This window comes from Neoarius graeffei, chromosome 12 (genome assembly GCF_027579695.1).
Source record: "Neoarius graeffei isolate fNeoGra1 chromosome 12, fNeoGra1.pri, whole genome shotgun sequence".
In the NCBI taxonomy this organism is placed as follows: domain Eukaryota; kingdom Metazoa; phylum Chordata; class Actinopteri; order Siluriformes; family Ariidae; genus Neoarius; species Neoarius graeffei.
The window spans coordinates 68,724,035-68,839,534 of record NC_083580.1 but is presented as its reverse complement, the minus strand read 5'-3'; the positions used below and the strand labels follow the sequence as shown (position 1 = coordinate 68,839,534).

Sequence of the window (115,500 nt, the reverse complement as noted above, 5' to 3'; positions counted from 1 at the left end):
CGCCGCTACTGGTGCTGAGTCTATTAATTAATTTTCTTCTTCTGTCAAAACTAGTGCATCAAGGCCTTATATTGATTTTTTTCCCCTTTAATGAAATTTGCTTAAAAACACTAAATTGCCCACATTCTTTTTGTAGTAGCTTTGTATTCCACCACATTTAAATAAGGGGGGAAAAATTCTTGGCATGTCCTTGCTTCTAAATTACACCACATAGCCTCCATCACTCACTTTCACCATATTTACACACGGCTTAATCAAACATTACTTTCAAAAGTAGATTGTTACATGCCAGCAAAACTCCTTCAGCTGAAATAATCATAAGCTCATAATCTTAAGACAAACAGGACTTTAAGAAAGCTGTTGGGCAAATGCAGTACATAATCATTAACTGAAGTGCCATTTTCCCAGCAGGCCCTGGTGTTCCAAGGCTCAGAAAACAAAAGCCTTTTTGATAGATATTCTGTAACTTTGGCAGAAAGAAGGCACCTTCATATTCAAGTTTTAGTGATGTATAATGAACCTAATAAAGCCAGCATGAAGCTACACCAGGGTGTGGTTTTTAAATCGCAAGCTGGTGCGCTGCAACCAGAACCAGGCGTGAAGGGTCAGCGTCTACAGGTAGGAAATATGAATATCCTGTACATTTATACCACTCTTCAAAACACAAGCAAAAGTTGCTGAGCATTATATGCAACATATCACTTCTATTAAATAATTCATGTTTAAGGGACACAACAGCCTTGAGATTTTATTTTATATTTATATATATAAAAAACATACACACTACCGTTCAAAAATTTGGGGTCACTTTGAGATTTCCTTATTTCTGAAAGAAAAGCACTGTTCTTTTCAATGACGATCACTTTAAACTAATCAGAAATCCACTCTATACATTGCTAATGTTGTAAATGACTATTCTAGCTGCAAATGTCTGGTTTTTGGTGCAATATCTCCATAGGTGTATAGAGGCCCATTTCCAGCAACTCTCACTCCAGTGTTCTAATGGTACAATGTGTTTGCTCATTGCCTCAGAAGGCTAATGGATGATTAGAAAACCCTTGTACAATCATGTTAGCACAGCTGAAAACAGTTGAGCTCTTTAGAGAAGCTATAAAACTGACCTTCCTTTGAGCAGATTGAGTTTCTGGAGCATCACATTTGTGGGGTCGATTAAATGCTCAAAATGGCCAGAAAAATGTCTTGACTATATTTTCTATTCATTTTACAACTTATGGTGGTAAATAAAAGTGTGACTTTTCATGGAAAACACAAAATTGTCTGGGTGACCCCAAACTTTTGAACGGTAGTGTGTGTATATATATATAAAAACATTTTTGACCTTTAGACAAGCTGGCTGGCTTTTTTTTTTGGGGGGGGGGGGTTTAAACGAAGAGCAAAGTGGAGGAACAGTTGTGGATCAGAAAGGCACATGGACCTTACATGGCGTAGACATTTTAATTCATGCTGGTCTTGGACAGGAGAATGTCAAAAATGTCACAAAAACAGGCTGAGGACTACAGTTGACTTGCTAACTTTAGGACTGCAGTTGTCATGAACACTCAAGTTCCCATCAATGAAGAGTTTATAACATAAACGAAACTGACTTCATGTTAAAACTGTTAATGTTATAGTCATGTCTGTTGTTGCCCAAATGAGGATGGGTTCCCTTTTGAGCCTGGTTCCTCTCGAGGTTGCTTGCTCATTGGGGATAGATTAGGGATAAAATTAGCTTGTATTTTAAGTCGTTCAAATTTTGTAAAGCTGCTTTGCGACAATGCTTATTGTTAAAAGCGCTATACAAATAAACTTTAATAGTTAGAGAAGCAGCTTTGGGACCAAGAGGTCACTGGTTTGATTCCCTGGACCAGCAAGAATAGCTGAAGTGCCCTTGAGCAAGGCACCTAACCCCCAACTGTTCCCCAAACCGCTCTGGGTACGTTGTACGTCGCTCTGGATAAGAGTGTCTGCTAAATGCGTGTAATGTAACATAACACCACACCCCTGTCCCGCCATACCGGCTGTCCCTTTTACACAGATGTTGATTCCAGCTGTTACTACCAATCGTTCCAGCCCAGAGGCAGAAAAGCACAGCACAGCCTCCCCTATTCCACATTCAGACGTTTTATACAGAACACGAAGCGGAATAAAGGCGTAAGGCTAGCATCTTGAACAGACTGTGTAAAAGGGGCTAAAGAAACTTTGTTTAAAACGTTAGACCCGATCAAGCTACGAAAGTCCTGAGCAGTGAACTAAAAGAAAAGACAAGAATGCGCCGAGAGCACAATATCCCCCGCCACGGTACACCGTAAACAAAATTGCAATATGCGTATTACTGTCCTATAACAAAGCCTTTTGCCAAGGTTTGCGAAATTCCTCCAAAATTTTTGAGAGGAGTTCATTTCAGAAGGTGAGAACCCTTCGACACGACATGATCCCTTTCGGCCAGCAGGGGATTTAAAAAAAAAAAAAGTGTAAATGTCTTACTCTAAAAATATAATATATATATATAGTATTAGAAAGTCAGGAGTAAATACCATACCTAGATAAAGGGAACTTTTACTCAACATAAAAGAAATGTTGAGCATAAGCACGACTTTCACAGACCCTATACACGTGTATTTGGTTCAATCCTCAAATCTGTTTGGTCAGAAGGTATTGATTAATTTTCTATAACCTCAGTTCTGATAAGAATGCTGGCTGTAATTCAAATCCCAGGTTTATATTAATGCATTAGTAGTAACAGATCATGTCTCCAGGAACAACTAATTCACAGAGACACTCCGCACAAGCCAAGACTACTCGAACAGAAACGAGGAAAAACACGTCTTCACCGACATTGTGAAGCTTTCTGTATGGAGACATTTGGTGCATTCATGTGCTATGGGAATTATGGTAAATACCAAACGCCGACATGGAAAGCACACATGAACGCCCCCTCTTGTGGTATTTTCCACTGGGCAACTCATAGAAAATTTTGATACACGAGTTGCCGAGATGAGATGAACTTTAACCTTTTCAACATGGCGGCGAGCGGTACAAGACAAGCTTATGAACCAAGAAAGAAGTGGTTTTCACCTACGGAAAGCTGACTCACCTTTTAAACGAGTCATGTTATGTATATTATAGCCTAATACAAAATATTCTGTGGCTGTCCAAAGAACGCCAACAATGATCTAGATACTGGCTACTCTCATTGTGGCTACAGCCAAATTTCCAAAAACTGCGTGGCATTCAATGTGTTAAGAAAATCTCTACTTGTCATGATCAGGAAATATTCAGCATTATTTACCTTTTGACTTTTGATAACTCGTATTCCTGCTGCAGCTGATGAACAAGGCAATCTATAATTGTTTTAGCCCAATAACAGGCCTGATTCTGAATCTGGTCCACCATCTTTAATTTGTCAACAACAACAAAAGCATGTGAACACAACACGCTGGTAAATACCACTTCCCAACTGGAAAATATCATCTTCCCATAGCACATGAACGCAGCAATTTACTGAATGAGTCTCCAGTACCAGTAACGGCTGCAACTCTGCTTTTGACACAGGAAAGTCTTTAGGACAGCAAACTTTGTACGTTCTGGATTCTTAGGAACAAGACAAGCTGCATTTTTTTTTTTTTTATTTTAACTGCGTGAGAGAAAAGAGGCTGGTAAGGAGATGAATTTGTAACTGCTGTACTGCAAAGGAACTACTTTTCCAAACTGGATTTTCCACAACATTAACCCTTACTATAAATAATGATGGTATGACGTGTTATTTGAAAGTAACCTTCTCAACCTTTCTTCTAGCCCAAGAGCATTAGCTCAAAATTGAGTCCAACCCGGAACAAATTAGTAACAAGCTGAATTTTTCAGAATATGTTCAGAATACCCTTAGGAATAACATACTAAAAGTCCCCGGGAATCCACCTTGTGCTCTCTGAGAAATTCAAGATGGCATCCAAAATGGCCGCCGATTGGAGATTTTTCAATATCTCCGGGATAAAACATAATATAAATGCAATTAAAATGTTAAATTATATGTTCTCTCATACAAGCAATGCAAATTCACCATTGTCACACTGTTAAAATTAAAATTAACCAAGATTACAAGGTCATTAATGTGGAAATTACATGGAATTTGATGGTTGACATGATTGACAGATTAGCTTAGTAGGCTACCTACATACATGAACATAATGCAAGACAACAATTAGACATCAATTTCCTTAATATTTAGTGCATCTTTAAGCTTTGATAAAATATTTAAGGGAAATTAAATTTGAGAACTCTATCTTCTAAAACTACAATGGCAAACTGTTTCAGTACACTTCTTCAACATTCCGGCGACTTTCATGACAAAAAGGTCTGCCTCAATAAAAGCTCTTGCTTATGAACAATGAGTAGACTTAAACACTTCTCAGTGCCTCGGTTGTAATGCTTGGACCTTTGTTGTACCATCAATGAAGTAGGGAATTTATTCAAGCTTGTTTAAGGGTGGAAAAAAATTAATCTTTGAGTTTCTAGCGCCAGTCTTTACTACTAGCAATGCCAGCGTGTTCGGACAAAAAAAATGACTGAACTCAGCATGACCTTTTAACATGCCATTTTTCATTTTACACCACCAATTTACTTTAATTAATATTAATGAAAATAAGTGCTCCAACCCCTAGTAATTGTTTGTTGTTTTGTGAACAGAATAGGATGATACGGAGTGAACGAGTAACCAATGGATCCACACTATACGCAAATATACTGTTATAATAATGTGTACATTATTATTATGTCCCTCTTCTACCTCTAGGTGGCTGTAGGTTCTCCCGTATTTCCTTGTGTTTTGCTTGTTGATTGTTTTTCAGGTGTTCCCCGTTGGTGGGACGTCTCCAATTGGTCTACCTGGCATGTTGTGCATTATAAATGGGAGCTGTGACCAGGAGCAAGAGAGGGGTTGTCTTCACGCCAGCAGTTGATGCCGTTATTTACCCTTACCATATTTAGTTATTGTCTTTATTTTTATTTATTATTTCCTTATATTGTAAACCCCTTATTTGTAATAAACCCCCTAGACTTGAGCCTGTTGGTTTTTTTGGTCATTCGTGTGTTACGCTGGTGAGCTGGTTGTAACAATTATACCGTATAATGTTAAGAGCAATTCCAGCGTTATGGACGTGACACTTGAACTCAAAATGGCAACAAATGACCCAGTGCATGTTTTATTGTCTCCCAGTATTTAAACAGGTGTTGCACATTTTAAGGCTGTACCATACTGGAGAAGTGATAGAACAAGAACAATTCCCATAGTACATCTAGGGCATGCCAGAAAATGCCAATAAAAGATGCGTTATGGATGTGACAGAAAAAGTATCACTTTTCTTGGGTGACTGTACATTTTTATCAAACTCTGTGAAATCGTAAACCTAATGTCGAAATGGAGATATCCGTTTGATAGAGGGGTCCAAGGTGAATATTAAAAAATCTCTGTTTAAAATATTTTGTATTTCATGCAGAGTTTCGGAAGGAAAAGTCAGCGTTATGGATGTGACGAAATTCCGTTATGGATGTGACGCGTCTGAAATAGACATGGCATATGTTTAGAAAATCAGCAATTTAACCACCATAACCCTTTGAAAAACTCTCTAAATATCAGCTAAAACTATCAAAGTTCTTAAATGATATTTAGGATGGCTATTGTTTTGCTGTTTTGTGGATTTTAGCATACATTTCTGTGGCTTGTGGCAATAATATAGAATTGTACATGATCAAAGTTGATTTTAGCTTGGGTTTTACATAAGAAAGAAAGGCTGACAGTGACATATTAGGTGATCAAAATATTTATTTATGTATGTATTTATTTATTTGTTTATTTATTTAGTTTGTTTAGTTTGAAATTTGGGATCTCCTGTGAGGTTGACATTTACATGGAATTGCCCTCAATACACAATGTAATTAATACACGCATGTTGGAATTTACTCTCCTACCCTACAAAACATATATTCTGACCTTTTAATTGCATTAATATTTTGTTTTGGGCCTGAGATATGGGCAGATCTCCATTTGGCGGCCATTTTGGACGCCATCTTGAATTTCTCAGAGAGCACAATGGGGATTTCCGGGGACTTTTAGTACGTTATTCCTAAAGGTATTCTGAACACATTCTGAAATTTTCAGCTTGTTACTAATTTGTTCCGGGTATAAACCTATTACTCCTGGGCTATTCATCTTTCTGGGAAACTAAAATATTCAGAACCAGCTGCAAGGACTTTACATACTGACCAGCAAGAAAAAGAAAAGGAAAGAAAGAAAAACCCACATTCATACAGACCGCTCTGCAAATGATGACAAAAAAAGCTTTAATTTAAATAGAAGAAAAAAAAAATCACATTAAAAAAAAACAAAACAAAAAAACCTCTGTACAACTTTGAATATTGAATAACAGATTTTAAATAAAACAAAATACCCCATACATAACTAAAAGATGATTAAAAAAAATGTGGGATGGTGTACTATTTTACAATACATGTGCAAAGCAGTATTAATTGATGTCCTTCCCAAAACTGCACGAGTCAAATGTCAGAGAGTGCTTTAGGAACAGCTCCCTTAAGACTGACGATAGTGTCTTTGAAAAATAACCAGTAATCCAATAATAAAATAGATTTGTATACTTTTAAATATATATATTTATATACAAAAAAAAAAGTTTATAAACGACAGATTCATTCAATCCCTTTTTATTACCAACACCCGGGACTGTCCAATAACTTGTGCTTGCCTTTCTCCAAATCAGAACAGGAACACCCTGTCGTCGCTTTGGAGAGATTACACTTTAAAAAAAAAAAAAAAGAAGAGGAGAGATGGAGAAGAAATGGCGCCAACAGTGGGGGGAAAAAAAAAATGTTCAGGCCATTGACCAGAATGAATTGAGATCTATAGAAGTAGTTACAGTCAAAAATGACAAAAGGGTCATTAGCTGACCCTTGGTAAGCATATGTGAGAACAGAACTAAGCTGGATCGCAAAACAAGGGAAGATTTAAGACCTGAGAAGAAGAGCAACATAAAGCAAATGGTTCCATTACCATAAAGAAAAAGTGGTGGCTACCACAAGGGCACACCAAGCACACACTACACCTAGCGTTCCATTAACGTTTACTGTGATCTCTACTGTACGTCCTGCCATGTGTGAAAAGAAAATTCTAGCCCTGAAGGATTTAAAAAAAAAGGCATCATATATTGCTATGGTGATCACAACACCGAAATACGAAGAAGAATTTAAAGAGTAAGGATCTTCGTATCGTTTCTTTACACCTCCCGGAAATATTCAAGGGTTGCACGGAGTGTGATTGCAAAATACTGAAATTAGCTTTTCAGTTATTTAGCATGACGTCTTTTGCGAATGCTCAATGACTTCCGAAGTGTAGATTTAACAACGACCTAGGTGTAGTGAAACATGAAGAGCTTTCGCTTAAGAAGATCTACTACTAGGTACGAGTGATTGATCGGCTGGGTAGATTTCCCAGACTGTAAATTTGTACAAATCGCAAACGTAAAGCCTTATATGTACAAAACAATGGATAAGAATAAAGCAGGGCCAAAATGAGAGAAAAAGAAAGAATGACACTCGTTTTGTGGTGGGGATGGATTCAACATAAAGATGACGTCATGTCCAATCTTGGGCCTAATTCCATTTGAATTATAAAGCAAACACGACAGCAAATTGAGAGTGATCGAGAGTGTGGAAGAAAACATTTCAAGAGGTCCTGAAAATCAGAGTAGCATTACCTTTCCAGTTAGCATCAGCAAGTCACAATGAACGGAGGAAGAAAAAAAAAAAAAACCCACTAAACCACACCCTCCACCTTCAAACAGCAATCAAATAAATATGTACTTTTTTTTGTTTTATACGTGTATATCTTTATTTGTTTTTGCAAAGTTCTTCCAACTAAAACGCTGGAGATTAAAGGTCAAAAGGAGCAGTAGTTTGGTTAGTCCCATTAGTAGTAGAGGGGATATTGCAGTAGCAGTAGTATCACAGTAAGAAGCTGTACTGCAGGTGCTTGCTGATCGACAGCAGTAAGAGGCAAGGGAGGCAGCACTGTATCCCTCCAACTTCAGCAAGTCCAGAGACCACTGAGCAGACAGGGTAGGCCTTGGACGGGGGGGAAAAAATGGTCACAAGCAAAATTGTGGACTAGATATAAAGATTTGGAGGAGTAAAGATTATACCCTCATCATGGTGATGATAAAACATTTGAATGGTTGATCCTTTTGCTTCAGGTTCGAACCCTGGTTACATTAAGGGTTCTCCAGTTTGTCCTCTCCTTAGAGGACTGTAAACTATGCAGGGAAGAGCACCAAAAGTCACGGGAAGTGTCTGAGCTTAAGTATGTCCACATACCGACATCTTTTCCCTGAAACTGGCGAACAACACAGCGGTAGTGGGTTTTCAACGCTGACCTGCTCTCTGTGGACACTGGAAATTTAAGTGTGTCATTAATAACTGAATTGCTTTAATTAACGTCTCCAGAGTGCTGTAGATGAACTGGGAACAGGAACAGTAGGAGGAGGGATGGGGGCGGACATCAAGCTCCGTGTCTCGAGATGTTTCTTCCACTCGTCGTGGAGATGAAAACCCTGCTGACTCTTCTGGTGCTCAACAGTCCATGTGGATGGTGGATCCAGGGAGTGTGTCGTCAGCCAACGTTCGCTGCTACAGATAAGACTTCCCTTTATGTTGAAGCAAAGGATTCATATCCAGTTTCGAAGAATCTTCTCACACCCACCATTACATGGGAAAAAAAAAAAAAAATCTCTTTCAATTGTACTGACTTGGCTGTTTTCAGCTTCGGAGCCATTTAAGCCAGATTAGTGATCAGAACTATTTTTAAATTTAAATAGTGATCATATTTTCACTACATGTCTTACAGCTTGGCCTACCAGGGGTGTGACCTGAATGCTATGTTGCTGTGCATCACCTTTTCCGAGTGTGCTCCCAGACAAAATAAGCAAAAAATGCTTCAAATAATATCAAAATCACTGCAAAAAGCACAAAGCGTAAAATAAAGCAGGTTGAGAGCTGAGCTTGACCTCAAGTAACAGAAAGCTCCCAGCTCTCTTCATCAGCTGGAATGAGCATGGATTCAACAGGAGACCAGCTCCGGATCCCAGCTTTACTTGGTCGAGGCCTATTTGTGCAGGTTAGTCTATGTAGAGGCTCAGCGCAGGTGCTCAAGTAAAGGCAGTTCGGTAGCCTCCTCCCGTAAACTGGGAGGATCTGATGTAAGGGGTGTGGTCTCTGTGGGCACAGACAGACCCACTGCATCCAGTGTTGGGCTGACCTCAGGGGGTGGGGCAGGTGGGACAGGCTGGAAAGCCTGGGAAACAGAGGTACATTAATAAATTAGTTTTGCCAAACCAACAATGTCGGAACCAAGGCCATCCTTTAAAAAAAATCCGTTTCCTGTCCACCGGGTGAGCAAAAAAATTCAGTCGGGATGGAGGGATTTTTTTTTTACTATATAAGAAATCGCAATGCTGTGTTTGCTTTTTCTTTCAGTACTTTATTACAAAAGCAGACACATTTAATAAAATATGACGGTTTAATCAACTGAAACTTGTACAAAAACTTTAAAGGAACAGTCCACCGTATTTCCATAATGAAATATGCTCTTACCTGAATTGAGACGAGCTGCTCCGTACCTATCCGAGCTTTGCGCGACCTCCCAGTCAGTCAGACGCAGTCCGACGCGCTGTCACTCCTGTTAGCAATGTAGCTAGGCTCAGTATGGCCAACGGTATTTTTTGGGGCTGTAGTTAGATGCGACCAAACTCTTCCACGTTTTTCCTGTTTATATGACCAGTGACATGAAACAAGTTCAGCTAAAAAAAATTGAAACGTAGCGATTTTCTATGCTATGGAAAGTCCGCACTATAATGACAGGCGTACTAACACCTTCTGCGCGCTTCGGCAGCGCATTGATATCTGAGCTCCGTATCAATGCGCTGCCAAAGCGCGCAGAAGGTGTTAGTACGCCCGTCATTATAGTGCGGACTTTCCATAGCATAGAAAATCGCTACGTTTCAATTTGTGTAACTGAACTTGTTTCATATCACTGGTCATATAAACCTATGTAAACAGGAAAAACGCGGAAGAGTTTGGTCGCATCTAACTACAGCCCCAAAAAATACCATTGGCCATACTGAGCCTAGCTACATTGCTAACAGGAGTGACAGCGCGTCTGACTGTCTGACTGACTGGGAGGTCGCACAAAGCTCGGATAGGTACGGAGCAGCTCGTCTCAATTCAGGTAAGAGCATATTTCATTATGGAAATACGGTGGACTGTTCCTTTAAGTTAGCATTTTAAATGCTGACTGCAACATTTGCAAAACTTTTACAAAGTTACTTAAAATGTCCGACACGCGGACTTTTTGTAGTTCTAAAGGCCAATTTATGCTGACAATGCAGTCCTCGCAGATGTTGTTGCAGATGGCATCTGCGTAGCCCCCCCCACCTTCTGCGTGCACCTCCCAAAAATTGTGACCACCGCAGAATCCTCGCAGACAGCGTCGCAGACAAGAGGGCTCTGATTGGTCCACTCTACATCCGCTGTACACGCACTTCCGCTTCCCTACTTTCCCGGTTTGTTTTGTTTTCACGACCGCCATTTTTAAAAACACGAGCGAAGATGGAGCAGCACGAAGAGCGGTTGATCGAGGAAGTACGTACATCTATACGACTCCAGTTCTAGTCATTATAAGTAACCGGAGGATAAACACTCCATTAACCACACCCACCAACTACTCCTAGCGATTTCACGACTTTGCGCCCCCTTGCGTTGTGGCGGTGAATAACATCGCGCACGCCTATTACTCCCCGCTCAACGATAAATTACAACTGTCTGCGAAAAGCTATCTGCGAAAGCCTTGTCGCAAGAGCATGCAGAGGCCCTAAATCGACCGTTAGGCCTAGTTCGGATGAAATTACACTATTAAAATGATCACTGAATGATTTGTTTTTCTGAATCTTTACTATTTTGTTGTTCGCTAGAATACCATTTTGCGATTTCACACTTAAGCAAATGTTTGAAAACTCCGGATCTCCTTCCTTCATGGTGGCTGCCATTTTTTTGTGCCGCACAGCGCATGCGCAGAGCTGATTCAGTTCTATATTCTGCGAGGAATGCAGGGCTTTCCACAAGCGCCGGCCATACAGCCAACTACACAATTAAGTCCAGCCGGCTACTTTAATGACTATTATTTTTGTAGCGCACAGGCTCTAAATATTAATTTTTGATTTTAATAAAATTAAATGTTTATCTAACGGACTGACAATGTCAAACTGAACCGCACTCATTTCAGTTGTGATTCGTGCTGTTTGTACCGATAATAACCACAAATTCCCCGCCGACTTCATTGATCAAGGGAGAGTAACTCATCCGCGGCCCCGACATGCGGTGTGCGCGCGCACTCGGCGGAGGCAGTAGTGTGTCGGGGCTGTCGGAGGGAACAGAAGCAGAGATAACGCTTATTTTGTCTCCGGTAAACCAGTCTTCTCTCGTTCAATTACGTGCTGGCATCAAAAGACACCGTTGGTTGTAAATGAACCCAAACTGAGTGGTTGGAGTGTATTTTCATACACAAATGGAGAAATGTTCGCTGAGTGTTTAATTGTGTAGCCGCCACTGCAGACCGTTGTCGTTGTTAATTCATAGCATGCTCAGCTGCGTGAATGTGTCATGCACCGAAAATAAGAGATTTACAAGCCAGGAACGCCTCATGATGCAATACGCAAGAAAAGAAAGAAGATTTACTGCCATTTTACTTTGTATTTGAGTAAAGTGAATAAATAAATGGTCTGTGGAAAATACATTTAATCCTGGGAACTGCGTGCACAGGAGTTTGTGTTTACCCCCCCCCGGCTGGCTACTTATTTGTCATGGCTGGCTAGTATGAGCCTTAGTGGAAAGCCCTGGGAATGCGGAAATGTCAAGTTCGATTTTAGATTTACGAGCCTGCAAAAAAAATGTCAAAAAAATGGCGTTAAAAAAAAAAAAATTTCAACCGGACAAATGGCACTCACCCGGCCGGTGGACCGGAAACAGAACATTTTTTAATAATGGCCCGATCCAACTACAGTTAAATGGTTTAAACCAAACGTTGGGTCGCATTTGACGACAAAGAACAGTGAATGGAAATGCAAAATAGATTAGGGGTTGTTTTACAATCAGGGTACAAAGTTTGTGTCACAGGGGTCCAAAATTCAAATTGATTCAAACTGGTTCTTGTACCAGTTTTTAAGTGAAGGACAAGTTAAAGAACAGATTTCAGGTAATTTTTTGACATGTGTATGGTAATTTTGTGTAATCTGCTACAAGATAAAGAAACGTAGCAAAAATATGTTATCAAAGACTCCTTGTCAAAAAATAGCTGATAGAAATAAAATTCTAAAAAAAAAAAACCCTATCAAATCTGCACTTTTGGAAATGAATACACATATGAACATAGGCATGTGTAATAGTTTGTATTATAACAAGATTAAGTGTAGCTTTAAGCAGGACTAGGAGAAACAAATGAAGTGATTCTCGGAGAGGACTTTTTTTTTTTTTTGACAATTCAGAATCCACTACTTCCATAGTGCTTTTAAATATAAGGCTGTAAGCTTTGTGTTAGTTGTCTCTAATATTTATGTCCCAATATCTTGACCACATTTTAGGATGAAAATAATAATTTTAAATATCTCTTATTTTATATTGAAAAATTAGCTGTCTCGGAGAGGACTTTTTTTTGACACAGATGCCCCTTTTCCACCAAATCAGTTCCAGGGCTGGTTCGGGGCCAGTGCTGGTGCTGGTTCACAACTCGTTCAACTTGCGAGCCAGCTGAGAACCAGTTTGCTTTTCCATAGCTCGCGGTGCTAAGGGAAGACACGTCATTACGTCGCTGTATACGTCAGTTACGTCGCTACGTTTGCATAAACCTTGGCGCGAATATCGAAGCAAAAACAACACGGAAGAAGCAGCAACAATAATAATAATGGCTGACTTCGCGTTTGTACAGCTGCTGCTTCTCGTCGCTTAAAAATGGCGATCTTTCGCGGTCTTGTTATTGTTGTTGGTCTTAACAACTCCGCCCCCCCGCTGACGTAAGCGGTTCTTTCCTCTGGCCCAGCTAGCCTGGAACCGGTTTTTCTGGCCCCAGAGCCAGTTCTTTGTCAGTGGAACCAGAAAACCCGGTTCCAAACTAAGCACTGGCCCCGAACCAGCCCTGGAACTGCTTTGGTGGAAAAGGGGCAAATTCCATACTAATTTGATCAAAATAGTTGGAAAACTTACTGGTATTCAACATTAAAACTTAACTATGTTTCCAATGATATGGAACCAAATATGTGTTTTATGGTATAAAGAATGATTTAAGTGCATCCCTTTTGGAGCTACCTGTGGTCAAAAAAGCACTTTTTCTAAATGACACGAGTAATTTTGCTAAATATGACATATATTGCCATACATTTCACCAAAAATAACGTTATCACCACTTTTTTTTGCATGGTAAATAGAGCTATCACAGGGCTACAATAAACAACCAAGTTTATTTAGTCAAGCCTTTTGATACTGAAGATAAGTGTTAAATGTGATTTTTAGCTTGCGTACCCTGATCGTAAAACAACCCTTAGGTAAATAAGCAGCCCCGTGTCCTCACCTGAGTGCGGATGCAGTGAGACAAGCCTCCGTCCCCTTCCACTGCCGTTGGCCCGTTAAAGCCTTTCCTGCCGGACAAACTCCACTTGCTATAGATAGCGTCATAGTGCAGGCCGCTTCCGTGACCAAGCCCCATGCTGACGCCCCTCTGAGAGGCTCTGTGGATGGCACTGTCCTGCAGGCTGCCTGGACAGAAGCGCTCAGCGGGTGGCACGGCCACAGATGCACTGAAGGACAGCTGCGAGCTGGACAGGTGCTGACCCAGCAAGCCCTGGATGGACGAAGTACGTTGTAGAGAGTTTACCAAGCCTGCATCCATCCGGCCCTCAGACTGACTAAGCAGGGTCAAGGGAAGAGGCTGAGAATGGACAGGCCAGCTCGGTCCAACAGGATTGTCAGTTCCTGTAAACAGAGGTCAGGGGCTCCAGTACTGATGGCCTTAAAATGAATTTATTCATTTTAAGCTCAAGGAAAACAAAGACAAGCTCTGAGCATGTCTGAAGGGCAGCGATTATTGTAGTAGAACAGAGTGTGCAGTCTTACCCATGGATGGCTGCACAGTGGTAAGGTGCGACTGAGACACGGTGGGTGCTGTGCTCTGGGGAGGAAACACCGCAGGATTGTTACCGATAGAAGAAGATCCGCCGCCGCAGTCAGAGTCTTCAATATTCCCGCCACTGTTGCAGCCTGCACCACAGCCCTTCTGTAGCCTGCAGGAGAATACACAATGTTAATAAAAACAGAACCGCTGTGAAAGTCAGCACAAGATTGCAAGTATACCACGCTATATTAGTAGCGAGTGACCTGTCCCAGCTGCTGATGAACCAGGTGTAGATGTTGTGGGGGCTTATGGGCCCTCCCCAGACAGACCGGAGCTGGCTGTGACCTCCAGCGTATGACGTGGTGAGGGGAGAGACGTAGATGGGGTATCCGATAGGCTGATCGCAGGACGAGTTGATCATGTTGCGCAGTGCCTGCTTGGCATTCTGGATGCTGCCACGCTCAGGGTTTCGGTTCCGCAGGAAGACCAGCTCCTGCTGCTGCCCAGCCCAGAGTCCACGCACACACTCCCTGTTGACCTGTAGGAGCAGAAAGATGTGCAATATTACACACAGTTCGACTGCAGACAGTCCAGACTTTGAACAACGGTGAATGTATTTTATTTAAAAAATCTGCACTAAATGTGTTTAAGCCAAATCACACTTGGAGAAGCTTTGGTCATTAACACACTATAAATGTTTGCTGTCTGTTACGCAGTGATTTATTTGATCTTCACAGCACAGTGAAGATAACTGGTGTCTAATGAAGGAGAAAAATGTAGATAAAAGAACAAACAATCAGCCTAATTGAATGTAGTGTTGAATAAATACATTTTTAGGTTAATTTAAAAGCTGCTGAGGATGTTTAAGCCATGAAGTGTTATTTGTGAATTTCAGAATGTGTGTTCATAATAACTAAAAGCTGATACCGTGACAGTTGAGTAAACTAATGGCCCTTTTCCACGACCCTTTTTCAGCTCACTTCAGCCCAACACGGCTCGCGTTTCGACTACCTCAGAGCAGCACGACTCAGCTCACTTCAGCCTTAAGGCCTCTGCATGCTCTTGCGACAAGGCTTCCGCAGATAGCTTTTCGCAGACAGTTGTAATTTATCGTTGAGCGGGGAGTAATAGGCGTGCGCGATGTTATTCACCGGCACAACGCAAGGGGGCGCGAAGTCGCTAGGAGTAGTTGGTGGGTGTGGTTAGTGGAGTGTTTATTCTCCGGTTACTTATAATGACTAGAACTTTTTTTTTTATTATAATGACTAGAACTGGAGTCGTATAGCTGTACGTACTTCCTCAATCAACCGCTCTTCGTGCTGCTCCATCTTCGCTCGTGTTTTTAAAAATGCCGGTCGTGAAAACAAAACAAACCGGAAAAGTAGGGAAGTGGAAGTGCGTGTACAGCGGATGTAGAGTGGACCAATCAGAGCCCTCTTGTCTGCGATGCTGTCTGCGGTGGTCACAAATTTTGGGAGGTGCGCGCAGAGCGTCTGCGAAGGTGGGGGGGCTACGCAGACGCTGTCTGCGACGCTATCTGTGAGGACTGGGTTGTCAGCATAAATTGGCCTTTACTTAGCACCCAAAACTCGCACGGTTTTGGAGTGGGGCTGAAGCGAGCCAAACCGAGCCGAGTGGGGCTAGGGGCGTGAGGAGACACTCCCCTGTGCACTGATTGGTGAGGAGGAGTGTCCTCACATGCCCACACACGCCCCGCGAGCACGCTGGGATCTGTAAACACCGTAAACCCGGAAGAATAATAATTACGAATTACGAGAATTTCTGAAGCCTTATGCGCCTCGCCTCATCTATACGCTCTTGCCAGTATCTGTTGGCGTTGTCGGTGACAACAAGCCACAGCACCAAGACCAGCAACACTAACGACTCCATGTTTATTGTTTACTATCCGGGTCGTGAGACTACCGCTTAAAAGATCACTGATGTCACTGTTTGCGCCGCCTAACGACATCATGTGACGTCCACCCACTTTCGCTAACTCCACCCAATGTGTCCACCCACTTCCAGCCAGCACGGTTCAGCGCGGTTGTAGTCGAAATGCAGCTCCAACAGCCCCACTCAGCCCAACTCAGCACGGCACGGCTCAGCCCGACTCAGCCGCGTTGGTAGTGGAAAAGCGGCATAAGCTCTGGTGCTGGAATCAGTTAGCATGTGGTAGCCATACTGTTTTACAAATCTTCAAGGTTAATAATAAATGAGTAATTTGATTATTTACAGCATTTTTTTTTTGGAGTAGTGGGTGGAGCCCAATTGTTTGAGGAATCTTTTTTTTTTTTTGAGAAATCCAAAAACAGCGATCCAACAGGCTCTTTTGCAGCCAGAGATCACGTGCTTGGATACCACTCAGCAACACGAAAGTGGAGAGAAAGCGTTCAGGGTTAACAAAACCCTCAACAAGGTCAAGCACAAAAGATGTTTCAGCAGTTTATAGCACTTAATCTCTTTCCTTTTCTAGAAGAATAGGCCATTTGCAGGAATTGGTCACATGTCAATTTTCCCCATAGTAACAAGCCCATGGTGAGCAAGCTAACTTGACATTCCTTGACAACCATAAGAGTTGTCTGGCAACTGGCAATGCGAAGCAATCTATTTCGAACATTGCTGTTTTGACCTTTTCTACTGTCGTTAAGTTAAAGCGAATCATTGGCCGTAAAAGAGTTTTTTGGACTCAAGTTGGTTGCTGCCAAAAGAAATTCACGTGCGAAATGGTGGACATATCTACAACCCTGATTCCAAAAAAGTTGGGACAAAATACAAATTGTAAATAAAAACAGAATGCAATGATGTGGAAGTTTCAAAATTCCATATTTTATTCAGAATAGAACATAGATGACATATCAAATGTTTAAACTGAGAAAATGTATCATTTAAAGAGAAAAATTAGGTGATTTTAAATTTCATGACAACAACACATCTCAAAAAAGTTGGGACAAGGCCATGTTTACCACTGTGAGACATCCCCTTTTCTCTTTACAACAGTCTGTAAACGTCTGGGGACTGAGGAGACAAGTTGCTCAAGTTTAGGGATAGGAATGTTAACCCATTCTTGTCTAATGTAGGATTCTAGTTGCTCAACTGTCTTAGGTCTTTTTTGTCGTATCTTCCGTTTTATGATGCGCCAAATGTTTTCTGTGGGTGAAAGATCTGGACTGCAGGCTGGCCAGTTCAGTACCCGGACCCTTCTTCTACGCAGCCATGATGCTGTAATTGATGCAGTATGTGGTTTGGCATTGTCATGTTGGAAAATGCAAGGTCTTCCCTGAAAGAGACGTCGTCTGGATGGGAGCATATGTTGCTCTAGAACCTGGATATACCTTTCAGCATTGATGGTGTCTTTCCAGATGTGTAAGCTGCCCATGCCCTAATGCAACCCCATACCATCAGAGATGCAGGCTTCTGAACTGAGTGCTGATAACAACTTGGGTCGTCCTTCTCTTTAGTCTGAATGACACGGCGTCCCTGATTTCCATAAAGAACTTCACATTTTGATTCGTCTGACCACAGAACAGTTTTCCACTTTGCCACAGTCCATTTTAAATGAGCCTTGGCCCAGAGAAGACGTCTGCGCTTCTGGATCATGTTTAGATACGGCTTCTTTGAACTATAGAGTTTTAGCTGGCAACGGTGGATGGCACGGTGAATTGTGTTCACAGATAATGTTCTCTGGAAATATTCCTGAGCCCATTTTGTGATTTCCAATACAGAAGCATGCCTGTATGTGATGCAGTGCCATCTAAGGGCCCGAAGGTCACGGGCACCCAGTATGGTTTTCCGGCCTTGGCCCTTACGCACAGAGATTCTTCCAGATTCTCTGAATCTTTTGATGATATTATGCACTGTAGATGATGATATGTTCAAACTCTATGCAATTTTACACTGTCGAACTCCTTTCTGATATTGCTCCACTATTTGTCGGCGCAGAATTAGGGGGATTGGTGATCCTCTTCCCATCTTTACTTCTGAGAGCCGCTGCCACTTCAAGATGCTCTTTTTATACCCAGTCATGTTAATGACCTATTGCCAATTGACCTAATGAGTTGCAATTTGGTCCTCCAGCTGTTCCTTTTTTGTACCTTTAACTTTTCCAGCCTCTTATTGCCCCTGTCCCAACTTTTTTGAGATGTGTTGCTGTCATGAAATTTCAAATGAGCCAATATTTGGCATGAAATTTCAAAATGTCTCACTTTCGACATTTGATATGTTGTCTATGTTCTATTGTGAATACAATATCAGTTTTTGAGATTTGTAAATTATTGCATTCCATTTTTATTTACAATTTGTACTTTGTCCCAACTTTTTTGGAATCGGGGTTGTAAAAACAGCCGTTACTGCACTTCTTAAATCCTGTGTATCTGCTATCTCCCCTTATATTGCTCATATGATTAATCAGTGTTTTGCTTTAGGCACTGTTCCCATCTCCCTCAAAATAGCTTCTGTTACACCAACACTAAAGAAACCTGGTCTAGATTCTTTTTCACTGTCCAATTACAGACCCATTTCAAATTTCCCTTTCCTAACTAAAGTAATGGAGCGAGTTGTAGCCTCTCAGCTTCATACTTTCCTTGCTCGTAATGATCTCTATGAACTCTTTCAGTCAGGCTTTCGCAATCTGCATAGCACTGAATCTGCTCTCTTAAGAGCTGTTAATGACCTCCTGTTCTCAACTGATGCTGGTCATCTCAATGTCCTTGTTCTCTTGGACCTCACAGCTGCCTTTGACACTGTACATCATGAGATACTCATTTCCAGACTATCTTCTTCTGGCATTACTGGCTTAGCTTTAGCTTGGTTTCAGTCATATCTAGCAAACAGGCAACAGTTCATCTCTATTGGTGTTCATAAATCATCCACTGTTACTGTTGCTCAAGGTGTGCCTCAGGGTTCTGTCCTTGGTCCCCTTCTTTTTATATTATTTCTCCTATAGGCCAAATTATTCGTAACCATAGCCTTAACTTTCATTGTTATGCTGATGACATTCAAATCTACATCACCATTACCCCTTCCATAGCCTCTGTTCAGCTGCTAAGGACTTGCATCACTGACCTTAAGCAATGGTTGCATAAGAACTGCCTTAAACTTAATGCTGGCAAAACGGAGGTTCTATTAGTAGGTACCAAAAGACAGGTTCTGAACTTCTCCAGTTTCACTATCGATGATGTGTCTATTAGTCCTTCCCAAGTTATTAAAAAAAAAAAAAACCCTGGACTTCTCTTTGACTCCACCCTTACGTTTGAACCCCATTTTAAACTAATTACTAAGAATGCTTTCTTTCACCTCTGCAATATTGCACGTCTCCGCCCTCTTCTCTTGGAAACTGATGCCAAAATGTTGGTCAATGCGTTTACTTTTTCTCGTCTTGACTATTGCAATTCTCTCTTTTATGGTCTCCCTGCCACATTGCTCGATCGCCTGCAGTACATCCAAAACTCAGCAGCTAGAGTCCTCACACCTCACCAAGCGCACTGCTCACATTACTCCTGTTTTACAGCAACTGCATTGGTTGCCAGTTATTTCTCGGATTAAATACAAAATCGTGCTTTTAACCTATAAAGCTCTTCATGGTCTCACCCCTTCCCATCTCTGTGAGCTAATTCATTTGTACTGTCCCTCTCGCTCCCTCAGATCTTCTGTCTGTGGACTTCTGACTGTTCCACGTTTTAAACTGGCATCTATGGGTGGCAGATCGTTCAGTGTTGCTGCTCCTAAACTTTGGAATTCGTTACCACAATCGCTTCGTGACTGTTCCACTCTCTCTTCCTTCAAAGCTAACTTGAAAACTTTCCTCTTTACCTCACACTACTCTTCCTAGCGTGGCTTTTTTTTTGGGTAACTCCTGTGTAAAGCATCCTCGGGTTTGTGAAAGGTGCTATATAAATTGAACTTATTATTATGATGCTATAGAAATTGATTGCTTCGCATTGCCAGTCAAACTCTTATGGTTGTCAAGCCATGAGTCCAAAAAACTTTTATGGCCAATGATTCACTTTAGGCGGCACGGTGGCGTAGTGGTTAGCGCTGTCGCCTCACAGCAAGAAGGTCCTGGGTTCGAGCCCCGGGGCCGGCGAGGGCCTTTCTGTGTGGAGTTTGCATGTTCTCCCTGTGTCCGCGTGGGTTTCCTCCGGGTGCTCCGGTTTCCCCCACAGTCCAAAGACATGCAGGTTAGGTTAACTGGTGACTCTAAATTGACCGTAGGTGTGAATGTGAGTGTGAATGGTTGTCTGTGTCTATGTGTCAGCCCTGTGATGACCTGGCGACTTGTCCAGGGTGTACCCCGCCTTTCGCCCGTAGTCAGCTGGGATAGGCTCCAGCTTGCCTGCGACCCTGTAGAAGGATAAAGCGGCTAGAGATAATGAGATGAGATGATTCACTTTAACTTAAAAGTTTGTGGTTTCAACTCCTTACAAGTACACACGAAAATTTGGGTCCAAAAAAAGAGACAGACAGTAGAAAAGATAAAAACAGCCATTGTAGAAATGGATTGCTTTGCATCGCCAGTCAAACTCTTATTGGTTGTCAAGGAATGTCAAGTTAGCTCGCCCACCATGGGCTTGTTGCTATGGGGAAAACTGACATGTGACCAATTCCTGCAAATGGCCTATTGTCAACGTAGTTTTCCCCAAGTTTACTTCAGGCTCATTTTTACAGGGAAAAAAAAAAAAAAAAAAAAAAAAAAAATATATATATATATATATATATATATATATATATTTTTTTTTTTTTAAAGATTTTTTTGGGCTTTTTTCACCTTTTTATTGGATAGGACAGTGTAGAGACAGGACAGGAAATGAGCGGGAGAGAGAGACGGGGAGGGATCAGGAAATGACCTCGAGTCGGAATCGAACCCGGGTCCCCGGATTTATGGTATGGCGCCTTAGCCACGACACCCCCGGAAAATATATTTTTCATCGCAAAGGCATTGACATTCAACGGACGGCGTTTGGATCTTCGCGGCCAAACACGGCGACTTTGCAAGGTACGTACACCAAAAAAAAAAAACCCTTGTAAAAAGCATCGATTTTAATTCCATCAGGTCAAAGCAGCTCCATAATTAAAGTTTTCAAGGTACGTAGTTGTTTTTGTAACGTTTGACTACATCTTGACGATATAAATCATGGATGCAAACGGCACGCCTTTTGGCGGATGCTGCCTTTTTCACGGCTGTCTGGGGGACTTGTGTGAATCGCGCAGATCCAATGACTTTTTTTTTTGGGGGGGGGGGGGGCGCGTTGGAGTTTCTGATTATAATTTCAGAGTAAATTCTGTATTAAAATTACTAAATAAGCAAATGCTGTTACAGTCCATGAAACATAGGAAGTATAAGTATGAGAAAAAAACAGTAAATCAGAAAGCTGCGCACGTAAAGCCAATTACGTAAGTTACGTTGGACTGATGGAAATCCTTGCGCGTGCTGTGAAGTGCAGCCAGCAGCAGATAATGGCGCGCAGCCAATTGGCTTTACGTGCGCAGCTTTCTGATTTACTGTTTTCTTCTCATACTTCCTATGTTTCATGGACTGTAACGGCATTTGCTTATTTAGTAATTTTAATACAGAATTTACTCTGATGAAATTATAATCAGACACTCCAACGCCCCCCCCCCCCCCCCCAAAAAAAAACCTCATCGGATCTGCGCGATTCACACAAGTCCCCCAGACAGCCGTGAAAAAGGTGGCATCCGCCAAAAGGCGCGCAGTTTGCATCCATGATAAATGAACAATTTACCGCAATGATATTACGTACTTATTACAGGGCATTGATTATTTTATGTGACATGCTTTTGTTCATTGAGAAAAGCAAACTTTTTAGACAGCAAGGGTCACGTTGCTACGGCAACAGGATTGTTTCCTAGTATCCGTGTCAGTACTGCGTACGCGTCATCTAGCCGAATGAGACTTCAACAAGATAGAAACCATCCACAACCAACTTGCTGCCTCCTCTGCCATCACCCCTGTCTCAGAACCCTTACTTTTTTCACCCTCTGACCATCGGCTTTCTTCCTTCTCACCTGTAACCATAGCAGACCTCTTCAAAAATACTTTCTACTATGAATTCATCCACCTCTCCCCTGGACCCCATGCCATCCAAACTCGTCAAAGATTGTTTCACCACCCTTGCCCCGCTCATCACGGACATCATAAATTCATCCCTCACCTCCGGCACGGTACCCCCGCCTCTCAAGCTTGCTACCATCACCCCTCTTCTTAAAAAACCTGCCCTTGACCCCGATGACCCTAACAATCATCGTCCCATCTCCAACCTAACATTCTTGTCAAAACTACTGGAAAGAGCCATCGCAACCCAACTTAAAAATCACCTCCTCTCCAATAACCTGTATGAAACATTTCAATCTGGTTTCCGAACCCACCACAGCACTGAAACGGCTCTCCTCAAAGTTACAAACGACTTTCTGCTTTCCTCTAACTCTGGCTCCTTCACCATCCTCCTCCTTCTCGACCTCAGTGCTGGTTTTGACACAGTTAATCACTCCATCCTTCTTAACCGTTTGAAATCCATTGGTGTCACTGACTGCGCCCTCTCTTAGTTCAAATCCTATCTGTCTGAAAGATTCCACTTCATTGCTATTAACCATCACAAATCCCGCATCACTCCTGTTTCACATGGAGTCCCGCAAGGTTCAGTTCTTGGCCCCATTCTCTTCATCTTATACATGCTTCCACTTGGTTACATTATACGCCGCCATGGACTTTAATTTCACTGCTACGCCGATGACATCCAGCTCTACATCACCACTAAAACCATCACTCCAGCTATCCTTTCCACCCTCACCAACTGCCTGACAGATATTAAAACCTGGATGAGCCACAACTTTCTCAAACTCAACAACAATAAAATTGAAATTATCATCTTTGGTCCAAAATCCATCCTCCCCACCTCCCAAGATTTCTCACTCTGCATTGATGGTCACTCTGTCACTCCCTCCCCCCTGGTCAGAAATCTTGGAATCTACATGGACCTGCACTTTCCTTCAAGTCACACATTAACCATGTCACTAAAACATCTTTTTTCCATCTATGTAACATAGCACGTCTACGACCCATTCTCTCCTCCTCAGCTGCAGAAACACTAATCCACGCCTTCATCACCTCCAGACTTGACTACTGTAACAGCATCCTGTATGGCCTCCCCTCCTCTGTTCTCCAAAAGCTGCAATATGTTCAAAACTCTGCTGCCCGACTGCTCACTCGATCCCCCTCCAGAGAACACATCACCCCCATCCTCTGTCAACTTCACTGGCTTCCCATTAAACAACGTATACATATGAGCAATTCCAGCGTTATGGACGTGACACTTGAACTCAAAATGGCAACAAATGACCCAGTGCATGTTTTATTGTCTCCCAGTATTTAAACAGGTGTTGCATATTTTAAGGCTGTACCATACTGGAGAAGTGATAGAACAAGAACAATTCCCATAGTACATCTAGGGCATGCCAGAAAATGCCAATAAAAGATGCGTTATGGATGTGACAGAAAAAGTATCACTTTTCTTGGGTGACTGTACATTTTTATCAAACTCTGTGAAATTGTAAACCTAATGTCGAAATGGAGAGATCCGTTTGATAGAGGGGTCCAAGGTGAATATTAAAAAATCTTTGTTTAAAATATTTTGTATTTCATGCAGAGTTTCGGAAGGAAAAGTCAGCGTTATGGATGTGACGAAATTCCGTTATGGATGTGACGCGTCTGAAATAGACATGGCATATGTTTAGAAAATCAGCAATTTAACCACCATAACCCTTTGAAAAACTCTCTAAATATCAGCTAAAACTATCAAAGTTCTTAAATAATATTTAGGATGGCTATTGTTTTGCTGTTTTGTGGATTTTAGCATACATTTCTGTGGCTTGTGGCAATAATATAGAACTGTACATGATCAAAGTTGATTTTAGCTTGGGTTTTACATTATAAGAAAGAAAGACTGACAGTGACGTATTAGGTTGGTTACAAATTGGTTCAACTTATTCACATCTGTAAAATACAGGCCTAGGTGATATCTCTGGGAGTGGTTTTGATGTATTACATGTTACTTTATTTTTGCATGGTGAGGTTGACATTTACATGGAATTGCCCATTTCAAGATTCTCCTCATCACCTACAAAGCTCTTAACAATAGGGCTGTGCGATGTCCCCTTAATTGGCATCGACGATGTTTACAGTGCAAACATCGTGATGGACGATCATATCGTGGGCGGGGGGGGGGTTAATACCACATTATTAAATATATCATTATTAAAAAGTATTAGATACTCATCCGAGGCTTCGGCACGTAAAGAAAAAAAGCGCTAGGTGATGTGGAATATTTGGCCTTGATAACGGATATGTGGTCCAGCTGCAACATGATGCCCTATATGTCAGCTACTGTACATTATGTGGACCGAGAGTGGGCAATGCAGTCCAAATGCCTGCAGACGAGTTTCATGCCAGAGACACATTCAGCGGACAATTTAGAAGACGCATTGCGCGAGACACTTGCCGAATGGAAAATAGAGGAGAAAAAGATCGCCTGCATAACAACGGGGCGAATATTGTCGCAGTCATCAGGCAATTGAAATGGCCATGGTTAAGTTGTTTTGGGCACAATTTGAACCTGGCCATAACCAACTCGCTTGCGCGACAGAGGGCCAGTACAGACCGAGCGTTTGGAGTTTGCCGAGCAGTCGACACTGCGTTTGCGCACAGCTGGCTTCGGAGAAATGAGCTGCGCAAAGCGCAGGTGGAAATGAACCTCCCCGAGCACTCACTGATCACGGTAAGATATTAATCAGCTCTAACAATGAAAGACTAGTATTCAAACTATGAGAAGAAACTACACTTAAGCTATTACTCATTGTTTATTTACACCATATCAATTGAAGATGCGTTTCAGCCTTTAGTGCGCACTTGAACGCGCTAATTTTTCCAATTTATTAGTGTTTGAATTATTGCACCAGCTTTTAAAATCATGATTTAATATTGTTTTTGGGCGGCACGGTGGTGTAGTGGTTAGCGCTGTCGCCTCACAGCAAGAAGGTCCGGGTTCGAGCCCCGTGGCCGGCGAGGGCCTTTCTGTGTGGAGTTTGCATGTTCTCCCCGTGTCCGCGTGGGTTTCCTCCGGGTGCTCCGGTTTCCCCCACAGTCCAAAGACATGCAGGTTAGGTTAACTGGTGACTCTAAATTGACCGTAGGTGTGAATGTGAGTGTGAATGGTTGTCTGTGTCTATGTGTCAGCCCTGTGATGACCTGGCGACTTGTCCAGGGTGTACCCCGCCTTTCGCCCGTAGTCAGCTGGGATAGGCTCCAGCTTGCCTGCGACCCTGTAGAACAGGATAAAGTGGCTAGAGATAATGAGATGAGAATATTGTTTTTTTTTTTTTTTTACTGTCTTTACATTTGTCAGAATCACCTTCATTCTTCCATTTGGTTTGACATTATGGCTTAGAGTGGACCATTTTGTGTCTGAAAGTAGGCCTATTTACCAGATTAAAGTTATTTGACTTCTGCCGAAGTCTGCGCTTCACTGCCGTTTGATAAGGTGCAATATTTCCCGACTGAAGTCGTTAATAGTGGCTATTTGTTTGAACAACATGACAAATTTTACATTAAAAGTATAGTGTAGGCTAAAAAATGAAGTCAAAATTGATTATTAGTAGCATACTGTATTTGTGTAACCACATGTTATGTTCACTAGCACGTCCCTGCACCATAGCCTACGTGAACAAGCGGTAATAGGATATTACTTTATAATGATTTACATAATTATGTATTTATGTTATATAATATATTTATATATTAAACAAAACTAACTAACTAAACTAACAAAAAACTAACTTTTTAGGTTAAATAGGCCCAGATGATACCGTATATGCATGATTATGACAGGAGGGGGCGTGGTATCACGATGGTGGCTCTCCATCGTGATGGATGACCACCATCGTCGATGGACGATGGCATCGTCTATCGGCACAGCCCTACTTAACAACCTCGCTCCCCCATACTTGACCGATCTCCTCCAACGCTACTCTCCTACTCGTCGATTACGCTCTGCTGACGCAAACCTTCTTACCCCCATTACCATGACCAAATATCGTACAATGGGAGACAGAGCCTTCACCATTGCTGCCCCAACCCTCTGGAACTCTCTCCCACAAGCCATCCGAAACTCTGATACACTGCTGTCCTTCAAAAACCAACTCAAAACTCATCTCTTCAATGCTACTTACAATACCTGACACATCATCTTCCATTATCATCCACCCTTTTTCCCTCTGTGTGTGTGCTGTGTGCGTGTAATTTTTTTGTAAAGCGTCTTTGAGTGTTAAGAAAAGCGCTATATAAAACCAATGTATTATTATTAACTTCATAAAAGTCTGTTGATTTGTGGATTTTGTGGCCAGTAAAAAAAAAAAAAAAAAAAAAAAAAAAAAAAAGTTACATGGTTAGAGAAAATTTCTGATTAGATTTTTAGAATTAGAAGTCTGTCTCACACACAAGTGATAAGGAGGAAAGAGCTGAGAGGAAGAGGGAAGCCAAGCTTCGTGTTATAATCGCGGTAAATTGTTCGCTTATATCTTCAAGATGTAGTCAAACTTTACAAAAAGAACTACATACCTTGAAAACTTATTATGGGACTGCTTTGACCTGTTAGAATCAGTGTTTTTACAGGGTTTTTTTTTTGGTGTACATACCATGCGAAATCGCCATGATGGTTGGTCGCAAAGATCCAAATGCCATCCAGTGAAAATCAATGTCTGTGATAAAATAATTTTTTTTTTCCTGTAACAATGAGCCTGAAGTAAACTTGGAAAACTACGCTGGCAATTCTTCTAGAAAAGGAGAGAGATTAAGTGCTATAAACTGCTGAAACTTTCGTGCTTGAGCTTGTCGAGGGTTTTGTTTACCTCAACGCTTGCTCTCCACTTTCGTGTAGCTCAGCGGTATCCAAGCACGTGACCTCTAGCTGCAAAGAGCCTATTCTAGGAGACCTTTCAGTTTTGGCCACCTTTAGCAGTTAAAAAAATATTTCAGCTAAACGCAAATGTTCTAGTTACCGAGATGATAAATAATACACAGATAAGAGCAGCATTAGGGACATCTGCAGTAGCGAGTGTACCTTTATGACTCGGAAGCTAAGAAAGCGCTTGTTCAGCATGATGATCTTGTACTCGTCGCTGCCATCGTCCATGACATGACGTAGAGCCAGGAGTGACGGCATGTTAGCCAGGATGGCACTGCGCCAAACCGGGTCTCCTTCGTGAGAGATCAGCATCTTCTCTTCATTAGCAGTGATGGCATCATACAGCACAGCTGGATCCTCATACTCATCCGGAGAGGTAAAGTGGTCCTAAACACACAGGTAGGAGTAACAGACTTGGTCAGAATGATCAGCTTTTCTGTCTAGAGCAGGTGTCAAATGCAGGCCTATTTTTGTCTGAGCTATGAATACACAGCAGAGTTATCCCAGAAAGCTGAATGAAATTGGAGGCTGAAGGTTTTACCTGGTGCAGTTTGAGGGACATGCGCACACCAGGTGCCACCACTCGGTTCAGAAGGTCCATGTCTGCAAACACCCACTCATCCCTTGGTGACGTGATCCGGAAATCGCCTTTGAACAGAGCATGGAGGCCATAGAGGAATGGCTCCAGGCTGCGAGACCAGGAATTCATTTCTTTTAATGGAGGTCAGTAAAAATACAACCTGAAGATTAACGATTAAATCTCAGTCATTACCTGGCAGACATGCTGTGTGACGCTGTGCCAAGAGCCCTGCGGCCCAAAATGCAAAGCCCAAAGCAAAGTGTGACCAGAGGGGAGTCTCTCTCACTGTCCACAGGCTGCAACACAACAGCAAGAGAGGGACGGGGAATAAACAATTAAGACACCGTATGTCCCTCACATACCAAATTTCCACCAGTAATGTTAGTGGTGGGATTTAAAGTGCTGATGACACGTTTTTGACATCTTTGGCGATGTTTTAGAACATAAAAAGTAATTCCCGATGATCCATATATTAATTCACGAAGGCACCTATTTTACAAGTTATGATAAAAAACGCAGCTATTTGGGCAAATTTGACGGGGCTGCAGCACCCAGGAGACGAAAGAGGAGGAGGAGCTATATGACGTCAGCGAAAGAACTTTCCTCCTAACTTACCAGTTTGTTGTTGATGCGACAGGTGTTCAGTTTATCATTATTAGTATTTTTATTAGACATTATTATACATTATTATATATATATAGTTATTATGCCTTCGCGTTGTGTTGCTGGCTTTTGCTCCAAAACCTACAAGGATGGGGTAAGTTTATTCAAGTTTCTCAGAGATCCCGAGCTGCATGCGAAGTGGGTGAAGCAAGTCAGGCGCACTCGTGACAAGTGGGAGCCCTCACCAACATCCGTCCTGTGCTCTGAACACTTCGATTTGGATTGTTTTGACACCCTTCCCAGCTTAAAAGAATTTCTTGGGTGTTTAGTTCAGCACAAACGTGTGTTACTACCATCAGCAGTGCCTACACAGTGTTGCCAGATTGGGAGGTTTCAAGTGCAATTTGGTGGGTTTTGAACATATTTTGGGCTGGAAAACTTCAGCAGTATCAATACTGCTGAAGTTTTCCAGCCCAAAATATGTTCAAAACCCACCAAAATGCACTTGAAATCGCCCAACTGGGCGGGAAACCTCCCAATCTGGCAACACTGCCAGTATTCCGGAGGGGGTCTACTAGTAGCTATGCCGGATCCAAAGACAGTCCTCCTGTCAGAACATGTGTTGTGAAACGACATAAGATAAAGGTACGTAGAGCTATAGATTCTACATGATAATCATAAATGTAATCAAAGTCGGCGTGATATCAGTCATGTATTTGCTTGTGAAAGCTTGCGGCTTTCATGCAACTGCCGCCTAGCAACGAGGGGCAAAGGGTAAAGAGGGTAGGCTATCATAGATTCTATTCGGAAGAGATCAACACAATTCTAGACTCCCAGAAGAGGAAGAGCTAGCACTAGAGAGTTCACCGGTGTTTTCATGCGCCATTTCCATTGAGTAGAACCAGAGTAGAACAGCCAGTGAACCGCAGCGTGTTCTTCCGCTGACGTCACAACATGGCCACGAGCCACGGACCCAGTTTTCTTGCGCTGTGCAATTAAAAGTTGGATATTCGCGTAACAGCTTCTTTTCACGTAATTATAACAGAAATCTAACATGTTTGCCATGTTGTAAAGTTTATTTAAGAAATTGCATAGAGTCATGTTCGTGTCATCAGCCCTTTAATATGGAGAAATTTCACAAGTTGCTATCGCAAGAGAGTTTGTTCTTATCCTGTAAAACTTGACTCAACAAGCACATCTGGATGAATACCAGAAACATGGCTTCAGAGAGGTACAGTGGGTTTCAACCATTTGTTTAAAGAAGAGAAGGGAGGAAAAAAAAAAAAAGCTAAGCTAACTTGGTTAATACTACGGCTTGTAGATGAAAATAGAAGGATGTTTTAATATAAACCTTTCACCTGAGAACTAGTCAGAGCTGCTGTTACAGAAAATAGGCCATTTGCAGGAATTGGTCACGTGTCAATTTTCCCCATAGTAACAAGCACGTGGTGGGCGAGCTAACTTGACATTCCTTGACAACTCTAAGAGTTTGACTGGCGATGCGAAGCAACCCATTTCTATAATAGCAGGGCTCGACATTAACGGTTGTCTGCTTGTCCGGGACAAGTGATACTTTATGTCGGACAAGTTCATCGTCTCAGTTACTTGTCCGATTGGACAAGTGCCAAAATACACCGATATTCGGGTTACATATCAAATTTATCATTTTATTCACATGATTTCCGAAGCATCTCACTCGACATTGTTTTGATGAATCGCTGGATGTTTCTATTCGGAAAGAGCGATGTGTACATGCCAGTGGCGGCTGCTGGTTTTTAAAACAGGGGAAGCCCATTTTACGCATTCATCGTAAAACCTGTAGGCCGGATATCAAAGCATAGAAAGGTGTGCCCCATTAGCACAGTGAACTAGACAACCCTACCTAGTGGCAGAAAGTATTTTTGCTTGTACATTTCATGTTATAGTCTGGCTTGCCAGGCTAGTGCCTCATATCCTTAATCAAAAATATCAAACATCCAAAAATCACTGGCTATTCAACGAAGAGCCTTGAACATCATACCCTGATATGCAACACAGAGTCTTTAACACAACACCCAGCTGTGCAACACATCCTTGAACATCTTCTGCAACACAGTCTGGAAATTCATAACCAGGTAGGCTATGCAACACACAGAACCTTGAATATTATACCCAGGTATAACCTATAACACAGAGCCCACCATTCTCTTAACATTACTGAACAATATACACACTTCAGATTCATGAACATGAACACTATTTATACACAAATTCTGCCCTCCGCTCCTTTTCTAGAAAATGGTCTGTGACCCTGTCATACCAGCTGGTTGTGCTTTCCAGAGACTTCACCAATTTCTGTTAGCAGCTAGCACTGCAGATCCCAATAAGCCTCAAGCTAGCCTACAACCAGATTGAACTACAAATTAAATAAACGAGTGAATTCACGAATGATCAAACTGATAGAATGGATGAAAGTTAACAGAGCACAACGAGTAATATTTACATTTATTTACAGAGTAATGTACAGAGACATGAATGAAAAGAACCGTTTATATGAAAAGAAATTCGGACAGCACTTTAGCACACGACTACACTTTCTCGACATCCGCTAGGGACTGACTGATCATACTTCCGTGTTCCTCGCCGAAGTACCGCCCTCCTCATGTCTTTCAAACACTACCTCCAATAATCCTTTATCAGCCCGGCTTCTTGTCCCTCCCACTGTCTCGTTTAGTCCCAGAGAAGCCCGGCTTCCCTGGAAGTGACGATTTTGTTGATTTTAACCAATAACAACTAGCCGAAATTGGCTGTTCAGAGCCGTCTCGTAGACTGCAACGGATACCCGGCTGCCAGTCAGTGTTGCCAGATACTGCTGACGTTTTCCAGCCCAAAATATATTCAAAACCCGCCAAAATGCACTTAAAACCGCCCAATCTGGCAACACTGCTGCCAGTCCATAGAGCCCATTGAAATAAGAAAGGTTACAGCCTGGCAGCAAAGGTGATTCTCGTAGCGAACTGCAAGTTCGTCAGACATCACTCAAATAAGTTACAGGATAGTTATGAACATAAATACAATCTTGGGCATATATTATGTTATGCAAGTTATTGTTTTAATGAGAATTCAACGTCGTAGACGCCGCAGTTTGGGGAGAGAATTTTAGGGGAAGCTCGGCTTCCCTTGTTGTCTCTGAGAAATCGCCCCTGGTGCATGCGCAATATTCCACTTGCGAAACCGGCCAATACCGCTTCATGTATTTGAGCTGAAAAGTAAACGGTCGTTTATGATTGGTTTTAATCGTGTTGTGCACGTGGATTTGTTGACATTTCTGTTGGCGGGATCATTATTCAACTGTATATTTACGTTGAGTATGTGGTAATTTCCAAATCTTTGAATTGTTGTTGATGGTGTTCATTATACAGCTGAGCATGTGGTGGGGTGTGCTGGGCTTGGAATGTGCGCCTGCATGCGTGTGGATTGACAGGGAGTGAGGTAGGAGTGGGGAAAGTTATCTATGAAATACCAGAAAATGTGGGCGGCACGGTGGTGTAGTGGTTAGCAGACATGTGGACTCGAGTCATGTGACTTGGACTCGAGTCAGACTCGAGTCACCATTTTGATGACTTGAGACTTGAAATCCCTAGATGAGGAATGACTTGCAACTCGACTCGGACTTGCACGCTGTTGACTCGAGACTTGACTCGGACTTGACAGTTTTAGCTTGCAATGACTTGGCGTATCAGGTATAAATATTCTTTTTTTCCCCCCCTCGATTTTGAATCCAAGTACACTCGTTATTATTTGAATGCGGTGTAGCTCCTTGTCCTAGGCTACGGCAGCTCAATCCACTAGCACTAGGTGTCACTCAAGCACTTCAACTGGTTCAAATGAAAAACCAAACGGTAATGGGCAATGAGGACGCTGAATGATGAACGGACGGATAAAAACATGATTCCCCGCGTAATTTCCTTTGGATTTAAAGAATACTCCAATACAGATGGCAAACACATTGCTACGTGCAGAACATGTGGAGCCACAATTTCGGACAGCCAGTCAACCACATCAAACTTCGCTCATCACCTGAGGCTGCATGAGGAAAAGTAAGTAACAAAGCTAGGCTACAGCTAGCAAGAATCTGTACAGGCTAGAAGTGGAATGTGTTAATATATTAACGCTGTCAAGGATTTGTTTTGCTTTGCTGAATGCAAAATAGTGAAGTAGATTTTTTTTATTGGATTGCTTTTGTGTTCAGTCTAGTGTTAGATTATGTGGGCTAGGCTACCAGTTAACACACATTGGGAAGGCATAGCCAGAAGGTGGTGATTTGGTCAGAGCAGAGAACGTTTACAAGATTGTTATAAAGGCTCTGGTCAGAACGACACAGACTTATGATAAGAACCGGACAGCAAAGGATAAAACGTGAATCAAATAAACAGTTACCCAGGCTGCAAACTAAGTATGTAAAACAGAAGTTCGCTCTTTGCAATGAGAAAGTCAGTGCTTGTCATGAAAGGCATTTAAACCACCGAGACGAGATGACTAGCAATGCAAGTTAAACCAGGCGTTTAACTGTTTGCTACGTACTGCACCAAGTCGTGGACGCTGTGCGATGTGTGTTATTAGTGCTGGGATTACGTGTCAGAGACATTCAATTCTATTCTCTTCCTCTCTCTGGTGTCATGTAGGCAATGTGAATATTGGGCCATTTGGGCTATGTAAAATGTAAGCTCAGCTAGGGCTGTGCGATGTCCCCTTAATTGGCATCGACGATGTTTACAGTGCAAACATCGTGATGGACGATGATATGGGGGGGGGGGGGGGGGGATTTTAATACCACGTTATTAAATATATTATTATTATTATTATTATTAAAAGTATTAGATACTCATCCGAGGCTTTGGCACGTAAAGGAAAAAAAGCGCTAGGTGATGTGGAATATTTGGCCTTGACAACGGATATGTGGTCCAGCTGCAACATGATGCCCTATATGTCAGCTACCGTACATTATGTGGAGTCCAAATGCCTGCAGACGAGTTTCATGCCAGAGACACATTCAGCGGACAATTTAGAAGACGCATTGCGCGAGACACTTGCCGAATGGAAAATAGAGGAGAAAAAGATCGCCTGCATAACAACGGGGCAAATATTGTCACAGCCATCAGGCAATTGAAATGGCCGTGGTTAAGTTGTTTTGGGCACAGTTTGAACCTGGCCATAACCAACTCGCTTGCACAACAGAGGGCCAGTACAGACCGAGCGTTTGGAGTTTGCCGAGCAGTCAACACTGCGTTTGCGCACAGCTGGCTTTGGAGAAATGAGCTGCGCAAAGCGCAGGTGGAAATGAACCTCCCCGAGCACTCACTGATCACGGTAAGATATTAATCAGCTCTAACAATGAAAGACTAGTATTCAAATTATAAGAAGAAACTACACTTAAGCTATTACTCATTGTTTATTTACACCATATCAATTGAAGATGCGTTTCGGCCTTTAGTGCGCACATGAACGCGCTAATTTTTCCAATTTATTAGTGTTTGAATTATTGCACCAGCTTTTAAAATCATGATTTAATATTGTTTTTTTTTTTACTGTCTTTACATGTATCAGAATCACCTTCATTCTTCCATTTGGTTTGACATTATGGCTTAGAGTGGACCATTTTGAGTCTGAAAGTAGGCCTATTTACCAGATTAAAGTCATTTGACTTCTGCCGAAGTCTGCGCTTCACTGCCGTTTGATAAGGTTCAATATTTCCCGACTGAAGTCGTTAATAGTGGCTATTTGTTTGAACAACATGACAAATTTTACATTAAAAGTATAGTGTAGGCTAAAAAATGAAGTCGAAATTTATTATTAGTAGCATACTGTATTTGTGTAACCACGTTATGTTCACTAGCACGTCGCTGCACCATAGCCTACGTGAACAAGCGGTAATAGGATATTACTTTATAATGATTTATATAATTATGTATTTATATATATGTTATATAATATATTTATATGTTAAACAAAACTAACTAACTAAACTAACAAAAAACTAACTTTTTAGGTTAAATAGGCCCAGATGATACCGTATATGCATGTTTATGACAGGAGGGGGCGTGGTATCACGATGGTGGCTCTCCATCGTGATGGATGACCACCATCGTCGATGGACGATGGCATCGTCTATCGGCACAGCCCTAAGCTCAGCTGACGTTTTATAGCGCAGTACATCCCGACAGATTGGAGTGTAGCCTACTCCGACGCGAAGCATTATCCCACAGTCTTACCCAAATGACAGGGCACATAATGCCTCTAAATAGCGTGGCTTTACCAGTGCATTTATTAGTCTCGAGCGAGAAACCAAATTCGCCAAAAGCACGCAACTTGGATCTGGAGGATTCCGCTGAACATTCTGAAATTCACAACAACTGTTTATTCTACTTTATTATACGGCTCTCTAGAATGTTGCCAGGGCTTCATTCTCACATTCTGGCCAGAGCCCTAGAGGACTCTGATTCTGGCTACATCGTCACAACGTTCTGTGTTTACTGAGGCTACCGGTATTTTAGCGAGTGTTTAGTGAATGCATTGTGGTCTAGCTAAACTGCTTAAGGGAACATCCTGGCTGGCTTGTATTAAACATTATACTGTGTATAAACAAATATGTTCAGATTAAATGAACTCAGACTTTGATATTGAAAATGATAAAAACATGTTAATGTCTACATGATTAAAAACAGAAAACAAGTAGGCCTACTAATTTTACATTTTTTTTTCTTGTTTAGATTTGCAGAATATCTGAAGAACAAGATCAACCCAAGTGAGACAGAACAGCTGTCCATTTCTGGATTCCTTACTGCAAAAGACAGACAGTACAATGCTACCCACCCACAACAAAAAGCCATCACAAATTCAATACTAACAGATTTGGTCATTGGATGCAACATCCCTCTCTCAGTAGTGGAGAACAGATATTTCCGGAATTTTTTGTCAGTTAGTTGGTCTCTCTCACACACAAACGTACTCAAGTCACGTTGTATTGTGTTAAAGGCATGTCATGTTGTATGTTGGGACAGTGCCTAACTTCAGAAGGAAAACCATTCTTTGATTCTAAAAGTACACAGATCATCTGTTAGCTTGGACTTTGAGTTTCATGTCTTAAAATGCACATGAAAAGCATTTTTATGTGAAAAATGACATGAATGAAATGAAAAGAAAATGATTTTTGTTACACAGTACCAGTACTAGTTTTGTTTAGAATTTTGTTTTAATTTCTCACTAATTTTCCAATAAAAAATTTAAGGAAATGGTCATACTTTCACTCATTCTCACACCCTTAGCCTCAGATGTACACTGACTCACTCAAACTAAACTCACTGAAAATTTAGGATGCTTTACTAACGTTAACTAACTAATCATTGTCTCCTCTGAGATTCTTTGATTGTCTTGGGGCAAGCTCTAAAACATTTTAAAATGGAAAAGAATGGGTGTACTGTAGTTACTTATGCTGACTCTATGAATCATTACATTACATTTAGCAGACATTTTTATCCAAGGTGACTGGAAAAGGAGGACATACACTGCAGTGTGGAGAGGTAATACATTTGTGATCAAAAATGTGTTGATTGCCTGTAGAATAAATGGTGACTTGTTAGGGACTTGGAAAAAAATGAGACTTGGACTTGGACTCGACTTGGCTTGGGTAGGACTTGGACTTGACTTGGTCAAAAGTGCCTTGACTTGTGACTTGACTCGGACTTGAGTGGTAGGACTTGAGACTTACTTGTGACTTGCACATTAGTGACTTTGTCCCACCTCTGGTGGTTAGCGCTGCCGCCTCACAGCAAGAAGGTCCTGGGTTCGAGCCCTAGGGCCGGCGAGGGCCTTTCTGTGTGGAGTTTGCATGTTCTCCCCGTGTCCGCGTGGGTTTCCTCCGGGTGCTCCGGTTTCCCCCACAGTCCAAAGACATGCAGGTTAGGTTAACTGGTGACTCTAAATTGGCCGTAGGTGTGAATGTGAGTGTGAATGGTTGTCTGTGTCTATGTGTCAGCCCTGTGATGACCTGGCGACTTGTCCAGGGTGTACCCCGCCTTTCGCCCGTAGTCAGCTGGGATAGGCTCCAGCTTGCCTGCGACCCTGTAGAAGGATAAAGCGGCTAGAGATAATGAGATGAGATGAGAGACCAGAAAATGTCCCTCCTGAAGTGGGCTTCAGGGTGGGGTCAGAACACGCAGAACTCAAGGGTTGATAGATGAAGATGAATAGAAACTTTATTTGTATCCATTCATCTGTGAGTCAATAGAGGTGTGGAAGTTTTCATAACAAGATATATTATCTTGTCATTTGATAACTAGATTTCAGTGTATAATAATCAGTGATTTACAGTATTAGTCAATTTTGTTATCAGTTGTTTTTATTTGTAGCATTGTTATTTGTTTCTCTTGTCCAAACTAGTGATATCTCATCAAGTCATAAAGTTTATGATAATGTTACTTTTTGTGATATTTGTTACTGAACTGCAGAGTACTGATCTGTGTATATATAATGGTTAGTGTTTCAGGATCTCATAGTATAGGTTATTTTGTTCTTAAAATTTTATGTTCATAACTTCTGCTCTATTGGAATACATTAGGGGTCGACCGATAATCGGCCTGGCCGATATATCGGGCCGATATTCTGCATTTTTAGGGTTATCGGTATCAGCCATAATTTCCACCGATATGCCGATAACATGCCTTTTTGCAGCCATTTCGTTCCTAACGCGACTGTCACTGCACATCCTTTCCTGCACTCGCCTCGGAGTTCAAGAACACGGTCCCGCCCACCACAACATCTGATTTGTTTGGCACAAGAGATATAGCCAATCGACACGCGTAGCTAAACGCTGTGAACTGTTTCAAGGCGGCCGTACGGGCACTCGGGCAGAAGTGGCACAAGGGATACAGCCAATCAACACGCGTAGCTAAACGCTGTGAACTGTTTCAAGGCGGCCGTACGGGCACTCGGGCAGAAGCAGATCCCACTTCAAGGTAAGGACACGCTGCTTTTGCCGCAATAAGTCACAAACACACGAGTTGCAAAAGCACAACATCATTATATGTTTACATTCTTCATCTACTACTCGTTAAAATTGTCCATTTGCATCTGTGTAGCCAGGAAAACTTAGCTTACGGAAGGAAGCACTTGAATTAGCCTACAACCAACTAGTCTTGCTGAAACTACATGTAATGCTTCCTTCACTACAATATAATCCTCCTAAATTGGGAATATTAGGCTTGGGCATTAAAAGCATTAGAATGTAGATGGTTACTTGTTAAGTTGTTACATAATAGGGAGTGACAGCCGACTTTATGTTTGATTTTACTTTTTAAAAAATGCTGCAGGCAGCTCCCTACACTTGATTTGTTATTTAAAAACTACTTGAAGTGGGTAAGTCTTACTTAGTTCTTAGTGTAAAAGAATCCAGAGTGTATTTTCATTTATTTTCCACTGAAAATGGTGAGCTGTAATATAGTAGGGAGTGATTTATTTTTTTATTGGTGAATATTTATTTTATTATTATTTTATTTCTCATTTTATTCTAACTAATGTTTGACTTTATTGTACAAATGCTGCTGGCATCTCCCTGCACAAAATTTCATGTTCAATTTTACAATTAAACATACATTTCATGGATATGAAGGTCTGTGTCAGTGTGTGCTATGTTTAATTTCATGTGAATTATAATGTTTACATTTATCGGTTGCACATATCGGTTATCGGCATCCCAATTCCATAATAATCGGTATCGGCCCTGAAAAAAACATATCGGTCGATCCCTAGAATATATTGCTTCTGAACTTCAGCATAATAATTGGTGAATTATGGTATCAATCAGTCTGTTTTACCATATTTCTGAACTTTTGCCTCAGTATATCAAGTATTGATTCAGGGATGTGATTTGGGGCTGGTGAAATTATCTGAAAATTTTAGCCGGGGGTCTGGGGGCCGCAGGCCCAGGGCAGCACCCTGGTGAGGGGACAAGGGGTGAAGCCCCCCGAAGCTCCTGGGTTCTGGGGTTTTCTGACTTAAAAATTGTACTAAAATGGCAAGCAAACACACAAGAAAAAACTTGTCATGATTAACAAATTCAAGCCAATTTAATGGTCAACATGCAACTCTGACACACACACACACACACACACACACACACACACACACACACTCTCTCTCGCGCACTCACTCACTTTGCATCTTTACGCTCGATCACGGAGGCTGCCATCTTTCAACTCTGTTTGAAGCGAGATTACGTACAGCTATCTAACAAGCGCGTTCATTGGTTGTTACAGAGCGATGGGCCAATCACGTACCTCGTTTCATCTCAACGACGGAATTGCGTAAATGACGTAATTACGTCAATGAGATGAAACGAGGTACATGATTGGCCCATCGCTCTGTAACAACCAATGAATGCGCTTGCTTCAAACAAAGAGTTGAAAGATGGCAGCCTCCGTGATCGAGGCGTAAAGATGCAAATCCGAGGCTGCCATCTTTCAAACAAAGTCGGAACGAATAGGATACAAATGTGGATTTGAGGGAAAAATCGGAAGCATTTTTTTCCCCAAGTTTTGAGGTGAAAAAAGCGGAATTCCGCGAATTCGCGGAAAAATCACATCCCTGTTGATTACTTTTGATTCATAGATATTATGCATATGTTGTGAATTCGGAAACAAATGCAATAAAGATTGTTGGGTTACAAATAGTTTGTGTTTTTTTTATCAAATATTTCTTCGGACAAGTCAACTTCACATTCAGACAAGTAAATTTCCTTTCAACTTGCCCGACAGGACAAGTGGTTTCAAAAGTTAATGTAGAGCCCTGAACAGCTGTTTTTACCTTTTCTACTGTCTCTTTTTGACCCGGATTTTCATGTGTACTTGGAAAACGTTTATGGTTTTAACTTCTGTCGTAAGTTAAAGCAAATCATTGGCCGTAAAAGAGTTTTTTAGACTCAAGTTGGTTGCCGCCGAAAGAAATTCACGTGCGAAATGGCGGATATATCTGTATTTATTTTCAAGAATCTTCACACATTAAGCGAATGATAAAAAGGTAGAAAAGGAGAACGTTATAAACATACCTGAGAAATCCTCCATTTCGCACATGAATTTCTTTCGGCATCGACTGACTAGAGTCCAAAAAACTCTTTTACAGCCAATGATTCGCTTTAACTTACAACAGGAGTTAAAACCACAAACTTTTTCCAAGTACACACGAAAATCCGGGTAAAAAAAAAATGACGGTAGAAAAGGTAAAAACAGCTATTATAGAAATGGATTGCTTCACATCACCAGTCAAACTCATGGTTGTCAAGGAATGTCAAGTTAGCTCGCCCACCACGGGCTTGTTACTATGGGGAAAATTGACACGTGACCAATTCCTGCAAATGACCTATTAACACCATCTGACCAATCAGAATTGAGCATTCACCATCTCTGTGGTATATTAAAACGCATCAATGAAAAAGATCCAACAGTAGTCTATGGCCCAATCCTGAATAAGGGCAGTGACCAGTACTGACCTTCTGTCTGCGGCTGTTGCAGTACTGGATCCAGTCCAGATAGACCATACAGAAGGCAGCTGGGGTGATGCCAGAGGCTCGATGGTCGTAATCTTCATCAATATTCAGGTTAAAGGTGGGGTCACTGTCAACGTAGGAAGCACTGAGACAGGGTCTTAAGGCCTCCTGCACCGTCTCATTGGACAGCCACTCCTCCAGTTTGGGTGAGCGGCTCACGTAGTAAATGATACTCTGCAGGAGAAACTCAGATTAGTATTCAGACTCTCAGATCTGTGGTACGCTCAAGAACTGTACTAGACCACCATATTTACACCAAAAAAAAGTAATAATTTAGCCAAAGTGGACGGAAATCTCTTGTGAGAGAGAGAGAGAGAGAGAGAGAGAGAGAGAGAGAGAGAGAGAGGGAGATCATCAGCAATACCTTAACGTAGTATGTGATCAGAATTTTGCGCAGGTCAAACACCTGCAGCATGGAGGCCGCGTTGTTGTCGCTGATGCTGTAACCTTCCAGGACATATTTGGTAGCAGCAACCTCCCAGGCGAGCCAGCGCTGACCAAAAGCCGCATTGAAGGACAGCATGTGGGGCAGATGGCCTGGCTCACAGCAGCAGCAGCCCTCATCCTCCTCCACACCCTCAGTGATGGCCTCCACCTCTCGCTGCTGACAATACGTACCTGGTTGATCACACACACACAAACAATATAGAAATGGGACTTAACTACTGAACAGACTAAAGGCCAATTTATGCTGACAACCCAGTCCTCGCAGATGGCGTCGCAGATAGCGTCTGCGTAGCCCCCCCACCTTCGCAGACGCTCTGCGCGCACCTCCCAAAATTTGTGACCACCGCAGAAGCCTCGCAGACAAGAGGGCTCTGATTGGTCCACTCTACATCCGCTGTACGCGCACTTCCGCTTCCCTACTTTCCCGGTTTGGTTTGTTTTCACGACCGCCATTTTTAAAAACACGAGCGAAGATGGAGCAGCACGAAGAGCGGTTGATCGAGGAAGTGAGGAAGTACGTACATCTATACGACTCCAGTTCTAGTCATTATAAGTAAGCGGAGGATAAACACTCCACTAACCACACCCACCAACTACTCCTAGCGATTTCGCGACTTCGCGCCCCCTTGCGTTGTGGCGGTGAATAACATCGCGCACGCCTATTACTCCCCGCTCAACGATAAATTACAACTGTCTGCGAAAAGCTATCTGCGAAAGCCTTGTCGCAAGAGCATGCAGAGGCCCTAAGGAGTACACAATCAAGAAACATGTTTTAGGATTGGAAGTGATTGTAACTGATTTTTTAATGAAAATATCTAGGAACAATTCAACAAACATTCTAATAAATCCAGAATAAATATACTGAAAGCAGCATTTTTAAGTTTTTTTTTTTTTTTACAAATTCAAGGTAATATCAAATATGACCAAGACTGACAGGACTAAAATCCATCCTGCAGATGAAAATCCACATATCGGATGCCTTACACCCCGTGCAAACCAGCTCACCTCTGAACTCCAGGCCTCTGAGCTGGAAGGTGACAAGCCCATTGCCGATTTCGATGAGGTGCACGAGGGCGTTGAGGTAGTCCGATGCCAGGATGAAGCAGTCCCCTGTGCTGTAGGTGCCCCAGCGGCCCAGGAGCAAATCTCCACACAGAGAATGCTGCAGCGAGCGAGTCAAGTGCTCATAAAAGATAGAGTTTAGGTTGTTGTCATCAGCACCTTTATGTGGAGGAAAAAGAAAAAAAAAAAAAAAAAAGTCAGAGAAGCGGTAGCTAGGGAACAAATAATGCTCACGCAAAAACCCCTAATATTTCAACAGCACTTACCAGGGTTACGATCAAGCTGAGTGGCCAGGCGTGTATTAGAGTGATCCACCCTTTTTGTGCTGCACAGGGACACGAAGGTCAAAAGTGGATGGAGTGGTACGATTATTATTTAATTTAAAAAAAAAAAAAAATTTACTACTACTACTACACAAACCCTAGAAGGAACATTAAAGTAAGCACTTACTTGTAGTCCCGCTCCCAGAACTTGACAGGGCGGGTGTAGGAGGTGACGAACACAGCGCTGCCCAGAACAGGATTGAGGGGAGTAGAGAAGAGGGCGGAGAACAGAGCCTGCACAAACAACATAGCCGAGTCTGACAGCACAGCTGCCGTTAAGGAAAACAACTTAAATAAAGCAAAAATTATTCATATCAATACATTAGGCTCTATTCTGAGGGCCCGTTTACACGAGGACGCTATCGGGTAAAAACGACTAAATATTTTATCGGAAGTGCCTTTCGTCTACACGGGGACGGCGTTTTCGAGGCTGAAAAACGGAAAAAATTTGAAAACGCCTTCCAGAGTGGATAAGTTAAAAACAGCCCCCGTTGCATATCCGTCTAAACTACCTAATACGCGAAACTCTGCTCGGATCTGCTCACGCCGGGTACGCGTTTACGTCATAGTAAGAGCATGTGTGGCAGCGGGGGCGTGGTCAAGCGCCGGTCTGTGACAGGAGGGTGGAGTCAGCGAAGGTAAGTGGCAGAATCACTACACCTGATGTCAATTAACCTGTGTTTGTGTGTTTTCCCAGTGACCGCGCCCTATTTAAAGAGGGAGAGCAGAGACGCTCATCCCCAAGCTAGACGCCGGTTGCGTGTGTGTCTGTTGGTTTAAAAATCTTGTTAGACCGAAAAGTGTGGCAATAAAGCCTATTTGTAAACCTGATCTCTGTCCTGCCGTCCTCTGTGCTCCATCCACTCATATAGAACGGCTACAGCATGTCTGATTACATCGATCCAACGGACCTTCAAGCTGCTCTGGCAACCTCACGAGTAGCCATAGGCAGAATAATCAAAGTTTTCGCGGCGCAGATCAGACAAGACGGAAGACGTTGCGCATGCGTGCAGACATAGCGGAGGTCTTTCACAGCACCACTAAGCCGCCTGGCATGCACATCCAATTGAATTCCACACATTTATGCGTCACCGTATAGACGCAGATTTCCTCCTTGAAAACGGTCGTGTAGACGCGGAAAAAAGTGAGAACGAAAACGGACTTTTGCGTTTTTGTTTCAGACCGTCCCCGTGTAAAGTGGGCCTCAATGTATCCGTTTTAAGCCATTATTAACTTGCACTGTGACACGACTCGGAAGGCAAATTATTAGAAAGGGTCAGGGCTTCATGCCACAAAGTAATATCATTATAAGCAACCAGACTGGTTTGCTTGCTTCGGTTTTTCTGAGAATATTAGTGCAATGTTCTTTTAGTTTATTTTTTTCTTGCATCATTTCACATCATTCTACCTAATGATCCAGTTCAATGTTTAAAAAAAAAAAACCACACAACCATGGAAGAGGTTTCTCCGAGACCAACTTTAAAGTGCATATCACGGGTAAATTCAGGAGCAAGATCAATGTAATTCTCCTATTTTATATTAAACTTTGGTCAAATATCTGGAACATTCTGCATTCTCTGCAATTTTTTTTTTACCTTGCGCAATACCAGAAAAATTCAGTTGAAATCTGACGCGAATTGGTCCGCCTCTGAAAAAACTTGGCATTTGGATTTCCCGGCAAACACTGATTTTCGTGACGTCGCGTGCGGGACGCCTCCCTCTGAATCCTACGTCAGCGCTGGTTTGTTGATGAGAAAACGACCTGGTGGTTTTCTGCAAATTTCTTCAACGTTATCGCGTAATTATTAAAATGGTTAACAGATGTATCGTAGGGGGGTGTAGCAACACCAATCCTGATGGGATTAGTACTCATCGTTTCCCAAACGACCGGACAACGAGAGAGAAATGGGAGCGCTTGGTCTACACAGGCTGTGCACTGAAACCGTGCAAGCTCGCGCAGCCTGCTGGCGCTTCCGCAGGTAACGTCACGAATCTGGCTCCAGACTCCCCTGGGATTTTTCCAGACGCGTTTTGTTATTTTATTTTTTTCTGCTGTAGACAGACGGCCTTGTGCAAAATTACCCTTCTGGATGAGTGTGTAAAGGGACATTCTTTCATATAAAAAACAAAAACAAAACACGAAATTGGTCCAGAATATGCACTTTAAAAAAAACACAAGCAACATGGTGGACTAATGACCGCTACTTTTTACATTCTAATAGGCCTTACATACACCTTATTATAGGCAACACTGACCCTCAGTAGCATTCCTTGTGCGCGCGCGCGCACACACACACATTTACATATACACAGTTAATTCATAATCTGCAAAATAAATTCATTCTATTGTGAAGAAATTCTATGCAAGTAATTATTTCACACCCAGGACCAAATTCAGCACTCGATCGTTAACGTTTATTAATAGAGTGGAGGATACGGGGCACGGCAAATGGCTGGGCGAAGGCATGAAACGCAGAACCCCAAGTAATTTGCCACGGAGCGATGTAGGTCAGCACAAAGCGCAGTTTATACAGTAGGTCCCACAGCTGCACAAACACACAATCACAGATTATTAGGTCAATAAAGCATAGTGAAACACTAAATATGCTCTAACGATTTAAAAAAAAAAAACACACGTTAAAGGAACAGTCCACCGTACTTCCATAATGAAATATGCTCTTATCTGAATTGAGACGAGCTGCTCCGTACCTCTCCGAGCTTTGCGCGACCTCCCAGTCAGTCAGACGCGCTGTCACTCCTGTTAGCAATGTAGCTAGGCTCAGTATGGCCAATGGTATTTTTTGGGGCTGTAGTTAGATGCGACCAAACTCTTCCACGTTTTTCCTGTTTACATAGGTTTATATGACCAGTGATATGAAACAAGTTCAGTTACACAAATTGAAACGTGGCGATTTTCTATGCTATGGAAAGTCCGCACTATAATGACAGGCGTACTAACACCTTCTGCGCGCTTCGGCAGTGCATTGATACGGAGCTCAGATATCAATGCGCTGCCGAAGGTGTTAGTACGCCTGTCATTATAGTGCGGACTTTCCATAGCATAGAAAATCGCTACGTTTCAATTTGTGTAACTGAACTTGTTTCATATCACTGGTCATATAAACCTATGTAAACAGGAAAAACGTGGAAGAGTTTGGTCGCATCTAACTACAGCCCCAAAAAATACCATTGGCCATACTGAGCCTAGCTACATTGCTAACAGGAGTGACAGCGTGTCTGACTGCGTCTGACTGACTGGGAGGTCGCGCAAAGCTCGGAGAGGTACGGAGCAGCTCGTCTCAATTCAGATAAGAGCATACTTCATTATGGAAGTACGGTGGACTGTTCCTTTAAAGTTACTAAACTGCACAATGACGATAAAAAGCATCCGATCGGATACCTTGCTGAAGAGGATGGACATGAAGTAGTAGTCGAGCAGGAAGGTTTCCGAGAAGCGTGGATAGTCAAACTGGAAGAAGAGGACGGTGAAGCAGAGGGTGACGTATTGTTGAGAGGGTGTGCAGAAGGATGAGCGAAGCAGCTTCATTCCAGCCATGGAGATGAACAGAGCTCGGCCACTGGACAGATAAGAACCTTATTAACACTCGTTATGAATCAATGCAGAAGCATAAACAGGATGCTGACTGCTTAGCCGACAAGTCATTTAAACAGGCTATCCATCTGTAAGTATAAGGGATTTCAGTTTACTGCTTTAAGTTTTTCCAAATGCCATCAATAAATACTGAAGACACTATACAACTTATGGTGATGATACACGGGGCAACTTTTTGGGCAATGTTGCCGAGCAATGTTGCTGAGCAATTGCGTTTTGACTCTCTTCTATTGAGATTGGGCAACATTGTTTCTTTCTGAATGGTTTTGATAATCTCTGGCAACTTTTTGAGATACGCCAATCAGAACGTGAGTATCGAGTCATGTGACCTCCGGTGAGGTTCGGATCAGAAATTTCAAACAAATATGGCGGCCGCTCAGTGTCAGTGGAGTGAAGAGATGGAGAGACTCCTCATCTGTTTTTACGCCGGTAAGTTATTTTAATATTCTATATGGAGGAATTTACCTCACCAAAGCTCTAAAAAACAACAGACAGCTTGATTAAATGGTCACAGCAAAAATTAAGACATCGATTTTTTTTAGCTAACTGTAAACTGCCGTTGCCCATTGTTAGTTGCCCTGAAAAGTTGCCCTGTGTCTCACCTAGTTGCCCGTTGCCAGCAACATTGCTCGGCAACATTGCCCAAAAAGTTGCCCCGTGTATCATCACCATTAGAGCTACACAAATGATAAAAAACAAACAGAACAAACAATTAGTCTTATGTTTAAGTCCACCTAAACACCAGTTGGAAGTGCCATTATAGCATTTCTAGACAGAATTGTAGTTAATATTACTGTCAGTCATGACTTGTTATTTAGCTACCTTTTGTATCTGTCCATTTAGATGTAAGGCAAGGCGAGTTTATTTATATAGCGCATTTCATACACAGTGGCAGTTCAATGTGCTTTACAGAGGTAAAAGCAAAACAGTAAACAATAGAGAAATAAAATGACATAAAATAAAGGGGGAAGAAGAGAGGGAAAAAAAGAATTAAACAATAGTAGAAATACAATAATAAAATGAAGTAAAAGTTCAGTAAAAGACAGCAGAATAAAAGTTAAGTCAAGTTTAGACTGTAAAAGTTAAGTAAAGTTTAAAACATGTAAAGATGATATTTATCAGTTACCAGAAAGCATCTGAGAACAGCTTGGTCTTTAGTCTAGGGTGGGGTTTACATTAGACCGTATCAGCGGATCATCAGATTAACGTTTTTAAAACGATTCGCGTGCACACAGCAACGCCAATACACAGATACGCTCGGCTCCGCAGGCATCCTGCGCTCCAAATCACTCCGCCCTGAACAGCGAGTGCCCTCTGGAGGGTGCGCACTCCGGCCCTGCGCAGCTCACAGAGAGCGCGAGTGAAGCGCACGAGCAGTGATTCGGGACAAATAGCAGGAAGTGAAAATCAGCGCCGTTTTTCAGCAGTCGCGTCACATGACCAACGCCAGCGAATCAGGAAGGTGGATGTCACAGTGACGTTGTCCAATGACGACGTCAGCGAGAGCTCAGCACAGCGTATCCTCGTATCTATGTTTACACAGCACCGGATCAGATACGTAATGGATTGAATACGTGGGCCCTGGCGGATTCAAGTTGTCCCGCCTGTGGAGTCGTTTCCCGGCGTTTTAATGTGAACGGACAGTGCATCCGCGACGAAAACGAGACGGTCTAATGTAAACACCACGTAGATTTGAAGCTGCCAACAGCAGGAGCATGTTTGATGTCCTCTGGCAGTTGGTTCCATAGCTGTACTGCATAGTAGCTAAAAGCTGCTTCACCACACTTCGTTTTAACAACAGGTTTTACCAGTAAATTTTGCTGCTGCGATCTGGTAGATCTGATTGGGTTAGGCCGCCGCAACATATCAGAGAGGTAATTGGGCCCTGTACCATTTAGAGATTTGTACACCAGCAGCAATGCTTTAAAGTCAATTCTGTAGCTTACTGGAAGCAGGGATGAGAGTGGGTGGTCATCAAAAAAAAGCAGAAAACAAGATGGCGCCCGGGGCTTCAAGATGCCCCCCCCCCCGGAAAATTTTGAAAAACAAGGCCTTACAAACCACTTGTCCTGCAATCTGAGCTGTAGTAGATAAAAAAAAAAAATCTCTGTTGTCTTTTTTATATATTTACATTAAAATATGTTTCAAATCAATAGGAGTATTGTTTGAATTCAAGATAAAAATCACATTCTACATTCAAGGGTATGGTTATAATTCATGATCAACAAAAACGACAAACTAAATTCACATTAAACTTAAGTTTTATTAATTATCAAAATGTTCATATATTAAATAAAATTTTAGGGTGACTGACCTTTTCTCCCTATGTCCTCATTAGCTGCATATGATTTCTTCAAAAAGTCTTTTGAAATATTTAAGTTTTCAAAACTGTCAGCATTAATTCAGATTTACTGACCATCATATACATGTTCAATGTATTAAATCAGGGGTGTCAAACCTGATCCATAAAGGGCCGTGTGGCTGCAGGTTTTCATTCCAGCCATGCAGCAGCACCCTGATTTGGCTTATTCAATCAACTGACACACCCACCCTTTAATCAAGGGTGGGTGTGGCTGCAAGTATTTGACTGTGTGAAGACAGTTCAGTTGATTGAATGAGCCAAGTCAGGTGTGCTGCTGCATGGCTGGAATGAAAACCTGCAGCCACACGGCCCTTTATGGATCAGGTTTGACACCCCTGTATTAAATCAAACGAATGCTAAGTTTATGGGATAATGTCTATGTACACTTTATACAATTATTTATAGTTCACAGTCACTTCTCATTTTCATGTGATCATTTCGACGACTTCTTCAGCTTTTTGGCCAAAGACAAGAGCTTGTCAGTCCTCTCTGTTTTTTATACCAGCATTAATTTCACGTACCTTTGCTTCGTCTCACTTGTCAATTGTATTCGGCATTTTGAGTAAAAAAGCCGATACGAAAGAGAAACGCATTTTTGAAGAGCAGCGACGATGAACATGTGCAAGTTTCAATAAAATAGAACAGATGCGGGTACTTTTGTAAGAACTGTTATGATTGGCTTTTGTTCTCTCCCACACTCTTGTAAGAACTGTTATGATTGGCTATCATGCTCTCGCCAGCGATGTTTTGGCCAATTACATTGTAGGGTGTAGTCAGACCAGGATAGTTCGATAGTTCACTTGCTTTGGTCCGAACCAAATGTTTTTTTTATTTTTTCATTTTGGTGCGGTTCGCTTTCACACTGCACATTTTAGTAAGCGGACCAAAATCTGTCAACAAAGCCACGCGCCCTGAGGTCGTTCAGCTATTGGTCAGAGACGACACGCACACAAAGCGCTGTTCTGGGGAGCGCGTGAACCCCTTCTCCTTCATTTTCTCACTGAATGCAGCAAACACGTCGGCATTTTTGTGTGTTCTCTCCAAAAGCTCAGATATGTGGACATCTGCCCATATATCCACAAGGGTACGCGTTTCTTCCTCGGCCCACGTTTGCCCCCTACTCATTTTTTGTACTCTGTAGTCTAGCCTACCACTGGTCTGAATGACTGAACGACTGTTGTAAGGTTCCCTTGACAACTGAAACAGTGTTTGCACTCTGCGGTGGAGTGTCAAGACTCTGTTTCCCATAATGCTCGACAAACGACGGAAGCTCCCGAGGTACAAAAAAGCAAAACTGTCGGATTAGGTCCGGTCTGCTTTCACACCTCCAAAAGGTCCGCACCAGGGTTCCTTTGGTCCGGACCGAGTCCGACCTTGCAGCTCGGTCTCGGTCCGCTTGTTTGGTCCGGACCAGAGTTCGGTGGTTTGTATTCAGACCAACCCAAAAGGTCCGGACCAAGGGAAATTTGGTTCGTTTGGTCCGTACCAAACAACGTAGGTGTGAATACGCCCGTAGATAACACGTATTCTACCGCGAGACTTAGCGAGACTAAAGATGGCGAAAATGTAAACATGTAACATCGTCGTAGGAATGAATTACGCTTGAGTATCACGAAGGAACATACCCCAACCCCCTTCAATAAATGAAAAAAAAAAAAAAACCTCAACGGATTTGGCATAATATAAAAAGGTTTATTTTTACTCAGAAAAAGCGGAAATCTGCCGAAAAGCAGAAAACTCTCATCCCTGTGGAAGCCAGTGAAAGGACCTTAGAATTGGAGTAATGTGCTCTGTTCTTTTTGTTCGTGTGAGAACCCTAGCCGCTGCATTTTGAACCAGCTGAAGTCGTTTGATGGTCTTTTTTGGCAGGCCTGTGAAAAGGCCATTGCAGTGATCAACCCTACTAGAGATGAAGGCATGTACAAGTTTTTCCAGATCATTTTTTGACACAAGCCCTCTTATGGTCCTTTTCCACTACCCTTTTTCAGCTCACTTCAGCCCGACACGGCTCGTGTTTCGACTACCAAAAACCAGCACGACTCAGCTCGTTTCAGCCCTGCTTAGCCCCTAAAACTCGCACCGTTTTGGAGTAGGGCTGAAGCGAGCCGAAGCGAGCCAAAGCGAGCCGAGTGAGGCTGGGGGCGTGAGCAGACACTCCCCTGTGCACTGATTGGTAAGGAGGAGTGTCCTCACACGCCCACACACGCCCCGCGAGCGCGCTGGGATCTGTAAACACCGCAAACCTGGAAGGAGAAGAATTACGAATTGCGAGAATTTATGAAGCCTTATGCGCCTCGCCTCATCTATACGCTCTTGCCAGTATCTGTCCGCGTTGTCGGTGACAACAAGCCACAGCACCAAGACCAGCAACACTAACGACTCCATGTCCTCCATGTTTACTGTTTACTATCCGGGTCGTGAGACTACCGCTTAAAAGCTCACTGATGTCACTGTTTGCGCTGCTTAACGACATCACCTGACGTCCACCCACTTTCGCTAACTCCACCCAATGTGTCCACCCACTTCCAGCCAGCACGGTTCAGCGCGGTTGTAGTCGAAATGCAACTCCAACAGCCCCACTCAGCCCGACTCAGCACAGCACGGCTCAGCCCGACTCAGCCGCGTTTGTAGTGGAAAAGCGGCATTAGTTTGGAAATGCTTTTTAGGTGATAAAATGCCGATTTAGTGATTGCTTTCACGTGACTGTCAAAGTTTAGCTAGCTGTCAATGAAAACACCAAGATTTTTAACCATATCTTTTGTTTTAATCCCCTTTGTGTCAAGAATAGTGGTAATCCTGAGTCTTTCATCTTTTTTCCCCAAAGTTTTATCTGTGTTCAGCTGAAAAAAATTTTGAGACATCCAGTTGTTGATTTGGTCGATACACTGGTAGAGACATTCAAGGGGGGCATAATCATTAGCTGATAGAGCAAAATAAATTTGGGTGACAACTGCATAGCAGTGATACAAAATTGAGTTGTTCTTGATAATTGTAATAACTGTACAGCTTACCTGAATACATAAAATTCACAAATACGGTTTTCATTAAACAAAATTAGAAACTGTAGACCGATCAGAACAAAAGAGCAACGGCTGATTCATCTAAGTAAATCATGAACATGGATAGAAACCAGCTTGATGTTGGGAAAACAGTTAATGTGTTGGTTGGGAACAGCTCCGTTATCTAATGGAATCACGACCAAGTAAAATTTTTTTTTTTTGCTTGAGCTTAAGAGGACCACAGCAGCTTCCTCTTGTACGATACTCTTCGGTCATGTCAGAATTTAACAGGTGAGAACTCTAAAGGCCAACTTATGCTGACAACCCAGTCCTCACAGACGGCGCCGCAGATAGCGTCTGCGTAGCCCCCCCCACCTTCGCAGACGCTCTGCGCGCACCTCCCAAAAATTGTGACCACCACAGAAGCCTCGCAGACAGCATTGCAGACAAGAGGGCTCCGATTGGTCCATTCTACATCCGCTGTACACACACTTCCGCTTTCCTACTTTCCCGGTTTGGTTTGTTTTCACGACCGCCATTTTTAAAAACACGAGCGAAGATGGAGCAGCATGAAGAGCGGTTGATCTAGGAAGTACGTACATCTATACGACTCCAGTTCTAGTCATTATAAGTAACCGGAGGATAAACACTCCACTAACCACACCCACCAACCACACCCACCATATCTTTTGAGTCCTAGCAATTTCGCGACTTCGTGCCCCCTTGTGTTGTGGCGGTGAATAACATCGCACACGCCTATTACTCCCCGCTCAACGATAAATTACAACTGTCTGCGAAAAGCTATCTGCGAAAGCCTTGTCGCAAGAGCATGCAGAGGCCCTTAGGGTTAATAAAACACCAATATTGTACAAACGTGTTCTTTTCCAACACATCATTTGGTAAAATGAACACACTTAAAGGAACAGTCCACCGTACTTCCATAATGAAATATGCTCTTATCTGAATTGAGACGAGCTGCTCCGTACCTCTCCGAGCTTTGCGCGACCTCCCAGTCAGTCAGACGCAGTCAGACGCGCTGTCACTCCTGTTAGCAATGTAGCTAGGCTCAGTATGGCCAATGGTATTTTTTGGGGCTGTAGTTAGATGCGACCAAACTCTTCCGCGTTTTTCCTGTTTACATAGGTTTATATGACCAGTGATATGAAACAAGTTCAGTTACACAAATTGAAACGTAGCGATTTTCTATGCTATGGAAAGTCCGCACTATAATGACAGGCGTACTAACACCTTCTGCGCACTTCGGCAGCGCATTGATACGGAGCTCAGATATCAATGCGCTGCCGAAGGTGTTAGTACGCCTGTCATTATAGTGCGGACTTTCCATAGCATAGAAAATCGCTACGTTTCAATTTGTGTAACTGAACTTGTTTCATATCACTGGTCATATAAACCTATGTAAACAGGAAAAACGCGGAAGAGTTTGGTCGCATCTAACTACAGCCCCAAAAAATACCATTGGCCATACTGAGCCTAGCTACATTGCTAACAGGAGTGACAGCGCGTCTGACTGACTGGGAGGTCGCGCAAAGCTCGGACAGGTACGGAGCAGCTCGTCTCAATTCAGATAAGAACATATTTCATTATGGAAGTACGGTGGACTGTTCCTTTAAAACCTCTGTGCTCTGAATTTCATAATTTCACACTCATACCAGTTAAGGCCTTAATTTACACAGGATTTTAACATTTATTATTTAATTACCTGCATATACCCTGTAAAACTGAGATTCTTAGGTCTGCAATGGGTATTACATTTGTACGAGATCGAACTTACTAAGTGCCAGGCTTGTCAGGGTTCTGGCTGATGGTGTGGGCCTCTGTGGTCAAGGAGTTGAGCACAACGGCAGGGTAGATGAAGTACTTCTCTACACACTGGAGCCAGGCATAGAGCTTCTCAAACCACATGAGCTGAGCTGCATCTGTAACACACAAGGAACATAAAAAGATGTTCTTATCTTACAGAGGCGAGAAGTTGTTTTGTGAGTGAGTGAGGGAGACAGAGAAAGAGAGAGAGAGAGACACAGACACACCACTCACCCCGAACCTCAAACTGGCTGTACTCGCGAGAACGTAGCACTGGGTGGGCCAGGCAGAACCAAGGCAACTGTTTGCGAAACTGAGGCAGCAAGTAGTGAGTAAGGAAGCCAACCACCCCGGCTAGTATATACAGAACAAAACTAAGGGCGGGCTGAAAGAGAAACGGAGACAGAGAGAGAGAGACACAATTCAGGGACCAACTACCAGGCATATACAATATGATTAAAAGAGAACTGAAGGCAAGTTATCATCATCAAAATTCTATTTCTCATTTTATTAAATACAGGAATGCATTTTTTGATCGCTATTCTGTCACTGCTATAGCAAGTTATGAGTGTTTGAAATATGCTATGTAATACACATCAGTCCATATGTCAAAGCAATGGCCGTAAACGAGATTCGTTGAGACCTGTACAAGACATCGTAGGACGGAAGTAAAACGTACAACGGAAATCAAAGTGACCGACATCTGCCAACATTGTCAAAAGACACCCGCGCCCTCTTTCGAATGCTGACGTAATCAAGCCGGAAGTTTTATTTGTTTTGACAGCAGTCAGGAAAGTTTGAAAAAAGTTGGCAGTAATCGTCATTTAAACTCGTTTTTGTGCAATATTTCGTTTGGAAAACAGTTTTCAAAATGGCGGCACTTAAGGCCAATTTATGCTGACAACCCAGTCCTCGCAGATAGCGTCGCAGACAGTGTCTGCGTAGCCCCCCCACCTTCGCAGACGCTCTGCGCGCACCTCCCAAAAATTGTGACCACCGCAGAAGCCTCGCAGACAGCGTCGCAGACAAGAGGGCTCTGATTGGTCCACTCTACATCCGCTGTACACGCACTTCCGCTTCCCTACTTTCCCGGTTTGGTTTGTTTTCACGACCGGCATTTTTAAAAACACGAGCGAAGATGGAGCAGCACGAAGAGCGGTTGATCGAGGAAGTGAGGAAGTACGTACATCTATACGACTCCGGTTCTAGTCATTATAAGTAACCGGAGGATAAACACTCCACTAACCACACCCACCAACTACTCCTAGCGATTTCGCGCCCCCTTGCGTTGTGGCGGCGAATAACATCGCGCACGCCTATTACTCCCCACTCAACAAAAAATTACAACTGTCTGCGAAAAGCTATCTGCGAAAGCCTTGTCGCAAGAGCATGCAGAGGCCTTGACACCTGGCTGACACTTCACGTTTCGAAGTCTCGCACAAGTCTGGTGAAGATCGCGCGGATAAGCGACGCCTGCCGTGGACCAAACGAACTAAATTCAACACGGCTAAAAACCGAATAGGCCGATAAGTATAATATTTAATTGCAATTAATTGCCAATACGAGTCACAACATAAGGTTGCTAAAACCGAAATTGAATAACACGTTAATTAAGAAATAAAGCCAGTTTAAAAATGACTTCAGTTCCCCTTTAAATAGTAATCCTTAAAAATAAATAAATCTATGTTGTTGCAGATGGTGGAGTTTTACACAGAGCATCAAAGGAAAAATCAAAATTCTAAAAAAAAAAAAACCTGTGGGAACATAAAAACAAATCTCAAATCATTCGACAATAATACACAGCACTTCAACAACACATTTTTTAAGAATAAAGCGAATAAGACTGTATTAAAGCCTAGGTCACAACCGGACGTACGATTTTTTTGGTCGTGCGATTTTTGGCGTTTCCCAAATCGCTGCGTTTTTTTTGTTCGTGGAGAAAGATGCACGTTGGCCGTAAGTTTGTCTTGCAACCTGAAAAAAAACGTAAGCGCCTGTAGAGTTTGTTTGACGTGACAAAGAACCTCTGCGGCCGGTCTGCGGCCAGTCTACAGCTCGAAAATCAGCACGTCACATGCGCGCCCTCCGTGCGTTTTTTGTAGACCAACCATAGGAGCACGTACGGCCGGTTGTGACTTAGGCTTAAGTTTATGTTTACACCATCAATTAGTAAAACAAAAAAATTAAACTGCAGGAATATTATTTAGTGCCTAATCAATCATATTTAAATTAGAAAAAAAAAAAAATACTACATCAAAGCAACAATATTATACACGCTCAGCATAAGTGTATGATCTTACAGAGCATTAACCTACCTGCAGGGCAATGAAGACAGTACTGGCACTGATGGCAAAGCTGATAATGGCCATGAGGGGACACATGACCAGGTCCGAGTGTAAAATTTCCTTCTGTTACAGAGAAAGAGGCAGTGTGAGCGTAAGAAAACGGTCTTTCATTTCCAATAACCACTTTTTGTCCAGCAGTGATGAGGAAAGGTACTGAAATGTCCTTAATACCACAGAGTTGCGCAATTTCTCTGGCAGCGGGTCCTTAATTTCCAGAGGCGACTCCTCGGGGGTCCTGCTTTCCAACTCTGGGAAAAATTTGGAACGGACCAAAGACCTACCACGCCGCATGGGGAAGGAAGAGATGGGGGGGGGGGGGGAAGAAAAAGCATTGAGCATCAGCCTCATAACAGACACCCACAAAGAGGAGTGTCAGAGTGGCACATTCAAATGATCTTTGGGCTGATACTGACCACAGGACGGTGGGATCACTGCTTTGCCGGCTTAAGTGGTACGATAAGGCAAGGAGGAGGCCACAGAATACAGAGAATAGCACTGGAACATGAGCCTCACCCCATGGGGCCTAAATACAATATAATACAATAAAAGAAAAATGCGCAACATGACGATACAATCAGCTTTTGTAGGTCCACTCTGTAGCTCAAAATCTCTCACTTACATTGATAGCACCAAGGCAAAAGCCATAAACCAGAGCTGCTACTAACACACTGCGTAACAGACTGTAGAGTGAGGACAGGGGGCTTGTAGTGGCTAAAACACAAAGACAGATTAGACGGCGAACTAAAAAGGAATATGGGCCATGTATGCGTGCGTGCGTGATGATTTCGTACCAGTTCCACCAAACATGTGCATGTCAACCTGCTCCAGTAAACACATGAGAAAGGTGTTGACTTGAGGTAGAAGTCCAAAGAGAAAGATGACTGGAAAACACAGGGTGAAAACTGCAAAGGAGGGGAAAAAACAAAACAAAACAGAACAATGTATTAATTCCTCCTATAAGTAGTTTTGAAAACTCATGGATTAAAGCAAAAAAAAATTATTTGACTGAAAATTTACGGGGGCTGGGGGGGGTTATGGGTGGATTTCGATGAAATTCTGAGAATGATTAACTTAGAACTGATAACTTTATTATCAATTAATTAATGGATTAATATATTCAATTTATTGCACTCTCTTTCTATTGCTTCCGTATATTATTTTTTTGTGGCAAGCGCCTGGAATGTTTAGTTTTTTGCACCATGAACTAAACGGCTTTCCATTTTCACCCATTTCGTACAGCCAAGCCCACCTCCACTTGTTTTACACCTTTATCGATGGCAGACACATCAGTGCCTTCTTTCATGTAAAGCGCATCCATGCTGCCGAAACCGAAAGCAGAATGACATGCTCCTCTATGCTCGACGTCAATATCAGGCTTTCGTCTAAACGGGGGAATAGGGGCGCTGCGCCCTCTTACTCTCGGCGTGCGCCCCCTTACCGACTCCGTGAAAACATCCCAGCAACACTACGTGACCGTGTGTCTGATCATCAAATACGTTATAATTGCTCCAAAAATATTCCAATCATAGTAGATACACCGCCAGACGGTGCAAAAACAATCCGAATTGGCGTTTTCCAGACTGAGGCGCCATGTTGTTTAGTTGTTTACTTGTCGCGGCTGCTCTCGCGAGATTTGACGTGGGTTACATACAAGGTCAGCTGACTTGTAGAGCGAGATTTCTCGAGACTGAATGACCTTTCACCCACCGGCACGGGAGCTTTTGACAGAAGTAGTTTGCGAGTTGTTTTTGTTGACACTTGGGCATTTAAAGATGTCATCCCGCGGCACGAAGCGGAAGAAAGCCAAAGACTGTCCGGGGCAGAAGATGATTACTTCTTTCTTTTTCAATGTTGACAGACAATTTGTTACAATTTCCCTCTCAGATAGCCTCAGAATGTCCCATTGGAGCATTTTTCAAAGGCTTTGCACGGCGGGGGGTGGGGGGGTGGGAACCAGCACCATCCCCCCCCCCCACTTCGCTCCCTCGCCATGGTGAGCGCCCTCATACTAAATTTTTTTAGAAAAAACCCTGAATATAGAAAAAAGTTTGGATCTTCGCTTACATTAAAATTATAATTTGACCTTACTTTGTGTTGAATACGACTTCAAAAACAATTCAAGATTTTATTAAGAGAAATATTGTGGGCAACACGAGTGTTAAGTTACCTAAAAGATCGCGTGAAGTTGACTGCTACTTTGCGTTCGTTCTCATTTTCCTCCATCATTTCATAGGCCAGAAACAAATGTTTTGACGTAATTTAACTTAGTAGGCTATGATTATTATTTAACCGTAGTCTTCTAGACATTTTGACTGTTTGGGGCATTGAACGCTGGTGTATGATTTTCAGGGAATAAAGTTTAGCGCATGTCAGAACATCATTGCGCTCGCAGCCTCCAACTCCTCAAACGTCCTTTAAATTGTGATATAACGTAGGCTATAAGGCACGGTTCTAACATACCTTACACACTGGCCTAACGAAAATAATTGTTGGGGCGTCTGCTGATTTGTTAGCTATAAATTTAAGTCTAATTACTTCTGACAGTCTGCAAGCATTGCACCGTCGAGTCTTCAAGTCTGGCTGAAGCAGAGGAGCGGGCTTTCCGGGGTTTATTTTTTCGTTTTGTTTTTTTTTAACATGCTCTATTTCTATATGTCCAAGTTTGAACTAAGTCATTTTGGCAAGATTTAATTTAATACAAAACAGAAATGGTCAGACACAAGCACGCCAAGCACATGGGAATGTATTTTGCCAATTTTGACAGCGCATGTTTTTTTAATGCCGCACCGTAGACAGCGAACGTTTAAACATGATCAAACATAGGAAATGAACGACACAAAGCACGGCTCGAAAACAAAAAAGTGAAATAAACCCTGCTGATAGTTGATGGTGTTGCAACACATCAGTGTTATAACCCAATCTCTACCCAACCACCCGTCATTTTAATTCTCCTCGGATCAGCACCGACCTCACATTTGGCCTTGGGAGAGTTCAGTTGACGGAAATCCGTCACACGACGGAAAACTTTAAATCCATGAAAACTACAGCATTAAATGTCTAAGCAGTATTTTAAACCCAAAACAGCTACCGATTCACAATATATGCTCACTACAGAGAATATAACAGCGTTATAAAACTAAGTGTGCAACTGAGCACTGATAATTAAGAATTGTTAATTACTCTGAATAAATAATTACCATGAAGTTCTTGTAAACACACTTATGGAAAAAAATAAAAACAAGAGTTTATCACAAATAACCTGTATTTATTCAGATGGCTAAAACTAGAAAAATTTAAACATTCAAATTTGCACATATATACATTATGAATATGAATTTAAAATATGCAAATATGATAAAAATTCCAATAGTAGTTGAACAGTAAATCTGATCCCCACTAAATGTACATTAGAGCCCTGCACTCCCGCGGGAGTCCCACGGGACTCGCGGGACCCGCCGCAAAGCAGTGCGGCGCGGGACAAATTTTGAAAGCTCATTGCGGGCGCAGGTGGGACCGGAAGTGCACATATGCGGCGCGGGCGGGAGCGGTGATAAGCTGCAGTCCCGCTAACTAAAAACATGTTTGAAATAAAATTTAGAAATTATTAATTTATGTCTATCATATATAATTTGTGCTGGATATTTTATTTGGCATTAATAAAAACATTTTAAGATGCCTAAATTTGCAGAGAGAGTCAGATTGCCAGATTGAGTGAGGAATGGCATCTTAAATTTGCCATTGATCACCCTAACGGGAAATCCTTTGATCACTCTAATGACTCGCAGTTCACACCCAGCTAGCAAGAGAACCATGAGTGAAGTGATTTACTGCTTGCGTTAGTCTACAACTCTAAGGTGGGGTTTACATTAGACCGTATCAGCGGATCATCAGATTAACGTTTTTAAAACGATTAGTGTGCACACAGCAACACCAATACACGATTCGCGTGCACACAGCAACACCAATACACGGATACGCTCGGCTCTGCAGGCATCCTGCGCTCCAAATCACTCCGCCCTGAACAGCGAGTGCCCTCTGGAGGGTGTGCACTCCGGCCCTGCGCAGCTCACAGAGCGCGCGAGTGAAGCGCACGAGCAGTGATTCGGGACTGAGCCGCTGTGTGTGTGATCCCAGCGCATATCACTTACCACTTGCAAGTGGAAGGATGTCAAGCCTAAAGACAATCATAACTACACAATGGGCAGTATTTGCATCAGTATTTGCAGTATTTTCATACTTTTATACTCTTTAATGAAAGGTGATACAAGGCGGAAGTCCGCGCCGTTTTTCAGCAGTCGCGTCACATGACCAACGCCAGCGAATCAGGAAGGTGGATGTCACAGTGACGTTGTCCAATGATGACACCAGCTAGAGCTCAACACAGCGTATCCACATATTCTCAATGTTTACACAGCACCGGACCACACACAATCTGGATTGAATACGTGGACCCTGGCGGATTCCCGTTTCCCGGCGGTTTAATGTAAACGGACAGTGCATCCGCGAAGAAAACGAGACAGATACGGTTTAATGTAAACTTGGCCTAATCAGAGAGACAGGTTACACAGTGACGGTAGGCTTGACTCAATGCTATCCCAGAAATCCTTCCTGTAATATGCAAATTTGGCTGTCCAATCAGAGGCGGCCAAATTTGCATATTACAGGAAGGATTTCTGGGATAGCATTGAGTCAAGCCTACCGTCACTGTGTAACTTGTCTCTCTGATTAGAGTTGTAGACTAACTCAAGCAGTAAATCAATTCACTTCTCTTACTAGCTCTGCTTTGCAATAAAAAAAAAAAAAAAATTGGTACAAAGCAAGCCCATTCACTTTTTTATGCTGATCACAGAATTACAATGGTTTCTCATGTGATAAAAATGTGCGATTCGCGATTAAATATTTTAATCGCTTGACAGCACTAATTATTATTATTATTATTATTAGAGACACTACATGCTGAATTCAGAAACAAGGTAAATAATAACAAAACGTGAACGTGAGCTGTAGATATTTATGCTCAAATCCACTCAAAGTAGGGGGCGGGGCACCATCACGCTGTGTCAAGACAAGAACTTTCCTGAGAAATAACGCGAACGTCTGCATCATGCGGGATTTGCGGGCGGGAGCGGGACAAAATATGGCAGGCGCGGGCAGGAGCGGGATTGAAAATCATAATTTTTTTGTGGGCGCGGGCGGGAGCGGGACTGAAAATCATAATTCTTTGCGGGTGCGGGCGGGACTGCACAATGTGGGCGCGGGCGGGAGCGGGACTGAAAAACCCGACCCGTGCACACCTCTAATGTACATCTTGAGGGAGGATGTGGAACTTGGCTTTGACAAGGGACCAACCTATAAGCATGTCTCTGGCACACAGCAGGAAGTGAGCAGAGAAGAAGGTTACTCCATAGAGGGAGAAAGGCTGCAGGTTGCTGGAACGGCCGGCAAGGTCAAAGACCCAGATCAGCATACAGCACAAGCAAAAATACACCGGCCGGCTATACACGATGATCCAGTTATGGCCCTGTGCAAGGACAAGATACAGTACAGCATTTACCGAGAATGGCACGCTCACAGGTCGCTCTCTGAGGCAGTGAGCAAAAAGAATCCAGAGGGGCCGTGTGTACTCACATGCATTGGGGAGGCTGCATCAGGCTGCACGCTCTTGAGAGAGAAAGAAAGAATGAATAAATACCCACAAAGAAACAAAGACGAATAAGCAAACTCCCCCCCGATACGAAATTCCACACACAAAGTATTTGAGATTTGTTGTCTTTGCGCTCACCTTCAGTAAGGAGTACTGGCAGCTGGCGATGACGAGGCAGAACTGGAAGACCCAAATGTCCCTGAAGAAGCCATGCAGCAGCAGCAAGAAGCCAAGAAAGGCCACCAGGCTGGCCAACACCACGGCAAACACGTTCTCGCCAACCCGCCGATTCCTGCAACGCAGCTAGCCATAGTGAACTTACAGAAATACTGCACACTAAAAAACCTTTTCATGACCAATACAAGATAAAAACCTTGAAATGACCAATGATAATAATAAATAATAATGTTCATGCAATACAAGCTCCCACAACATTAAATGTAATAATAATTGGATAAAAAAAAGTATGACTGGCCATAATTGAATTATTTAAAAAAAAAAAAAAGGTCACATAAAATCAAATTGGAAAAACAAAATTTCATTCTGATAACTTTCCTATAACAGCCAATACAGACATGCTGAATTTGAAAAAATATTAAGTTTAAATCCCTGTGTGCACATGCGCACGCACACACAAGAACTGAGTGGTACATGACCCAACTTTTAGCCTTGTAAAACTTAATTTTACTACATTCAGTGAGCCAATATCTTCTGAACAATGACCCTCGTATTATAATTTACGAGATATATTGTATGTGATGCCACCTGGTAGCCTAGTAAACTAGACCCACCCGCCTAGCGGCCAAAAATATTTTTGCCTACAAGTGGGTCTAGCCTCGGACCATATCAACAACACACCCTGGGCATCAAATCGTGCCCGCCAATCACAACGCAAGGTTTTTGTTTGGATTCTTTGGGCGGGCTTTTGCAGGAGTGATGACAAGGCTGCGCGACGCTGGAGAAAGCACAACAGGAAAGACGGCTACGGCTAGTGAACAGCGCTCGTTTGACTCCGCTTTGGAATCAGTTTTAGAAGAATTAGACTTGGAGTTTTCGTTGAAACATGAGCAGGAAGAGGCTCTCCGCTCATTCCTTTTCAAGAAGGACGTATTATTAAATATTCACATTTAGTCTGGCTTGCCAGGCTAGTGTCCCTCTCCACATGCTGTTTGTTTACCCTCCCCCACTGCTTTCTGTCGCTCTGACTACCATACCTGTCAACCCTCCCGTTTTTCCCGGGAAATCCCTTATTTTGACTTATTTCCCGCTGTCTTCCCGTATTTTTATTTTCCCGAAAATATCCCGTATTTTCACATCATATAAAAATCCCATATTTTCACAATATAAAAAAGTCGGTAGGTCCAGAATTCATGACGCGCCTCTGACAGGAGTTTACAGCAGGAAGTCGGGCCATGAATTCAGGTCCCCGCCCTCTCAGGCATCAGTAATTACATAACTACGTCCGGAAGCTAGGCTGAACAAGTGATTAGGTCCAGTGTTGCCAGATTGGGAGGTTTCCCGCCCAAGTTGGGCGGTTTCAAGTGCATTTTGGCGGGTTTTGAACATAATTTGGGCTGGAAAACGTCAGCAGTATCTGGCAACACTGATTAGGTCTGAGGTGAAGATGGCGATGCTAATAGCTAAGAAAAACATTAGCCTCTCTTTCTTTGATTATTTCAACAAGTGCGTGGCTGGAATGTTCCCAGACTCTTCCATCGCAAAGAAATTTTCCATGGGGAAAACGAAAGCCTCCCAAATAATCAAAGGTAAGCTACACATGTTTACATTATGTCCTGGCTAAGACCTCATAAATAGCCTAGTGTAAACTAATTGGTGTATTAACTGTTTTATCCACTCATTGTCTATTTTATTTTCTATCTGAAACGTACCCATTTTAAATCACTCTTGGTTTAATATCTTATATTACTCTATCACTATCACTCTATCTATCTATCTATCTATCACTCTATCTATCTATCTATCTATCTATCTATCTATCTATCTATCTATATCACTATCACTATCACTATCTATCTATCACTCTATCTATCTATCACTCTATCTATCTATCACTCTATCTATCTATCTATCACTCTATCTATCTATCTATCACTCTATCTATCTATCACTCTATCTATCTATCTATCACTCTATCTATCACTCTATCTATCTATCTATCACTCTATCTATCTATCTATCACTCTATCTATCTATCTATCACTCTATCTATCTATCTATCACTCTATCTATCTATCACTCTATCTATCTATCTATCTATCACTCTATCTATCTATCTATCACTCTATCTATCACTCTATCTATCACTCTATCTATCACTCTATCTATCACTCTATCTATCACTCTATCTATCACTCTATCTATCTATCTATCTATCTATCTATCTATCTATCTATCTATCTATCGTTCCGAGGCCATGACTATGGTAAAACCATAATAAATTGCAATGGAATTGAATTTATTGACTGGTTATATAATGACCTTTCTTATTTTAACATAAGATACGTATTTTAGCCCTTAATTTGGGAAATAACTGGTACCACTGAAAGCAAATAAAAATAAATGTATAGTTTATTCACAAATGCACTCTATAAACCATAAGCATATGGAGTTTGGGTCTTGGCTATCACCAACATGCACCAGAGTACAGGAAAATCACAAATACTAGATAGAAAATTGCCCCCCATTCAACTACACACCCACTTTTGGTGAAGGGTATGACTTTCCGAAATTTTCCCTTATTCTGAGTTAAAAATCTGGGAAATATCCCTTTTTTCAAACCTCAAAGTTGACAGGTATGCTGACTACGTCACAGCCACTGTTGCACTGATTGGTCAGAGCGTTGGCCTATACGCACAGAGACAGTTTGAAAGACAACGGGTTGTTCCTCCCACACCCTTCGGAAATGTCTACGACCGAGACCAGACCAAATATTCACATATAGTCTGGCTTGCCAGGCTAGCCACCTGGTGAAAAAAATATGCTTTCTCAAGACCAAACCAATGTTGTTTCTATGGATGCATTGATAGAGGTATTACTATAAATGGATTGTATGTCATAAAGCCTATGAATGTGCTTCTGTATAGATCACACACACACCTATCCAGTAAGGCCAGAAGGGCCAGCCGGTCATAGCGCACTCTAAGCCACTTTCCTGGCAACACCCAGAACTTGTAGTACTGTTTCGGCTTGGCTTTCTCCTCGATCATCAGCGTGTTTTCCTGAGATTCCTGCAGGGACTCGTGATCCAAGTCAAACTACGGAGTGAGAGAAAAAACAAATATGGCAGATGATCTGGAACTTGAAGGTGCTTGCAAGAAAACGTCAGAGGTTGAAGCTCACCTCGGGCATCTCCAAGGGTACCCTGCGCACCTGCATGCCCTGGAGGACCACAGGTCTGGGCTGAAGCATGGACAATGCTGGAGCTACGTCCTGTACATCAGTGGAGGTAAAGCTGGAGGACTGGGACTGTCTCTCGCGCTCCCTGGAAAACATAAAACAGAGTTTAAACTCTGAACCAGGTGACCACCAGAGGCTCAGGTTTGGTTGAGACTTACTGCACTGGGTCCTCATAGCCTCCTCCTGCAGGTCCAAACGTGTATGATCTTTTTATACCTGAGAATATTGAATTGTTGATGAAAATGTGGCTCGCTTGCATTAAAGTGTAGTTTTAAAAATAAAATGCATAGTAAATTGAAAAAATCACTACAGTGTCTTGAAAAAGTATTCATACCCCTTGAACTTTTTCATATTTTTCCACCTTACAACCACAAACTTAAAAGTTTTTTATTGAGATTTTATGTGATAGACCAACACAGAGTAGCACATAATTGTGAAGTGAAACGAAAATGATAAAATGGTCTTCAAAATTTTACACAAATAAAAATCTGAAAAATGTGATGTGCATTAATATTCAGCCCCCCTGCGTCAATACTTTGTAGAGCCACCTTCTGCTGCGGTTACAGCTGCAAGTCTTTTGTGGTATGTCTCTACCAGCTTTGCACATCTAGACACTGAAATTTTTGCCCATTCTTCTTTGCAAAATAGCTCAAGCTCAGCCAGATTGGATGGAGAGCGTCTGTGAACAGCAATTTTCAAGTCTTGCCACAGATGCTCAATGGGATTTAGGTCTGGACTTTGACTGGGCCATTCTAACACATGAATATTCTTTGATCTAAACCATTCCATTGTAGTTCTGGCTGTACGTTTAGGGTCATTGTCTTGCTGGAAGGTGAATCTCCTTCCCAGTCTCAAGTCTTTTGCAGCCTCCAGCAGGTTTTCTTCCAGGATTGCCCTGTATTTAGCTCCATCCATCTTCCCATCAAATCTGACCAGCTTCCCTGTCCCTGCTGAAGAAAGGCATCCCCATAGCATGATGCTGCCACCACCATGTTTCACAGTGGGGATGGTGTGTGCAGGGTGATGAGCAGTGTTAGTTTTCCGCCACACATAGCGCTTTGCATTTAGGCCAAAAAGTTCAACTTTGGTCTCATCTGACCAAACCATTTTCTTCCACATGTTTGCTGTGTCCCCTACATGGCTTCTGGCAAACTGCAAACGGGACTTCTTATGCCTGTCTTTCAACAATGGCTTTCTTCTTGCCACTCTTCCAAAAAGGCCAGATTTGTGGAGTGTACGACTTATAGTTGTCCTGTGCACAGATCCTCCCACCTGAGCTGTGGATTTCTGCAGCTCCTCCAGAGTGATCATGGGCCTCTTGGCTGCTTCTCTGACCAGTGCTCTCCTTGCTCGCTCTGTCAGTTTAGGTGGACGGCCATGTCTTGGTAGGTCTGCAGTTGTGCCATACTTTTTCCATTTTTGAATGACGGCTTGAACAGTGCTTCTTGAGATGTTCAGAGCTTGGGATATTTTTTTATAACCTAACCCTGCTTTAAACTTCTCCAGAACTTTATCCCTGACCTGTCTGGTGAGTTCTTTTGTCTTCATGATGCTGTTTGTTCTTCAGTGTTCTCTAACAAACCACTGAGGCCTTCACAGAACAAGTGTATTTATGCTGAGAGTAAATTACACACAGTAGGACTCTATTAACTAATTAGATGACTTCTGAAGGCAACTGATTGCACTGGATTGTATTTAGAGGTATCAGAGTACAGGGGGCTGAATACTAATGCACACCACATTTTTCAGATTTTTACTTGTTTAAAATTTCGAAGACCATTTATCGTTTTCGTTTCACTTCACAATTATGTGCTACTCTGTGTTGGTCTATCTCACAAAAGTTTTTTGTTGAGATTTTAAGTTCGTGGTTGTAAGGTGGAAAAATGTGAAAAAGTTCAAGGGGTATGAATACTTTTTCAAGGCACTGTACGTATATAATACTCAAGAGACAAACAAAATGCCTTGCAACATATCTCCTCCATTACGACCTCAAAGAACGAAAGGATCTACAAATATGCATGATTACGCACATTAATCCCCATTTCCTGCCATTCCAATTCAACCCCTTCCCCCTACTCGCTTGGTAACTCTATGCTATTGCCCATGTTGTAATTATTCTGTTATGAAAAAGCAAGGTAGCGTTTTTGAAGCCACCAACTCTGAAGAGAACACATCCGTGTATCAGAACTGCAGAACTATTGATGCATCAGTATGGTAAATTCAGTTACCAATTTGTGTTTACTTATATTCATTCGATCAACAAAAGCAGTAAGCAATATAGTCCGGCTTTACCACTCTCGTCGTAAAAGTAGTGCACAGCTCCCTCAGAGGTGTCGTCAAACGTTGAGGCTTCATGCACGCCGCTGCGGGGGAGCAGCAGGGACGAGGCGAACTGTAAGGCTGTAGGGAGGGCTCGTGCACGGGAATGGGATGAGGCACGGGCCCGCTGAAGATCTTGGAGGCTTGGTGGGGAGCCCATGGTGGATGGAGGTGGAGTAGGGTTACTGCCTGCATTATGTCTTCTGCGGATGGCCTGTGTCCTCTTGACGCTGCTTACAGAGTCCCGTTTACTTCCTTCTTCAGAGGCCAAAGCTGCAGGGGACACATTTAATTTAGTAATACGAGAATACGCAGGCTTGCATTAAGACGACATTAAACTGCAAAATTACGTTACGGTAGATACTTACAGAAAGTTCAACTGAGCACTTAAAGCTAACAAAATAGGCAAAAGAATGATTATGCATATGAATAAGAATCTTTGGGCTATTGCCAAGCACTAAAAAGTGTGTAAGATTATAACGCTTTTCAAGTCTATATGTTGAACAGAAAATGGACTATGCTGCCTACCTCCTCCAACAGCACCTTCTTCCAGCAGTTCTCCCGCCCTCCATCCAGTCTGGTTCCCAGCCCATGAGCCTCCCAGAGAGTCGAGCCTGTGAGCCCTGGGAAAAACCTCCGAGTGTCCAGTGCGAGCCTCCAGGTCAGACTTTGACATGGTAAGGGGCCGTGGAGCAGGAGTGGAAGCAGCTGCTAATGGCAAAATGGTGGAAGCTAGAGTTCCTGTGCTGGTGTGGCCTCCACCAGCACCATCCATGCTGAGCACCCTGGCATGAGTCTTGGCACTAGCCGTGCTGGCTGAGCGCTGTGCACTGCGAGTGTGTGAGGGGCCTACTGCAGCGGGCTCCTTCCCCTCGTTAGGGCTAGGCAGTTGTGGAACAGGGACAGGCTGAGAGGCAATTCCAGGATCTGGGGAATAGCAGGAGGTAGACGAACTTGAGTCATCCTCATCCTCGTCGTCTGAACTGAAGCGCCGCTGTGAGCCCAGGCTGGAAGCAGCGCTGGCATCACTGCCATCGTCCTCATCAGTGGAGTCCTCGAACAGGCTTTCACTGTAAGCTTTGGCGCCAAGCCTGCTGCGCACAGGCACATAGTCCCTGCGTTGGCTGCGTCCATGATGACGGCGTCGATACGAGCCACAGTCAAAACTGCTGCTGCCGGCAGCACCGCGTTTACGAGGTGCTTTCCTGCGCCCGGGCCGCTGAGCAATGCTGCCACCAGCACGCAGAAGTTTCAAGTCTTTGGGCCGCACCACTTGCTGCTGCTGAACCTGTAGGGAAGGTGGCTCAACCAGCAGGTAGGGTGCAGAGGTGACGGCCAAGGCCGGTTCTGAGCACACCAGACCCGAGGGCACAGATCCAGCCTGGCGTGGAGGGGGAACAGGGGGAATGGGTACAGCCCGGGGCTGATCGCAGGCCTCTGAGGGGCCACTGCTGCTAGAAGGGGATGAATTTTGTAGGGATGGGAGCTGTGCCGGTGCATCCTCACCCTCCACCAGAGTTCGATCCAGGCCCTGACCAGGGTGGAGCTCTTTGGAGGGAGATCGTAGCAGTTCACTATCTGAAAGATCATCTGTGTCACTGCCTCCCAAGAATGCAGGGTCCTCTGGTTGCTGGTAAGAACCCTGTACTAGAACTGCAGAGGAAGGCATTGGGACCGACTGGTGCTGGTGGCCCAGAGACGGGCTTTCAAGCTGTGTAGAGTCAGTCTTCTCACTGCGGTAGCTGCTGACTGTGCTCAAAGTCTCTCGGTCAGTGGCCACGCAACTGTCTGTTGATCCAGCTGTCAGTGCCACACCACTGTGGCTGCATGGTTGCTGTGCTCCAGGTCCAAAGGTCACCGGGTCAAGACCAAGGCCCAGCAGGTTCTCACTCAGTTCTTCGCTCAAGCTGCTCTTGATGAGAGGGCTGAGAGGGGCATCGCCCAAGCTTTCAGACTCCACCGAAGGGCCAAGTGGGGAATAGCCACCAATAGGAGCCTCCTCTGGCCTTCGTTGTGTGTGCTGCTCCAGCGCATTGCTGCAGGCCACTACTGGCTCCTTCTCTTCTCCATCCTCCTGGCTGGATGGTGAGGGGGGAATGGAGGGACAGTCTGGTAGGGGCAGGCTCCCAAAACCTGCCGACCTCACTCCACCCACTCCCATAAGACTGGGAAAATCCCCAGCAATGGCTACAGCAAGACAGGACTGAACCACACCACTGGCTCCTGTTGGGTTACATGCCACAAATCACCATTTTACTTTGTAGGGATGGCTAACTGAGTAACCGGACATTAAAACAACTGACTTGTTATATGCTTAAACTGTGGGTGTACAATCTGTGCCACTGCCTGCAGGGTAATCCTGATCATTGCTAAATGCAGACTGAAAATGGTTTGGGTCTTACTGATTGTATCCTGAGAGTTGTGCCGAAGAACCTCTCGGTGTGTTGAGGTCAGACCATCACCACCCTGCTCTTGCATCAGCTCTTTGAGGTCTGGAAACAGAAGTATGAAATTAAATAGGTTTAACTTTCCGTCTGGGATATGGGTCTGTCTCAGAAACTGGGTACTGTGGGGGTACCCCACTAAATATACACAGTCAATAAACTATACGATTTTGAATGGTGGTGATGGTTTTAATTTGAAATAAAATTATGAAAAAAATACAGATAAAACTAAATCTTTGATGTGAATATTCAGAATTTGGCAAAAATTCTGCAAATTTGTGGAAAAATGGCAGCTTGATCTGGGACATGATAAATGGTTGACTACATCGCGTTCCCTTAAAAAGGTTGTAGTCCACTGAAAAGTCTACAGTTATCACTAATTGTATTTTAAGTTGTAACTTTATACACCTAAGGATTGGTGCACTCACAGAATAATCATAACCGTAATAAAATATCATACAAAATATTTGATCACCGTTGTAACTCCATTTTCCGCAGACCCAAAACCAATACGATCGTGTGTTTTGATCTAAACAGAAAGCCTCAGGGTCAAGGTCACTACCTCACCATTAGTAGTAACTTAAAATCACTACGCCTTATAAAAATTTAGTTATAAATCTGTGATTTTGTTTTTTAAAACGAAAGCTGGGTATAGAATATGTTTCTTACAGAATGTTACGATGGTAGCTGGTCTTGTATGAATTTCTGAGCTATAAAATGAGTTGTGGTCTATTTTTTACCGTAGCGTGTTATTTGTGTGCGGTGAAGGACACACATTAACAATTTGCATGTGTAGAATGGAATTTTCCACTCCAACAGTTAGAAGTCTATCACGCTTCCATTTGCGGTCTTTCTGTTACGCGGGTGATCTGTTCGGACGTTATCACTGAAAAGGTGAGTTTTGACAGTTTTATTTTGTTTTAGTCTTGCAGTATAAGGCAATAGAATGTTTCTTTTTCATCTTTCTTTCATATTTCGTAGTGTTTACGTATTTTTGGCCAATATTTTGCAACCATGGTCGATTTAGATCAGACTTTTGATAGAATCTACGGCCAGTCATTTTGCCCCGCCCCCGCTCCGTCCGGTAGTGATGTCCCGTTGCTCGTGCGCCGCAGCAGAGACCTGCGCGACCTTCAGCCGGTACAGTCGCTGTTCTTTTACCAGCGCCGTTATTCTCATCTTTCCGGTGTGTTCTTGATTTTTCCATTGTGTCCTATTTCGCCATATCAAATACCCAAAATGTATCATATTATTCATATTTAAGTGAATAATCAATTCAGTCATCATAACTTGGGTTAAAAATACCAAGTTATCAAAAAGAGGAAATTTATTCAATCTTTTCACTCATCTGTGAAGGAAGGGCTTTAATTCTTCATGATGTAGTTATTTTATATGTACTGTAAATCAATTTTACAAAAGCATTTGAATTGTAATCAAAAACATTTTCCACAGTGGAGGCCAGATAAAGCAAGATACAATATTCTTATTAAACATGACAAAAGAAACATTGAGTGTTCGGTAAATGCAGAAAAAAAAAAAAAGTAAAATTCGAAAATTAATTTTTTGACCATAATGTCCCAAATGAGAGACCAGTTTCTGAGACGGACCCATATAGACATGTAGTCTTTTGGATTTCTGCGCTTTCAAAATTGAACTGCACACCTCCACACAGCAAATCTAATTCTGCTGGCAATATTAAAAGATACACGCCTTCGGAACTACTATGCAACAACAAATATACATACCCTTAGAGCCTCCAGGGTCCTCGAGTTGTGGTAAAAATTCCTGGGAAAAAGAGGTGCCAAAAAAAAAAAAAAAGTGACTTGTACCACTTTGCACACAAAGTTTAAACATTAAAACTATTCTCACATTAACTGCTGTTTTTAAGGTAGAATTAATACAACTAGCGTGAAATTAGATGTTTTGAAAACAGAATAAGTACACAACAACCCAGTCCAGTTTTGCAGAATTCACATACTAACTCTGACTTTTTATGTAGATGCAAGCGATGTGTTCTTAACACGAGGTTTTGCAGTTCACTGTAAAAACAAACGTCATTCCAACAAGATGCAGTCAGTCAGAGAAGAATAGCAAAGACAAGGATCATTATATGCAAATTAAAATGGGTCATCAAATTGGTTTGCTTGAATATTTAACTGCACTTCCTGGGTTCCAGAATTTGTATGTGAACGCTGGATTGAATTGCTGACAAAATGTGCTCTTGAATGAAGGAAGTGCCCACTTTTCAGCACACACTCCACTTGGCATGTAACGATCTATTGTGCAATGATAAATCACAATACAAATTTGGCAATTCGAAATCAGTGGGAAAAAAAAAAATTAACGATTATCATTAGGCTGAGTAATCTTAGTTTTAACATAAGGGGGAATGCAAGTGACTTCACCATAGGTGGAAGTAACAGCTCTAATGTCACGAAAACACAAAATAGTGGATCTAAAACGGGAAAGAGCTGTTGCGCGATTGTACAAACGGATTTAACAAGAAATCAAAGCTCTCTTTTTACAGGCTACTGAAAGCTGAAGAAAACGTTGGAAGTACAAAATGTTCATAAATGTTTATTAAGAAAAGGCGTATGGTATTAACTTTCATTTTTAATACAAGGAACGTTTTAGTTAATAGGTTATTATATTTTACTCCAACCTTTACAAACGTGGGCAAATAATTACTGTTCGTTCATAAGAAAATGAAAGTCTTTTTTTAATGTAACAAAAGGAATGTTTAAGATGATAAAGAACAGCTGCGCAAAAAAAAAAATTCAAACACCACAATCCAGATATACTAATCAAGCTCCCAGATGCAGGATCAACTTACGACTATAATTAAAAAAAATATATGGCTTACGAAGCCTCATCAGGAATGTGTTAAGAGATGGATACAGAATGTGGCATTGGTCCATAGGTTTTCACATCATGGGGCGTAGTTGTAATTAGGGGTCGACCGATAATCGGCCTGGCCGATATATCGGGCTGATATTCTGCATTTTTAGGGTTATCGGTCATAATTTCCACCGATATACCGATAACATGCCTTTTTGCAGCCATTTCGTTCCTAACGCGACTGTCACTGCACGTCCTTTCCTGCACTCGCCTATGAGTTCAAGAACACGGTCCCGCCCACCACAACATCTGATTTGTTTGGCACAAGAGATATAGCCAATCAACACGCGTAGCTAAACGCTGTGAACTGTTTCAAGGCGGCCATATGGGCACTCGGGCAGAAGCGGATCCCACTTCAAGGTAAGGACACGCTGCTTTTGCCGCAACAAGTCACAAACACACAAGTTGCAAAAGCACAACATCATTATATGTTTACATTCTTCATCTACTACTCGTTAAAATTGTCCATTTGCATCTGTGTAGCCAGGCAAACTTAGCTTACGGAAGGAAGCACTTGAATTAGCCTACAACCAACTAGTCTTGCTGAAACTACATGTAATGCTTCCTTCACTACAATATAATCCTCCTAAATTGGGAATATTAGGCTTGGGCATTAAAAGCATTAGAATGTAGATGGTTACTTGTTAAGTTGTTACATAATAGGGAGTGATAGCCGACTTTATGTTTGAGTTTACTTTTTAAAAAATGCTGCAGGCAGCTCCCTACACTTGATTTGTTATTTAAAAACTACTTGAAGTTGATAAGTCTTACTTAGTTCTTAGTGTAAAAGAATCCAGAGTGTATTTTCATTTATTTTCCACTGAAAATGGTGAGCTGTAATATAGTAGGGAGTGATTTATTTTTTTATTGGTGAATATTTTATTATTTTATTTCTCATTTTATTCTAACTAATGTTTGACTTTATTGTACAAATGCTGCTGGCATCTCCCTGCACAAAATTTCATGTTCAATTTTACAATTAAACATACATTTCATGGATATGAAGGTCTGTGTCTATGTGTGCTATGTTTAATTTCATGCGAGTTATAATGTTTACATTTATCCGTTATCGGCATCCCAATTCCATAATAATCGGTATCGGCCCTGAAAAAAAAAAAAAATATATATATATATATATATATATATATATATATATATATATATATATATATATCGGTCGATCCCTAGTTGTAATTAAATAACTATCATTGGGCATAATGTAACATGTACACACAGCCTGTATACCGTCCCACACATGCAACTGTGGTGGTTTTGCTTTTTGTTCCAGTATTAGAAAGTGACAGACCACCAAAACATTAAAGGAACAGTCCACCGTACTTCCATAATGAAATATGCTCTTATCTGAATTGAGATGAGCTGCTCCGTACCTCTCCGGGCTTTGCGCGACCTCCCAGTCAGTCAGACACAGTCAGACGCGCTGTCACTCCTGTTAGCAATGTAGCTAGGCTCAGCATGGCCAAAGGTATTTTTTGGGGCTGTAGTTAGATGCGACCAAACTCTTCCGTGTTTTTCCTGTTTACATAGGTTTATATGACCAGTGATATGAAACAAGTTCAGTTACACAAATTGAAACGTAGCGATTTTCTATGCTATGGAAAGTCCGCACTATAATGACAGGCGTAGTAACACCTTCTGCGCGCTTCGGCAGCGCATTGATACGGAGCTCAGATATCAATGCGCTGCCGAAGCGCGCAGAAGGTGTTAGTACGCCTGTCATTAATAGTGCGGACTTTCCATAGCATAGAAAATCGCTACGTTTCAATTTGTGTAACTGAACTTGTTTCATGTCACTGGTCATATAAACCTATGTAAACAGGAAAAACACGGAAGAGTTTGGTCGCATCTAACTACAGCCCCAAAAAATACCATTGGCCATGCTGAGCCTAGCTACATTGCTAACAGGAGTGACAGCGTGTCTAACTGCGTCTGACTGACTGGGAGGTCGCGCAAAGCTCGGAGAGGTACGGAGCAGCTCGTCTCAATTCAGATAAGAGCATATTTCATTATGGAAGTACAGTGGACTGTTCCTTTAAAGTAAAAATCTATTGCTGCTTGAATTATATAGAAGAAAACACAAAGAATTTACTTGACAAGCACTGAAGATTAGCTCGGACACAAAAATGGAAGTGAACAATGCCAAAGCATAACAAGAGTGCTCCGAGAGCACAATATCCCCCGCTGGCAACTCAGCCATAACTCTTAAAATGCGACTGAATTGAATGAAATTGCAATATGTGTATTACCGACACGTAACAAAGAATCCTGTCAAGTTTCATGAAATTCCTCCAAAAATTGTGAGAGGAGTTGATTTCAGAAAGTGAGTACCCTTCCCCAGACGGACATCGCCATGACATAATCCCCCTTTAGCCAGCGGGGGATAAAAATTGTGAGGGAAGTTGATTTCAGAAAGCAAGCACTCCTTGATGAAATTGCCAGAGTACAAGTTTGCTAATAATCAAGAGCATAACTCTGGTAAAATTTCCCCAAATTAAACATTTCAATATGCGTATAACTGTCATATAACAAAGCCTTTTACCAAGTTTGGTGAAATTCCTCCACAAATTGGGAGAGGAGTTGATTTCAGAAGAACGTACACCCTCATGAAATCGTCAAAGTACAACTTATTTAACGAAGGGTCAAAACTCTGGGAAAATTTTCACAAACGAAATTAAATCGCAATCTGCGTATTACCGTCATATAACAAGGCCTTTTGCCAAGCTTCGAGAAATTCGTCCAAAAATTGTGACAGGAGTTGATGTCAGAACACAAGCACACCTTCATGAAAATGTGAAAGTACAAGGTTGTTCATCAAGGGCTGTAACTCTGGTAAAATGCAACCGAATTGAACAAAACTGTGTACTACCGACATAATACCTTTTACCAGGTTTGGTGAAATTCCTCCAACAACAGAGAGAGGAGTTGATTTCAGAAAGAAAACACTCATGAAATTGTCAAAGTATAATTTTGTTAATTAAGGGCTATAACTCTGGTAAAATGTGACCCAATTTAACAAAATTACAATCTGTGCATCATCGACATATAACAAAGAATCCTGCCAAGTTTTGTGAAATTCCTCCAAAAATTGTGAGAGGAGTTGATTTCAGAAAGTGAGCACCCTTCCCAGGATGGACATCACGACATAATCCCCCATCGGACCTTTCGGCCAGTGGGGGATAATCACTTACATGGTTAATAATAATAATTATTATTATTATTTCTAACTTACACTACCATTCAAAAGTTTGGGGTCACTTTGAAATGTCCTTATTTTTGAAAGAAAAGCACTGTTCTTTTCAATGAAGATCACTTTAAACTAATCAGAAATCCACTCTATACATTGCTAATGTGCTAAATGAGTATTCTAGCTGCAAATGTCTGGTTTTTGGTGCAATATCTCCATAGGTGTATAGAGGCCCATTTCCAGCAACTATTGGCCCTTTTCCACTACCCTTTTTCGGCTCACTTCAGCCCGACACGGCTCGCGTTTCGACTACCTTAGAGCAGCACGACTCAGCTCGCTTCAGCCCTACTCAGCACCCAAAACTCGCACCGTTTTGGAGTGGGGCTGAAGCGAGCCAAACCGAGCCGAGTGGGGCTAGGGGCGTGAGGAGACACTCCCTTGTGCACTGATTGGTGAGGAGGAGTGTCCTCACATGCCCACACACGCCCCGCGAGCACGCTGGGATCTGTAAACACCGTAAACCCGGAAGAATAATAATTACGAATTACGAGAATTTCTGAAGCCTTATGCGCCTCGCCTCATCTATACGCTCTTGCCAGTATCTGTTGGCGTTGTCGGTGACAACAAGCCACAGCACCAAGACCAGCAACACTAACGACTCCATGTCCTCCATGTTTATTGTTTACTATCCGGGTCGTGAGACTACCGCTTAAAAGCTCACTGATGTCACTGTTTGCGCCGCCTAACGACATCACGTGACGTCCACCCACTTTCGCTAACTCCACCCAATGTGTCCACCCACTTCCAGCCAGCACGGTTCAGCGCGGTTGTAGACAAAATGCAACTCCAACAGCCCCACTCAGCTCGACTCAGCACGGCACGGCTCAGCCCGGCTCAGCCGCGTTGGTAGTGGAAAAGCGGCATAACACTCCAGTGTTCTAATGGTACAATGTGTTTGCTCATTGCCTCAGAAGGCTAATGGATGATTAGAAAACCCTTGTACAATCATGTTAGCACAGCTGAAAACAGTTGAGCTCTTTAGAGAAGCTATAAAACTGACCTTCCTTTGAGCAGATTGAGTTTCTGGAGCATCACATTTGTGGGGTCGATTAAATGCTCAAAATGGCCAGAAAAATGTCTTGACTATATTTTCTATTCATTTTACAACTTATGGTGGTAAATAAAAGTGTGACTTTTCATGGAAAACACAAAATTGTCTGGGTGACCCCAAACTTTTGAACGGTAGTGTACATGAAGTAAAAAGATCCGTATAAAAATTAAGACGTTTCTGTAGCTGCTTGTGATTAAATAAAGGTTAAAATGTAAGCAGGGTTTTATTGGTATTAATTGTTAAAAAGACCATCCTCACCGAAACCTGGTTCAGTCCAAACAGGGAATGCTGGGAGCTGCAGCGCACTGGAGGGGTCGAGTTCACCTTTCTGAACACCGTCATCTCCACACCAACACCACTTCCCCTGATGAACACACATACCAGCAGAACTGCTTATCTTCATCAGTGGCTGAAATCCCCAAAGACTAAAGCCCTAATAAGGGCATAAATAATAAAAGCTGCCATTAAAAAAAAAAAGTCATTAACAAGGGCAGATTCTCATAGCGCTACATAACCAACAGTACTTTAGTTCTTTACCAGACAAGTCTCTGTGCATGTTTTTACTTTAGAAACGACAAGATTGTAGAATGAACAGATTAATATAAACCTTGTACCGGACACGGCTGCTGTTACAGAAAATTACTCAACACCTTCTGACCAATAAGGATTGAGAATTCAGCAGCGCTGTGGTCTAAAGAATTAAAAGCCTCACAGTTTACAAACTAATATTGGGCAGCTCCAGATGTGTACCTGTGTTGGCTGCTATCATGAGCTCCGGAGCCTTCATCACCTTCCTCCACTCTCTGAGGGTCTGTGGTCAGCGAGGCCTGCCTTTTCTCCACAATCTCTCCAAGGTCAAACATCGCATGCAGGCGAAAGTTCACCACCTTTATAACAGTGAAGACGACGGCCACCACGGCGCAGTACGCCCCGGCTACTACTACAGTGGGTGGCAGTGCCTGGAGAATATATGAGGAAAAACAGATCAAAAGAATAAAATTTAAATGAAGTCATGCCATTTTCCAATCCTTACACTCGTGGAAAGGTTATACTCATGAGCGGAGTCGTTAAATAAGCACGGTTGTGATCAAAAAAATTTTTTAATGAAATTTGTTCCTCTGATAAACTTTTCAGATTGTCATACGACACAAACACTACAAGCTTAAAAAAAAAAAAGCAGAACAAAAAGACTAATTTGAGAAACTAGTCATGACGTTGTGATTACCATAAACTTTATGATGTAGAAATGTATTTCCGACTAGTTTGTGGGGACTCGATTCATGTTCCTCCACGTCCTATTTTCAATGCATGTGTGCGTTCACACTTAAGGAAACGTGCAGTGCACAATGAGTACCCGGATGGTTGGCATGTAACAATACACCCGATTCATGATTCAATTTTCCTACAATAATTCTGAAAAAACAATTTATAAAATGTTGTAGACAAATATAATAGCTTGTGCACTAAAATATTCCTTTTATTAAAAGTGGAGAAAAAAAAATAGTCCTTTTCTTTATAAACTTTTATGAACATTTACTACCTCCTTCTCTTATTTAGTGTTCCAACAGTCTGTAAAGAGGGCTCCGATTTCTTGTTAAAGATATTTGTACAATCAAATAGCACAACTCTTCCCATTTTAGTTTTTGTCGTGCAACATTAGCGCTGTGTTACTTCCGCCTCACATGAAGTCAAGTACGTTTCTGCTATTGCAAGGTATTGGCTAACTTTTTTTTTGAGCACTCACCAAACTTGTTGAACACTCACCACATGTATCAGGGTTTATGAATAAGAGTTTATCCATAATTACCAAATTCTGACCCACATTGGTGTACTGTACCTGGCCCCTCCCCCGGGAATATTTCTTAAAATGCCAAGTATTTATCCTGCTGGGACACCTGAGAGGGGGCCCAATAATGGACTTTACAGGCCCGCGATACACGCAAAGTAGCGCTGGGCCACTTCCTAGAAAATTTCTGGATCTGCCAGTGAGTCCATTTAAAAAGCTCTCTGATGCATGGATTCTGTAGACTTCAATGTCATTTGATAGCACGGTGTTCATTCTTAATCATTTTTTCCATTCTCATCTCATTATCTCTAGCCACTTTATCCTGTCCTACAGGGTCGCAGGTAAGCTGGAGCCTATCCCAGCTGACTACGGGTGAAAGGCGGGGTACACCCTGGACAAGTCACCAGGTCATCACAGGGCTGACACATAGACACAGACAACCATTCACACTCACATTCACACCTACGGTCAATTTAGAGTCACCAGTTAACCTAACCTGCATGTCTTTGGACTGTGGGGGAAACCGGAGCACCCGGAGGAAACCCACGCGGACACGGGGAGAACATGCAAACTCCGCACAGAAAGGCCCTCGCCGGCCACTGGGCTCGAACCCGGACCTTCTTGTTATGAGGCGACAGCGCCAACCACTACACCACCGTGCCGCCCTTAATCATTTTTTAATTACTCAAATAAATTAATTGATTAAAAACTGGCTCCAATACTTGTTTTACACATCTTGACATTTGTTTATCCAATAAGAAGCAGTGGTAGCCTTTATTTGTCACATGCACACTCAAGCACAGTGAAATTCATCCTCTGCGTTTAACCCATCTGAAGCAGTGAGCGCGCGCGTGCACGCACGCACACAGCAGTGAGCAGCCCCACTACAGCGCCTGGGGGTTAGGTACCTTGCTCAAGGACACTTCAGCCCAAGGGCACCCCATATTAACCTAACCGCGTGTCTTTGGACTGTGGGGGAAACCGGAGCACCCAGAGGAAACCCATGCAGACACAGGGAGAACATGCAAACTCCACACAGAAAGGCCCCCTGTCGGCCGCTGGGCTCGAACCCAGAACCTTCTTGCTGTGAGGCGACAGTGCTAACTACTACACCACTGTGTGCCCATATATTTCCATTCATAATTTTGTTATTTCTCATCATTTTCTGTGTAGACTTGCCCTTTTGTTTTGACAGGACTGGCACACTGACACATTGACCTTGTATGTTGAAAATCTTCAGGACAGGGGTCCCAGATAGGATTATGTATGTATAAATAAATAAATGGGGGTCTACCATGCTAAACTCATGCTTAAATCATGATTTATATACCTACTAACTTATCTGTACCTTCCACATAATGGTTGGGGCCCCAAAAAAAGGATATCTGGCAAGTGCGAGTGTTGATTTTCTATATAATTTGGTCAAATAAAAACGATCTCTCCCCACAGGCAGCCCCAGCTGAATGTGCCCAAAGTTGACACTCGCCGATTCCCGTCATTTCCGGTTTCGTTTTGCAATGGCAGCCCCCAACATGTGCAAGGAAGGTGTTTTTGTTGAATATTTCTTGAATTTTACATTTATACTGGGTAGGAACGCATCGTTTTGACCACACTCACCAAGAAAGGTGAGTCTGGGGCGATCTTTACTCGCCATTAGATTTCACAGCTCGCCAACTACACGCTGCTATTGTACATTTTTTCAGAGGAAACCCACGCAGACACGGGGAGAACATGCAAGCTCCACATAGAAAGGCCCCCGTCGGACTTCAGGTTCGAACCTGGAACCTTCTTGCTGTGAGGCAACAGTGCTAACCACTGCACCACTAGCGGTAAATACCGCTTTGAAAAACTAAGCCCATGTTTACATTAGACCGTATCAGCGGATCATCAGATTAACGTTTTTAAAACGATTAGCGTGCACACAGCAACACCAATACACGGATACGCTCGGCTCCGCAGGCATCCTGCGCTCCAAATCACTCCGCCCTGAACAGCGAGTGCCCTCTGGAGGGTGCGCACTCCGGCCCTGCGCAGCTCACAGAGCGCGCGAGTGAAGTGCACAACCAGTGATTCGGGACTGAGCCGCTGTGTGTGAGATCCCAGCGCATATCACTTACCACTTGCAAGTGGAAGGATGGCAAGCCTAAAGACAATCATAACTACACAATGGGCAGTATTTGCATCAGTATTTGCAGTATTTTCATACTTTTATACTCTTTAATGAAAGGTGATACAAGGCGGAAGTCCGTGCCGTTTTTCAGCAGTCGTGTCACATGACCAACGCCAGCGAATCAGGGAGGTGGATGTCACAGTGACGTTGTCCAATGACGACGCCAGCTAGAGCTCAGCACAGCGTATCCGCGTATTCTCAATGTTTACACAGCACCGGAGCTGACACGATCTGGATTGAATACGTGGACCCTGGCGGATTCCCGTTTCCCGGCGGTTTAATGTAAACGGACAGTGCATCCGCGAAGAAAACGAGACAGATACGGTCTAACGTAAACTTGGCCTAAGATTATTCAGCCTGATAATAATAATAATAGCTATTCATTTTTATTTCATCGATTCAAACAGTCATACATTTGTGTCACGATTTACTGTCATAGTGAAAAGCAGTGACTGAAAGAACGAGATCGCGGATACAAGCGGTCGAAATGAGTTTTCTCCGCAGGGTGGCTTAGAGACAGGGTGAGAAGCTTGGTCATTCAGGAGGGACTCGGAGGAGAACTGCTGCTCCTCCACATTGAAAGGAGTCAGTTGAGGTGGTTCGGGCACCTTGTCAGGATGCCCCCTGGACATGCCCCACCGGGAGGAGACTCCAGGGCAAACCCAGGACACGCTGGAGAGATTACATCTCTCGGCTGGCCTGGGAATGCCTCGGTATTCCCCTGGAAGAGCTGGTGGAGGTGGCCAAGGAGAGGGAAGTCTAGGCTGCTCTGCTTAGGCTGCTACCCCTGTGACCCGGATAAGCGGCAGAAAATGGATGGATGGATGGATGGATGGATGGATGGATGGATGGATGGATGGATGGATGGATGGATGGATTTGTCGTCACACAATACATCAAATCATCTGATAGGCATGTAACACAACTTCAAAAGGTTAAGTATGAAACCCTGGCTACATCGTGAACATCTTGGCCATATAGCAGAAAGAGAGGAACCAACAACGTATTTTCAGCCAATTTCCAGGTCACGTGAAACAGGGAGCATTTTAAGAGGTGAAAACAGGTTATTTTCGATAATCAAATGTTGCGACCTGTCATTTCCAGGAAGTGCATAACCTGCCGTATTTGATGTGAGACGACACTATCCTACTGACATTCACGCAAGTGCGTGCACACTGTAGTAGATGAAAGTATACAAACCGAAGTACCCAAATTGAGACACGACACGTGTTGGTTTTGCTTCCAGTCTTTAAATATCCATACTCAGATTTGACGAGTTTACATAAGGAAGTTGGGAAATCGACAAATACACCACATCATCTCATCTCATTATCTCTAGCCGCTTTATCCTGTCCTACAGGGTCGCAGGCAAGCTGGAGCCCATCCCAGCTGACTACGGGCGAAAGGCGGGGTACACCCTGGACAAGTCGCCAGGTCATCACAGGGCCGACACATAGACACAGACAACCATTCACACTCACATTCACACCTACGCTCAATTTAGAGTCACCAGTTAATAGGGCTGTAACGATACACCCAACTCACGATTCGATTCGTATCGCGATTTTTGACCCACAATTCGATACGCCCATGATTTTTTTAAAAATGTTTTTTTAAAGTAGTAAATTTGACTTATTAACATTTACTTACTTACATTAACTATTTAATAACAAATAATTCAGACCACTGCAGAGAATGAGTAATATGTATGCAAAAATGAACAAATGTATATCCAAAGATTGTTTTATTTCTCAAAATAATACTGTTGAGCCGGAAGCTCTGTTTTTTTCGGTTCTGAAAAAGTCATTTTTCCAAATCGTGTAAATCCGTTAAGATTTTTTTTTTTGGGGGGGGTGGCTCTCTCACTGTCTCACTCTCATAGGGCCAATGATTTTCTGTGATCGCGGAAAACAGATGGAAATGACGGAATTTTTATGATGAAACATTGCTCGCGTGTCAAAATGTAACTGCCGCAGAAGGCTTCCGCCCAAGCAGACATGCCTTCAGTGTTGCCAGATATTGCTAACGTTTTCCACCCCAAAATATGTTCAAAACCAGCCAAAAACCACCTAAACCTGCCCAATCTGGCAACACTGCATGCCTTTCCGGTCAAGTGATTGTGATTGGCTTGTGGCACACCTAGCCAGCCAATGAGCTGCTTGTTTACAGATTCGCTCCCCGCGTCGCAACCAGAATGGCGACCGCTTAAAAGAAATGAATGCATGGCGACCGCTTAAAAGAAATGAATGCTCTGCCAGTGGCAAGTGTGGACGTTGCGTGACTCGCAGAAGATTGTCGCAGGTCGGCGAAAAAACGACTTACTAATAGATATAAAAAAATAAAAGTAATTTAAGTAAGTTTAAAATGTAATTTAAATAAAAAGTATTCATAAATTGAAGTTTGGAAGCGCCTCTGTTTTTGGGCTAAGGAGAAGTTTGAAAGGGTGTACCGCGATTCTGCCTTCTTGTATCGCGATACGGATCATGGCTCTGCGTATCGCGATTTCAATACGCATATCATTACAGCCCTACCGGTTAACCTAACCTGCATGTCTTTGGACTGTGGGGGAAACCGGAGCACCCACGGTTTCCACACAGAAAGGCCCTCGCCGGCCACGGGGCTCAAACCCGGACCTTCTTGCTGTGAGGCGACAGCGCTAACCACTACACCACCGTCCCGCCCACACCACATCATGTTCGACTTTTTCAAAATCAAAATCAAGGCATCCCAAGAACCTTGAAATCACAACACTGTTGTATTAAATAACCATTTCAACACTTATTTTTTTAAACAATATTTGAGAGTCAATACATGAAGTAAAACCATGTGACCGCCAATGCAATTCTTGATTTTCAACTACAAGATGTTTACATTTAAATATTACGATGCAAATAAACAAAACGACTGGTTCTGGTGTCTGACTTTTTGTGTAGCGCACCGACACTAAATCACGAGTGTTTTTAGAGACCGACTCATGACTCATCACAGAAATATGACTGGTATTTGACAGGATGGTGACTGAGGCTGTACTTGGTCAGTCATGAACAGCAGAGCATTACAACAAAACGCTTGTGATGACGCTGGAAATGGCAAACGAGTACAGAACAGCAGTCTGTGTTTAACAAGATGAGCTGCTTTTGTTGCTTATCGTAGAAATCCATGGCAATATGGAGCATATAGTCATGAAAATTGCCTGTTAAGACATTATAGCAAAAACTCTGGATAGCAAAAATAGTACACGAGCAGTATCAGGAGTTATCACTGCCAATCTTCATATACTCTGTGTATAAGGAAGTGAAGCCATATTTTTGTACCATGAGACACTGGCATAAGGTCACGGACCAATATTTTAATTTAAATACAAGACAGCAGGTTGCGTTTAATGTGAACTCATCAGAGCTGTGATTAACCATCACTTTAATAACTGAATAATCTGGTGCATATATTTTAATTCCTGTATCAGTGATGAAAATTTCTGTGCTGTCAAAGTGTGTAAAGAAAGTACAGACTGGTTGGGTTTTTTTCCCTTGCATAAATAAGAAAAAGCAGGCAGAGCGACATTATACTTAGTTTTGCAAACACAAAACTCATGAAGTTAATTTAGTAATTAGCATTCCACGCAACCGGCCCGGACTTGTGCCAAAACATCCTGACAAGTCAGACCTTTAGCTTTCTCTGGTATGTTTATTTATTCGCTAAATATGACCAAGAATCACATTTTCACAAGATGAGGCTGTTTGACTGATGCTGTAAACAAGCAAACAACCTCATTTCCCCACCACAGGTTCAAAAAAAAAAAAAAAAAAAAAACACATTTTGTCCAATGCAGTGAACCGATCAGATTGCAACCTTCAAGGGGCGTCGTGGCTCAGGTGGATAAGGCGCCATACCATAAATCCGGGGACCCGGGTTTGATTCCGGCCCGAGGTCATTTCCCGATCCCTCCCCGTCTCTCTCTCCCGCTCATTTCCTGTCTCTACACTGTCCTATCCAATAAAGGTGAAAAAAGCCCCAAAAAAAAAAAGATTGCAACCTTCAAGATTCTGAAGCTTGTGGCCAGAAAAGTGCACAAGTCAGATATGAGTAAAGCACCGGTGGCGGAGAGAAACCAAAATATAAATACGCTGACGTTTGACTGTTGCCAATTCTGAAAAATTAGCAATGCAGATTTTATTTTGTATTTGATGTGCTGTTTACTGAAAAGGTGCTGACTGCCAAGTCATCTGAAATTTTCACTTTTTTTTTTTAATAAATACTGTGCATGGCATTTTCCTATGTCTCGCAAGAACAATACCGTGCGGATGAGATGTGATCATTTTGATGTACTGAGGGCCGCTTTTCTCCGTTTTGGTACCAAGTATCCTACCTCTTGAGGTAAACAGTACGGCCCTACGGAAACAGCTGAACGCGAGGCGCTTGAACTTACTAGCATAACTATGGAACTGCGTCACACTGAGGTGGGGTTTACATTAGACCGTATCAGTGGATCATCAGATTAACGTTTTTAAAACGATTAGCGTGCACACAGCAACACCAATACACGATTCGTGTGCACACAGCAACGCCAATACACGGATACGCTCGGCTCCGCAGGCATCCTGCGCTCCAAATCACTCCACCCTGAACAGCGAGTGCCCTCTGGAGGGTGCGCACTCCGGCCCTGCGCAGCTCACAGAGCGCGCGAGTGAAGCACACGAGCAGTGATTCGGGACTGAGCCGCTGTGTGTGTGATCCCAGCGCATATCACTTACCACTTGCAAGTGGAAGGATGGCAAGCCTAAAGACAATCATAACTACACAATGGGTAGTATTTGCATCAGTATTTGCAGTATTTTCACACTTTTATACTCTTTAATGAAAGGTGATGCAAGGCGGAAGTCCGCGCCGTTTTTCAGCAGTCGCGTCACATGACCAACGCCAGCGAATCAGGAAGGTGGATGTCACAGTGACGTTGTCCAATGACGACGCCAGCTAGAGCTCAGCACAGCGTATCCGCGTATTCTCAATGTTTACACAGCACCGGACCAGACACGATCTGGATTGAATACGTGGACCCTGGCGGATTCACGTTTCCCGGCGTTTTAATGTAAACGGACAGTGCATCCGCGAAGAAAACGAGACAGATACGGTCTAATGTAAACTTGGCCTGAGATGGCGACTCGCGGAAAACATCGTGACTCTGCATCGACCTGAGTTTTGAGTCACAGGGATGTAATTTGTGGTTGACATTCGCAAACAGATCCATGAAAAGACGAATACATCTTTTCTCCGTTATTGCTTGTGTGTTCTCGTTGTGTTCTCTGTAAAATAAAACATTAGGTGTATAACGCCACGCTCGCTACTGTGGAGTGGAGCCCATGCGTTCTAAGGCTAAGATAGCTAAGAGAAGAATGATTTAGTTATCTGTCCAGAAAAATGACGTTATCCAACCTTGCTCAATCTTGTAGTTGCGCTCACTAGGCAGGCTTTCCTTTCCCGCTGGCGGAAGAGTAGAGTCCGCCATGTTTGCCCACGCCAACTTGTTTTGGTCAAAAGTAGGTCACACACACACCTCATAGTGGTCACATGATATTGTTGCTCACTTTCTTCGGCGATCTCCGGAATCATAAAGCGCGGGACGCTTTTTATCTTGGCAAAACATTTACACACAGGATACACTGTGTGTGTGTAGCGAAACACCTTGAAACTCCAACAGCAATAAAAATAGAACATTCTGCCCAGAATTCAACTTTGCAGTCAGAACCTTTAACCACCAGCAGAAGTGTCAAACACTACGTTCAGACCGCAACCTGAAACGACCCATATCCGATTTGTTGTGAAATCCGATTTTTTTTGTTAGGCCGCTCACATTACCAATTATATGAGACTTGTATGCGATCTCCAATATGAACGGAAAACGACCCAAAAGTGTCCCGCATGCGCAAATTGACACGTAATAAGCACATCTCGTAAACAAAAAAAAAAGCGCACTCTTCAAGTTTAATGATTTTCTTTTTTTTTGTTTGTTTAATTATCTGGTTAGTGTTAAAGTGTGAGGTCTCGTGTGTGTTTTTGTTTCTGAACTGAAATGAAAACGTGTAGCCTGGTAACGAGGGTTGACTCCTAAATGTCTCTCTAATTTCTATATAAGTGCACTACATGTTACTAGGAAGTAATGGAGTTTTAAACTCTATATAGTGCACTCGAGCTTCAGTAGGCAGTCATTTGGGACGCGGCCGCTGTATTACCAAACTCTTAATTCAGGCTTAATAATTTGCACATATTTATTTCGTCATATTAATAAACTTTTTCTACATTTTTATAAATATTTATTTAGATTGTTTATAGCCAGCTGAATTCTGCAACTTCTCTCAGCGCTGGCTCAAGGTGCAGAAACACCAGTGCAGTTTGCTATGGAGATGAGGCGAGACCTGGCGATGTGGTACAGGATGGTTTAAGTTACAAATTAGTTATAGAAACTGTTTTATTTAATCAGGCTAACAGATAAACATCCAGGTCCCTACCAAATCCACCATTAGCTTGATCAATTCTATAAAAGTCTATTTAAATTCTGAAAACTGTACAAATGTTGTTTTCCACCAAAGAGGCGGGATTAGCCAACGCAGAATAGTGACGTTTGTCTCTTGTTGATGACGTGTAGGTCGCATGAATGCGACCTGTCCGGTCAGACTGCAGTCGCATGTGAAAATATCGGATATGCATCGGATTTAGGACCACATATCCAAGCGGCCTGGGTCGCATGTGAAAAAAATCGGATCTGTGTCGTTCAGATTGTCAATAACAAATCGGATACAGGTCGCATATGGGCAAAAAAAAAATCGGATATGGGTCGTTTCAGGGTGCAGTCTGAACGTAGTCTTATATTGTACGCACACACAGGGCTCTGTTCCTGGTATAATGTAATACAATGGTGAAGCCGTTCAGGGAAACAGCAGTGCCCGTACACCACATCGTGCTGTGAGCAAAACTGTTAAAGCAGTTTTAAAGAACACATGCACGCGCACAAACGCAGACTGACCGAGTTCGCTTGCAAGTTGCAACATCCAGACGGTTTGCTGAAATAACAGGAAGCCAAATGGAGCAGTCAGACAGAAAGCAGGAAAAAGTTGTGTCATTTCACACCAAGCTCACATGAGCATTAACATGCCGGCGTTAATTCATGACCCTGAACAGCACAAACGACAGAAAACACAAAGTACTCTATTCTCTTCCACGCATGGGGGAAAAAAAAACCACACATCGCCATAGAAAGAATTTGATGGCAGGAACGAAACCGGAATCAAAAATGCAAAATGTAACACAGGTAGTCACTTAAAAACTAAAAGCACAGCACAATGCAGTATCTACAAAGAGCAGTAAATCAATGACGCATTTAAAAATGAAAGCCCAGAAAGGGGGGAAAAAAAAAAAAACCTGCTTAGCGAATGAAATACAAACATTTGACTTTAAGCTTTATGACATTTAACAGAAGGAAATGACTTGATTTTTTTTTTTAATGTGGAGCAATTTCACCGTTTAATAATGAAGCCAGTTAAATTCAGTTCCGAGACTAATGGCGTATTCACACCTACGTTGTTTGGTCCAAACAACGACCAAACGAACCAAATTTCCCTTGGTCCGGACCTTTTGGGTTGGTCTGAATACAAATCACCGAACTCTGGTCCGGACCAAACAAGCGGACCGAGACCGAGCTGCAAGGTCGGACTCAGTCCGGACCAAAGGAACCCTGGTGCGGATCTTTTGGAGGTGTGAAAGCAGACCGGACCTAATCCGACAGTTTTGCTTTTTTGTACCTCGGGAGCTTCCGTCGTTTGTCGAGCATTATGGGAAACAGAGTCTTGACACTCCACCGCAAAGTGCAAACACTGTTTCGGTTGTCAAGGGAACCTTACAACAGTCGTTCAGTCATTCAGACCAGTGGTAGGCTAGACTACAGAGTACAAAAAATGAGTAGGGGGCAAACGTGGGCCGAGGAAGAAACGCGTACCCTTGTGGATATATGGGCAGATGTCCACATATCTGAGCTTTTGGAGAGAACACACAAAAATGCCGACGTGTTTGCTGTATTCAGTGAGAAAATGAAGGAGAAGGGGTTCACGCGCTCCCCAGAACAATGTCGGCTAAAAGTGAAGAAACTCCGTCAGACCTACATTAAAATCAGGGACATTCTTTCAAAAAGTGACAGTACTAGCGACGCAAAAAAGAAATTCATCTATTGCGTGAAGAGCCAGAACTGTCACAACATGATGTGCGCTCATCAGCGCTATCCTCCGTAGCCGCCTTGCCCTTTGTCGTCGTCGTTGATAAATTACTTGTACAACAGCATAGTAATCACACAATTGTGAAAACAGTAAAAACTGGAAAAAACATATAGCTTTGATGACATTAAAAAGAATAACAGCACGGAAAGCCTCCATGACTACTTTTGAACTTAACACTTTGAGCGTGTGTCGTCTCTGACCAACAGCTGAACGACCTCAGGGCGCGTGGCTTTGTTGACAGATTTTGGTCCGCTTACTAAAATGTACAGTGTGAAAGCGAACCGCACCAAAATGAAAAAAAAAAAAAAAAAAAAAACATTCGGTTCAGACCAAAGCAAGTGAACTATCGAACTATCCTGGTCTGACTACACCCTTAATGATGGGATGTCTGTGATTTAGTACTGTTTAGATGAAGCAGTAGAGATAAGGTTGGATTATAAATCCAAATTTCTAGTAGCATTTCGATTTGTAATTTTAAATGGAGGTTGCTATTATAAGAGGGTATTATCATTAGATTAGTCCTGGAGGAGAAAGTCAGTAGAGGAACAAGATGTCAAGTTGTTACTCACACTGTTTTCCATTATATTACTGGAGGGGTAGCAAAACGCCAAATGATGTATTTGAGATTCTCGTTTATATGCCTCATTCAGGCTTTCGTCTAAACGGGGGAACAGGGGCGCTGCGCCCTCTTACTCTCGGCGTGCGCCCCCTTACCGACTCCGTGAAAACATCCCAGCAACACCACGTGACAATGTGTCTGATCATCAAATACGTTATAATTGCTCCAAAAATATTCCAATCATAGTAGACACACCGCCAGACGGTGCAAAAACAATCCGAATTGGCGTTCTCCAGACTGAGGCGCCATGATGTTTAGTTGTCGCGGCTGCTCTCGCGAGATTTGACATGGGTTACATACAAGGTCAGCTGACTTGTAGAGCGAGATTTCTCGAGACTGAATGACCTTTCACCCACCGGTGTGGGAGCTTTTGACAGAAGTAGTTCGCGAGTTGTTTTTGTTGACACTTGGGCATTTAAAGATGTCATCCCGCGGTACGAAACGGAAGAAAGCCAAAGACTGCCCGGGGCAGAAGAAGATTACTTCTTTCTTTTTCAATGTTGACAGACAATTTGTTACAATTTCCCTCTCAGATAGCCTCAGAATGTCCCATTGGAGCATTTTTCAAAGCAACCAGCACCATCTCCCCCCCCCGCCATGGTGAGCGCCCTCATACTAAATTTTTCTAGAAAAAACCCTGTCATTGATTTGTTAATTAATAATTAACTATTAAAAAAACCTTTCCTGCAACCCTAATTACTCGTAGTCTATTCTAGAAAACGTCATCACTCACGACATGTTCAGATTAAGGAACACCAGATTTATCATCTTCGCTTAATCAGAGCGCAGGGTCTAGATTGTACTCACAGTGCAACATCATTATGAAACGTAACTGCAAGGAACGTTCACATAGCGGCTCATCAACAAGCCATTCCCCCCCAAACGGAAATACTTTCCACTCATCTCATCTCATCTCATTATCTCTAGCCGCTTTATCCTTCTACAGGGTCGCAGGCAAGCTGGAGCCTATCCCAGCTGACTACGGGCGAAAGGCGGGGTACACCCTGGACAAGTCGCCAGGTCATCACAGGGCCGACACATAGACACAGACAACCATTCACACTCACATTCACACCTACGGTCAATTTAGAGTCACCAGTTAACCTAACCTGCATGTCTTTGGACTGTGGGGGAAACCGGAGCACCCGGAGGAAACCCACGCGGACACGGGGAAAACATGCAAACTCCACACAGAAAGGCCCTCGCCAGCCCCGGGGCTCGAACCCAGGACCTTCTTGCTGTGAGGCGACAGCGCTAACCACTACACCACCGTGCCGCCCCTACTTTCCACTAAATATTACAAATTTCAATGCTTTCTTTGACAAACATTCCTGACGAAAAAGATAAGATAATCCTGGACCTTACCGTACACACCACTCACCATGTACAGAAGAAAGGGGAAGGCAAGAAGGAATATCCAGAGGTAGAGGTGGAAGCAGTTGGAGAAGGTGCTCTGATGGGGGTCGACATACCAGCCTCCGGTCAGCGAAGCCCACACCCCCTGGCGCAAAATCTGTAGTGCTTGAGAGCCCATCTTTCAGCGCTGCCTTCTTCTCCTCCTCCACGTAGCTCAAATCCCTCCTTCCTTAAAGTCTCTGCTTTAACATTTCCATTGGCGACGACTGCTCAACGTTCATCGGCTGACTTCTCAAAGTAGGCTCCCCTGACAAATCTCATTGACTGAGGGTCAGGTCAACGATGCGCCGATTCCTGATCACATGCTTCTCACATGTTTTGACCTTTGACAGCGTTCTTTGAAAGATGACCACATCAACACGGTGCTCAGATAGAGCTGTAAAGACTTTGGTTTCTTTACAGCTGTCTCAAAAAAAAAAAAAAATTAGAAGAAATACAAAAGTGAAGGAGAACTCGCTGGCCTGTGTGTGTGTGTGTGTGTGTGTGTGTGTGTGTGTGAAATTAAATCAACAAATTATAATGATGAGGACATCTCTTGAACCTAAATACAGAACTAAGCCAGCTTTAAGGACAGGATTTTGCTTATATTGTTTACATTTTTTTTTCCAGAGATATGAAAATACAAGAGCAGGAATATTTATAGAGGTTTAAGACTAGTGTGTTCTAGAGACACTGCTTCTCCAGATCATAATCCTGAGATCTCCAGCATCCAGAATAAAGCAGGAACGGACCTGGTGCATTTTGTAAAAGATATGTAACATTAAACACGCAGTGATGATAAACTTATTAAACGTTATTCATTCCAGCTGGTTATTTTTATTTAGCTGAACACCTCACTGGATTGAGGCACCAGGTTTAGGCCTGAACAACATTAGCCACCGTTTCATCACTTCACTCCAGCTCAGCTAATCCAAACTCACTGAACTCCACGACTAACAACTTTTCACCCCAAGAACAACCCAAATTAACTTAATTTAATTTAATTACCCGGGTCTGAATTAATGCTAGCAAACACAAACAGAGCGAGCTAGTCACTACAGCAGTGTATTCATTTAGCATTGCTAGCTAGGCCACTTTCTCATAAACGGGGTTTAATTTCTACACCGCACCAAGACACTACAGCACTAAACTCACACACACATCCAGTAAGAACAAAACAACCTCGAGATTAAATAAACAGACATTATCCTCTTCTTCATTAGCACTCCTGTTTCAGGGGCTAGCCACTGAACGTGCCTGCTGCTATCAGTATTTCCTCGGCTAGCTAGCTAAACAGCTTTCTGGCTGCTCATTGTATCCCATGGAGCTCGCCAGGTTACCCTTCGAGTCAGTCAAATTATCTCCGTGGGGAAATTAAGATTTCTGCTCATTTGCTGCTCGTTACAGCGGCCATTTTTTGGCACGTCCTCTCCGTCAAGGCGTTCTATAATTCCTTAAAAAAAAAAAAAACTCGTCTTTGAACCTGCTAACTTCCACTGTCGAATTTGTCCATTCACACAGGTAGCAAACACCCACTTACCGGAAGTGAACAATACTTAGAAATGATTGGCTGAGTCACCGATCCGTCTTGTTGCATCCAAGCGCTGATTGGTTGCTAGAGTTCGCGTACGCTCGGCAACCTGCTTCGAGTTTCAACCGTGTGGTGTTGCCAGATCCTCGATATAGCTGCGTTTGGCATAAATCTGAAGAAAGAAATCCTGCTCACTCCTGGACTTCAGGAATAAAGGTCGAATTAGAAAAAAAAAAAAACTTTTAATTTTATTTTTTATTTATTTTTAGAGTTGAGTTGAAGATTTTTATTTAAATTTGATATTGATATTTTCATTTAGCCATTTCATCAAGCCATTGCCACAAGTATTCATAGGTAGATATTTTATATTTTATTTTATATTATTGAATTATTATCCTATTCTAACTGAATCAAATATTACTTGATTATTCATAACAATAATAACAATAATAATAATAATAATAATAATAATAATAATAATAATAACACTACTATAATAATAACAATAATAATAATAATAATAATACAATAATAATATTGTTGTTGCTGTTATTAATAATAATAATAATAATAATAATAATAATAACAACAACAACAACACTACTACTACTACTACTAATAATAATAATAATAATAATAATAACAACACTAATAATAATAATAATAATAATAATAATAATAATAACAACAACAACAACACTACTACTACTAATAATAATAATACAACAACAATAATAATAATAACAACAACACTACTACTACTACTACTACTACTAATAATAATAATAATAATAATACAACAACAACAACAATAATAATAATAATAATAATAATAATAATAATAATAATAATAATAAGGGCGGCACAGTGGTGTAGTGGTTAGTGCTGTCGCCTCACAGCAAGAAGGTCCAGGTTTGAGCCCCGTGGCTGGCGAGGGCCTTTCTGTGTGGAGTTTGCATGTTCTCCCCGTGTCCGCGTGGGTTTCCTCCGGGTGCTCCGGTTTCCCCCACAGTCCAAAGACATGCAGGTTAGGTTAACTGGTGACTCTAAATTGACCGTAGGTGTGAATGTGAGTGTGAATGGTTGTCTGTGTCTATGTGTCAGCCCTGTGATGACCTGGCGACTTGTCCAGGGTGTACCCCGCCTTTCGCCCGTAGTCAGCTGGGATAGGCTCCAGCTTGCCTGTGACCCTGTAGAACAGGATAAAGTGGCTAGAGATAATGAGAAGAGATAATAATAATAATAATAATAATAATAATAATAATAATACATTTTTTAACTCATAGCATAGGTTTGCCGACTTAGGAGTATACTTATTAAAAATTAAAGAATAAAGATTTAGTGTTGAACTCTTTTTTAAAAAAGTTGCATCTTTTTATTTGAAGTTGGCTCCTTTTCCCAAAGTTATCTTTTTTTAATTAAAAATATATTTTTAAATTTAAACTTGTTTTTCTTTATTTAAAGACCACCCTTTTTTACGTTAATATATTGTTTTTGTGATTTAAACATTTTAAAAACTTTTTTTATTTAAAGTTTGTTTCTTATTTCAATCTGACTTCTTTTTTTTTGTTCTTATTTTTAGGGTGACTTTTATTTGAAGTTGATTATTTATTTACAGAAGCTTTATTTAAGTTGACACTTTTTTATTAAAAGTTGACTTGCTTAAATGACTATTTTATTGAGAGTTAAATGTCTTTTTTTAAAGTTGAATTTAGTTCAATTTTATTCTAGTCATTTAAATGCAGTGTCTTTTTTAAGTTGTTTTCTTTAAAAAATCATTAAAAGTTGACCTTTTTTTAAAGGTGTCTTTCACTGATTGCAAAATTACAGCATTGTACACACTTTTAATAGAGGTATAGAATATTTTGTACAAAACTCCATCAATTGTGCATCAGTTCTGAAGCTGTAGGTGATAAAGTCAGTTTCTAAATGAAGTAATAACTTGTTAAAACATAGCACTCAGTCCATGGGGACAAATGAATGCAAATGTGTGTAAACATTTCAACTATAAACATTTAAACTAGGGATTAAATGACAAATGATGACACTGACCATGTTATTCTTATTGAGAGTGAATACTAAGATTAAAAAAAAAATCCTTTAGTTCTTGCTTAGGATCCTAAATGTTCAATCCTTCTTCTGATATAACCGCTTTATCCTGGTCAGGGTCGCATTAAATCCAGAGTCGATCTTGGGAACAGGAACACATCCTGGATAGAAAGGCCAGTCCATCACAAGGCCCCCCCCCCCCCCCCCCCCCACACACACACACACACACAACTAAGAGAAATTTAAAGTCACCAATGCAGCAATCATTTTTAAAGAATCTCATCTAATCTCCTACATCAAAAACATACCTGTGAGGAAGCAATTAAATGATCCATCTCATAGATGCTATGGCACATTTGTATGCAAAATTTAAGATGCTGTACATGCAAATGTATGAACACAGTCACTAAATCACAGGCCCTGAGTATCACCCATTCGTCACTGTTCATGCACCACTGTAGGAGTTGTTTACTGTCTCTATTGCAAGCAGTATAATCAGTTGTACAGCAGAGAAACCAAGAGGAGGCTGGCTGATCATTTTGCTGGCTGATCATTTTACTGATCACCTTCATGCCATCAGAATGAAGGATTTCTCCTTTCAGTTGGTGAGACAATGCAGTAGTGATGGACATAACATTAATGACATCCTGCTCTGTATCAGTAGTTGTTTTATCAGTAGTTTGGATCAGTAGCTGTTTTATCAATAGTTTGGATCAGTAGCTTTTTTCAGTAGTTTGGATCAGTAGTTGTTTTATCAGTAGTTTGGATCATTAATTGTTTTATCAATAGTTTGGATCAGTATTTTGGATCAATAGTTGCTTTATCAGTAGTTTGGATCAGTAGTTTGGACCAGTAGTTGTTTTATCAGTAGTTTGGATCAGTAGTTGTTTTATCAGTAGTTTGGATCAGTAGTTGTTTTATCAGTAGTTTGGATCAGTAGTTGTTTTATCAGTAGTTTGGATCAGTAGCTGTTTTATCAGTAGTTTGGATCAGTAGTTGTTTTATCAGTAGTTTCGATCAGTAGTTGTTTTATCAGTAGTTTGGATCAGTAGCTGTTTTATCAGTAGTTTGGACCAGTAGTTGTTTTATCAGTAGTTTGGATCAGTAGTTGTTTTATCAGTAGTTTGGATCAGTAGTTGTTTTATCAGTAGTTTGGATCAGTAGTTTGGATCAGTAGTTGTTTTATCAGTAGTTTGGATCAGTAGTTGTTTTATCAGTAGTTTGGATCAGTAGTTGTTTTACCAGTAGTTTGGATCAGTAGTTGTTTTATCAGTAGTTTGGGGTTGAGGTCAGAGCTCTGTGCAGGCCACTTGAGTTCTTCCACTCCAACCTTGGCAAACCATGTCTTCATGGAGCTCGTTTTGTGGAAAGGTGCATTGTTATGCTGGAACAGGTTTGGGCCTCTTAGTTCCAGGGAAGGGAAACTATAATGCTACATTATACAATCAGATCCTGTACAACTGTGCGCTTGCAACTTTTTAGGAACAGTTTGGGGAAGAACAACATATGAGTGTGATGGTCAGGTGTCTAAAAACTTTTGGCCATAGAGTGTACAGTATAATAACTTGCAAGAATGATTAAGTCTAACAGAAGGTGTTATAACACAGTGAAGCTCTTAGTGTAGTGTAGTGGAGACGAGTGTTTTACTGGTAAATACACCACTCATATTTTACATACGAGCTACATCCAGGACATTGAGAACATAAATCATAAAGACATATAGTCATAAATCTCTATATGTCACTTGTGAGGAAAGCAATGAATTGTTTTGATAAACTTGTGTACTTTTTGTTTGTAAATGTGTCTATATAATAGAAAGAAAATCACATGTTGGCTTGAACATATGAAGTTTATCTTCTTGTATTGAAAAACTTGCATTTTTTCATATGAAATACATCATGGATCTAAGTGACATATTTAAATAATATTGGCTGGTGTTGAGTGGTATATCAGACATATTCCATTCAGGATGAATGGAATATATCTGATATACCATGAAAAAAAGCCAGCCAATATTATTATAATTATACATACTCTCTTTTCCAGTTTTTTGATGTCCATTGGTATGTTTTTCTCTTGTAAATATCTGTGAAGAATATCTAATGAACTTTTGGTAGCCTTTAAGATGTCCAATGCATCTTTCTGTTTCCCGGTAAACAAAGAAATGCTTCTGTGCATGCACAGCAGAAAACTCTCTCATTGAATATTCACATCAGCTCCGACGTGTGATGTCATGTTGTCTTGACAACCATGCAATATCGTAAACCATATTCAATGCTTATTCTCCATTGGATAGAGTGATGTAATCAAGTCAAGTCAAGTTTATTTTTATAGCGTTTTAACAACAGACATTGTCACAAAGCAGCTTTACAGAATTTTAATGACTTTAAACATGAGCTAATTTTATCCCGAATCTATCCCCAATGAGCAAGCCTGTGGCGACGGTGGCAAGGAAAAACTCCCTCAGATGGCATGAGGAAGAAACCTCGAGAGGAACCAGACTCAAAAGGGAACCCATCCTCATTTGGGTGATAACAGATAATGTGATGATAACATTAACAGTTTTAACATGAAGTCAATTTCGCTGATGTTATAAACTCTTCATTGATGGAAACTTAAGTGCAAAACTGTTCATGACAACTGCAGTCCTAAAATTAGCAAGTCGACTGTAGTTCTCAGCCATAAAAGCATTACTGTAAGTGTCCAGAGTGTCTTCCAAGTGTGACTTCCGACTGTCCATATGGGGCCGTCCTCTACAGGAGCGATGTGATGAGACTCCAGCCAGACGTAGGGCATCAGGATGGATCAGGCAGGTCCGAGGAGCAGAAGAGGTCAGCATCTCGATCTCAGGATTGACATGTAACTCAGAGGGACAGACAGAGTGGGGGGGAGGGGAGAAAAAGAGAAGGAGAGAGAAAACACAGGTTGTTGGGTATGCCCAATGTCACCTGATGAGTAGGAACAGTATACATTTTGTGCTGAGTACAAGCAGGGACTCTGGCAAAACTAACTATGACAGCATAACTAAAAGGGGAGAGTCAGAAGGTAACACAGGCATGAGGGAGCCCCGGGACATAAGGCAGCTGGGCCATAGAAGGTTCACGCTGCACGCTGCATGCTGCACGCTACACGCTACACGTTCACGTGAAGAACCGGACCCTGGGCCATTAAACTTCATGCTTGGATGTTCACGTGTTGCGTCTGTTCTACTTTGACCGAGTAACCAACAATATGGACTCTTCGGATGACGACGATTGCCTCATTCTGCTTTTACTGAGACAGAGGAAGAGAAAAAGGAACAGAATTTGGAGCCGAGAACACTTCCTTCTGAGAGAAACCCGTGGTGAATTTCACCGAACATTCTATAATCTGCTTGACAATCCCGATGAAGAACTATTTTTCAATTATACCATTCAATTATATTTTTTCTGAAGTTTTCCCCTGAAAGCATAGAGTTATCTCCCTAGACCCGTTCTGATTGGCTGGCGCGGCGGTGACCGCATGCATTGACTGGAATTTCCATCTTCACGCCTAGAAAAAAGTGTGCATGTTCATTTCTCGCTTCACGCATGAAGTGTGCAGCGTGCAGCATGCAACGTGAACGCCGTTCTATGGCCCAGAGCAAGTCATGCTACGTTTGTCCACTTTTCTTTACATGCGTGTAGCGTGTAGCATGCAGCGTGCAGCGTGAACCTTCTATGGCCCAGCTGCCTAAAGCAGCAGCTACTACACCGTCAACAAACTCGAGTGAGCAAGCAAGTGGGGGACTGACAGCATCCAAACATCCCAGTTTACCAAAACACTCTATGTCTGAGGACCCTCCAGAGCTACTCCTTTACCGAATAAACACTATTAACAAAAGGCTTGACTAAACAGATATGTTTTCAGCCTAGACTTAATACACATAGGATAAGTGATATGCTAACAATATTGCATGCTATCAAACCAAATGAATGGAACCTGCTTGAAGGGAACAGAATAGATGTTCTTATTCCATCAAAAAAGTGTCGTTTATGTATTCCAGATATTTCACTCCGATGACGTCACTCCCAGTGTTTTCCTGCTGACTTGAAGCATGTTATCAAAATGGTGAACTGGTTCAAAATTAAAATTCTTTTGATTAACTTGTGTATTTTTTGTGCATATGTCCAAATAATAGGTATATTGGACCACGGGCGATTGCTCTAAGACAACGAGGGAGGCTCAGCCTCCTCTAAAAATGACGAACATCGTGTAGGATGAATTGCGCTAGGCTTATGTTATAGCCGACCTTATAACATTGCTATTTCACATCCAGAATCATAGAAATATATGTGCTCAACCCACTACAGTGCGAAATCATTCCCTTATAACTTTAATGTGTGCGTGAGTTTTTCCCCCTCGTGACAGCGCGATGCAGCAGCCTCAGTGGACTTCAATGGCATTTGGGAGCTAAGCGCTTTTCAATATCAAAATGCAAGACGGTTATTGGACAAATACTGCGAAAACGCCCGCTCCACGGAGTCTCACGGACTCCCAGCCTCAGTGGACTTCAATGGCATTTGGGAGCTATGCGCTTTTCAATCTCAAAATGCAAGACGGTTATTGGACAAATACTGTGAAAATGCCTGCCCACCAGACTCCCAGCCTCACATGGGAGGGACATGGCAGTTTCCGCGAGGAGACTGGTGATTGGTGAAAGCGGCCGGATATTTTCTTTGATTGACAGCTGGTTTCAACTATAGACAGGCAGCGGTGAATTTCAGTTCAGTCCCATGCAGATTCGCAAGTGCTGTGGTGTATTGTAAGAGATCAGCTTACATTTCGATTTCATTCATTACATACGGTTTCTACCAGCTTTTTTAGTTTGTATATATTTTCATTGTAAATAAAGTGTAAATATAGTGTTGTCAAGTTTGCTATCTTAGTTCCAGAAATTTCGTTTATTTGAGTGACTGAACTTGAACTTGAGGGGGCTAGTCAGCTAGCAAGAAAGCTGCACACGGATGCCAAGCATTGCTGATTTAATTTTGGCGAAGCCATTTGCCAGTCTTCCTTTCGAGGAAAAAATTAAAATTAAAGAGCAGGGTAGACCAACGCGTCAAATTGACTTGGTGAAAAAGGTAGGGAATAATACTCGTTCCTTTCAGCTCTCCTGGTACGAGAAAGTGAATTGGCTAACAGCAAGTGACTCACATCAACAACAGTAAATAGGCTACTTTAGTAATATGTCATGGATGGACCAAAAATATAGAATCTATTTAAAATGTTTATGCTGAGTATATTATATTGGAATATATATTTCTCTGGATATGAATTAAACACAGCTACAATTTGGAAAACATTTTTAAACAAAAACACAGCCGAGAACATTTCACACTACAGACCTGGATTAAAAGTGAAGGGTTATCAAAATTGTCAATAAAACATTTCTCAGTCAAAAATAAGTAAAATATAGGGAAAGTGTCATTGAATGAAATGTGTGGCACCCAGCTCTACTGCTGAGGTTCCTGACAAAGAGCTGCTTTCAATAATGATCAATTTTTAAACAACATGCCACAATTTTAAAATATAAAATGTTAAAATATACCCCCCCCCACCACCACCACCATCATGATATTGGACAGTAGGCTAATGGGCCAAAAGAACCTGTTATTTCACAGTTTGTGACCCTGCCAACAATCAGCCAGATCAGAGGCAAGAGTATGGGCAAAATTGATGCTTTTTCTTTTAAAATCTGGAAATATCGTAACCGACCAGCCTCCCCTGTTTGAAAGACTACCAGCCGCCACTGTATTGGACATACATAACAATCTGTGTTTTCTCTCTCTTTCTCTTTTTCTTCCCTCCCCTCCCACTCTGTCTGTCCCTCTGAGTTACATGTCAATCCTGAGATCGAAATGCTGACCTCTTCTGCTCCTCGGACCTGCCTGATCCATCCTGATGCCCTTCGTCTGGTTGGAGTCTCATCACATCGCTCCTGTGGACGACGGCCCCATATGGACAGTTGAAAGTCGCACTTGGAAGACACTCTGGACACTTACAGTAATGCTTTTATGGCTGAGGACTACAGTCGACTTGCTAACTTTAGGACTGCAGTTGTCATGAACAGTTTTGCACTCAAGTTTCTATCAGTGAAGAGTTTATAACATCAACGAAATAGACTTCATGTTAAAACTGTTAAAGTGTTATCATCACACAATCTGTTATCACCTAAATGAGGATGGGTTCCCTTTTGAGTCTGGTTCCTCTCGAGGTTTCTTCCTCATGCCGTCTGAGGGAGTTTTTCCTTGCCACCGTCGCCACAGGCTTGCTCATTGGGGATAGATTCGGGATAAAATTAGCTCATGTTTAAAGTCATTAAAATTCTGTGAAGCTGCTTTGCGACAATGTCGATTGTTAAAAGCGCTATAAAAATAAACTTGACTTGACTTGATATAAGGTCTTCGCTCACTCGTGAATATGTTCACCAGTCGAAGAAAAACTTCATATCTTCGTGCAACTGTGTAATATCCTCTATGTATGTCCCTTAACTAACTATAATGTTTTGTCTCCATTCCATGATCTCATCTCATCTCATTATCTGTAGCTGCTTTATCCTGTTCTACAGGGTCGCAGGCAAGCTGGAGCCTATCCCAGCTGACTACGGGCGAAAGGCAGGGTACACCCTGGACAAGTCGCCAGGTCATCACAGGGCTGACACATAGACACAGACAACCATTCACACTCACATTCACACCTATGGTCAATTTAGAGTCATCAGTTAACCTAACCTGCATGTCTTTGGACTGTGGGGGAAACCGGAGCACCCGGAGGAAACCCATGCGGACACGGGGAGAACATGCAAACTCCACACAGAAAGGCCCTCGCCGGCCACGGGGCTCGAACCCAGGACCTTCTTGCTGTGAGGCGACAGCGCTAACCACTACACCACCGTGCCACCTCCATTCCATGATATGATACTAATTTGTTATTCTAATCTCTTCAAAACATAACACGTGCGCATGTTTAACTTCTTCTCAAGCAGGCATTGCCATCAGTCACCTGGAGCCCATTTCATGCATGGCATGAAAAATGGGGAGCCATTAGGTTATTTTTTTAATTTTCACAACATGGATTGGATCTATCCTTCTGTAAGCAGCAGAGGGCAGTCTCATCATTCTGTATTTTTCAGCACTAGGAGCTGCTGTATTCAAGAGCTGCGTTCAAAAGCTGATTTCCCACAGTGCCATAACAAACCTGTGATTTGCATTCTAATTTTACAGCTCAATGTTCTGAATTTAAATTTGACGTTTTTCCCCACATGTCCCCTTTTGTTTAAGCTACAACCGCACCGGAACAGTGGAAGCTCCATCCTGAAAGACAGCTTCAACCCAAGCTTTACATGAGAGGATGAGTCATTATGCAAGATGGAAATTCAGTTTGTGACTCATCAGCCAAATAAAGTCACCATCATAGTGATACTGGCCAGAGAAGAGTTAGACAGTGAGAGGAAATGATTCCGAGGGGAGAGCAGACAGGAACAAAATCTGTCTCGTTGGGGTTGTTATTGACAGCTCTGCAATGCAATGCATTATTGCATCACTATTTCATACAGTGGTATTTGTATTAATGTTTCTACACAGAGATCACAGCCTGAATTTAAATGAAGTAAATTATGTTTGCACGTCTTTGCATGTCAATACTTTATTATTTTGCTGGGTACAAAAGCTTACACGCTCCAGGGTTTCTGGGGAGGGGAAAAGAATATGTCTCTCTCTAGAAAAAAAAAAAAAAGAAATCTGTTAAAGACGAATTCCTGCAACAAGACTACAGGCCAAAACGTATGACAAGATCAACAGAAACATTGTTCAAAAATAGGTTTTGCCGTCAGTTTCTTGGTTTCAAGACCGGATTTTAAAAAGGTAGTAAATAACATCTGGCACTAATAAAACAGATCTGCCAAGAAGACCAGACACAACTTCATCAAGCAGAGTTAGAACAGAAATGTTAAAAAAAGGTAGGGTGTCACAGTAGTGTAGTGGTTCGCACTGTTGTTGCACAGCAACAAGGTTCTGGGTTTGAGCCCAGTGGCCTTTCTGTGTGGAGTTTGCATGTTCTCTCCATGTCTGTGCAGGTTTCCTCCAGGTGCTCTGGTTTCCCCCAAAGACATGCAGGTTAGGCTAATTGGTGGCTCTAAATTGATCGTAGATATGAGTATTTCTTTTTCTTCCTTCTGTATGTCCCTCTGAGTTACATGTCAATCCTGAGATTGAGATGCTGACTTCTTCTGCTCCTCGGACCTGCCTGATCTATCCTGTTGCCCTACGTCTGGCTGGAGTCTCATCACATCGCTCCTGTGGAGGACGGCCCCATATGGATAGTCGAAAGTCGCACTTGGAAGACGCTCTGGACACTTACAGTAATGCTTTTATGGCTGAGGACTACAGTTGACTTGCTAACTTTAGGACTGCAGTTGTCATGGACAGTTTTGCTCTCAAGCTTCCATCAGTGAAGAGTTTATAACATCAACGAAACAGACTTCATGTTAAAAATGTTATAATCATGTTGTCTGTTATCACCCAAATGAGGATGGGTTCCTTTTTGAGTCTGGTTCCTCTCGAGGTTTCTTCCTCATGTCGTCTGAGGGAGTTTTTCCTTGCCACCGTTGCCATAGGCTTGCTCATTGGGGATGGATTAGGGATAAAATTAGCTCATGTTTAAAGTCATTAAAACTCTGTAAAGCTGCTTTGCAACAATGTCTATTGTTAAAAACACTATAAAAATAAACTTGACTTGACTTGACTGGTTGTTTTCCTCTATGTGTCAGCCCTGCGATGATCTGGCGACTTGTTTAGGGTGTACCCCACCTCTCGCCCATAGTCAGCTGGGATAGGCTCCAGCTTGCCCAAGACCCTGCACAGGATAAGCGGTTACGGATAATGGATGGATGTTAAGGCCCGGTCCCACTGCACTTACGGATGCAAAGAGGATGTAAAACGTAAAAAAATCTTTGCCATCTGTTGGAAAACGCTATGCATCCGTTGTGTACTCATTGCATATGTGCTTCATACGCTCTATCCATCGAGCATCTGTCCACTGTGATTTCATCCGCGCAAAAAGTTTAGAGCTGCACAAAACTTTTAGAACGGATGAACTTTCCGCCGTGTACGATGTAAATCCACGACATATACGAGCAACAAACGTTCTATGTCCGTTATCATCCGTTAAACGTCTGCTGTATCCTCTGGGCATCCTCGCAACTCACATCCGCTGCAGCTGAAAACGGAAAGAGGGAGGAAAGATAAGGTACATGAAACGTCTATTCATCGTTAGTAGCACGGAAATAGAAAGGATGTAAGCGTATGCGTCTGCATCCGATATACATCCGCGCAACATCCCCTTTGTTTCCGTTAGGCGTTCGTGATGCATCCCCTTCATCCGCTATGCATCCGCTCTTTCTGCTATGCGTCCGCTTCTCAGTTATCACCGGTAACCCCTTTGGAGCTGTCATCCACTTCCATCCGCTAGGCTTCCTATGAACATGCATTTAACATCCCCGCTATATACTACCCACGTCCGTTCTTTTCCGTTCTGTTTTCGCAAATTTTCTCCATTTCTGGAGCAGATGAAAACGGATAGAGCCACCCCCGAAATTTTGCTCGTCCGCTGTGTCCTTTTTGCATACGTTTTGTGTCCATCGGCCAGTGGGACCGGGCCTTTAAAAAAGGTAAATATTACAACTGAGAGAATCCAATGTCTGTTCAAGTCATACAAGAGGGAGGAAACTGCAAAGAGGTAAAGGGTGAGCATACAAGTTATTAGCGCCAGTTGATGCAAACCATTGAACTGATATAATAATAATAAATTCTATTTATAGAGTGCTTTTAACAATGCTCAAAGACCCTTTACAAGAGGCAAGTCGATATAAAAGTAAAATCATACAGAATAAAGAAAAACATCAATAAAAACACAAAGAAAAATAAAAAGCAATAACAAAATAAAAAAGGTAAAACACAATCAAACATTAAAGTCAGATTTCAAAAGGTGAGTCTTGAGCAATGATATTAATTTGTATTTTTGCATTGTTAATATTTTGACGTACACTGAATAATCAAGTTTGCTTAGGATTTGAGACTTGGGACAGTTTGTAGTTCCATAACTTAATTTCAACCAATCAGGTTTTAGATGACATCAGAAGTTAGATGTTGCCCCCGGGAGTAACCGACTTCCTTTGGAGCCATGAAGCTGGACACTGCAGTAAGGTTTGTGCAATTCAACATTTTTATCAACCGAAACTTGTATTGTCTACTTCACCTCCACCTCCATACTATGGTGTAATGTACGCTGGTGAATTTGGGATTTGTTAGGAATTAAAGTATGTAGCCTAGAGTTACCATATATAGTATTATTATTAAACTTAAATTCTGGGGGGAAAACATCTAAGGATTTTTTTTTTCAAAATGTCCAGATGGGGAGAGTTGGGACAGTTCATGTTAGTTTTTTTCATGCCAGTTTTTTTTTTAAATATTTGTATATCAGTGGCGGCTGGTAGTCTTTCAAACAGGGGAGGCTGGTCGGTTACGATATTTCCAGATTTTAAAAGAAAAAACACATAAATTTTGCCCATACTCTTGCCTCTGATCTGGCTGATTGTTGGCAGCGTCACAAACTGTGAAATAACAGGTTCTTTTGGCCCATTAGCCTACTGTCCAATATACATGATGGTGGTGTTGGGGGGGGGTATATTTTAACATTTTATATTTTAAAATTGTGGCATGTTGTTTAAAAATTGATCATTACTGAAAGCAGCTCTTTGTCAGGAACCTCAGCAGTAACAGCAGAGTGTTCTGGAATAGGCACAAGCACTGACCTTGGGGAGCCAAACATAGAGCTGGGTGCCACACATTTCATTCAAACACACCTTCCCTATATTTTACTTATTTTGACTGAGAAATGTTTTATTGACAATTTTGATAACCCTTCACTTTTAATCCAGGTCTGTAGTGTGAAATGTTCTCAGCTGTGTTTTTGTTTAAAAATGTTTTCCAAATTGTAGCTGTGTTTAATTCATATCCAGAAAAACATATATTCCAATATAATATACTCAGCATAAACATTTTAAATAGATTCTATATTTTTGGTCCATCCATGACATATTACTAAAGTAGCCTATTTACTGTTGTTGATGTGGGTCACTTGCTGTTAGCCAATTCACTTTCTCGTACCAGGAGAGCTGAAAGGAACGAGTATTATTCCCTACCTTTTTCACCAAGTCAATTTGAGGCGTTGGTCTACCCTGCTCTTTAATTTTAATTTTTTCCTCGAAAGGAAGACTGGCAAATGGCTTCACCAAAATTAAATCAACAATGCTTGGCATCCGTGCGCAGCTTTCTTGCTAGCTGACTAGCCCCCTCAAGTTCAAGTTCACTCACTCAAATAAATGAAATTTCTGGAACTAAGACAGCAAACTTGACAACACTATATTTACACTTTATTTACAATGAAAATATATACAAACTAAAAAAGCTGGTAGAAACCGTATGTAATGAATGAAATCGAAATGTAAGCTGATCTCTTACAACACACCACAGCACTTGCGAATCCGCATGGGACTGAACTGAAATTCACTGCTGCCTGTCTATATTTGAAACGAGCTGTCAATCAAAGAAAATATCCGTCTGCTTTCACCAATCACCAGTCTCCTCGTGGAAAGCTTTGCCATGTCCCTCCCACTGTGAGGCTCGGAGTCCATGGGCGGGCATTTTCGCAGTATTTGTCCAATAACCGTCTTGCATTTTGAGATTGAAAAGCGCATAGCTCCCAAATGCCTTTGAAGTCCACTGAAGCTGAGAGTCCGTGGGTGGGCGTTTTCGCAGTATTTGTCCAATAATCGTCTTGCATTTTGAGATTGACAAGCGCACAGCTCCCAAATGCCATTGAAGTCCACTGAGGCTGGGCTGCATCGCGCTGTCACGAGGGGGAAAAACTCACGCGCACATTAGGCGAACTGGGGAAAGTTATAACGGAATGATTTCGCACTGTAGTTGGGTTGAGCACATATATTTCTATGATTCTGGATCTGAAATAGCAATGTTATAAGGTCGGCTATAACATAAGCCTAGTGCAATTCATCCTACACGATGTTCGTCATTTTTAGAGGAGGCTGAGCCTCCCTCGTTGTCTTAGAGCAATCGCCCATGTTGTATATAAACAAATATACAAATATAAAATTGATTTTAAAAATGTTCATTAAACATGTGGGTGTGTCCCTGCATGAGGATTAAACTTATTTCATTCCTTCTTGAGAATGGAAATGTTTAGTTTTTCAGGTTTTGGGTAAACTGACATTTTACTATCGCTGTACCAGCATTGTACCGAGGAAGTCATCACGGACCAGGAAAAGCAGATGGGGAGATGGGTTGAACACTACCTGGAGCTCTACTCCAGAGAAAACTCTGTCTCCCAGAAAGCCCTGGATGCCATAGAAGACTTGCCGGTCTTAGAGGAGCTGGATGCAGAACCCACGGTTGAAGAACTGAGCAAGGCCATCAATGCTCTCAGCAGCAGCAAAGCACCAGGTGAGGATGCCATCCCCCCTGAAGTCATCAAGAGCGGGAAGCCAGTGCTGCTGAAGCCACTCCACAAGCTCCTGTGTCAGTGCTGGAGGGAGGGCAAGGTACCCCAAGACATGCGCGATGCCAAGATCGTCAGCCTGTACAAAAACAAAGGCAATCGTAGCGACTGTAACAATTACCGTGGCATCTCGCTGTTGATCATCATGGGAAAAGTTTTTGCACGAGTGGTACTGGCCTGACTGCAAACCCTGGCTGAACGCATCTATCCTGAATCCCAGAGTGGATTCAGGGCAGAAAGATCAACCGTGGACATGATCTTTGCTGTCTGCCAGCTACAGGAGAAGTGCCGTGAGCAGCAGATGCCCTTGTACTTGGCCTTTATACATAGACCTCACCAAGACCTTCGACCTGGTGGGCAGACGCAGCCTCTTCCAGCTGCTAGGCAAAATTGCTCAGCAAAACTGCTCACCATTATAACATCGTTCCACGAAGGCATGAAAGGCACAGTCTCCTTCAACGGATCAACCTCTGAGCCTTTTGAGATCTGCAGCAGAGTGAAGCAGGGCTGCATCCTTGCTCCAACTCTGTTTGGCATCTTCTTTTCCCTGCTGCTGGCATATGCATTCAGTGACTCAGAGGACGGAGTCCATCTACACACAAGAAGTGACGGAAAGCTGTTCAACCTAGCCTGCCTGAAAGCCAAGAACAAAGTCTGACACGTCCTGATCAAGGAACTTCTTTTTGCTGATGATGTAGTGCTGACCTCCCACACACAGGAACAGCTTCAGAGACTGATTGATCACTTTGCGAAGGCCTGTCATGAATTTGGGCTGACCACCAGCATCAAGAAGACAAAGGTGATGGGTCAAGACACCAACGACCCTCCAGTCATTAATATCGGTGATGGGGAGCTTGACACCACTGACAGTTTCACCTACCTGGGCTCGATCATCTCCAGCAACCTCTCTCTGGATGCGGAAATAGATAAACGTATCGCCAAGGCCTCTGCTGTGTTGTCCAAGCTGAGCAAGCAGGTGTGGAACAACAAGCGCCTCACAGAGAACACCAAGCTCAAAGTGTACCAGGCCATGTGTCCTGAGCACCCTGCTCTACGGCAGTGAATCATGGACAACATATGCCAGGCAGGAGAACCGGTTCGAGAGCTTCCACCTTCGATGTTTTAGGCGAATCCTCAACATCTCCTGGCAGGACCGAGTTCCCAACACTGAGGTCCTGGACAGAGCAGGTCTCCTTAGCATGCACCTCATGCTGAGCCAGAGGCATCTTTGATGGCTTGGCCACATCCAACGAATGGAGGATGGCCACATCCCAAAAGACCTTCTCTATGGTGCTTTGGCTGAGGGATTCTGCCCTGTTGGCAGACTGCAGCTCAGATACGAGGATGTGTGTAAGCATGACCTGAAGCTCGCTGGTATCAACATCCAAAGCTGGGAGTCCCTCGCAGATGACCAAAGCCGTTGACAGAGTGCTGTCACGAAAGCAGTGAAAAGTGGTGATGAAAGATGCACCTGTCAGTTGGAGGAGAACAGAGCAACAAGGAAACAGAGACAACAAAGCCAACAGCAACCTACAGATTTCATCTGCAACAAGTGCGGCAAGGACTGCCATGCCAGAATAGGGCTCCTCAGCCACTCCAGATGCTGCTTAGAAACCAGAAACTGACCTTCCATGATGCTATCCATGGTCTCTCGAGACCGAAGGCTGCCTACTACTACCAGCATTGTGTGTTCATACAGTTCATATGTTACAAATTTTATTAACTTAGAAAGTACATTCTTTAATGGAAATATGATGTGTTGCTTTAGTCCAGTTTGTCAGTAGTATTTTAAAAATTATTTTTTTCTAACAGAAAACTTTTACAATTCATATGAACTTGTTACATTGTTCTTAAATATGATTTATGTATGCAATACAAAAACATTGCTCAAACAGTATGATATTAATAAATTAAACATCATCGTACATGGTGTGTTGACTTGATAATGTTATTCGCATATCTTAAAAACAAAAATCCATAGCAATCTGGTAAAATTAGTGAAAATATTTCTGCAACTGTGCATCTGTCAGATTCTTGGTGTAACGTGGCTGTGACAAACCAGATGCTCATGGATTGTGAATGAACTCAAGGTTTTAATGAGCACAATGAAAAAAGACAATGTACAAAAGCCAGGCCAGGTCCATACCGAGAGGTCCAAAACAGTAAGGAGGGATAGACAAATCGTGGTCAGGAAACAGGCAAGAATCCAAGAAACGGAAATCAGTAGACATGGGCAATCTAAACACAAGGGCTAGGCAAATTGTAATCGGGGAAACAGGCGAGGATCGAAAAGAGAAACGGGCAAACAAACACAAGGGCGAGGCGAAACGGGAAAAAACAGAAGGCAAAAGGGTCACACACAGGTAATCAATCAGTATAATAACACTCAGTAGGCTCACGAAATGTAGAGGCAATACTGTGCGACGAACAAAACAAACAAAGGGGTATAAATACAAATGGAAACAAAAAGGTACAGGTGATGGTGATTAGAACTCGGGGGAACTACTCCTAGGAAGTGGGTTGGCTGACAGAGTGCACATGGTAGTGACTGATGTGTGGGGGGATTGTGGGAAGTGGAGTCCTGAGTGGTGGATGAGCCCAGGAGCGTGACACTTGGGCTGGATCCGTCCCTGTTGCATCATGCCAGTGAAAAGATTGGAAGCAACGTGAGACTTGGTTTCATATACCCCAGACCAAATTTGCAAACTCTCTTGAGAATGACCTTGAATCCAGTAGAATCATTTTGGACAGTACATTTAGGTATATAATTGGGTTACCACTAGAAGACAATACAAACATCATTTGTACAAACAACACAGACCATATTTTGCAAAGCCAACAACCGAGTTGGCTGAGACAAGTCCAAATACAAATGTCAATAAATCTGAGAGACAATACAGAAAACATCCCAAGACTGACCTTGAGTCCAAGACTGGACTCGAGTCCTCCAACCCTAATGTGAAAAGTATTCTTCTGGCACACAATAGGTCTCCTGATATCCACTAAGTACATTGAAACAGCAATTTTATCTGAACATCAGTGCTGTCTGAATTCATTCCTTTATGGCTAGTACACTTCCAGTATAATAATGCACCACGTCACAGGGAAGATATCATCACCAAATTGTTCTAAGCGCCTGACAGCAAATTTTCACCCCTTCACTGGCTTGTACAATGCCCCTGAGCTCAACCACTATTGAGCATAATCGGGGCAAGGTAAAAAGACCTACAGTAATCATAGAAAGATGGTGCATCCATCCAGTTAACAGCAGTCATTTTCACATGGCATCACATTACTGCACAACACATCCAATACCTTGTAAATCCATGCCAAGCAAAGTTCATACCTTTCTGAAGGCTGAAGGAGGAACATTATATTTTATTGGTATCTAATAAACTGGAACTCAGTGTTCAAAACTGTATTTGAAAAAAAAAATCAGATTGTTCATAACCCTTGAGCAAAAACTCTGAGCTATAACTCAAGTTACAGCTTGATTTTTCAAGTTACTGTGTGCAGAGACTGACATTACAAATTACAAACAACAACCAGAAAATACAAAAGTTCAAAACATGATTTTCTGCAGTACCTATTTTCTTTACTGGTCATTAAACAACATCTTTTAATTATATTTATCCAGACAGATGAGTACATTTCAAGCAGAGATCACTGTACATTGTGGTACAGTGTAGAAATAGTGTGCATCAGCTATACACTGGATTTATGGTGCACTATGAGTAGAATTATAGTGCACAAAGTAGGGATACAATTTATCCACATAGAATTTGGACAACACAAAATGGCTGCTTCCCCAGACAGTGCAGTATATCAGTGGTTCCCAACCTTTTTTTCTTGGAACTCCCCCCCCCCCCCCCCCCCCCCCCCCCCCCACACACACACACACACACACAAAGACTAAAGTGATTTATTCCAAATCTTTACTGGCAAACCTAACATCAGTTATAATTTTTTTTTTCTTTGGTTCGTCCCATTTATCGGTGATTAGTATAATCAACACCCCTTTTAGTTAATAAATCTGAGACACAATACAGAAAACATCCGGAGACTGACCTTGAGTCCAAGATTGGACTCAAGTCCTCCAACTCTAATGTGAACAGTATCATGGATTAAAGTTTTCCGTCGCTACGATGGATTTCCGTCAACTGGGAGCGCTAAAGGTCAATAATGAGATTGATGCAGATCCGAGGAAAAAAAAGGGGGGGGGGGTAGGCCCATAGGTCTGACACCGATGTGATTTAGAACTTCACTAAGCTGCTGTGATTGCCTGTTGTTGAACCCTTTCTTGTGCGATGTTTGAGTATATGTAAAGGAATAAGTTGTTGCGCTAGATAGGCCTAAATAAATAAATAAATAAATAAATAGATAGATACAGCCTCCGCTACTGTCTAGTCCTGGGGAGGCTCGGCGTAGGCCACTGATGAAACTATTTGGCTGTCCTACTACTAGACAACTAGGTTACTTGTCTACCACTAATACTAGGCCTTTTGTAGTAGTAGTAATAATGATATTTGCCTATTGAAAGGTGATCAGGTGAAAAAGTTGAAGCCGCAGCAAGATCTATGCTATTAAGCGTTTTGTAGGTTAAACAGGCTTCGGCAGACAACGTCCTGGAAAGGCTGTATTTTTCTTTGGTTTGATTAGCCTACGATTTAATCTTTAAACATTATGGTTTCAGCAGTTCGCTTAAACATTGGAGGCTGCAGAGTCGGGCTGCAAGATTTCCCGACACTTGTTTAAGATGCCAAACTTCATAGTAAGGAGAAAATAATTCCACAGTATTTAGTGCCTCGTCAGTCTCAGAAATTAATAGTGAAGGAGCAACGCGAATCAAGTCCCAAAAAAAAATCTCGTAGGCCTATATTTTACATTTTCAAAAAAGTCCGGAATTGGAAGTCGGTCAGTGGAGTGTAATGAAGTGTCTCATTCACTAAGCACAAAAGGTCGGAAAACAGTGGAGAAAACAGCTATTGCTTAAATAGGCTACTAATGGTTTACATTAGTAATTTAATGTATGTAACAAATAAATTAATTGATTAAATAGATAAAGAAGCCAATACTCCGAAGCTCAAAATTCAGAAAAGTGGCTCCGGTGTCGCAAGTGCACAAGAACAGTTATTTGAAAGTTAACCTAATGAATTTGTGCGTGCACGTGCGATTTCATGAAGAACCGGGACAATTGGCATTTGGTGAAAGATTCACACCTATGACTCATTATATTCGCGCGCGCCCTCTCGCCCACTGCTGCTTCGTTTTCCCGATTTACACGCGTCTGAAGATAGAGTTTTCAGAAATCTCCACTCTGCCCAGAGTTTGCAAAAGTAGCTGTTTTCAGTGACTGAAACCTCCGTATAGGTGTGAATGAGTGGGGCAACCGAATAAATAAATATGCGTCTTTTTTATCCGGCTACATGTAGGCCATCACTGCGCAAAGCCTCTAATGCTGAAATGGTAGTAATATTTGTTAAAATAATAGTAGGCTAATTTCCACAATAATTGGTAAAATGGCCCAAGGGATGTGATGGGGGGATGGCCGTTTTATAAGGGGGATGATTTGAGATTTTTATTTCAGAAGGGGGATGCCCCCCCCCCCCACATCCCCCCTCAACTCGAGTACTGTGTATAAGGCCATATTTCATCGGATATAGGCCCTTCGATTTCCATCACTAGAGCGCGTCAAATTACTTTCGGTTTTGCCAGCATGGACGCGCTTCTTTTAAATGCAGGCACAGATGTGTCAGACATCGACAACATGGTAGAGAATAAGTGGAAATGGGCTTGGCTAAATGAAATGGGCGATAATGGCTAGCCATTTAGTTCATGGTGCAAAAAGATGAAAATGGCAGGTGTGTGCTTTTGTGTAGTTTGCCATAAAAAAAAGTCTATGGAAGCAATGGCAAAAAACTAGATGCCTTTGGCTTCACTGCGAAGAAGCAGAAAAAGTGAACTTTCACTTTACTTTTCTTGTTTCCTGGTTTTATGTCAACAGATTTTCTTATTTTTCTTTTTGTCCCACTCTTTTGAAAGCATGGTTCAAGTTCGACTGCACTTGCACTTTTCTCTTAACCACTGTTGTGCATTACTAAAGTATTGTTGAAATAAATTTGCACTTTGCACTGAAAACTTGATGTTTCATCATTTATAGCCAATAATGACAACGGTAGAGTCTTGCCTTAGCTTTTGTCATTGTTAAAATGATGTAAATGTATTATAAGTAGGGGCCTAGGGGATAATGGACAACACAGCGTTTAAAATTTGACGCATCGCTGATGTGGTAGGGGCCAACGACATGGAGCTTTTTTTTTCAGTCAGATTATTTTTTTTTGCTTTAATCCATGCAGTATTCTTCTGGCACACAGTAGGTCTCCTGATATCCACCTGTGCATATCAGGTGGATATCAGTATAGTGTATGTATATTGCAGAATATATACTGCAGTATAGTGCAGCTATACTACACTATGTGTAGTATAGCTGCCCCCTGCTCTGGGTATGTGTGTGTGCTCACGTGTGCATGAATTCACTGCTTCAGATGGGTTAAATGCAGAGGAGGAATTTTGCTGTGCTTGAGTGTACTTGTGACAAAAATAAAGGCTTCTTCTTCTTCAGTTATTCCACAAAGTCAAGTCATACATGAGCGGATAAATACAAATGTTCTGTTTCTCAAAATCCAGTGAATGTGGATAGTCAAGTCAAGTCAAGTTTATTTCTATAGCGCTTTTAACAATAGACATTGTTGCAAAGCAGCTTTACAGAATTTTAATGACTTTAAACATGAGCTAATTTTATCCCTAATCTATCCCCAATGAGCAAGCCTGTGGCGACAGTGGCAAGGAAAAACTCCCTCAGACAACATGGGGAAGAAACCTTCAGAGGAATCAGTCTCAAAAGGGAACCCATCCTCATTTGGGTAATAACAGAAAACGTGATTATAACATTAACAGTTTTAACACAGGGCGGCACGGTGGTGTAGTGGTTAGCGCTGTCGCCTCACAGCAAGAAGGTCCTGGGTTCGAGCCCCGGGGCCGGCGAGGGCCTTTCTGTGCGGAGTTTGCATGTTCTCCCCGTGTCCGCGTGGGTTTCCTCCGGGTGCTCCGGTTTCCCCCAAAGACATGCAGGTTAGGTTAACTGGTGACTCTAAATTGACCATAGGTGTGAATGTGAGTGTGAATGGTTGTCTGTGTCTATGTGTCAGCCCTGTGATGACCTGGCGACTTGTCCAGGGTGTACCCCGCCTTTCGCCCGTAGTCAGCTGGGATAGGCTCCAGCTTGCCTGCGACCCTGTAGAAGGATGAAGCGGCTTGAGATAATGAGATGAGATGAGATGAGTTTTAACACAAAGTCAGTTTTGTTGATGATATAAACTCTTCATTGATGGAAACTTGAGTGCAAAACTGTTCATGACAACTGCAGTCCTAAAGTTAGCAAGTCAACTGTAGTCCTCAGCCATAAAAGCATTACTGTAAGTGTCCAGAGTGTCTTCCAAGTGCGACTTTCGACTGTCCATATGGGGCCGTCATCCACAGGAGCGATGTGGTGAGACTTCAACCAGACATAGGGCACCAGGATGGATCAGGCAGGTCCAAGGAGTAGAAGAGGTCAGCATCTTGATCTCAGGATTGACATGTAACTCAGAGGGATGGGGGGGAGACAGGTTCTTAGGTATGCCCAAACAGTATACATTTTGCACTGAGCACAAGCAGGGACTCCAGCAAAACTAACTATGACAGCATAACTAAAATGGGAGAGCCAGAAGGTAGCACAGGCATGAGGGAGCCCCGGGACATAAAGCAGCCAGCCACTACACCGTCAACAAACTCGAGTGAGCAAGTGAGTGGGGGACTGACAGCATCCATACATCCCAGTTTACCAAGACACTCTATTGCCGCTTTTCCACTACCAACGCGGCTGAGTTGGGCTGAGTCGAGCTGAGTGGGGCTGTTGGAGTTGCATTTCGACTACAACCGCGCTGAACCGTGCTGGCTGGAAGTGGGTGGACACATTGGGTGGAGTTAGCGAAAGTGGGTGGACGTCACGTGATGTCGTTAGGCGGCGCAAACAGTGACATCAGTGACCTTTTAAGCGGTAGTCTCACGACCCGGATAGTAAACAATAAACATGGAGGACATGGAGTCGTTAGTGTTGCTGGTCTTGGTGCTGTGGCTTGTTGTCACTGACAATGCCAACAGATACTGGCAAGAGCGTATAGATGAGGCGAGGCGCATAAGGCTTCAGAAATTCTCGTAATTCGTAATTCTTCTTCTTCCGGGTTTACGGTGTTTACAGATCCCAGCGTGCTCGCGGGGTGTGTGTGGGAGTGTGAGGACACTCCTCCTCACCAATCAGTGCACAGGGGAGTGTCTCCTCACGCCCCTAGCCCCACTCGGCTCGGTTTGGCTCGCTTCAGCCCCACTCCAAAACCGTGCGAGTTTTGGGTGCTAAGCAGGGCTGAAGCGAGCTGAGTCGTGCTGCTCTGAGGTAGTCGAAACGCGAGCCGTGTCGGGCTGAAGTGAGCTGAAGCGAGCTGAAGTGAGCTGAAAAAGGGTAGTGGAAAAGGGCCATTTGTCTGAGGACCCTCCAGATCTACAACTTTACCGAATAAACACTATTAACAAAAGGCTTGACTAAACAGATATGTTTTCAGCCTAGACTTAAACACTGAGACTATATCTGATCCCCAAACACCACTTGGAAGGCTGTTCCATAACTGTGGGGCTTTGTAAGAAAAGGCTCTGCCCCCTGATGTAGCCTTCACTATACGGTACAAGGTATCAGCAGATAGCCTGCACCTTTTGATCTAATGCTGAGACTGTGTCTGATCCCCGAACACCACTTGGAAGGCTGTTCCATAACTGTGGGGCTTTGTAAGAAAAGGCTCTGCCCCCTGATGTAGCCTTCACTATACGGTACAAGGTATCAGCAGATAGCCTGCACCTTTTGATCTAACGCTGAGACTGTGTCTGATCCCCGAACACCACTTGGAAGGCTGTTCCATAACTGTGGGACTTTGTAAGAAAAGGCTTTGCCCCCTGATGTAGCCTTCACTATACAAGGTACCAGCAGATAGCCTGCACGCTGGTACCTTGTATAGTGAAGGCTTTATCAGGGGGCAGAGCCTTTTCTTA

General features: G+C 42.4%; 1 protein-coding gene across 2 annotated transcripts; it reads right to left on the bottom strand.

The window, feature by feature from the left end:
* Positions 1-6,396: 6,396 nt before the first annotated feature.
* Positions 6,397-91,680, bottom strand: LOC132895560 (pecanex-like protein 3). Of its 2 annotated transcripts, XM_060936299.1 has the most exons (34): positions 90,175-91,680; positions 76,708-76,916; positions 76,216-76,321; positions 70,492-70,531; positions 68,705-68,794; positions 66,831-68,525; positions 66,276-66,575; positions 64,142-64,199; positions 63,927-64,068; positions 63,684-63,841; positions 60,705-60,858; positions 60,551-60,583; positions 60,272-60,443; positions 55,714-55,824; positions 55,542-55,633; positions 55,336-55,445; positions 55,094-55,199; positions 54,893-54,985; positions 52,812-52,962; positions 52,549-52,693; positions 45,183-45,360; positions 44,220-44,328; positions 41,910-42,039; positions 41,726-41,784; positions 41,403-41,618; positions 40,315-40,568; positions 39,894-40,124; positions 27,962-28,065; positions 27,731-27,878; positions 27,346-27,576; positions 14,482-14,756; positions 14,221-14,387; positions 13,679-14,079; positions 6,397-9,355 (listed from the first exon to the last, which is right to left on the bottom strand). In XM_060936299.1, the coding sequence occupies exons 1-34, from the start codon at positions 90,325-90,327 to the stop codon at positions 9,197-9,199; spliced, it is 6,780 nt and encodes a 2,259-aa protein (XP_060792282.1). In that variant the 5' UTR covers positions 90,328-91,680; the 3' UTR covers positions 6,397-9,196. The 2 variants fall into 2 exon arrangements, with proteins under 2 accessions (XP_060792282.1, XP_060792283.1); XM_060936300.1 differs by lacking the exons at positions 76,216-76,321; positions 76,708-76,916; positions 90,175-91,680 and adding an exon at positions 70,735-70,760.
* Between the last annotated feature and the right edge of the window lie 23,820 nt (positions 91,681-115,500).

What these genes read in the sequence shown, in the direction of transcription:
- LOC132895560 (XM_060936299.1), bottom strand. Translation starts at nt 90,327, where the DNA reads ATGGGCTCTCAAGCACTACAGATTTTGCGCCAGGGGGTGTGGGCTTCG. An exon ending in TCCCCTTTCTTCTGTACATG is followed by an intron (nt 76,917 to 90,174) that starts GTGAGTGGTGTG and finishes TATATTCTCCAG; the next exon opens with GCACTGCCACCCACTGTAGT. An exon ending in GCAACAGCCGCAGACAGAAG is followed by an intron (nt 28,066 to 39,893) that starts GTCAGTACTGGT and finishes GTTGTGTTGCAG; the next exon opens with CCTGTGGACAGTGAGAGAGA.